This window comes from Oncorhynchus keta, chromosome 7, assembly GCF_023373465.1.
Source record: "Oncorhynchus keta strain PuntledgeMale-10-30-2019 chromosome 7, Oket_V2, whole genome shotgun sequence".
Lineage (NCBI taxonomy): Eukaryota > Metazoa > Chordata > Actinopteri > Salmoniformes > Salmonidae > Oncorhynchus > Oncorhynchus keta.
In genome coordinates, this window is record NC_068427.1 from 31,663,305 (window position 1) to 31,807,483 (window position 144,179).

Sequence of the window (144,179 nt, forward strand, 5' to 3'; positions counted from 1 at the left end):
GTCACTTTAATAATGTTTACATATATGGCATTACTCATCTCATATGTACAGTTGAAGTCAAACATTTGCATACACCTTAGCCAAATACATATAATCTCAGTTTTTCACAATTCCTGACATTTAATCAGAGTAATCAGCTCTTATTTCTTTCATCACATTCCTAGTGGGTCAGAAGTTTACATACACTCAATTAGTATTTGTCAGGATTTGACTTGGAGGATTACCTTTTTCTCTTGGAATTACTTTTGACGTTGTGGATTTATATTTTTGCCTGAAGAACTTTCCTTTTTACTTTATTAAAACACCGTCTTATGTACTGCTGTGTCTGCCTCATCTTCGTAACCGGGTCTTGACAGTATTTGGTAGCATTGCCTTTAAATTGTTTACCTTGGGTCAAACATTTCAGTTAGCCATCCACAAACTTCCCACAATAAGTTGGGTGAATTTTGGCCCGTTCCTCCTGACAGAGCTGGTGTAACTGAGTCAGGTTTGTAGGCCTCCTTACTCCCACACGCTATTTCAGTTCCGCCCACACATTTTCTATTGGACTCACGTCCGTAGCCATGTAGTGCTTTGAAAGGTTGGTAATGGCTCACATCAACACCCTTATCCCAGAAACCCTAGACCTACTCCAATTTGCATACCGCCCAAACAGATCCACTGATGATGCAATCTCTATTGCACTCCACACTGCCCTTTCCCACCTGGACAAAAGGAACACTTATGTGAGAATGCTATTCATTGACTACAGCTCAGCGTTCAACACCATACTACCCTCAAAGCTCATCACTAAGCTAAGGATGCTGGGACAAAACACCTCCCTCTGCAACTGGATCCTGGACTTCCTGACGGACCGCCCCCAGGTGGTGAGGGTAGGCAGCAACGCATCTGCCACGCTGATCCTCAACACTGGAGCTCCCCAAGGGTGCGTACTCAGTCCCCTCCTGTACTCCCTGTTCACCCACGACTGCATGGCCAGGCACGACTCCAACACCATCATTACGTTTGCAGTCGACACAACAGTGGTAGGCCTGATCACCGTCAACAACAGAGACCTGGCCGGGTGGTGCCAGAATAACAACATATCCCTCAACGTAACCAAGACTAAGGAGATGATTGAGAACTACAGGAAAAGGAGGACCGAGCATGCCCCCATTCTCATCGACGGGGCTGTAGTGGAGCAGGTTGAGAGCTTCAAGTTTCTTGGTGTTGTCATGACGTTCCCTCTTTGGCTGTGGCGAGCCCCATCCCCCTCTCCCTGCCTCCCCCTTTCCTCCGACAACTAGGCTGCTGTGGTCAGAGAGACGTCGTAAATTCCTGAGGATCTCCTCATGGACACACAGTATAGAGAGAGTAAAATTTCATAGAGAACAGGGGAATTTTTTCCACCTCACAGAACTCGAGATCCGAACAAATGTCATGTTCTGGAGAAAGTATAGAAGATCGGTGAAGAATCCAGCTACGAACTGGTCCATTTGTTACAACTTGGGGAAGCTCATGGGAGACGGTGTGGCCACATTACCATAACGCTGTTTATATAATAGCCTCAGATTTTAGGTTTACATCTGATATTTGTATAAGATGAATGAGTGAGTATGATACTGTTTTCACAATTTTACAGTGTGATTTTGGACTGTTTAATGAAGGAAAACTCAAAAAGGGAATTGGAGTTAACTAAATCAGAGGACCGCCCCTGAGCCCAGTTAGGGTCAGGCGTCCTGGGACAGCCCTTTTCTGCAATTCCGAATAAAAGTAACTTTGAGAAATGATCATTAGGAGAGGACAAAGGTTGTAGACCATTGTTGAATCTTTTAACCATACCACGTGGTTAAACTCTTAGACTATCGATACCGACAGAATAAGAACAAGTCTTTGATATTAATTACTAGTCTGCAGCTAGGAATTCGGTATCATTGAACGCGAAGAACGACAACCGCCAAAACATCCATTCTATAACGAAATGAATGAATGTCACTGAATTATCCCCTCTAACCACAACCGAGAGTGCGAGGGAGAGAGACGGACAATTCTACAAAAGAAACAAACTTTTCACCAGCGATCAAGACGACACACTGAGTGTAAATATATATATTGATTGCAATTGTTCCCGAATGAGTGAGCGTTCATGTGTAAAGGATTAACATTTCAATTGTTATAATTATTAACTCTGTAGTGACTTCTTAGTCGACTCCCACTTCCCCTTTTGTCTAACAAGCCACCATGCCGGTTTAACCCACTAGGGCACATTCGCCTATCATTTCTTGTAACCACATTTACCTTGTTTGTTTATGCATTTCTGTGAATTACTTGTTAGTAATAAATACATGATTTAAGACAATTGATGTATGGATGACTCATAGTGAAGACTGGGTTCGTGCAGATAACCAACAATTTACGATGTTTGGAATGAGACTAACGTGAGGTAAAGTAAATAATTCATTAATTCGAAGACTAATTGATCAGATAAAATATCTGAAAGTTATTTTAAGAACTTTGTAATCTGAATATTTTTCCTTGGTGCCCCGACTTCCTAGTTAATTACAGTTACACGATTAATCAGTTGATCGTGTAATACTAATTACAGAGAATCTTTGATAACTATAAGTCTTCAATTTAATGATAGTAAAGACACGACAGTGTCCTCATCAACAACAAACTAGAATGGTCCAAACACACCAAGACAGTCGTGAAGAGGACACGACCAAGCCTATTCCCCCTCAGGAAACTAAAAAGATTTGGCATGGGTCCTGAGATCCTCAAAAGGTTCTACAGCTGCAACATCGAGAGCATCCTAACTTGTTGTAACACTGCCTGGTACGGCAATTGCTCATCCTCTGACCGCAAGGCACTACAGAGGGCAGTGCGTACGGCCCAGTACATCACCGGGCTAAGCTGCCTGCTATTCAGGACCTCTACACCAGGCGGTGTCAGAGGAAGGCCCTAAAAATTGTCAAAGACCCCAGCCACCTCAGTCATAGACTGTTCTCTCTTCTACCGCATGGCAAGCGGTACCGGAGTGCCAAGTCTAGGACAAAAAGGCTTCTCAACAGTTTTTACCCCCAAGCCATAAGACTCCTGAACAGGTAATCAAATTGCTACCCAGACTATTTGCATTGTGTGCCCCCCAAACCCTCTTTTTTACGCTGCTGCTACTCTCTGTTTATCATATGCATAGTCACTTTAATTATACATTCATGTACATACTACCTCAATTGGGCCGACCAACCAGTGCTCCCGCACATTGGCTAACCGGGCTATCTGCATGGTGTCCCCGTGGGTCAGAAGTTTACATACACTCAATTAGTATTTGGTAGCATAGCCTTTAAATTGTTTAACTTGGGTCAAATATTTCAGATAGCCTTTCACAAGCTTCCCACAATAAGTTGGGTGAATTTTGGCCCATTCCTCCTGACAGAGCTGGTGTCAGGTTTGTAGGCCTCCTTGCTCGCACACGCTTTTTCAGTTCTGCCCACAAATCTCAAATAGGATTGAGGTCAGGGCTTTGTGATGGCCACTCCAATACCTTGACTTTGTTGTCCTTAAGCCATTTCGCCACAACTTTGGAAGTATACTTAGGGTCACTGTCCATTTGGAAAACCCATTTGTGACCAAGCTTAAACTTCCTGACTGATGTCTTGATGTTGCTTCAATATATCCACATAATTTCCCCCTCCTCATGATGCCATCTATTTTGTGAAGTGCACCAGTCCCTCCTGCAGCAAAGCATCATAATGATGGTCATTATGGCCAAACAGTTCTATTTTTATTTCATAAGACCAGAGAACATTTCTCCAAAAAGTACGACCTTTATCCCCGTAGTCTGGCTTTTATTTATGGTGGTTTTGGAGCAGTGGCTTCTTCCTTGCTGAGCGGCCTTTCAGGGTAGGTCGATATTGGACTGGTTTCCATCAGCATCTTCACAAGGTCCTGTGCTGTTGTTCTGGGATTGATTTGCACTTTTCGCACCAAAGTACATTCATCTCTAGGAGACAGAACGCGTCTCCTTCCTGAGTGGTATGACGGCTGCGTGGTCCCATGGTGTTTATACTTGCATACTATTGATTGTACAGATGAATGTGGTATCTTCAGGCGTTTGGAAATTGCTCCCAAGGATGACCCAGATTGTGGAGGTCTACAATTTCTTGGCTGATTTCTTTTGATTTTCCCATGATGTCAAGCAAAGAGGCACTGAGTTTGAAGGTAGGCCTTGACATACATCCACAGGTACATCTCCAATTGACTCAAATGATGTCAATTAGCCTATCAGAAGCTTTTAAAGCCATGACATCATTTTTTGGAATTCTCCAAGCTGTTTAAAGGCACAGTCATCTTACAGTCTGTTAAATTCTGACTCACTGGAATTGTGATACAATTCCAGTGTAGCCTAGTGGTTAGAGCGTTGGGCTAGTGGTTGAAAGTTCGAATCCCCGAGCTGACAAGGTACAAATCTGTCATTCTGCCCCTAAACAAGGCAGTTAACCCACTGTTCCTAGGCTGTCATTGAAAAGTCGTAATAGTCGTAATTCATTCCTACTCAGATTTGTGTGTATTGGGTATATCTTGTGTAATTTGTTAGATATTACTTGTAAGATATTACTGCACTGACAGAGCTAGAAGCACAAGCATTTCGCTACACCCTCAATAACATCTGCTAATCATGTGTATGTGACCAATCAAATTTGATTTGATGAGGCTAAGCTAGATGAGGCTCTGCCATATTGTTTTCATCTGTCTGTCCCGTTCATCCAGATCTTCTATCACAGAACGACTAGGGGATAGGGTTTGTGTACTGGACTTGACTGTCATGATACCAACTTTAAATGAGCATATCACACACCTGAAGGGTAAAATGTAAATCACATTGTATAATATTTTACTGTTGGAGATAAACATGCAGACAGTCATACTGTCATACTGTCTGAAGGTACTTAGAAAGCCATTTAACTAAAAGGTGTGTTATAACCATGTACGCCCACACAGTGCTTTCTCTGCTAACCATCAACTTCCTGTCCTGATGATGATTGTTTTCCCTGAGCTCTGACATCAAGGCTGTGTGTCTGTCAGTGGATTACTGGGTCACTAAAGCTTGAAGACAAATGTTTATAGAAGTCAAATCATGTTTATTATTGGCTATTCACTGGTCTGGCAGGTATCTGTCATTGTATCACAGAGTGTACTATGACAGTGTTCAACCACTCCACAAATTTAATGTCCGGCGCCGACAGAGATGGCCGCCTCGCTTCGCGTTCCTAGGAAACTATGCAGTTTTTTTTTTTTTTTTTTTACATGTTATTTCTTACATTAGTACCCCAGGTCATCTTAGGTTTCATTACATACAGTCGAGAAGAACTACTGAATATAAGATCAGCGTCAACTCACCATCAGTATGACCAAGAATATGTTTTCCGCGACGCGGATCCTGTGTTCTGCCTTACAAACAGGACAACGGAATGGATCGCATGCAGCGACCCAAGAAAACGACTCCGAAAAAGAGGGAAACGTAGCGGTCTTCTGGTCAGACTCCGAACAAGGGCACATCGCGCACCACTCCCCAGCATTCTTCTTGCCAATGTCCAGTCTCTTGACAACAAGGTTGACGAAATCTGAGCAAGGGTAGCATTCCAGAGAGACATCAGAGACTGCAACGTTCTCTGCTTCACGGAAACATGGCTTACTGGGAAGACGCTATCCGATGCGGTGCAGCCAACGGGTTTCTCCACGCATCGCGCCGACAGAAACAAACATCTTTCTGGTAAGAAGAGTGGCGGGGGCGTATGCCTCATGACTAACGAGACATGGTGTGATGAAGGAAACATACAGGAACTCAAATCCTTCTGTTCACCTGATTTAGAATTCCTCACAATAAAATGTAGACCGCATTATCTTCCAAGAGAATTCTCTTCGATTATAATCACAGCCGTATATATCCCCCCCAAGCAGACACATCGATGGCTCTGAACGAACTTTATTTAACTCTTTGCAAACTGGAAACCATTTATCCGGAGGCTGCATTCATTGTAGCTGGGGAAGACTCCCTAAATTTTATCAGCATATCGATTGCGCAACCAGGGGTGGTAAAACCTTGGATCATTGTTACTCTAACTTCCGCGACGCATATAAGGCCCTGCCGCGCCCCCCTTTCGGAAAAGCTGACCACGACTCCATTTTGTTGATCCCTGCCTACAGGCAGAAACTCAAACAAGAGGCTCCCAAGCTGAGGTCTGTCCAACGCTGGTCAGACCAAGCTGACTCCACACTCCAAGACTGCTTCCATCACGTGGACTGGGACATGTTTCGTATTGCGTCAGATAAAAATATTGACGAATACGCTGATTCGGTGTGCGAGTTCATTAGAACGTGCGTCGAAGATGTCGTTCCCATAGCAATGATAAAAACATTCCCTAACCAGAAACCGTGGATTGATGGCAGCATTCGCGTGAAACTGAAAGCGCGAACCACTGCTTTTAATCAGGGCAAGGTGTCTGGCAACATGACTGAATACAAACAGTGCAGCTATTCCCTCCGCAAGGCTATTAAACAAGCTAAGTGTCAGTACAGAGACAAAGTGGAATCTCAATTCAACGGCTCAGACACAAGAGGCATGTGGCAGGGTCTACAGTCAATCACGGACTACAAGAAGAAACCCAGCCCAGTCACGGACCAGGATGTCTTGCTCCCAGGCAGACTAAATAACTTTTTTGCCCGCTTTGAGGATAATACAGTGCCACTGACACGGCCTGCAACGAAAACATGCGGCCTCTCCTTCACTGCAGCCGAGGTGAGTAAGACATTTAAACGTGTTAACCCTCGCAAGGCTGCAGGCCCAGACGGCATCCCCAGCCGCGCCCTCAGAGCATGCGCAGACCAGCTGGCCGGTGTGTTTACGGACATATTCAATCAATCCCTATACCAGTCTGCTGTTCCCACATGCTTCAAGAGGGCCACCATTGTTCCTGTTCCCAAGAAAGCTAAGGTAACTGAGCTAAACGACTACCGCCCCGTAGCACTCACTTCCGTCATCATGAAGTGCTTTGAGAGACTAGTCAAGGACCATATCACCTCCACCCTACCTGACACCCTAGACCCACTACAATTTGCTTACCGCTCAAATAGGTCCACAGACGATGCAATCTCAACCACACTGCCCTAACCCACCTGGACAAGAGGAATACCTATGTGAGAATGCTGTTCATCGACTACAGCTCGGCATTCAACACCATAGTACCCTCCAAGCTCGTCATCAAGCTCGAGACCCTGGGTCTCGACCCCGCCCTGTGCAACTGGGTACTGGACTTCCTGACGGGCCGCCCCCAGGTGGTGAGGGTAGGCAACAACATCTCCTCCCCGCTGATCCTCAACACGGGGGCCCCACAAGGGTGCGTTCTGAGCCCTCTCCTGTACTCCCTCAATCATCAAGTTTGCGGACGACACAACAGTGGTAGGCTTGATTACCAACAATGACGAGACGGCCTACAGGGAGGAGGTGAGGGCCCTCGGAGTGTGGTGTCAGGAAAATAACCTCACACTCAACGTCAACAAAACTAAGGAGATGATTGTGGACATCAGGAAACAGCAGCGGGAACACCCCCCTATCCTCATCGATGGAACAGTAGTGGAGAGGGTAGCAAGTTTTAAGTTCCTCGGCATACACATCACAGACAAACTGAATTGGTCCACTCACACTGACAGCGTCGTGAAGAAGGTGCAGCAGCGCCTCTTCAACCTCAGGAGGCTGAAGAAATTCGGCTTGTCACCAAAAGCACTCACAAACTTCTACAGATGCACAATCGAGAGCATCCTGGCGGGCTGTATCACCGCCTGGTACGGCAACTGCTCCGCCCTCAACCGTAAGGCTCTCCAGAGGGTAGTGAGGTCTGCACAACGCATCACCGGTGGCAAACTACCTGCCCTCCAGGACACCTACACCACCCGATGTTACAGGAAGGCCATAAAGATCATCAAGGACATCAACCACCCTTAACCACTGCCTGTTCACCCCACTATCATCCAGAAGGCGAGGTCAGTACAGGTGCATCAAAGCTGGGACCGAGAGACTGAAAAACAGCTTCTATCTCAAGGCCATCAGACTGTTAAACAGCCACCACTAACATTGAGTGGTTGCTGCCAACACACTGTCATTGACACTGACCCAACTCCAGCCACTTTATTAATGGGAATTGATGGGAAATGATGTAAATATATCACTAGCCACTTTAAACAATGCTACCTTATATAATGTTACTTACCCTACATTATTCATCTCATATGCATACGTATATACTGTACTCTACATCATCGACTGCATCCTTATGTAATACATGTATCACTAGCCACTTTAACTATGCCACTTTGTTTACTTTGTCTACATACTCATCTTATATGTATATACTGTACTCGATACCATCTACTGTATGCTGCTATATCCTTATGTACATATTCTTTATCCCCTTACACTGTGTATAAGACAGTAGTTTTGGAATTGTTAGTTAGATTACTTGTTGGTTATCACTGCATTGTCGGAACTAGAAGCACAAGCATTTCGCTACACTCGCATTAACATCTGCTAACCATGTGTATGTGACAAATAAAATTTGATTTGAAAGCAGAGTTAATCAGAGCAGATTTAATGCCTTTGCCCCTTAATGCCTCTTGCGTGGATGGAAACTGTGTGTGTGTGCTCTGTATCAGATGTCCACTGATGACATGCTCTGGTTTTATGCAGGCGGTTGAAAGGAAGGATGTGGATGTGGCCTTGAGCAGCACACTGTAACATAACCTACAGTATATAGGCTAACGTACAGTACGTACGATTCTATACATTCAATTACCATTTCTGCTTATGTTTATTTACATATGCCCTGCCCTCTCCGAGGGAGATTGACATTCACACATTTATTAGTGTGCACTGTTGAAGGGAGCTTAGCTTCCTACGGCTAATTTGTTATTCACAAATAAGACATTCATTCTTTAGGATTATGGAAATGGCCTTTCTGCATAATAATATTATTGCAGGAGAAATTAGTCTTACATTGCCCTAGAACTAACTGAGCTATGTTCTCTACTGTAGAATTCTGCCCAAAGACAATACGACAGAAAGACGTGGGATGCTTTTGTGATGCTGAATGGAAGTAAATGTTATGTATTTGGTATATAGTTGTCCTTCAGCGCTTCAGGGAAGAAAAACAGTTTGTTTAAAATAAAAAACTACTTCAAGCATTAGAATAAGCTTCCCTAAAACCAATACATAAAAAGTATATAAAAAAATAATAAGCTCCCCTGTCTCTCGGCATCAGGTCCATTCTTCTCTGTTCTTATATATATATATATATATATATATATATTTTTTTTTACAGCAGTCAAGTCATCACCCTCTGTACTAAGAAGCCATTTGTATAACAATAAAATGTGTGTTATCACGGCAACCCATTTTATCAATCACGAAGCAGGGAGCAAATAGGAAGAATAACGTTTGATTGATTTGTTCAGGGTGAATGTTCATGTTTACCGTTATTGACGGTTTGTGTTGTTGTTTTCCAATTATCTTGGAATGAAAATAAGTTCAGACATTCAAAACATAATTTCTGATTAGAACAAGTCATCTGGAAAAGGCAGTGCCTTCTGAAGGCACTATATACACTTGCTCCTCATCCCCAACCTTCCCCAATACACGTGTAAATTGTGCCTTCCTGTATTATACTTATGCAAAAAATATACAGTATATTCTACTGCCGTTTACTTTATGTTCGTATTCTTATGTTTTATTATTTATTATTGATGTTGCATTGTCAAGTAAGCATTTAGTTGGACGATGTTTGCCATGCGTATCCCGTATACACAACTAATAAAACTTAAAACTTTTGCTGATCTTTTCTCTTCTCTTCGTTATTGAAAACTATAGGCTACACTGTTACGGAGTGTAAACACTTGCTTTCACCAATCCCTTGTAATTACAGTAAAATACTGTGGAAAAACAAACCCCTCCCCTCAATGAATTTCATTAATTAATTGAATTAATTCCGATTACAGTAGCATTTACTTTTTTACAGTATAATAGAGTCAATTTTAAAGTATTGTACTGTGTGTCATGATACCGTATTTATATTACAATAGGTGTACTGTAATATTAAATACAGAATTTTACTTGCCACCGAGCTGTCTGTAAGCTACTGTCAAATTCACAGTAACCCCTTTACAGTGTAATCTGTGAATTAGGCCTATAACCTGTGAATAATTGCTTACATTGCATTATAACACTGTCATAGTACACTAGGTCTATACCTGCAAGCTGTAAGTAAAGTGTTACATTGTTATATATTGTGGATTGTGTAATCTTGCACATGATATAGACTAATTCTTGGGCAAGACAACATGTGTGACTATCATGAGAAGCTCTCTTTTTCCATTCATTTAATAGAGGAAATGTGCTTCTGCTTGGCGTGCCATGCTAATCTGAAAACAATTGAGTTGTTCTGCATGTTGCTATCTCCTGTTCTGTAATTATATGAAGACAAAGCAAGCAGACCTCAATGATATGATTAGGATTATTCTGTTCCGAGAGACCTGCACCCTTGAAATGAATTCTAGGTAGAGAAGTGTTGTGGTGAAATGGAGTGGTATTGCTGTTCCAGTGAGACTATTTCTCAGTGGGATAATAGCTACAGTATAATCTTATATGTTAATCACAAAGAGGTAGCCCCTTTCTCTGTTGGACCTTGTTTTTATCCAGCTTCTGCCATTATTTTTGAATGATTAAGGGCACGTGTATAGTACTGACCTTTAGCACAAGCCTTCTAGCTACATTACCTTTATCTCTCCATTGTTATATGCCCTCTCTTTCTTTTCTTCCCTCTTTCTCTATATTTTCTTCTTTCCTCTGTCCCACTAATCAGCCACGGTGCCTGTTTTGCATCACAAACAATCGGGCCATTTTCATCAGATCAGAGCTCTCCATTCCTTCCTTCCTGCAGTGAATGCCGGAGTGACAGTAGTGGAATGGTGGGGGGGGGTGAGATGTAACAGCCTCAGCAGCAGGACAATATACTGTAAGAGGAGGCACTGAGGAGTCAGGATGCAAGATGCTGCTACCGATCTGCTTTAGTTCATTGCTACTGCACCTTAGTGATAATAAAGGAACCAAACGCAGCAAGCTCTAGGACTTGGATCTATTATACAGTTGCCGATGCTCTGCTTCCCTGGCTGCCTCAGCTGTTTGTAGTTCCCTCAGCGAGGCGCACTGAAAGATTTCTAGGTGGGCTTGATAATTATGCCATAAGCAGCTGACGCTAATTGAACATCTCTAGCATCTCTCAATGGAACTGCCTGGACAAACGGAGTGCCTGTAATGTGAGAGCCGTAGAGGATACTGCTGTTACAGCTTGTGATGCGCATCTACTGGCCACATTACGTTACATTGGATCTTGATGTGAGGAAATGCAACTGAACTCCTCTTGGTGAGAGAGGAATCTCTACCTCTGCTTCTGTGTGGTGGAGCCGCTCACCATAGTCTGACTGCTCTGAACGCTCTGTGATCGCAGGATTTGGTGGTGCTGACCCTGTCGTGTCTGATACCATCTGCTACTTCTGCGTTTCCATACCGCACCAACCCTCTCTGTCTGTCAAAGTAACGCTACCCACCTACCTACCTGCACCGATGTCGTGGATGGATGGAGCATTGCGCAGGAGTGAGGGTTCTATAAAGCAGTGGCACCATCAGTGTACACAGAGCAGTAAAACCGCATGGTGAGAGAGTGATCAGAGAGGTGCAAGAGAGAGAGACAGAGAGAGAAAGAACCAGAGAGAGAGAGAAACACAGAGAGAGAAGCAGATAGAAGTACTAGACAGAGAGAGAGAGAGAGAGTGTGTGAGAGAGAGAGAAAGAAACAGAGAGAAAGAGAGAGAGGTACTCTAGAGAGAGATTAAATCATCTGACAGTCAGACAGTGAGTGACAGTGTGTAGTGGAGAGTGGTTCCTTCCTGCCTGCCTGACAGAGCTACAGTGTGTGAAGCCGCAGTCTCTCTCTCTGCTCTGATAAACTAATAGGTTATTGAGACAAGTAATGCAGGTGCTGTAGAGAGGAGAGAAGAGACAAGACTCCTGTGACTACAGCACAGGGAGGATGCTCTGAGGACCAGACTGAGGAGTGCTCTTAGGATTCAGGGATTCACACTGCAGAGTGCAGACAGAGGTCTGCTGTACGTACCTGAGATACAGCAGTTAACCGCTGCACCTTATAACACATTCAGCATGGATGAACTGTGTACATACACAGATAGTATGGACAAAAACTCTCTAAAGTACCCAAAGACTGAGCAGACAGAGAAAATGTGGATGCGACTCAAGGGAATGTAAGTTTTCTCTTTCTTTCATCTCTCCTCTTGTGTTTAACTTCCCCAGAGAGGGACTGACTTAGAGGCATGTGATCTGTAAGGGTGGTTGAAAGAGTGAGGTTATTTCAAGCTCTTGTGAAATGTTTATTTGTTATCAGAAGTGATGCCGCGATGCCGCGTTCTGTCGCGTTTCTACAGTATCTTAGTTTTCCATCACTGTGCTGTATATTGAAGCACGTTTAATAGTATTCTTATGTGCACATCTTTGTTTTGTAAACAATACATTAGTGTGTATAAAGCACTACAACTGTAGGTTTGTACATTTCATGATTTCAATGTATGTATGAACAAATGTACCTATCAGTGGAGGCTGCTGAGGGGAGGATGGCTCCTAATAATGGCTGGAACGGCGCAAATGGAATGGCATCGACCCATCCGCTCCAGTCATTACCAAGATCCCGTCCTCCCCGATTAAGGTGCCACCAACCTCCTGTGGTATGCAGGTAAGTACATACCTTAGCATATGTGCATATTTGTGTATACGTAAAGCAGATAGGTATGTAGGTAAGTTGGTAGTCAGGTAGGTACCTGCACTTGTATTTATCTACTACTCAATGAATTAATGATTGAATGAATGGAAGTTATAGTGGTATAATATGTGTTCTTCTGCTGTTGTGTTTTTACCGTCTAATCAATATGTTACCACAACAAATTGATCAAGCTAAATTCAGCTGGCAGTATGATTAGACTAATATGCTATTACATAATATATCTTTTCACAGCTTGCAACAAATGTCAATTATGTAGCTGTTAAACTTGTATCTGACAAACATGTGTCTCAGTAGAAGCAAACTGTTTATCACTGAAGCTTGACTAAACCCATTATGTATTCAATAGTTCATTATAACGTGCAGTCACGCTCTATATACACGTTTGCGCCTACACACACTCTACCGCTGAAATCCCTGATCACATAGTCCTCAGTCACACCCTGTCCCCTGAGCATCTCCACCCACCCACGCACGCATGCACGCACACACACATACACACACACTGCTTCTCTACCAATCTGAAGTGTGGGACAAGTTCTCGCAATGTAATGCCCTGAATACCTGTGGCTCGCTGGTGCAGGAGACAGACAGGTGTGTTGCCATGGAGCAGAGGAGAGCAGAGGAGTAGTGCTGACTGTCGTGTCTGAGAGAGAAACGGAGGAGAGAGGAGAGGAGGGGAGAGAAGAGGAGAGGAAGGGAAAGGGAAGAAGAGAAGAGCGAATAGGATAGGAGGGGGAGAAGAGAGGAAAGGAGGGGAGAGGAGAGGAGAGAGGGGAGTAGAAGAGAGGACAGAAGGCGCAAAGGAGAGAAGAGAATAGCAGAGGATGGAAGAGGAGAGGAAGGGAGGAGAGGGGAGAAGGAAAGGAGAGTAGAGGAGAACAGAGGTTAGAGTAGAGTAGGGCAGATATCTGTCCATTTTTAGGCGGGCTGATCTAAGTCAGCACACTGGTGGAAACGGTGACTACTGGCTGTTTCTGGCTGGTTGGGTGGCTGTCTGGTTAACTGGCTGATCTCAGAGATTAAAAACAGAGATTAAAAACATTCTAATCACCTCAGCTCACAAAGAGCAGCACGCACACACATACACATTATTTAATCAAATCAAATCAAATGTATTTATAAAGCCCTTTTTACATTTAGTCAGGCATCTCCACTGAGCACTGCAATAACATGGTGTCACACCGAGCCTCTGTTTACAGTGCATTCGGAAAGTACTCAGGCCCCTTCCATTTTTCCACATTTTCTTAATTAAGTTACAGCCTTATTCTAAAATGGATTAAATAAAAAAATGTCTTCATCAATGTACACACAATACCCCATAATGACAAAGTGAAACAGAAATACCGTACCTTATTTACATAAGTATTCAGACCCTTTAATATGAGACTAGAAATTGAGCTCAGGTGCATTTGTTTCCATTGATCATGCTTGAGATGTTTCTACAACTTGATTGGAGTCCACCTGTGGTAAATTCAATTGATTGGACATGATTTGGAAAGGCACACACCTGTCTATATAAGGTCCCACGGATGACAGTGCATGTCAGAGCAAAAACCAAGCCATGAGGTAGAAGGAATTGTCCGTAGAGCTCAGAGACAGGATTGTGTCGAGGCACAGATCTGGGGAAGGGTACCAAAACATGTCAGTGGCCTCCATCATTCTTAAATGGAAGACGTTTTGAACCACCAAGACTCTTCCTAGAGCTGGTCGCCAGGTCAAACTGAGCAATCGGGGGAGAAGGGCCTTAGTCAGCGAGGTGACCAAGAACCCGATGGTCACTCTGACAGAGCTTCAGAGTTCCTCTGTAGCGATGGTAGAACCTTCCCGAAGGACAATGGCCTTCATGGTAGAGTTGTCAGATGGAAGCCACTCCTCAGCAAAAGGCACAAGACAGTCCACCTGGAGTTTGCCAAAAGGCACCTAAAAGACTCTTAGATCATGAGAAACAAGATTCTCTGGTCTGAAGAAACCAATATTGAACTCTTTGGCCTGAATGCCAAGTATTCACGTCTGGAAGAAACCTTGTACCATCCCTACAGTGAAGCATGGTGGTGGCAGCATCATGTTGTGTGGATGATTTTCAGTGGCAGGGACTGGGAGACTAGTCAGGATCGAGGGAAAGATAAACAGAGCAAAATACAGAGAGATCATTGATGATAACCTGCTCCAGAGCAGGGGGACATACAGGGGGACATACAGGCAGACATACAGGCAGACATACAGGCAGTCATACATGGGGACATACAGGGTCACATACAGGCAGACATACAGGGGGACATACAGGCAGACATACAGGGGGGCATATAGGCAGACATACAGGGGGACATACAGGCAGACGTACAGGGGAACATACAGACAGACATACAGGGGGACATAAAGGCAGACATACAGTCAAACATACAGGGGGACATACAGGGTCACATACAGACAGACATACACGGGGACATACAGGCAGACATACAGGGGGACATACAGGCAGGTGTACAGGGGGACATACAGGCAGACATACAGGGTCATATACAGGGTCATATACAGGGGGGCATACAGGGGGACATAAAGGCAGACATACAGGGGGACATACAGGCAGAATTACAGGGGGACATAAAGGCAGACATACAGGGGGACATACAGGGGGACATACAGGCAGATTTACAGGGGGACATACAGGGGGACATACAGGCAGAATTACAGGGGGACATACAGGGGGACATACAGGCAGAATTACAGGGGGACATACAGGAGGACATAAAGGCAGACATACAGGGTCATATACAGGGGGGCATACAGGGGGACATACAGGAGGACATAAAGGGGGACATAAAGGCAGACAAACAGGGTCATATACAGGGTCATATACAGGGGGACATAAAGGCAGAATTACAGGGGGACATACAGGCAGAATTACAGGGGGACATACAGGGGGACATACAGGCAGAATTACAGGGGGACATACAGGCAGTGGTGTCATCTGCTTCATGGCCCACGTGCCATCAGGCAACTCCACCAGCTCCATCCCAGTACTTGAGTTTGACGGGGGTGTCGCCATATGAGTTGAACCTCCGCCCGTCAGAGGAACATCTGCTGATAGTCTAACTGCACCCGTTATTTCCTCTCTGCCTTTGACTGGTTTTTGCTGCTCTCTAGCTGCTTGTGGTTGAGCACTCTTCCTGTCCTTCTTCCGCTTCTTCTTCATCTTTCTTGTTTCAGTGTTACCAGAATTCTGTTTCGGGACTGGAGGAGTCATCAGGTCATATCAACTCGGTTCATTCACAACAACATACAGGGGGACATACAGGGCCACATTTGTCAATATAGCAGTCCAGGAGGAAATAATTTACAAAATGATTATGCAAAATTTGAGTGATTTAGTTCTTATCTCCTAACTTCTCGTTAAAGATGGTTTAAAGTTTTTAAAATAAAATGAGACAAACACATTTTGTGTGATGCATCATTTACTGCTGTTGATGATTGCTGTGAGTGTAACAATTTCTCTCCCAACATTCCTCCTCTTCACTGGATCTTCACACCAGATGAAACACGTCGGTGTGTGTGTGTGCTCTTGTTGGTGTGTGTGTGTTCTTGTTGGTGTGTGTGTGTGTGTGTGTGTGTGTGTGTGTGTGTGTGTGTGTGTGTGTGTGTGTGTGTGTGTGTGTGTGTGTGTGTGTGTGTGTGTGTGTGTGTGTGTGTGTGTGTGTGTGTGTGTGTGTGTGTGTGTGTGTGTGTGTGTGTGTGTGTGTGTGTGTGTGAGAGAGAGAGAGAGAGAGAGAGAGTCTTCCCCTACCCTACAGATAGAAGGAGACTGACTGGAGAGAAGAGGGAAAACAGGAAAAATAGCTCCTTCATAACTAGTCTGAATCCCCAGACAATACTGCTCCTTAGCAGAAACACACTCATTATTTCTTTTTAAGTCAGTTCCTCTCAAATAGAGTTGTGCTAAATACTACATTTCCCAGAATGCACTAGTTTAACACTAAAGTTGACCTCAAGGCCTTCAAAAAGAAGCCAAAGAAATGCAATGGTTGGTGGAAATATAATTGGCTATCCTAAACACTAAGATGGTATCTGGAAGTGTGACCTGTCATATTCAATTAAATGTTCTATCACTGAGTGGAATTTCTTTGAATTGCACTGAATTAAATTCTACTTCCTGTAACTAAAACTCAAATTCAACATCAACAATTGAGTTGAATGGGAGTCAATTAAAAAATTCTGAATTGAGCCCAACCCTGCTATTTAGTGCACTACATTTGACTGAAAATCTCTGGTCAAAAGAGCACTATAGGAATAAGGGAATAGGGTGCCATTTGGGCTGCAGATCTATCTCAGAGCGATGGTGTACTTTGTATGGCCTATTCATCTAATGTACACTCCTCATCTTGTTTTTCAGGCAGAAGTACAAAAACACATCTCAAAGGTACGTCCCATGGTGTCTGTCTGTCTACTGTCTATCTACTTTATCAAACATGCCCACATGCTATATAATGATACCAACTCTTCTTATCTTATGCATACAGTCATTAGCCTACAAATGTATAACACAAAGCATTGGTAGATGTTGCCTTAGATCAATCTTTCAACAAACAATCTGTTAGAGCTGAATTGTCATACGTAAAGAGAATTTATTTAACAGTAAAGTATCTATAGGGTGAAGCTTATGAGGCTCTTGTTGTAGCTTTACTGTATGTGGGTTTAAATACTTTATTCATACTAAACAGTACTGTGTGGGTTTAAATACTTTATTCATACTATACTTTACTGTGTGGGTTTAGAGAGTCTTGTTACTACGGTTGCAAAATGACAGGAATTCCTGGTTGGAAGAACACAGAATTTCTGCTTATTCCCTCCTGATTCCGGGAATCCTCCAACTGGGATTTCAGGAAAACCAGGGCATTTATTGAAAGTTCCCGGAATTTTGCAACATTACCTGATACATCCCTTTCCGGATGAACTCCGGTGGGGTCAGTGGCTCTCACAAAGAGCACATTCAGATAATGTTAAGTTGGATGAAGTGGCCTTCACACACAAACACAAACAGAGGGAGACACGCAGGCACACACACACACACACACACACACACACACACACACACACACACACACACACACACACACACACACACACACACACACACACACACACACACACACACACACACACACACACACACACACACACACACACACACACACTTCCCAGCTGCATTATGCATTCTCCTGTTGAACGCTTGCATTTATGTAACATGCTCACAGAGAGGTGCTCTTCTACAATGGCCCTTGTCGGAGACAGTCAGGCCCTCAGCACAGCTCCATCTGTCTATCTGTCTTTCTCTGAGATGTAAGGGTAGGTGTGGGTTGTGAAGTGTGGAGAAATATAATGATACAGAACTCTGCATTAGTATTCCCCTGCAGTACGTAGAGCCAGGTGCAACAGAACTGAACTGTAAAGATGTAGTTATACAGTATTCAACAGAACTAAACTGTTTGAGATGTGGTTATACAGTATTCAACAGAACTTAACTGTAAAGATGTAGTTATACAGTATTCAACAGAACTAAACTGTAAAGATGTAGTTATACAGTATTCAATAGAACTAAACTGTAAAGATGTAGTTATACAGTATTCAACAGAACTAAACTGTAAAGATGTAGTTATACAGTATTCAACAGAACTAAACTGTTTGAGATGTGGTTATACAGTATTCAACAGAACTGAACTGTAAAGATGTAGTTATACAGTATTCAACAGAACTAAACTGTAAAGATGTAGTTATACAGTATTCAATAGAACTAAACTGTAAAGATGTAGTTATACAGTATTCAACAGAACTAAACTGTTTGAGATGTGGTTATACAGAATTCAACAGAACTAAACTGTTTGAGATGTGGTTATACAGTATTCAACAGAACTAAACTGTAAAGATGTAGTTATACAGTATTCAACAGAACTAAACTGTTTGAGATGTGGTTAAACAGTATTCAACAGAACTAAACTGTAAAGATGTAGTTATACAGTATTCAACAGAACTAAACTGTTTGAGATGTGGTTATACAGTATTCAATAGAAATAAACTGTTTGAGATGTGGTTATACAGTATTCAACAGAACTAAACTGTTTGAGATGTGGTTCTACAGTATTCAACAGAACTGAACTGTAAAGATGTAGTTATACAGTTTTCAACAGAACTAAACTGTTTGAGATGTGGTTATACAGTATTCAATAGAAATAAGCTGTTTGAGATGTGGTTATACAGTATTCAACAGAACTAAACTGTTTGAGATGTGGTTATACAGTATTCAACAGAACTAAACTGTTTGAGATGTGGTTCTACAGTATTCAACAGAACTAAACTGTAAAGATGTAGTTATACAGTATTCAACAGAACTAAACTGTTTGAGATGTGGTTATACAGTATTCAACATAACTAAACTCTATAGATGTGGTTATACAGTATTCAACATAACTGAACTGTTTGAGATGTAGTTATATAGTGTTCAACAGAACTGAACTGTAAAGATGTAGTTATACAGTATTCAACAGAACTAAACTGTAAAGGTGTAGTTATACAGTATTCAACAGAACTAAACTGTTTGAGATGTGGTTAAACAGTATTCAACAGAACTAAACTGTTTGAGATGTGGTTATACAGTATTCAACAGAACTAAACTGTTTGAGATGTGGTTCTACAGTATTCAACAGAACTAAACTGTACAGATGTAGTTATACAGTATTCAACAGAACTAAACTGTTTGAGATGTGGTTATACAGTATTCAACAGAACTAAACTCTATAGATGTGGTTATACAGTATTCAACATAACTGAACTGTTTGAGATGTAGTTATATAGTATTCAACAGAACTGAACTGTAAAGATGTAGTTATACAGTTTTCAACAGAACTAAACTGTTTGAGATGTGGTTATACAGTATTCAACAGAACTAAACTGTAAAGATGTAGTTATACAGTATTCAACAGAACTAAACTGTTTGAGATGTGGTTATACAGTATTCAATAGAAATAAACGGTTTGAGATGTGGTTATACAGTATTCAACAGAACTAAACTGTTTGAGATGTGGTTCTACAGTATTCAACAGAACTAAACTGTAACGATGTAGTTATATAGTGTTCAACAGAACTAAACTGTAACGATGTAGTTATATAGTGTTCAACAGAACTAAACTGTAAAGATGTAGTTATACAGTATTCAACAGAACTAAACTCTATAGATGTGGTTATACAGTATTCAACATAACTGAACTGTTTGAGATGTGGTTATACAGTATTCAACATAACTGAACTGTTTGAGATGTAGTTATATATTGTTCAACATAACTGAACTGTAAATATGTAGTTATACAGTATTCAACAGAACTAAACTCTATAGATGTGGTTATACAGTATTCAACATAACTGAACTGTTTGAGATGTGGTTATACAGTATTCAACATAACTGAACTGTTTGAGAAGTTATACAGTATTCAACAGAACTAAACTCTATAGATGTGGTTATACAGTATTCAACATAACTGAACTGTTTGAGATGTAGTTATATATTGTTCAACATAACTGAACTGTAAATATGTAGTTATACAGTATTCAACAGAACTAAACTATAAAGATGTAGTTATACAGTATTCAACAGAACTAAACTGTTTGAGATGTGGTTAAACAGTATTCAACAGAACTAAACTGTTTGAGATGTAGTTATACAGTATTCAACAGAACTAAACTGTTTGAGATGTAGTTATACAGTATTCAACATAACTAAACTGTTTGAGATGTGGTTATACAGTATTCAACAGAACTAAACTGTAAAGATGTAGTTATACAGTATTCAACAGAACTAAACTGTTTGAGATGTGGTTAAACAGTATTCAACAGAACTAAACTGTAAAGATGTAGTTATACAGTATTCAACAGAACTAAACTGTAAAGATGTAGTTATACAGTATTCAACAGAACTAAACTGTTTGAGATGTGGTTATACAGTATTCAACAGAACTGAACTGTTTGAGATGTAGTTATATAGTGTTCAACAGAACTGAACTGTAAAGATGTAGTTATACAGTATTCAACAGAACTAAACTGTAAAGATGTAGTTATACAGTATTCAACAGAACTGAACTGTAAAGATGTAGTTATACAGTATTCAACAGAACTAAACTGTTTGAGATGTAGTTATACAGTATTCAACAGAACTAAACTGTTTGAGATGTGGTTATACAGTATTCAACAGAACTAAACTGTAAAGATGTAGTTATATAGTGTTCAACAGAACTAAACTGTAAAGATGTAGTTATACAGTATTCAACAGAACTAAACTGTTTGAGATGTGGTTATACAGTATTCAACAGAACTAAACTGTAAAGATGTAGTTGTACAGTATTCAACAGAACTAAACTGTTTGAGATGTGGTTATACAGTATTCAACAGAACTACACCGTAAAGATGTAGTTATACAGTATTCAACAGAACTAAACTGTAAAGATGTAGTTATACAGTATTCAACAGAACTAAACTCTATAGATGTGGTTATACAGTATTCAACATAACTGAACTGTTTGAGATGTGGTTATACAGTATTCAACATAACTGAACTGTTTGAGATGTAGTTATATATTGTTCAACATAACTGAACTGTAAATATGTAGTTATACAGTATTCAACAGAACTAAACTCTATAGATGTGGTTATACAGTATTCAACATAACTGAACTGTTTGAGATGTGGTTATACAGTATTCAACATAACTGAACTGTTTGAGATGTAGTTATACAGTATTCAACAGAACTAAACTCTATAGATGTGGTTATACAGTATTCAACATAACTGAACTGTTTGAGATGTAGTTATATATTGTTCAACATAACTGAACTGTAAATATGTAGTTATACAGTATTCAACAGAACTAAACTATAAAGATGTAGTTATACAGTATTCAACAGAACTAAACTGTTTGAGATGTGGTTAAACAGTATTCAACAGAACTAAACTGTTTGAGATGTAGTTATACAGTATTCAACAGAACTAAACTGTTTGAGATGTAGTTATACAGTATTCAACATAACTAAACTGTTTGAGATGTAGTTATACAGTATTCAACAGAACTAAACTGTAAAGATGTAGTTATACAGTATTCAACAGAACTAAACTGTTTGAGATGTGGTTAAACAGTATTCAACAGAACTAAACTGTAAAGATGTAGTTATACAGTATTCAACAGAACTAAACTGTTTGAGATGTGGTTATACAGTATTCAACAGAACTGAACTGTTTGAGATGTAGTTATATAGTGTTCAACAGAACTGAACTGTAAAGATGTAGTTATACAGTATTCAACAGAACTAAACTGTAAAGATGTAGTTATACAGTATTCAACAGAACTGAACTGTAAAGATGTAGTTATACAATTCAACAGAACTAAACTGTTTGAGATGTAGTTATACAGTATTCAACAGAACTAAACTGTTTGAGATGTGGTTATACAGTATTCAACAGAACTAAACTGTAAAGATGTAGTTATATAGTGTTCAACAGAACTAAACTGTAAAGATGTAGTTATACAGTATTCAACAGAACTAAACTGTTTGAGATGTGGTTATACAGTATTCAACAGAACTAAACTGTAAAGATGTAGTTGTACAGTATTCAACAGAACTAAACTGTTTGAGATGTGGTTATACAGTATTCAACAGAACTACACCGTAAAGATGTAGTTATACAGTATTCAACAGAACTAAACTGTAAAGATGTAGTTATACAGTATTCAACAGAATTAAACTGTTTGAGATGTGGTTATACAGAATTCAACAGAACTAAACTGTAAAGATGTAGTTATACAGTATTCAACAGAACTAAACTGTAAAGATGTAGTTATACAGTATTCAACAGAACTAAACTGTTTGAGATGTGGTTATACAGTATTCAATAGAAATAAACTGTTTGAGATGTGGTTATACAGTCTTCAACAGAACTAAACTGTAAAGATGTGGTTATACAGTATTCAACAGAACTAAACTGTAAATATGTAGTTATACAGTATTCAACAGAACTAAACTGTAAAGATGTAGTTATACAGTATTCAACAGAACTAAACTGTAAAGATGTAGTTATACAGTATTCAACAGAACTAAACTGTTTGAGATGTGGTTAAACAGTATTCAACAGAACTAAACTGTAAAGATGTAGTTATACAGTATTCAACAGAACTAAACTGTTTGAGATGTGGTTTTACAGTATTCAACAGAACTGTAGCAATGTGGTTAGAGGGTGACGCAAAAATCTGAGCACCAGAACAAAGTTCTTCGTTATAGTCGTCACATCTCACAGTGCATTGACAGACGGTGCGATACCATCCTGTGTTAATTGCATCTCTCCATGAGAGATTAGAGTGTACAGTATTTGGCCAATGATTCAGGGAGCAGTCGCTTAAGGGAATGGATTTATTGTCCATTCTCTGCTGGGTTAAAACAGGATTCAGTGATTGATAAACCATCATTCTGATACCTTTTCATGAATAGATAATGTTAGTTAATGGTTTTGATTGAAACAGTTTTTGAAGCAATGATGACTTTCAAACATTGAATCATATTTGGAGTAATTTCAGATGGCCCATAGAGTTCTCTCCACTAGAGGTACCTGATGAACTATCCCACTCAATCCACTAAATGTGACATCAACAGGAGATACTATACAGTATGTTCAAAATGTGTTCACTTCAATCAATCAATTGGAATTAAAAATCCCAAATTCTGGAAAGCGCCGTTCAGATTTAGCTTTGAGGATGCCATAGCTAAAATGGGCCATCTGTTTACTGAAGCTCTAGCTACTGTTAGAGCGTAATAGCTTTTCATCAGGCATCAATGATATGAGCAGAACAGATATGAGTCAAGCTGTGACTTCAAGAGCCAACTGTCAGTCAAGCTGTCTCAGTAAAAGTGTGAAGAGATGATGTATTCATAGTACATGCAGCTTGTCTCCAGAGTGAGCAGAGGCCAGATACATAATGCATAGTGCAGACCTACAGATGTAGGATCTTAATTTAATCACTCTTTTGTTGCTGATCATTTTTCTGTACTGCAGGAAAATGCAGATGAGCTTTGTGATTTACATAAATTCATTGAAAACCCACACTAAACTCGGGCCGGGCTATAAATCAATATCAATAATTATCGAGGTAATTACTTCCCACAATAACGATATTAAAACGTTCAGATTCATTTTCGATAATGTCGATATAGAGTAATTAGCTACAGCAGTCCATTTCACCTCTGTGACCCAGCAGGAACGTGCGGAGAAGTGACAATATGCACGTGGAGAGGTTTACGCTCACTAAAAACCACTTAGCACCTCGAGTGATGGAGACGCCACTATTAACCACGAAAAATGAGTGATGTAGGCGAAAACAGTGGTAGTGATGTAGGTGAAAACAGTGGTGGTGATGTAGGTGAAAACAGTGGTAGTGATGTAGGTGAAAACAGTGGTAGTGATGTAGGTGAAAACAGTGGCAGTGATGTAGGTGAAAACAGTGGTAGTGAAGTAGGTGAAAACAGTGGTAGGGATGTAGGTGAAAACAGTGGTAGTGATGTAGGTGAAAACAGTGGTAGTGATGTAGGTGAAAACAGTGGTGGTGATGTAGATGAAAACAGTGGCAGTGATGTAGGTGAAAACAGTGGTAGTGATGTAGGTGAAAACAGTGGCAGTGATGTAGGTGAACACAGTGGTAGTGATGTAGGTGAAAACAGTGGTAGTGATGTAGGTGAACACAGTGGTAGTGATGTAGGTGAAAACAGTGGTAGTGATGTAGGTGAAAACAGTGGCAGTGATGTAGGTGAAAACAGTGGCAGTGATGTAGGTGAAAACAGTGGCAGTGATGTAGGTGAAAACAGTGATAGTGATGTAGGTGAAAACAGTGGTAGTGATGTAGGTGAAAACAGTGGTAGTGATGTAGGTGAAAACAGTGGTAGTGATGTAGGTGAAAACAGTGGTAGTGATGTAGGTGAAAACAGTGATAGTGATGTAGCTGAAAACAGTGGTAGTGATGTAGCTGAAAACAGTGGTAGTGATGTAGGTGAAAACAGTGGTAGTGAAGTAGGTGAAAACAGTGGTAGTGATGTAGGTGAAAACAGTGGTAGTGATGTAGGTGAAAACAGTGGCAGTGATGTAGGTGAAAACAGTGGTAGTGAAGTAGGTGAAAACAGTGGTAGTGATGTAGGTGAAAACAGTGGTAGTGATGTAGGTGAAAACAGTGGTAGTGATGTAGGTGAAAACAGTGGTAGTGATGTAGGTGAAAACAGTGGTAGTGATGTAGGTGAAAACAGTGGTAGTGATGTAGGTGAAAACAGTGGTAGTGATGTAGCTGAAAACAGTGGTAGTGATGTAGACGAAAACAGTGGTAGTGAAGTAGGTGAAAACAGTGGTAGTGATGTAGGTGAAAACAGTGGTAGTGATGTAGGTGAAAACAGTGGTAGTGATGTAGGTGAAAACAGTGGTAGTGATGTAGGTGAAAACAGTGGTAGTGAAGTAGGTGAAAACAGTGGTAGTGATGTAGGTGAAAACAGTGGTAGTGATGTAGGTGAAAACAGTGGCAGTGATGTAGGTGAAAACAGTGGTAGTGATGTAGGTGAAAACAGTGTTAGTGATGTAGGTGAAAACAGTGGTAGTGAAGTAGGTGAAAACAGTGGTAGTGATGTAGGTGAAAACAGTGGTAGTGATGTAGGTGAAACAGTGGTAGTGATGTAGGTGAAAACAGTGGTAGTGATGTAGGTGAAAACAGTGGTAGTGATGTAGGTGAAAACAGTGGTAATGATGTAGGTGAAAACAGTGGCAGTGATGTAGGTGAAAACAGTGGTAGTGATGTAGGTGAAAACAGTGGTAGTGATGTAGGTGAAAACAGTGGTAGTGATGTAGGTGAAACAGTGGTAGTGATGTAGGTGAAAACAGTGGTAGTGATGTAGGTGAAAACAGTGGTAGTGATGTAGGTGAAAACAGTGGTAATGATGTAGGTGAAAACAGTGGCAGTGATGTAGGTGAAAACAGTGGTAGTGATGTAGGTGAACACAGTGGTAGTGATGTAGGTGAAAACAGTGGTAGTGATGTAGGTGAAAACAGTGGTAGTGATGTAGGTGAAAACAGTGGTAGTGATGTAGGTGAAAACAGTGGTAGTGATGTAGGTGAAACAGTGGTAGTGATGTAGGTGAAAACAGTGGTAGTGATGTAGGTGAAAACAGTGGTAGTGATGTAGGTGAAAACAGTGGTAGTGATGTAGGTGAAAACAGTGGTAGTGATGTAGGTGAAACAGTGGTAGTGATGTAGGTGAAAACAGTGGTAGTGATGTAGGTGAAAACAGTGGTAGTGATGTAGGTGAAAACAGTGGTAATGATGTAGGTGAAAACAGTGGCAGTGATGTAGGTGAAAACAGTGGTAGTGATGTAGGTGAAAACAGTGGTAGTGATAGCCAAGGAGAAGGGGCAGCTTCCAACGAAGAAATTATTGATAAAAAGGGTTAAACTGTTTCTGCAATTTGGAAGTATCTGTACTTTACTGAACTAATTATATTTTTGACAACTTTTACTTCACTACATTCCTAAAGAAAATAATATACGTTTTACTCCATAGATTTTCCCTCACACTCAAAGGTACTCGGTACATTTTGGATGCTTCGCAGAACAGGAAAATGGCCCAATTCACGCACTTATCAAGAGAACATCAAGAGAACATCCTTGGGCATCCCTACTGCCTCTGAGTTGGCGTACTCATTAAACACAAAAGCTTAATTTGTAAATTATGTCTGCGTGTTGTAGTGTGTCCCTGGCTATCCGTGGTTTGCTTAATTTAATCCATTTGAAATGATTGATACTTTTCTTTTTGATACTTAAGTATATTTTTGCAATTACATTTACTTTTGATACATAATTATATTTAAAACCAAATACCTTTTAAACTTTTACTCAAGTAGTATTTTCCTGGATGACTTTCACTTTTACTTGAATCATTTTCTATTAAGGTATCTTTACTTTTTCTCAAGTATGACAATTGTGTACTTTTTCCACCACTGCTAAGTACTTATTCTTTAGTATAAATATCCTTTAGTAAAGTATCCCTGACTCTGATTTCACTCCAGCTATACTTTCTGTCAAGTCTGCATCTCTGAACCCTTTCTAAAAGCATTCAGTGTAAAAGCAATAGTTTACTTGGCCAAATGCTTACACTCAAGCCCTCTCTAACATATTATCATATCCAACACTATTTTAGCCAATGTTCCTACATTTTATTTCCAAGGGTGTAAAAGCTTTTGATCCAGCATATAAATCAAGCTGTGCCTCTGACAGTCAACTGTCAGTAAAAAGCATGAAGAGATGATGTATTCATACTGGGCGGCAGGGTAACCTAGTGGTTAGAGCGTTGGACTAGTAACCGAAAGGTTGCAAGATTGAATCCCTGAGCTGACAAGGTACAACAAATCTGTCGTTCTGCCCCTGAACAAGGCACTGTTCCTAAGCTGTCATTGAAAATAAAAATGTGTCCTTAACTGACTTGCCTAGTAAATAAAGATACAATTCATAGTACATGCAGATTGTGCAGAGGATAGGGTATATGGCAATAAACTACTTTTCCTTTTAGTATCCCTGGCTTTGACTCCTCTCCTCTCCATCTATACCTTGTGTCATGCTCAGTAGCTACGGTACGTCTCTGACTCCAATGCTTCTGTTGTGTGCACAGAACCCTGTCCCTGAAGCATCTCCATCTCATCTATTCTGTAATGTGCATGTATGCTCAGTGGCTCTGTCTTCCTGACTCTCTGTGGTCACTAAAGATCCCATGGCACTTATTGTAAGAGTAGGGGTGTTAACCCCGGTGTCCTGGCTAATTCCCAATCTGACCCCCATACTGTACAATCATGGCCGCCTGTTCATCGCCAGCTTCCAATTGGCTCATTCATCCCCTTTCCTCTCCTCTATAACTATTCTGGGGAATTGCTGTAAATGAGAATGTGTTCTCAGTCAACTTACCTGGTAAAATAAGGGTAAAATAAAACATTTAAAACTCCTTGAACCCTATCCACCCAAATCCAAACCCTTGTGGGTGTGTGTGTGTGTGTGTGTGTGTGTGTGTACTTGCGTGTGCTGTGACTCCAATCGAGCTGTAACCTTCTATTGTGTACATATGTACATGTATGTTCAGTAAGTCTCTGTCCCTGACCTAGCAGCAGATTGGTTGATTGATCCACTGTGCTGTGGTGTTTCCTGGCAACTAGCTGTTTTGTTCTCTCTGGGTTTTTTTTCTTCATTGTCACACTTGCCAATGATAGGCAGTTCTTAACCTCTTGGAACTACCCATCCCGGATCCAGGAGCGTTGTCATCAACTGACACTAATTAGCATAACACAACGGACATGAATATTACTAGAAAATATTCTAAACAAATGTTGGAAAATTTAGTTGTGTCATTCATTAATGAGCAGCCAATCATTGTGATGTGTAGCCATTCTATTCAGGAATGTGGCCTTCATTGCTATAATGTTTAATTGGTTTCTGATAGAGGGCATGTCTTTGAACAACTTACATACAATATGTTGTTGGCAGTTTGCCACACCACTGAAAATAGGTCATTCTCGGTCCATAACATTAGGTCACTAGCGACCTTTCCACATAGGGGATGTAGAGGACACTTGTTTAGCCATATCTACAAGAATGTCTGAACAATATCTTAGACTAAGATACAACCGGCAGTGAATATTCTGTCCTGGCTTTTGTGGAATTCCATGTTGCTCTCTTGTCATTCCTTTTTCTATTAGAATCCCTTGATGTTGACTGTGTTTTCTCAACAGAACTGCCTGTCTGCTCCTCTCTCTCCTCTTGATTAGACCCTGCAGCGCCAGGTTTCCTTACAACCAATTCTGACATACAATGAAAGTGTTAGCAATGCAGTTACCAATTCCCCACATTGAATATGTCTCACGCACAGTACCTCAGGCTCCCTCTAATGATTTCGGAAAACAACCAAACATCAAGATTAGGTTTCATATTTTTGAAATAGCTAGGCTATCTGTTCAGCTTATTACCTGTCCATTGACATTTGTCCAACGTGTTGTATAGTATTTCATCTCTCTATCTAAACAGTTCATTGGACACATGTTGGTCTTTTATCAGCCATTTTATCAGTTATTTCATATCATTCAGCATGTACTAATAGCTGAAATGGCATCCCTAGTGCATTTATATTTATCTTAGCATCAACACTTTCGTTATAGTAGGTTATAGAGAGACAATTCATTCCATTTCATTGTTGCTATAGCAGCACATATGTATCACTGTCTGGGGCCACGGCTTGAGGATGACGCACAGTGCTGTGAATGAATGCATAATACAGGGTTTCAGGATGAGAGCCCCAGACAGGATGAGAGGTTCACTATATGAATTGTTCATCACTAACAAACACTGAATCCCGGGAATTACAGGATGTGTGGTGTATGTATACAGCAAGTACAAGACTAAACAATCAACTCAGCATACTGCCAAGCCTTCCCTATTGCCCCACAGGGCTAACAGGGCAATCACATGCTAACAGCCGAATGGGGTTCAGCTTTTTTTCCATGTCAAAGATTGAAATACGGTGAGAGCTAAATGCAGAGCTACAGAGTAGTGAACTGTTTCCTTCCACTCATGTCAGGGCAATGAGACCATGACCAGACCAGCCACCAAACCTGGGTTCAAATACTATTTGAAATAATTTCAAATACTGTATTTCAGCTCAATTGAGCTTGCCTGACTTAATGGACCGATAGAATAGTTCTAAAATAACAAACGGTGCCCATCTGGCATTCCAGGCAGGATAGAGCAAACACTTTAAGTATCTGAAATATTTGTAATAGTATTTGAACCGAGGTCTGCCAGGCACTTACAGGAATACTCTCACTAGGAATTTCCCAGGGAGTCAACAGTCATAAAATAGAAGACAAGCAACCTACTCTGCACTGACTATGTGCTCTCTGTCTGTCTGTCTGTCTGTCTGTCTGTCTGTCTGTCTGTCTGTCTGTCTGTCTGTCTGTCTGTCTGTCTGTCTGTCTGACACCGGGAGGAAAGACATTACAAGCTGTTGTACATACACACACACCCACACACACACACACACACACACACACACACACACACACACACACACACACACACACACACACACACACACACACACACACACACACACACACACACACACACACACACACACACACACACACACACACACAGTTTGACAGCTATACTAGACACAGTTAGTAATAATTCAGCTACACTAGACACATAGTTAGTAATAATTCAGCTACACTAGACACATAGTTAGTATTAATTCAGCTATACTAGACACATAGTTAGTAATAATTCAGCTACACTAGACACATAGTTAGTAATAATTCAGCTACACTAGACACATAGTTAGTAATAATTCAGCTATACTAGACACATAGTTATTCATAATTCATCTATACTAGACACATAGTTAGTAATAATTCAGCTATACTAGACACATAGTTATTCATAATTCCGCTACACTAGACACATAGTTAGTAATAATTCAGCTACACTAGACACATAGTTAGTATTAATTCAGCTATACTTGTCACGCCTTGGTCATTGTATTTTGTGTTTTTGGTATATGTTTGGGTAGGCCAGGGTGTGACATGGGTTTATATGTTGTGTTTCGTATTGGGGTTTGTATTAATTGGGATTGTGTATGATTAGGGGTGTGTCTAGTTAGGCTTGGCTGCCTAAGGCGATTCTCAATTGGAGTCAGGTGATTCTTGTTGTCTCGGATTGGGAACCGTATTTAGGTAGCCTGAGTGCGCTTTGTATTTTGTGGGTGTTTGTTCCTGTCTCTGTGTTGTAGTCACCAGATAGGCTGTAATTAGTTTCACGTTTCGTTGTTGTTTTCTTATATCAGTTATTTCATGTACCGCGATACTTTCATTAAAGTCATGAGTAACCTACACGCTGCATTTCGGTCTGACTCTCTTCATTCAACAGACAAAGGATGTTACAGAAACACCCACCACTCACAGACCGAGCAGCGTGTGAACTGGCAGGAGCTAAAGGACGACGTGATGGACAGCAGAAGCATGGATTATACGACATGGGAAGAAATAACAGGTATACTAGACCCAGAGTTAGTGCAGGAGCCCGCCTGGGATTCGCTTCAGCAGTGTGAAGAGGGCTATAGACGAATGAGTCTAATAGGAAAACACAGATACAGAGTTAAACCGAAAGTAACGGGGGGAGGTACACAGAGAGAGTGGCTGAGTCAATAAGTCAGACCTGAGCCTACTCTCCCTGTTAATTGTGAGGAGCAGCAATATAAGGACTTCTGGTCTTGGGAGATGATATTAGACGGTAATAAAAGGACCCTGGGCGCATAGGAGAATATCGCCTTCCCAAGGAAGAAATAGATTCAGCTACACTAGAAGCGGAGAGGCGCTAATAATTCAGAGGAGGCAGCAGACACATAGTTGGAAATAAAACAGCCCAAAACAATTAGGGGCTAAAAGGGGAGATATAGTTATGCCAGTTATGCCAATAGTTAGACTATGCCAGGTAGGAGACCTGCGCAAACTCCCTGTGCTCATAATTGGGCTATACTAGAGACCGGGCAGGCATAATTCAGTTATGCTATGGAGCGCACGGTGTTTCCAGCGGGTGCAGAGCCAGGTGACACATAGTTATTCATAATTGGCCGGGCTAGAGTGGGCATCGAGCCATTCATAAGCTTGGGCAGGCTCGGTGCTCAAGAGTCCAGTGCGCCTGCACGGTCCGGGAATAATTCCAGAGCCACCTAGACACACCAGTCCTCCGGTAGCAGCTCCCCCGCACCAGGCTTAATGCGTGTCCTAGATCCAGTACCACCAGTTCCAGCACCACGCACCAGGCCTCCAGTGCGCCCGCTATTCAGCGCAGCCAGTCATTTTCAGCTATACTAGACGCATCGTTAGTCTAATTCGCCTGTTTAGCACAGCCAGAGTTATTCATCTCCTGCGCTGCCGGGAGTCTCCAGTCTGCCCAGCGCCGCCATGCTCCCAGTCGGCCCAGCATGCCAGTGCTCCCAGTCTGCCCAGCATAACCAGTGCTACCCAGTCTGGAACGTGGCCAGTGCTCCCAGTCTGCCTGGTGCGCCGCCAGAGCTCCCAGTCTGCCCAGCGCCGCCAGAGCTCCCAGTCTGCCCAGCGCCGCCAGTGCTCCCTGTCTGCCCAGCGCCAATCAGTGCTCGAGAATGCCCAGCGCCGCCAGTCTGCCCAGCGCCGCCAGTCTGCCCAGCGCAAGCCAGTATACAAGCGTCGCCAGTCTGCCAGGATCCGCCAAATGCCAGTCTGCCAAGATCCGCCAAAGTGCCAGTCTGCCAAGATCTTCTAGATCTGCCAGACAACCTGAATCATCCAGTTCCACCAGCCAGCCAGATTAACCTAGAGCCTACTACCTGCCTGATATTCATCTCAGTACTGAGCTTCCTCTCAGTACCGGGCTTCCCTCAGTACCGGGCTGCTTCTGTAATAATTCAGCTGCCCCTCAGTCCCGGGCTGCCCCTCTGTCCCGAGCTGCCCCTCTGTCCTGAGATGCCCCTCTGTCCTGAGATGCCCCTCTGTCCTGAGATGCCCCTCTGTCCTGAGATGCCCCTCTGTCCTGAGCTGCCCCTCTGTCCCGAGCTGCCCCTCTGTCACGAGTGCTCCTCAGTTATGTGGGGATCAGGGTGAGGACTATTAGGCCATGGTCGGCGGAGAAGGTGGATTATCCCAGGACGCTAAGGGGAGGAACTAGGACATTAATGGAGTGGGGTCCACGTCCCGAGCCAGAACCGCCACCATGGACAGACGCCCACCCGGACCCTCCCATAGTTCTTGAGGTGCGTCCGGGAGTATACTAGACACATAGGGGGTAAGTCACGCCTTGGTCATTGTATTTTGTGTTTTTGGTATATGTTTGGGTCAGGCCAGGGTGTGACATGGGTTTATATGTTGTGTTTCGTATTGGGGTTTGTATTAATTGGGATTGTGTATGATTAGGGGTGTGTCTAGTTAGGCTTGGCTGCCTAAGGCGATTCTCAATTGGAGTCAGGTGATTCTTGTTGTCTCGGATTGGGAACCGTATTTAGGTAGCCTAGTGCGCTTTGTATTTTGTGGGTGTTTGTTCCTGTCTCTGTGTTGTAGTCACCAGATAGGCTGTAATTAGTTTCACGTACACGTTGTTGTTTTCTTATATCAGTTATTTCATGTACACCTAGATTATTCATTAAAGTCATGAGTAACCTACACGCTGCATTTCGGTCTGACTCTCTTCATTCAACAGATAGTAATACGTTAGCAATACTAGACACATAGTTATTAATAATTCAGCTACACTAGACACATAGTTAGTAATAATTCAGCTACAATAGACACATAGTTAGTAATAATTCAGCTATACTAGACACATAGTTAGTAATAAGTCAGCTACACTAGACACACAGTTAGTAATAATTCAGCTACACTAGACACATAGTTAGTAATAATTCAGCTATACTAGACACATAGTTAGTAATAATTCAGCTACACTAGACACATAGTTAGTAATAATTCAGCTATACTAGACACATAGTTAGAAATAATTCAGCTACACTAGACACATAGTTAGTAATAATTCAGCTACACTAGACACATAGTTAGTAATAATTCAGCTATACTAGACACATAGTTAGAAATAATTCAGCTCCACTAGACACATAGTTATTCATAATTCAGCTACACTAGACACATAGTTATTCATAATTCAGCTATACTAGACACATAGTTATTCATAATTCAGCTATACTAGACACACAGTTAGTAATAATTCAGCTATACTAGACACATAGTTATTCATAATTCAGCTACACTAGACACATATTTATTCATAATTCAGCTACACTAGACACATAGTTAGTAATAATTCAGCTACACTAGACACATAGTTAGGAATAATTCAGCTACACTAGACACATAGTTAGTAATAATTCAGCTACACTAGACACATAGTAAGTAATAATTCAGCTATACTAGACACATAGTTAGGAATAATTCAGCTACACTAGACACATAGTTAGTAATAATTCAGCTATCCTAGACACATAGTTAGTCATAATTCAGCTATACTAGACACATAGTTAGTATTAATTCAGCTACACTAGACACATAGTTATTCATAATTCAGCTACTGTAACGGGGTTCTTCGTTTGTCGAAAGAGAGTCGGACCGAAATGCAGCGTGGTTGTTACTCATGATCTTTAATGAAGGATCGCGATACATGAACATAACTTATACAAATACAAAAACAACAAACGGAACGTGAAACCTATTACAGCCTATCTGGTGAACACTACACAGAGACATGAACAATCACCCACGAAATACACAGTGAAACCCAGGCTACCTAAATACGGTTCCCAATCAGAGACAACGAGAATCACCTGACTCTGATTGAGAACCGCCTCAGGCAGCCAAGCCTATACAACACCCCTACTCAGCCGCGATCCCAAATACTACAAACCCCAATATGAAAATACAATAGCCCCATGTCACACCCTGGCCTGAACAAATAATAAAAGAAAACACAAAATACTAAGACCAAGGCGTGACAGAACCCCCCCCCCTAAGGTGCGGACTCCCGGACGCACCTCAAAACCATAGGGAGGGTCCGGGTGGGCGTCTGTCCATGGTGGCGGTTCCGGCTCGGGACGTGGACCCCACTCCATTAAAGTCATAGTTCCTCCCCTTCGCGTCCTGGGATAATCCACCCTCGCCGCCGACCATGGCCTAATAGTCCTCACCCAGAACCCCACTGAACTGAGGAGCAGCTCGTGACTGAGGAGCAGCTCGTGACTGAGGGGCAGCTCGGGACTGAGGGGCAGCTCGGGACTGAGGGGCAGCTCGGGACTGAGGCAGCCCGGGACTGAGGGGCAGCCCGGGACTGAGGGGCAGCTCGGGACTGAGGGGCAGCTCGGGACTGAGGGGCAGCTCGGGACTGAGGGGCAGCTCGAGACTGAGGGGCAGCCCGGAACTGAGGGGAAGCCCAGTACTGAGAGGAAGCCAGTACTGAGAGGAAGCCCAGTACTGAGATGAAGCTCAGGCAGGTAGTAGGCTCCGGTAGATCCTGGCTGGCTGGCGGATCTGGAAGATTCTGGTTGACTGGCAGATCTGGTAGAATCTGGTTGACTGGCAGATCTAGAAGATCATGGCTGACTGGCAGATCTAGCTGCTCTATGCAGACTGGCAGACTGGAAGAGACTGGTTGACTGGCAGATCTGGAAGAATCTGGTTGACTGGCAGATCTAGAAGATCATGGCTGACTGGCGGATCTAGCTGCTCTATGCAGGCTGACAGCTCCTTGCAGACTGACAGCTCTTTGCAGACTGGCAGCTCTGGCTGCTTTATGCAGACTGACAGCTCTGGCTGCTTCATACAGACTGACAGCTCTGACTGCTCCATGCAGGCTGACAGCACCCTGCAGACTGGCAGCTCCTTGCAGACTGACAGCTCCTTGCAGACTGGCAGCTCTTTGCAGACTGGCAGCTCTTTGCAGACTGACAGCTCTGGCTGCTTCATGCAGACTGACCGCTCTGACTGCTCCATGCAGTCTGACAGCACCCTGCAGACTGGCAGCTCCTTGCAGACTGACAGCTCCTTGCAGACTGGCAGCTCTTTGCAGACTGAACAGCTCTGGCTGCTTCATGCAGACTGACAGCACCTTGCAGACTGACAGCTCCCTGCAGACTGGCAGCTCAGGCTGTTCCGAACAGGCAGGAGGCTCCGGCAGCGCTGTAGAGGAGGAAGGCTCTGATAGCGCTGAACAGCCGGGAGACTCCGACAGCACAGGAGATCCGAGGCGCACTGTAGGCCTGATGCGTGGTGCTGGCACTGGTGATACTGGAGCGAGGACACGCACAGGAAGCCTGGTGCGGGGAGCTGCTACCGGAGGACTGGTGTGTGGAGGTGGCTCTGGATAGACCGGACCGTGCAGGCGCACTGGAGCTCTTGAGCACCGAGCCTGGCCAACCTTACCTGGCTCGATGCCCACTCTAGCCCGGCCAATACGAAGGGCTGGTATGAACCGCACCGGGCTATGCACCCGCACTGGAAACACCATGCGCTCCATAGCATAACACGGTGTCTGCCCGGTCTCTCTAGCCCACCGGTAAGCACAGGGAGTTTGCGCAGGTCTCCTACCTGGCATAGCCATACTCCATTTAAGCCCCCCCCCCCCCAATATATTTTTTGGGCTGTTTTTCGGGCTTCCATCCGCACGCCGTGCTGCCTCCTCATACCAGCGCCTCTCCGCTTTTGCCGCCTCTATTTCCTCCTTGGGGCGGCGATATTCACCAGGCTGAGCCCAGGGTCCTTTTCCGTCCAGTTCCTCCTCCCATGTCCAATTCTCCAAGTGGTGCAGCCTCTCCCACTGCAACTGCTCCTCACTATTAACAGGCAGAGTAGGCTCAGGTCTGACTCCTGACTCAGCCACTCTCCCTCTGAGCCCTCCCCCAATAAATATTTGGGGGTGACTTTCGGGTTTCGCTCTGCGCCGCCGTGTCTTTCTTTTCGACTCCATTCGCCTATAGCCCTCTTCGCACTGCTCCAGCGAATCCCAGACGGGCTCTGGCACTCTCTCTGGGCCGGCCGCCCACCTGTCTATTTCTTCCCACGTCGTATACTCCATGCCTTTGCTGTCCATAACGTCCTCCCTTCGCTGCTGCCTGTTAACACGCTGCTCGGTCCGAGTGTGGTGGGTGATTCTGTAACGGCGTTCTTCGTTTGTCGAAAGAGAGTCGGACCGAAATGCAGCGTGGTTGTTACTCATGATCTTTAATGAAGGATCGCGATACATGAACATAACTTATACAAATACAAAAACAACAAACGGAACGTGAAACCTATTACAGCCTATCTGGTGAACACTACACAGAGACAGGAACAATCACCCACGAAATACACAGTGAAACCCAGGCTACCTAAATACGGTTCCCAATCAGAGACAACGAGAATCACCTGACTCTGATTGAGAACCGCCTCAGGCAGCCAAGCCTATACAACACCCCTACTCAGCCGCGATCCCAAATACTACAAACCCCAATACGAAAATACAATAACACCCTGGCCTGAACAAATAATAAAAGAAAACACAAAATACTAAGACCAGCTACACTAGACACATAGTTATTCATAATTCAGCTACACTAGACACATAGTTAGTAATAATTCAGCTATACTAGACACATAGTTATTCATAGTTCAGCTACAGTAGACACATAGTTAGTCATAATTCAGCTCCACTAGACACATAGTTAGTAATAATTCAGCTCCACTAGACACATATTTAGTAATAATTCAGCTACACTAGACACGTAGTTAGTAATAATTCAGCTACACTAGACACATAGTTAGTAATAATTCAGCTACACTAGACACATAGTTAGTAATAATGCAGCTATACTAGACACCTAGTTATTCATAATTCAGCTACACTAGACACATAGTTAGTAATAATTCAGCTACACTAGACACATAGTTAGTAATAATTCAGCTACACTAGACACATAGTTATTCATAATTCAGCTACACTAGACACATAGTTAGTAATAATTCAGCTATACTAGACACATAGTTATTCATAATTCAGCTACACTAGACACATAGTTAGTAATAATGCAGCGTGGTTATACTCATGATCATGTTATTCATAATTCAGCTACAAATACAAAGACACATAGTTAGTAATAATTCAGCCTATACTAGACACCACAGTTATTCATAAATCACCCACTACACTAGACACATAGTTATTCATAATTCAGCTACACTAGACACTGATAGTTAGTAATAATTCAACTATACTCAGACACATAGTTAGTAATAATTCAGCTATACTAGAAAACACAAAGTTATTCAAGATTCAGCTACACTAGACACATAGTTAGTAATAATTCAGCTATACTAGACACATAGTTATTTAATAATTCAGCTACACTAGACACATAGTTAGTAATAATTCAGCTACACTAGACACATAGTTATTCATAATTCAGTTATACTAGACACACAGTTATTAATAATTCAGCTACACTAGACACACAGTTATTAATAATTCAGCTATCCTAGACACACAGTTATTCATAATTCAGCTACACTAGACACATAGTTAGTAATAATTCAGCTACACTAGACACATAGTTAGTAATAATTCAGCTCCCTAGACACACAGTTAGTAATAATTCAGCTACACTAGACACGTAGTTAGTAATAATTCAGCTACACTAGACACATAGTTAGTAATAATTCAGCTACACTAGACACATAGTTAGTAATAATTCAGCTATACTAGACACATAGTAAGTAATAATTCAGCTATACTAGACACACAGTTATTCATAATTCAGTTATACTAGACACATAGTTAGTAATAATTCAGCTATACTAGACACATAGTTAGTATTAATTCAGCTACACTAGACACATGGTTAGTAATAATTCAGCTATACTAGACACATAGTTATTCATAGTTCAGCTACAGTAGACACATAGTTAGTCATAATTCAGCTCCACTAGACACATAGTTAGTAATAATTCAGCTCCACTAGACACATATTTAGTAATAATTCAGCTACACTAGACACGTAGTTAGTAATAATTCAGCTACACTAGACACATAGTTAGTAATAATTCAGCTACACTAGACACATAGTTAGTAATAATGCAGCTATACTAGACACCTAGTTATTCATAATTCAGCTACACTAGACACATAGTTAGTAATAATTCAGCTACACTAGACACATAGTAATAATTTAGCTACACTAGACACACAGTTATTCATAATTCAGCTACACTAGACACATAGTTAGTAATAATTCAGCTATACTAGACACATAGTTATTCATAATTCAGCTACACTAGACACATAGTTAGTAATAATGCAGCTATACTAGACACCTCGTTATTCATAATTCAGCTACACTAGACACATAGTTAGTAATAATTCAGCTATACTAGACACCTAGTTATTCATAATTCAGCTACACTAGACACATAGTTATTCATAATTCAGCTACACTAGACACATAGTTAGTAATAATTCAGCTATACTAGACACATAGTTAGTAATAATTCAGCTATACTAGACACATAGTTATTCATAATTCAGCTATACTAGACACATAGTTAGTAATAATTCAGCTATACTAGACACATAGTTATTTATAATTCAGCTACACTAGACACATAGTTAGTAATAATTCAGCTACACTAGACACATAGTTATTCATAATTCAGCTATCCTAGACACACAGTTATTCATAATTCAGCTATCCTCGACACACAGTTATTCATAATTCAGCTATCCTAGACACACAGTTATCCATAATTCAGCTACACTAGACACATAGTTAGTAATAATTCAGCTACACTAGACACATAGTTAGTAATAATTCAGCTATCCTAGACACACAGTTATTCATAATTCAGCTACACTAGACACATAGTTATTCATAATTCAGCTACACTAGACACATAGTAAGTAATAATTCAGCTACACTAGACACATAGTTAGTAATAATTCAGCTACACTAGACACATAGTTATTCATAATTCAGCTATACTAGACACATAGTTAGGAATAATTCAGCTACACTTGACACATAGTTAGGAGTAGGCCTAGTTAATGCACTAGCACATGATTGTGCCTCAGAGTCCTCAGTCTCTTGTCGCGGATGAAACGTAGCACACACGTAAGATTTGGTTCTGGATCTGGATGAGTCCTCATTAATATGTCAGTTCTTTGGTCTAGTTTAAGGCTTGCCTACAGTATGGTTGGCCCCCAGGTATCTTTCCTTTCTTAGTAACATACTGTGCAGTACATCATGGCTCTGGCCATCTGGCATCAGTCTCCTTTGGTATATTGAACTGGACTCATCTCCATGTTATTTTTGCATTAGTCTGTCATGATTCATGCATTTCACATACAGCCAATTTGTTGTCATTTATTGCAGATCTGAATCAGCATCAGATTGATTTTTTCTCTCTCTCTCTCTCTCTCTCTCTCTCTCTCTCTCTCTCTCTCTCTCTCTCTCTCTCTCTCTCTCTCTCTCTCTCTCTCTCCCCCCTCTCTCTTTCTCACTCACAACATTAGATCATAGTAAATGACTTTCCTCCCCCTCTCCATTTGCTGGAAAGGGTCGTCTCTAGGTTTTCAAACAATATCAAGAAAGTTGAAACTTGGGATTTGTTTGGATCCTCAAACAAGCCAAAAAGGATATGTTTTGCGCTTATGAAAAAAAGTATGGAAAAAAACATGGTAAAGCAATTATATGGCATCCAAATATAGCCCTGTATTCCATGCACCACAGCCAACACCAATATTGGGCTGGCTCAGGCCCAACACTGACCAGTCACTGAGATTCTACATGGTTCTGGGTTGCTAAAATCAGCAATAATAATATATTTTTGCTTTTATCCAAAGCAACTTTCTCACCCACACACACACACACACACACACACACAGCCCCTGAGCTGAGTGCAGTGCAGAAGTAGGCCAAGTTATTTAGGGCAGGATGCTTACCCTCAGCCTTAACCCACCACTGTCTGGCACATAACTTACACACGTGGCACAGCTAACTCTATGTAGGGATGAGAGAAGAAAGGGAGGAGGGAAGGGAGAGAGAAATGGGGATGGGGGATTTAGAAAGAGAGAGTGCAAGAGACAGACGGGATCAGAGAGAGCCAGAGAGATAGGTGAAAACTAACAGCCAGAAAGGCAGAAGTCTTGGGGCACCTTCATGGCCATTCATTCAGTAGTGCTAGGGATTAACCTCCAATAAAGGCGTCAGCCTTCTTCAGTTCGGCTGGCGGCTAGCCCGAAGTTGGCTAGGCGAACCGAAAAATTGTACTCGCATACTCCCTTAAAAGATCTTCGCTTGAAAAATGATCAAAAAGCACAATAGTACTGTTTGTCCATTTTGAGACGCCATAGCCAGGGCTCTCCAAGTGGTGCAGTGGTCTAAGGCACTGCATCTCAATGCAAAAGATGTCACTACAGACCCTGGTTTGAATCCAGGCTGTATCACATCTGTATCACATCTGGCTGTGGGAGTCACATATGTACAATTGGCCCAGCGTTGTCCACGTTTGGCCGGGGTAGGCCGTCATTGTAAGTAAGAATTTGTTCTTACTGTAACTGACTTGCCAAGTTAAATAAAAAAAAATACACTTCCTCAAAATAGTCAGAATGAATCTAAGAGAAATCTGTCATTAATTTTGACGTTTGTGCCGAGGGGGATCTTAGTCAATTTTACATTTACAACTAAATGAAAAATATTTTTTTTTGCATAAAAATGAGTCGTCTCTTGTTCAATGACAGCAAATACTTTATTAAAGAATCCTACTGTTGACCAATCACCGACAAACTGGTGTATAATTTGTGTGCCCGAACAGCCCAAAAAAATCTCACGAAGTCCAAAACAAACACAATGTCTTCATAATATATGCACAAACTCTACTGAACTGGTTTGGCTGGGAAGCAGTTGAATGCCTTAACACACCTCTATCCAAAAAGACCCATCTCTTTAAAATTAAATCATAATTAAATCAATGTTTATTGGTCACATACACAGATTTGCAGATGTAATCGCAGGTGCAGCGAAATGCTTGTGTTTCTAGCTCCAACAGGGCAGTAATACCTAGCAATACAAAACAATACACACATAATCCAAAATGTTTTTAAAAATAAAAAGAAAGAAATATCAGAACAAGCAATGTCAGAGTCCTGAAAATAAATATCATTGTTAGACAGCCATTTTCAAGTCTTGGCATAGATTTTCAAGCTGATTTACAGTACCAGTCAAAAGTTTGGACACACCTACTCATTCAAGGGTTTTTCTTTATTTGTACTATTTTCTACATTGTAGAATAATAGTGAAGACATCACAAGAAGGAAAGACATTTCACACATTAACTTTTAACAAGGCAGACCTGTTAATTGAAATGCATTCCAGGTGACTACCTCATGAAGCTGGTTGAGAGAATGCTGATAGTGTGCAAAGCTGTCATCAAGGCAAACGGTGGCTACTTTGAAGAATCTCAAATGTAAAATACATTTGGATATGTTTAACACTTTTTTGGTTACTACACGATTCCATGTGTTATTTCATAGTTTTGATGTATTTTTTTAGTGATTTCTACAATGTAGAAAATAGTCAAAATAAAGAAAAACCATTGAAAGAGTAGGTGTGTCCAAACTTTTGACTGGTACTATAGGTCAAAACTGTAACTAGGCCACTCAGGAACATTCAATGTCATCTCGGTAAGCAACTCCAGTGTATATTTGGCCTTGTGTTTTAAGTTATTATCCTGCTGAAAGGTGAATTTGTCTCCCAGTGTATTTTGGAAAGCAGACGGAACAGTTTATTTTTATCCTAAAAAACTCCCTAGTCCTTGTCGAGTACAAGCATACCAATAAAATGATGACGCCACCACCGTGCTTGAAAATATGAAGAGTGTTACTCAGTGATGTGTTGTGTTGGATTTGCTTCAAACATAACGCTGTCTAATCAGGACATAAATTCCATTTCTTTGCCACTTTTATTGAAAATTTCACTTTAGTGTCTTACTGCAAACAGGATGCATGTTTTGGAATATTTTTTTTATTCTGAACAGGCTTCCTTCTTTTCACTCTGTCATTTACAGTTGAAGTCAGAAGTTAACATACATCTTAGCCAAATACATTTAAACTCAGTTTTTCACAATTCCTGACGTTTCATCCTAGTAAAAAATACCTGTCTTAGGTCAGTTGGGATTTATTTCAGATGTTATTTCTTTCATCCCAGTGGGTCAGAAGTTTACATACACTCAATTAGTATTTGGTAGCATTGCCTTTCAATTGTTTAACATCGGTGAAATGTTTTGGGTAGCCTTCCACAAGCTTCCCACAATAAGTTTGTTGAATTTTTATCCATTCCTCCTGACAGAGCTGGTGTAACTGAGTCAGGTTTGTAGGCCTCCTTGCTCGCACACACTTTTTCAGTTCTGCGCACACATTTTCTATAGGATTGAGGTCAGTGTGATGGCCACTCCAATACCTTGGCTTTGTGATGGCCACTCCAATAACTTGACTTTGTTGTCCTTACGCCATTTTGTCACAACGTTGGAAGTATGCTTGGGGTCATTGTCCATTTGGAAGACGATGGTCATTATGGCCAAGCAGTTCTATTTTTATTTCATCAGACCAAAGGACATTTCTCTAAAACGTACGACCCATGTGCAGTTGCAAACCGTAGTCTGGCTTTTTTAATGGAGGTTTTGGAGCAGTGGTTTCTTCCTGGCTGAGTAGCGATATTGGACTCGTTTGACAGTGGATATAGATACTTTTGTACCTGTTTCCTACAGCATCTTCACAAGGTCCTTTGCTGTTGTTCTGGGATTGATTTGCACTTTTCGCACCAAAGTACGTTCATCTCTAGAGACAGAACACATCTCCTGACGGCTGCGTGGTCCCATGGTGTTTATACTTGTGTACTATTGTTTGTACAGATGAACATGGCGTTTGAAAATTGCTCCCAAGGATGAACCAGACTTGTGGAGGTCTACAATAATATTTCTGAGGTCTTGGCTGATTTCTTTTGATTTTCCCATGATGTCACGCAATGAAGCACTGAATTTGAAGGTAGGCCTTGAAATTCATCCACAGGTACACCTCCAATTGACTCAAATTATGTCAATTAGCCTATCAGAAGCTTCTAAAGCCATGACATAATGTTCTGGAATTTTCCAAGTTGTTTAAAGGCACAGTCAACTTAGTGTATGTAAACTTCTGACTCACTAGAATTGTGATACAGTGAATTATAAGTGAAATAATCTGTCTGTAAACAATTGTTGGAAAAATTACTTGTGCCTTGCACAAAGTAGATGTCCTAACCGACTTGCCAAAACTGTAGTTTGTCACCATTGGCCTCATGGTGAGATCCCTATGCGCTTTCCTTTCTCTCCGGCAACTGAGTTTAGAGGGATGACTGGGTGTGTTGATACACCATCCAAAGTGTAATTAATAACTTCACCATGCTCCAAGAGATATATATCTGCTTTTTCTTTTACCCATGTACCAAAAGGTGCCGTTCTTTGCGAGGCATTGGAAAACCTCCCTGGTCTTTGTGGTTGAATCTGTGTTTGAAATTTACTGATTGACTGAGGAACCTTACATATAAATTGTATGTGTGGGGTACAGACATGAGGTAGTCATTCAAAAATCATGTTAAAAACAATCATTGCACACAGAGTGAGTCCATGCAACTTGTTAAGCACATTTTTACTCCTGAACTTAGGGCTTGCAACAACAAAGGCATTGAATACTTATTGACACATGACATTTCAGCTTTTCATTTTTTATTAATTTGTAACAATGTCTAAACACAATTTCACTTTGCCATTATGGGTTACTGTGTGTAGACCAGTGACACAAGACCTCAAAATATTGTACAATCCAAAGCTCTTCGAGACTTACCAAAAAGACTCACAGCTGTTGTCGCTGCCAAAGTTTTTCTAACATGTATTGTCTCAGTGGGGTGAATAATTATCTTATCAAGATATATTAGTGTTTTACATTTTCATGATTTTTAAAATATGGGCCACTCAAGGACATCCAGAGACTTGTCCCGAAGCCACTCCTGCGTTGTCTTGGCTGTGTGCTTAGGGTCATTGTCTTGTTGGAAGGTGAACCTTCACCCCAGTCTGAGGTCCTTCATCTTTCCCTCCATCCTGACTAGTCTCACAGCCTCTGCCGCTGAAGAACGTCCCCACAGCCTGATGCTGCCATCACCATGCTTCACCGTAGTGATGGTGCCAGGTTTCCTCCAGACGTGCCGCTTGGCATTCAGGCCAAAGACTTCATCAGACCAGAGAATATTATTTCTCATGGTTTGAGAGTCTTTAGGTGCCTTTTGGCAAACTCAAGCGGGCTGTCATGTGCCTTTTACTGAGGAGTGGCTTCTGTCTGGCCACTCTACCATAAAGGCATGATTGCTGCAGATATGGTTGTCCTTCTGGAAGGTTCTCCCATCTCCACAGAAGAACTCTAGAGCTCTGTCAAAGCGACCATCGGGTTCTTGGTCACCTCCCTGACCAAGGCCCTTCTCCCCTGATTGCTCAGTTTGGCCGGGCGGCCAGCTCTAGGAAGAGTCTTGGTGGTTCCAAACTTCTTCCATTTAAGAATGATGGAGGCCACTGTGTTCTTGGGGACCTTCAATGCTGCAGACATTTTTTGGTACCGTTCCCCAGATCTGTGCCTCGACACAATCCTGTCTCAGAGCTCTACAAACAAATTCATAGACCTCATATCTTGTTTTTTGCTCTGACATGCACTGTCAACTGTGGGACCTTATATAGACAGGTGTGTGCTTTACCAAATCATGTCCAATCAATTGAATTTACCACAGGTGGACTCCAATCAAGTTGTAGAAACATCTCAAGGATGATCAATGGAAACAGAATGCACCTGAGCTCAATTTCTAGTCTCATAGCAAAGGGTCTGAATACTTATGTATATAAGTATTTCTGTTTTCACTTTGTCATTATGGGCTATGGTGTGTAGATTGGTGTGGAAAACATTGTATTTAATCCATTTTAGAATAAGGCTGTAATGTAACAAAATATTGAAAAAGTGAAGGGGTCTGAATACTTTCTGAATGCTCTGTACACCTTTCGCAGTGATTACAGCTGTAAGTCATTGTTTTAAACATCTTTTCTTTTCCTCCTGCTTTCATGACGTGTTTCCTGTAAGCTGACAGGAAAATGACCTGGAAGTGCTTGATTAGATATTGTTTGTTGTTGTACATTGATGATATGTTGTTGATTGAGAATTTTCCCAAGTTATGCTATTTTCTGATTAATCAAGTAATGGGATCCATAAGGACACGCAACAGGGGTTGAAACTTTAGCTAAGACTTATGCCTACACCAAAGTCTCCATTGAGATTTGTTTTTCAAAGCGCATCCACTCATTAGAACAAATTTTTATGAATGGAAAATAGAGTTGATTTACTGATTGATGAGCTGTTAACAAAATATGCGTTGGTTACAGACACGCTGTAGTGGTGTTGATTCTCCTGAATGTCCTAAATTGTTTGGCAAACTCATTTTGAATACAGACCAAATAGCACAATCAATCAATATTTCCTGTGTCACATGGACGTGCGTGCGTGCGTGCGTGCGTGCGTGCGTGTGTGTGGAATGTCTTCCATCAGAAGGATAGAGTTTTAGTGTTTGTTTCCAGCTCCAGAAATAATGTCCCTCTGCTGCTCTGCAAATTACCTATATAATGCACCTATATAATGCACTAGTTTTTGACCAGGGACCATAGGGAATAGGGGGCCATTTGGGACGCATTCCCGATGTTGGTGATGTTTATCATAAGTTTCCTCCAGTTGGGCTGGGGAGAGAGCGTGCCTCAGCTTCACATAAGTTAAACAACCCAATCTTCTGTTGATTAAACCATTGCAGGGCTAGGCCGCACGGCGCTTTGTGGTCCCCCTACGCACACACACACTCGCACACACACATACACAAACACACACACCCTTTACCAGAAGTGAGTCGCTTTGCTTTGCATTGCACCATCCACACATAATTCCGGCAGAATAAAAGCCAGATTGTGATTTAATGACCATGTTTTGATGTTCAGCCAGCCCTTCTGACCAGCCTCTATCCCAAACATTTGCGGGACAGCTTGAAGTTGAGGCAGCAGTCTCCAAAACTTTCTGTGTGTGACGAAGTTGAGTGATATTGGGGATGCTGGGGGGTTCAAATCTCTCCTTTCAGGGGAACTGTTCTGTAGGTCACACACACTCACAGACACAGGTTTGAGTCCAGAGGGTGAGTGGCCCGCAGAGATAAAGACAATGTGTGAGTCTATGCGTGTGTTTCTGTTCCTGTGTGTGCGTGTGTGTTTCCACATCATTCCAGGCTCCTCTGCTCCCCTGGCCCTCTCAGTCTGAGAGTAGAAAAGCAACACTGTGATGTGGCCTCTGACCTTTGTTACTGAGCTGTCAGAGATAGAGAGCAGAGAGAGGGCGAGAGAGAGCAGAGAGAGGGAGAGCAGTGAGAGGGGCAGGACCAGGAACTAGGGGGACTAGCAGGGACCAGGCAGGACTTGTCGTCTCAGTCTCAGAGCAGCACAGTGCAACGCAAGGAGAGGAGCAGCTGGAGACAGCCCAGCCTCATACAGAGCTCCCTGCTCCTATCCCCAACCCAGTCTGGACTCACACTTTAAATGGAAGAGTATGTCACGATCAAGAGGAAGCTTCTCCACAGACCCGTCTTCAGGTAAGACAGAAAGAGCAACTGTCCATCCCAACGAAATTACAACTAGCAAAGTCTCTCTACCTACATGGCTGCTGCCCTTCCTGCTACTGCTGCGTCCCTTTGACAGAGCAATTACCCAAATGGAAAATACTACTACTATGTCTTTCTACCTACCTGCCTATTGCCTCACTTCCCTGTGGCCTCTCTTCCCTGCTCCTGTGTAGTGTGAAGGACAATATTAAACTACTAGCTTGCTCTCTCTATCCTGCATGGGCTTAAGGTAGCCTAGCATTTCAAATCATTGGGTCAGTAACCAAAAGGTCTCTGGTTTAAATCCGCACACCGACTGTGTGAAAAATATGTTGATGTGCCTTCTAAGAGTTAAAAACATATACACTCAGTATGTCAAACATTAGGAACATCCTAATATTGAGTTGCACCCCACCTTTTGGCCTCAGAACAGTCTCAATTCGTTGGGGCATGGACTCTCCAAGGTGTGGAACGCGTTCCACAGGGATGCTGGCCCATGTTGACTGCAATGCTTCCCCACAGTTGTGTCAAGTTGGCTGGATGTCCTTTGGGTGGTGGACCATTCTTGATACATATGGGAAACGGTTGAGTGTGAAAAACCCAGCAGTGTTTCAGTTCTTGACACAAACCAATGTGCCTGGCACCTACTACCATACCCAGTTCAAAGGCACTTCAAGATGTTGTCTTTCCCATTCACCCTCTGAATGACACACATACTTCTTTATTAAGCGGTCTCCTCCCCTTCACCTACACTGATTGAAGTAGATTTAACCAGTGACATCAATAAAGGATCATAGCTTTCACCTGGATTCACCTGGTCAGTCAATGTCATGGAAAGAGAAGGTGTTCTTCATGTATACTCAGTGTACATGTTAATTAAGTATGTTGTGGTGTGTTGGCCGCGCCCACCAAATGGCCACACCTGATCTTAATGAGTGCTAGTTTCCTTCGAAATGTGGTCTGTTTGAATAGACTAAAATGAACAGCTTTGTTTGAGTTAAAGAAAACATGGCATGCTCTCTCCATCCTGGTGGCACAGTGGGCTAATTCCATGGATAGACAACAGAAGATCATAGATTTGAATTTCACTGATGCCATGCCACAATAAAAAATGTATGTTTGCATGATTAATGCCTAAGCAAATTAATTTCCATCTCTGCTTGGAGTTCAAAACAGTTAACCCAAACTAGCAGTGTTATTAAACGTCTTATTGTAACATGTTCTCAGAACGTTCTTTAATTACCTTCAAATAACCTATAATTTCCGTTCCAAGAACGTTAATAAAACCTCCCGGCAAAACTTTCAGGGAACCATAGTAAAACATTCTCAAACTCCCTTCAACCTAAAAATGTACGTTCCCAGAACAGGTGAAATGTTCACTTCTGTTCTCAGAAGGCCTAGTCAGGAAACCTATGGCTTTGTTTACAGAACCAATGGGAACATTCCCACAACTTCCAAGGAACCAAATGTGCTAGCTGGGTATGTTGCAGTAATTAGAGTCCTATATCATGGCTTGATCATTCCCAGAGCTCTCTTTCGCTGATATCGCACACCCTCCAATATCTGTGCGTGTCTATGCTTTGTAAGTCAGTGAGAGAAGGCTTTGTGTGTGCGTGTGTTTCAAAGGAGTAGGAAATAGAGTAAACAAACTACTCCTGTCTGTTTTCTGTTGTGGTTATACAGTCATTAGAAGCAGAACATTGTGGCATGGTTCATTGGCAGGGACCGTTGTTACAGGCAGGTTGCTAATGGCTATTTACCATGTAAAACAGGAAGGAGGGATGGCTGGTAAAGAGATGCAGCTGTGCAACAGGTCCCTGCAGCAACATCACACCAAATATGCAATGTTTGTCCAGGTCCCCAGGACGTCGGGAAATGCCTTCAATACCGTCCACTATGGGCAACCTGAGCACATATTATCATCTTGTTGGCTCGCAGCTTGCTATGGTGTAGTGGATGGGGATAGAGGAAGGGTTTAAACCGCGCACCTCGGCTGAAAGGCTAGCAGGTTCAATCCCAGTGCTAGATACTCGTTTAAATTGGTTCTGTTTGAACGTTCAACTGTCAAGTTGTTTATGGTTAACCCTTACCCAGGGGTGTAGTACTGCCGGAGTGCAGAACAGCGGAGCTCCCTCACTTTTTTCAATTTTGGAATACACAGAGCTGACAATGTATTCTGTATTCTGATAAATTCTAAATCAATTCTATTTCATTTCTACAAAAATTCCATGAAAAACGATAGAATGACAAACCAAATAAATATGTATCGTAGCCTAGAGGTGTAAAGGGTGGTTTCTTCCCTCTTTTCTCTGGATTTATGGTCACTCCCTGGTCAATTGATTTGATAGCATGTCTAATCTATGCAAATTAATTTTATGAATTGATAGTTTACCTCTCTGTTTTCTTTTATTCTGTAATAGGGTGTATTGTAGACGTGTTCAAGCTAACCAAGTCAAAGTGTATTTATGAGACAGTGTGTAAGCTCCAAAATACAGTAAAATACCTACAGGCAAAAAAGCTCTCATCTCAAACAGTGCAATTATATATGTATTAATTTACATTGGGTTACAGCCTACAAATAACTATACCACGTAGTCGTAGGCCTGTTAGGCTGTAGGCCTACTAATAATTATTGTTGTTTGTTCCTGAACTGGCCAAATAGCAGAGCTATCCTTCAGCTATCCTTCAGCACCAGAAGTTTGTTCAACTTCTTCACCATCATTGCGCGATCCTAGCGCTGTCCTTTCAGCCCCACGAAGTACGCTCCAATCGCTTAAAATGACATCTCATCGAGATCTGTTGCCTACCCCTAATATTCATACTCATCCCTTATTATTATTACAAATATACTATTATCACTTCTCACAATGGTGCTCGTTTAGTAAAGTTAGATCAAAGCTGAATCAATGGATTCATTTCCATTTTACACAACAGAAGCGAATATCATACATAGCATAGTACGCATATGTACGCCTTTAATGTTACTGTTACACCAGGAACTCCTCATTTCTAATGAGATTTTAGGATGAAGCGGAATAGTCCCAAAACAATTATCAGGCACCCAACCTCAATAGAGTTGAAAGCAAACAGATTGAAACAAAATATAAGGCTAATAGTTTGTGAACACCATTTGCTCTAATTCGCTCAGGAAACAGTAATTCAAGAGATCAATCAAATGATTGGTATGGAGATTCAGGCTGGACGTTTCACTGACGAATTATCATTCACGACTGACAATGATGATGGCTTATTTTGAAATGAGGTAGCCTATGCCTAACTTGGTGTTTGAGGGTATTAAAAATATAACATTTTGTTTAGACAATATGTGTGGGCATAGGCAGAAGTTACGATTGGACGATGCATTTTATGCATATTCTATAATGATAGACAATTCAATTGGCTACATCTGTCTGTACACACTTTGATTGAAGAAATTATGACATCAGTAGCTAGGTTTCCATTCAATTTGCAACAGAATTTCATGCGGAATATGTTCAATTCCCATGTACCGAATGAAAAATACAAGTTAAATGGGTTTCCATCGCATTTTCATCTCTGATGGTCACAAAACGGTTGCATTATATAGCAAATATGCCCACTCTGGTCTTAGCACATAAACTCTTGCCAACAGGTCTTGGCACATATGCTCTTGCCAACAGGTCGCAGATACAGTGCAGGTAGGCTACTTACATTATGAGATTATTATGGGTGAGAGCGATATTTGTATTTGTCAAACGGTAGCCAAGCATCGATCATCATGTCACCAGAATAACATCACCTTGCATATTCACCACCCTGTAAAATTCATGAAAAGATCCCACCATGTGAACGAACAAATTGTCTATTGGCATTTACACGGAACAAAAATATAAGTGCAACATGCAACAAGTTACAGTTCATATAAGGAAATCCATCAATTGAAATCTATTCATTAGGCCCTAATCTATGGATTTCACATGCCTGGAAATACAGTTGGTCATAGATACCTTCAATAAATGGTAGGAACAAAACGAGTCAGTATCTATCTGATGTGGCCACCATTTGCCTGATGTAGCTACCGTGACACATCTCCTTCACATAGATTTGATCAGACTGTTGATTGTGGCCTGTGGAATGTTGTCCCACTCCTATTCAAGGAACACGCTGACATACATGTCAATTCAGAGCATCCCAAACATGCTCAACGGGTGACATGGAAGAACTGGGACGATTTTTAGCTTCCAGGAATTGTATACAGATCCTTGCTTCATGGAGTCATGCATTATCATGCTGAAACATGAGGTGATGACAATGGGCCTCAGGATCTCGTCACAGTATTTCTGTGCATTCAAATTGCCATCGATAAATTGTGTTCGTTGTCTGTAGATTATGCCTGCCCATACCATAACCCCACCGCCACCATGAGGCACGCTGTTCACAACGTTGACATCAGCAAACCACTCTCCCACACAACATCATACACACTGTCTGCCTTCTGCCCGGTACAGTTGAAACCGGGATACATCTGTGAAGAGCACCCTTCTCCAGCGTGCCAGTGGCCATCGAAAGTGAACATTTGACCACTGAAGTCGGTTACGATGCCGAACTGCAGTCACTTAAAAAGTTTCTGACAGTTTGTTCAGAAATTCTTTGGTTGTGCAAACCCACAGTTTCATCAGCTGTCCGGGTGGCAGGTCTCAGATGATTCCGCAGCTGAAAAAGCTAGATGTGGAGGTCCCGGGCTGGTGTGGTTACATGTGGTCTGCGGTTGTGAGGCCGGTTGGACGTACTGCCAAATTTTTTATAATGAAATTGGAGGTGGCTTATGGTAGAGAAATTAAAATTCAATTCTCTGGCAACAGCTCTGGTGGACAGTCCTGCAGTCAGCATTCAATTTGCATGCCCCCTCAAAACTTGAGACATCTGTGGAAGTTTTGCATGACAAAACTGCACATTTTAGAGTGGCCTTTTATTGTCCCCAGCACAAGGCGCACCTGTTTAATGATCATGCTGTTTAATCAGCTTCTTGATATGCCACAACTGTCTGTTGTTTGGATTATCATGGCGAAGGAGAAATGCTCATTAACAAACATGCACAAAGAAATATGCTTTTTGTGCATATGGAAAGTTTCTGGGATCTTTTATTTCAACTCATGAAACATGGGACCAACACTTTACATGTTGCGTTCATATTTTTGTTCAGTGTATAAAATTGTACCTGCAATCATGACTGTTTTCATGTGTCAGGTAATTCATCCGCATGAAATGGTTAGATGGAAACGTGGTTATTTACATTTTGATTTCATTCTCCCTCACCTAAATAAATATCACTACACCACTGCCCCTACTACCTATTCACACCCCTTGACTTTTTACACATTTTGTTGTGTTACAGCCTGAATTTAACATTGATAATATTGAAATGGTGTGTCACTGGCCTAAACACAATACCCCATATTGTCAAAGTGGAATGATGTTTTTTGAAATGTTTACAAATTAATGTTTACAAATGAATAAAAATGAAAAGCTTTCAGTCACCAAGTATTCAACCCCTTTGTTATGGCAAGCCTAAATATGTTCAGGAGTAAAAAATTGCTTAACAAGTCACATAATAAGTTGCATGGACTCACCCTGTGTGTAATAATAGTGTTTAACATTATTTTTTAATGACTACCTCATCTCTGTACCCCATGCATGCAATTTTCTGTAAGGTGCAATGGCGACCCCTCATTCAGGGAAGGTGGGGCCACCAGTTTTGAGACCCACCTTTTTAGCAAAAAAATAAACAATTAACAGTGTGTCACATATCAGTTTGCAAACCCTGTAAAAAAAACGAAAACACTGTTGAGTTAATAAAGCCCCATACAAACTTGGACTCTTTTTTTGCTTTCTTGAGTAACGCAGCTCCAAATTGCAGGTGTTTCAGCCTAGCTCATTGCTTTCTGTGGTGGTGGGTCAGCCAGCGTAAAATACAGAGCGTAGGGGTTGGTAATGTTCTCCAGTTGCACCAGATTGGGTAATGTTCTCTAGTTGCGCTGTGATTGGCTCAGTATTCTGTCACTCATGGGACACTCATGGACACTACATCACCGCCAAATCTAAGGGTAGAGCTCAAATTCAGGGCCCTTGGGTGCTGCCAAGGGCTGCGTTTCAAACTCATAAAAGACGCACCCTAGGCCACTTACCCCGCCTTATGCCCTCGTCAGACGTCATGATACGTCATCAGAAGTGTCCACTTAATTTCAGGGCTGAGGGGATAGTATGTTTCTGTTTGGAATGCAGCCATAGATTTACATTAGTAGTGCCCATCCAAGAAGGCTTAACGTCAAGTCATGTTATATCTACAGTAGCTGTGATTGGACTGATCATGTCAACATAATACTTTCGAAATCTTAGCTAGCAAGCTAGCAGTCATCATCATGAATCAAGTCGACAATCTATTGACAAATGCTTTTTAATAGTTGTCATATGAAGAGAAATGATGAAGATAAATTATAAAGAAAATGTAATGGTGCTCATCGGTCATTGGACATAAACATCACACAACAATTTGGAAATCGCAAATTCAACAATGAGTGGTTTGGAAGGAACCAGTGGCTAACTGCAGGCATTGCAAAGCAATCACTTGCCTTCTATTCAGTGGAGTGGGTGTGTGGTCCCAAGTCTAGGTTTGAGGGTCTCTTTTCCAAGCTTAAAAGGATAAACATCTACATTGACCATTCTGTCAATCCATCATGACTTCTGACGCGCTCAAAACAACTGGAAACTCAGTAAAAAACAAGCTCAGACTGCGAAAATACATTTTGAATAGTCATCCAACTCGGAGTATCAAGTCGGGGACTTGGGCCTCTTTCTAGAGCTCCGATCTGAATATCACCAATGTCATCATGATTCGACCTTGTTTTTTTCTGAGTTCCCAGTTGTCTTGAAAGCACCATAAATGCAGAGAATGCCACAGCACAACAAGGTGAGGCCAAAAAGGTATTGTATGCTGCTGCATAAATTGTGTAAATTGCCAGGGAGATATGTATACTGTTGCTCAGAAAGTAATACTAAGTGTATGTTGTGAATTAAGCTGTTAGTAGCCCATGTGCCTCACCCTAATAATTTGGTCCCTTTTTCACTCTTAATTTTGCCTACTGTTCTGATGTGGTGCTGCACATGTAGACTATATCCTGTTTTAGAGAATATCAATTAGTATTTGGTAGCATTGCCTTTAAATTGATTAACTTTGGTCAAACATTTCTGGTAGCCTTCCACAAGCTTCCCACAATAAGTTGAGTGAATTTTGGCCCATTCCTACTGACAGAGCTGGTGTAACTGAGTCAGGTTTGTAGGCCTCCTTGCTCGCACACGCCTTTTCAGTTCTGCCCACAAAATGTCTATAGGATTGAGGTCAGGGCTTTGTGATGGCCACTCCATACCTTGACTTTGTTGTCCTTAAGCCATTTTGCCACAACTTTGTAGGTACGCTTGGGGTCATTGCCCATTTGGAAGACCCATTTGCGACCAAGCTTTAACTTCCTGACTGATGTCTTGAGATGTTGCTTCAATATATCCACATAATTTCCGTACCTCATGATGCCATCTATTTTGTGTAGTGCACCAGTCTCTCCTGCAGTAAAGCACCCCCATAACATGATGCTGCAACCCCCGTGCTTCATGGTTGGGATGGTGTTCTTCGGCTTGTAAGCCTCCCCCTTTTTCCTCCTAACATAACGATGGTCATTATGGCCAAACAGTTCTATTTTTGTTTCATCAGACCAGAGGACATTTCTCCAAAAAGTACGATCCTTGTGCCCATGTGTAGTTGCAAACCGTAGTCTGGCTTATTAAAGGAGCAGTGGCTCCTTCCTTGCTGAGCGGCCTTTAAGGTTATGTTGATATAGGACTCGTTTTACTGTGGATACTTTTGTACCTGTTTCCTCCAGCATCTTCACGAGGTCCTTTGCTGTTGTTCTGGGATTGATTTGCACTTCTCACAGCAAAGTATGTTCATCTCTAGGAGACTTCCTGAGCGGTATAACGGCTGCATGGTCCCATGGTGTTTATACTTGCGTACTATTATTTGTACAGATGAACGTGGTACCTTCAGGCGTTTGTAAATTGACTTGTGGAGGTCTACAATTGTTTTTCTGAGGTCTTGGCTGATTTCTTTTGATTTTCCCATGATGTCAAGCAAAGTGGCACTGAGTTTGAAGGTAGGCCTTGAAATACATCTACAGGTACCTCCAATTGACTCAAATTATGTCAATTAGCCTATCAGAAGCTTCTTAACCTCTTAAAGAGCGTGTGAATTTTTTTGAGCTTTTTGTTAAAAATCGCGCAAAATTTCAACGTCCTGCTACTCATGCCAGGAATATAGTATATGCATATGATTAGTATGTGTGGATAGAAAACACCATGACATAATTTTCTGGAATTTTCCAAGCTGTTTAAAGGCACAGTCAACTTAGTGTATGTAAACTTCTGACCCATTGGAATTGTGATACAGTGAATTGTAAGTGAAATAATCTGTCTGTAAACAATTGTTGGAAAAATTACTTGTGTCATGCACAAAGTCTGACTGCAAATGTACACTTTCGATGTTGTATCAATACACCCAGTCACTACAAACATACAGCCTTCCTTCCTAACTCAGTTGCCAGAGAGGAAGGAAACCTCTCTGAGATTTCACCATGAAGTCAATGATGACTTTAAAACAGTTACAGAGTTTAATGGCTGTGATAGGAGAAAACTGAGGATAGATCAACAACATTGTAGTTACTCCAAAATACTAACCTAATTGGCAGAGTGCAAATAAGGAAGCCTATACAGTATAAATGTATTCCAAAATATGCACCCTGTTTGCAACAAGGCACTAAAGTAATATTGCAAAAAATGTGTCAAAGCAATTCATTTTTTTTCCCAAATGCAAAGTGTTATGTTTGGGGCAAATCCAACTCAACACATTTCCAAGGATAGTGGTGGCTGCATCATGTCATGGGTATGCTTGAATTTTTCAAATGGAATTGAGCTAATCACCGGCAAAATCCTGATTATCTGCTTTCCACCAGACATTGGGAGATGAATTCCACAGGACAATAACATAAAACACAAGGCCAAATCTCCACTGGAGTTGATTAGTAAGAAGACAGTGAATGTTCCTGATTGGCCGAGTTACAGTTTTGACTTAAAATTGTGTCAAGACACAGATCTGGGGAAGGGTAGCAAAACATTTCTGCAACATTGAAAGTCCCCACGAACACAGTGGCCTCCATCATTCTTAAATGGAAGAAGTTTGGAACCACCTCTGCCTAGGGGTTGACCCCCAGCCAAACTGAGCAATCGGGGGAGAAGGGCCTTGGTCAGGGAAGTGACCAAGAACCCGATGGTCACTTTGGCACAGCTCCTCTGTGGAGATGGGAGAACCTTCTTAAAGGACAACCATCTCTGCAGCACTCCACCGATCAGGCCTTTATGGTAGAGTGGCCAGACAGAAGCCAACTTCAGTAAATTACTGTATGTCTGAAAAGACACCTAAAGACTCAGAACATGAGAAACAAGATTCTCTGGTCTGATGAAACCAAGATTGAACTCTTTGGCCTGAATGCAAAGCGTCACGTCTGGAGGAAACCTGGCACCATCCCTACTGTGAAGCATGGTGGTGGCAGCATCATGCTGTGGGGACTGGGAGACTAGTCAGGATAGAGGGAAAGATGAACGGAGCAAAGTACAGAGAGATTCTTGATGGAAAACCTGCTCAGGACCTCAGACTAGGGCGAAGGTTCACCTTCCAACAGAACAACAACCCAAAGCACAGAACCAAGACATCGCATGACTGGCTTTGGGACAAGTCTCTGAATGTCCTTGAGTGGCCCAGCCAGAGCCCGGACTTGAACCTGATCAAACATCTCTGAAGAGAGCTGAAAATAGCTGTGCAGTGATGCTCCCCATCCAACCTGACAGAACTTGAGAGGATCTGCAGAGAAGAATGGGAGAAACTCCCCAAATACAGGTGTGCCAAACTTGTAGCGTAATACCCAAGAAGACTTGAGGCTGTAATCGATGCCAAAGGTGCTTCAGCAAAGTACTGAGTAAAGGGTCTGAATATTTATGTAAATGTGATATATCTGTATTTATTTTTCAATACATTTGCAAATGTTTCTAAAACATTTTTTCACTTTGTCATTATGGGGTATTGTGTGTAGATGGGTGAGACAAAAATATATTTAATCCATTTTGAATTCAGGCTGTAACACAACAAAATGTGCAATAAGTCAAGGAGTTTGAATACTTTCTGATGGCACTGTATGTTTACCCCCCTCTGACAAACGTTGAATATTTCATTGAGACTGAGATCTTGTTGCTCTATGTGCTCTGCTCTCCCAGTCAGTCCAGGCACATCAATATTTAGAAGCTACTTGACTTCATAATCTGCTGTTTGAAAGATGTTTCAAAGCACTTGTTTCTCAGGGGTAGGAAGTGTTCTTATGTTGTTCAGAATGAATCTGACAGAATTTCCCAAGCCCATCTACTTTACGTCAGAAGGTTCAAACCCCTTGACTTTTTCCACGTTTTGTTGTGTTACAGACATAATTTGAAATGGGTTAACTTGAGATTTTGTGTCACTGGCCTACCCACAATACCACATAATGTTGAAGAGGAATTATGTTTTTATGAATTTTTACTAATTAATAAAACATTTAAAACTGAAATGTCTTGAATCAATAAGAATTCAACGCCTTTGTTATGGCTTAAATAAGTTCAGGAGTAAAACATTTCTTGAAAATGGCTGTCTAGCAATCAACAACCAACTTGACAGAGCTTGAAGAACTTGAAAAAGAATAATGTGCAAATATTGTACAATCCAGGTGTGCAAAGCTCTTAGAAACTTACCCAGAAAGAGTCACAGCTGTAATTGCTTCCAAAGGTGATTCTAACATGTATTGACTCAGGGGGTTGAGAACAGCTTCCTAATATTGAGTTCCACCCCCGTTTGCCCTCAGAACAGCATCAATTCATCGGGACATGGACTCTACTACAAGGTGTCGAAAGTGTTCCATAGGGATGCTGGCCCATGTTGACTCCAATTCTCTCCCACAGTTGTGTCAAGTTGGCTGAATGTCCTTTGGATGGTGGAAACTTTTGAGCGTGAAAAACCAAACAGAGTTGTAGTTTTTGGCACACTCAAACCGGTGCGCTTGGCACCTACTACCATAACCCATTCAAAGGCACTTAAATCTTCACTTCTCAATGACACACATACACAATACATGTCTCAATTGTCTCAATGCTTAAAAATATTTCTTTAGCCTGTTTCCTCCCCTTCTTCTAAACTGATTGAAGTGGATTTAACAAGTGACATCAATAAGGGATCATAGCTTTCACCTAGATTCACCTGGTCAGTTTATGTAATGGAAAGAGCAGGTGTTCCTATACAGTCAGTGTGTATAGACAGTATGGACAGTTTATGAATATAAAAGTTGTGTACAGCAGTAGTTATATAGGATGAGCCATGACTAGAATACAGTATATATATACACACACACACACACATACACAACAGCATTGACCCTTCGCGACTCCATCCTGGTACTAAAGGGGTGTTGAGTTCAGAGCTACAGAGAACAGTACAGGAGACTAATCACCAAGGTATATTAGGTTGACCAAGATCATATTAAACTATTTTCTTTCTATTCAATAAATGATACCAAGGAAAAACAATAACCATTTTTTTCTAGGCAGATCTTCTAATCACCCTTTCTAGCAACTGTAAAACAACATGAATAATTGTAAGTTTGTTACGAGTTCCTTCATTTAGCCAGGGACCGAGCAGAGACTGGTATAATTATTTTAGACAAAGAGCGAATAGTTTCCCCTCTATGGTTAGAAACGTTTAGGAACCACTTTTCATGGTTTATTTCTGTACTAAAACTAGCATGCATGAAGCACATGTTGCTTGGCTATTATATAACAGAAAACAGCTGACTGGTTGTCGTCAGGCCCTTTACATAACTAGGCAAGTCAGTTAAGAACAAATTCTTATTTACAATGATGGCCTACCCCAGCCAAGCCGGACAACACTGGGCCAATTGTCCGTCGCCCTATGGGACCAATCACGGCTGGATGTGATACAGCCTGGGTTCAAACCAGGGACTGTAGTGACGCCTCTTGCTGAGATGCAGTGCTTTAGACTGCTGCGCCACTCGGGTTTGAAGTAAAGCACCAAAGTATATTGGGTATTTATTTTTATCAAGTAATAACTGCAACTTCTGACCTTGTACTTCTATTGCCAGCTGTAATTTCTTCCGCTTCTCAGCAGTTTTCTGTATGATTTGTTAGGTGTAGCTCCTGGACTCTTGGAAAGCTGATCTGTATGGTTTGTTAGGTGTAGCTCCTGGACTCTTGGAAAGCTGATCTGTATGGCTTGTTTGGTGTAGCTCCTGGACTCTTGGAAAGCTGATCTGTATGGCTTGTTTGGTGTAGCTCCTGGACTCTTGGAAAGCTGATCTGTATGGCTTGTTAGGTGTAGCTCCTGGACTCTTGGAAAGCTGATCTGTATGGTTTGTTTGGTGTAGCTCCTGGACTCTTGGAAAGCTGATCTGTATGGCTTGTTTGGTGTAGCTCCTGGACTCTTGGAAAGCTGATCTGTATGGCTTGTTTGGTGTAGCTCCTGGACTCTTGGAAAGCTGATCTGTATGGCTTGTTTGGTGTAGCTCCTGGACTCTTGGAAAGCTGATCTGTATGGTTTGTTTGGTGTAGCTCCTGGACTCTTGGAAAGCTGATCTGTATGGTTTGTTTGGTGTAGCTCCTGGACTCTTGGAAAGCTGATCTGTATGGTTTGTTTGGTGTAGCTCCTGGACTCTTGGAAAGCTGATCTGTATGGTTTGTTAGGTGTAGCTCCTGGACTCTTGGAAAGCTGATCTGTATGGCTTGTTTGGTGTAGCTCCTGGACTCTTGGAAAGCTGATCTGTATGGCTTGTTTGGTGTAGCTCCTGGACTCTTGGAAAGCTGATCTGTATGGCTTGTTAGGTGTAGCTCCTGGACTCTTGGAAAGCTGATCTGTATGGTTTGTTTGGTGTAGCTCCTGGACTCTTGGAAAGCTGATCTGTATGGCTTGTTTGGTGTAGCTCCTGGACTCTTGGAAAGCTGATCTGTATGGCTTGTTTGGTGTAGCTCCTGGACTCTTGGAAAGCTGATCTGTATGGCTTGTTTGGTGTAGCTCCTGGACTCTTGGAAAGCTGATCTGTATGGTTTGTTTGGTGTAGCTCCTGGACTCTTGGAAAGCTGATCTGTATGGTTTGTTTGGTGTAGCTCCTGGACTCTTGGAAAGCTGATCTGTATGGTTTGTTTGGTGTAGCTCCTGGACTCTTGGAAAGCTGATCTGTATGGCTTGTTTGGTGTAGCTCCTGGACTCTTGGAAAGCTGATCTGTATGGTTTGTTTGGTGTAGCTCCTGGACTCTTGGAAAGCTGATCTGTATGGCTTGTTTGGTGTAGCTCCTGGACTCTTGGAAAGCTGATCTGTATGGTTTGTTTTAGCTGCACTGCAGCATTGGGAATGATAAGAACTCCGGACACTCTTTCTTTCATATTAATATTCCCCCTATTTAAAGTAGTGATTTATGCTGTGGCTGTGGCATTACATGCCAAATATTATCCACATAAATGTTCTTCCCTGTCTGCCTCAAAGTGATACAGACTGACCAATTAGGATATGTGTGTGTGTGTGTGTGTGTGTGTGTGTGTGTGTGTGTGTGTGTGTGTGTGTGTGTGTGTGTGTGTGTGTGTGTGTGTGTGTGTGTGTGTGTGTGTGTGTGTGTGTGTGTGTGTGTGTGTGTGTGTGTGTGTGTGTGTGTGTTGTGGTGTTATGATATAATTCACATCAGCTGTCAGGACTACAGATGGTTATAATCAGAGAGACTGAGAGGCCTCTGACAATTCCCTTAGAAAGACCATCATCTGTTTTTCATATGGGTGTGTGTGTGTGTGTGTGTGTGTGTGTGTGTGTGTGTGTGTGTGTGTGTGTGTGTGTGTGTGTGTGTGTGTGTGTGTGTGTGTGTGTGTGTGTGTGTGTGTGTGTGTGTGTGTGTGTCAACTCTGAAACCATTGACCCCATGACCTGCTCTTCAACTTACAGTACAGCGCTCTGAATAGTCATCTGCCATGATGGGAGTATGGGGAACTGCTGGTTGTGTGTGGGTGTGATACTGTGGTGACATGGGACGTGTCAGACATCACAGTGTACTGTACAGTAGGTTATCCCTCTCTCAGATGGTACAGCACACTTCTCCTGTTAGTCTTTCACAGTCAAGTCCTCACATTAAGTCCTCACAGTCAATGTTTGTCTTAATATTTTTCACATGCCATTATATAAAGTCTATACAGTATGTTCATTTCCAGTAAAATATTTAAAATCCACGCCAATTTACATGAACATCAATAAACCCCCAAACTCCTCGTATTATTTATTGTGCTCCTTAAAATGAGAGAGAGAGAGAGAGAGAGAGAGAGAGAGAGAGAGAGAGAGAGAGAGAGAGAGAGAGAGAGAGAGAGAGACACACACACACACTCAAAGTGGATTTCACAGGCGCGTAATGATCTCACTGACATCAGTAACCTCCCCAGTCAGCTGGGATTTTCTCCTGCAGCCCGTCTTGGTGATGCATCTTAGCCCTCCTATCACATATAGAACACAACAGAACACAACAGGAGGATGATAACACAACGGTGATGGAGGGAGGGGAGAGAACTAGTGATGTTATGTTTGATACCAGAGGTCCGAGGTATGCGCTGAAATCGCTAAGCAGTTTACATCAATGCAGTGGGCCAATCGATGCCTGTATCACTTTATCAGAAGCACGTGATCAATGACGTCCGAATCTTTGTTTCGTCGAACAACCACCTGATTGGTTTGGTATTGGTTTGGTAGTAGACAAAAAGGCTACGCTGTGCACGTTCTACGGTGTGTTGGACGTCACCTTTAATCATTTGTCTGCTCTAAATTCTTTTGACCAGCATGTGCCACTAGTGTACACTGTATCGATCAAAGCCTCGAGTAATGACATTATTTTTGACACAATTGGCTGGAAAGCCTCAATGCTTCAGGAAGCTTTCTTTCCCCATCACTAGGGAGAGCAGGATGGTAACAGAGGTGAGGGAGGAGGAGGGTATTTATTCTTCATTAACCTCCTGTCTCCTGACTGCATGCTCTCTGTTGCCTTGTGATCAGAGCCATGTTCTCTCTCTCAGACATCACTATACATACTAATAAATGTAATAAATGTATTAATAAATCTAATAAATGTTTCTTTATATAGTGCCAAATAAGGGTTCTTTAGCTATTGAAGGGCTCTAAGTGTTATTGGAGTCAGTATTGGTCCACATAGAAACATCACGCTTCCCAAAGATACCTTGAGGGACAATGTAGTGCATTGTTTTCCGACAGATGGCATCATTCTAACCCAATGCCTTACACTTGGCATAGAGTCTGTCCTTGCAATATTATGATGCTTCATCAATGTGCAGTCGAGGTCTAGCTGTTAATAAATGGACTGTTTTCTCTCCCAGTACCCCGTCTCTTCATAGAGAACATGTGCTTACAGCACATCACTGTATGATTTATCATGTAGCACCCAGGAGACTCATGTAATTATCCTCCTCTCAGCGCTGCTGTAGCTTCATTTCTCTTGTTTATCACACCATACTCACTTCAAGAGTGAGAGCGGTGCTTGTTTTCCCCTCAGTTGAATATAGCATTTTGGACTAATTTGTCACACCATTCCCAGGACGACTGAACTAAGACATCACCATCCACCAAAGAAGGTGGAACCAGGGCTGGTGGAAGTACAGAACCATTGTTGGCCCTGTGTGAAGCTGAAATCTCTGCAGACTAGTAGGGTGAGATGTCCAACAGAGATACTGTTCAGAGTGAAGGATTGTGTGTGTGTGTGTGTGTGTGTGTGTGTGTGTGTGTGTGTGTGTGTGTGTGTGTGTGTGTGTGTGTGTGTGTGTGTGTGTGTGCGTGCGTGCGTGCGTGCGTGCGTGCGTGCGTGCGTGCGTGCGTGCGTGCGTGCGTGCGTGCGTGCGTGCGTGCGTGCGTGCGTGTGTGTCTAAACTAGGATTACAAAAAGACCCAAGAGATCCATTTAGGGACCACGCTAGAGGACTTTAAGTGGGAACCCAAGATGCCAGTTGGGTGATATGATCTGCAGTGAAGTTATGAAGTCTGTGGCGAGCCAGAGAAAAATACCTATTGGTTTAGTTAGAACTGCCAGGCTCCCACAACACCACAGTGATGTCTGTCTGTCTGCCTGTCTGTCCATACAGAAACCTACAGACCAGTCAAACACACAACATGGTCTCTTTCGAATATTTCAAAATGGTGGCATTTAACGACTTTAGTTATACAGTATGTCACATAAGTTGACATTACGTATACAGTATATCACTATTATGACATACTACTTAGCTTATACAGTGCATTCGGAAGGTATTCAGACCCCTTGACTTTTTCCACATTTGTTACGTTACAGCCTTATTCTAATATGGATTAAATAAACAAATGTCTTCAATCTACACACAATGCCGAAGCGAAAATAGGTTTTTATACATTTTTGCAAATGTATAAGAAATTATAAACTGAAATACCTTATTTACATAAGCATTCAGACTTTGATATGAGACTCGACATTTTACTCAGGTGCATCCTGTTTCCATTGATCATCCTTGAGATGTTTTTACAACTTGATTGGAGTCCACCTGTGGTAAATTCAATTGATTGGACATGATTTGGGAAGGCACACACCTGTCTATAAAAATAAAAAAAAACAAGCCATGAGGTCGAAGGAATTGTCCGTAGAGCTCCGAGGCAGGATTGTGTCGAGGCACAGATCTGGAAAAGGGTACCAAAAAATGTCTGCAGAATTTGTATTTGTATTTATTATGGATCCCCATTAGCTGCCAAAACAGCAGCTACTCTTCCTGGGGTCCAGAAAAATGAAGCCAGTTTATACATTGAAGGTCTTCAAGAACACAGTGGCTTCCATCATTCTTAAATGGAAGAAGTATAGAATCACCAAGACTCTTCCTAGAGCTGGCCACCCGGCCAAACTGAGTAATCGGGTGAGAAGGGCCTTGGTCAGGGAGGTGACCAAGAATCCGAAGGTCACTCTGACAGAGCTCCAGAGTTCCTCTTTGGAGATTGGAGAACCTTCCAGAAGGACAACCATCTCTGCAGCACTCCACCAATCAGGCCTTTATGGTAGAGTGGCCAGACAGAAGCCACTCCTCAGTAAATGACAGCCTGCCTGAAATTTGCCAAAAGGCACCTAAAAGACTCTCAGACCATGAAAAACAATATTTTCTGGTCTGATGAAACCAAGATTGAACTCTTTGGTCTGAATGCCAAGTATTCACGTCTGGAGGAAACCTGGCACTATCCTTACGGTGAAGTATGGTGGTGGTAGCATCATGCTGTGAGGATGATTTTCAGTGGCAGGGACTGGGAAAGATGAACGGAGCAAAGTACAGAGAGATCTTTGATGATAACCTGCTTCAGAGCGCTCAGGACCTCAGACTGGGGGAGAAGGTTCGCCTTCGAGCAGGACAACGACCTTAAGCACACAGCCAAGACAACACAGGAGGGGCTTCGGGACAAGTGTCTGAATGTCCTTGAGTGGCCCTGCCAGAGCTCGGACTTGAAACCGGTCAAACATCTCTGGAGAGAGCTTAAAATAGCTGTACAGCGACGCTCCCCATCCACCCTGACAGAGCTTGAGAGGATCTGCTGAGAAGAATGAGAGAAACTCCCCAAATACAGGTGTTCCAAACAGCGTCATACCCAAAACGAGCGTCATACCCAAAACGAGCGTCATACCCAAAACGAGCGTCATACCCAAAACGAGCGTCATACCCAAAACGAGCGTCATACCCAAAACGAGCGTCATACCCAAAACGAGGCTTTAATCTCTGCCAAAGGTGCTTCAGCAAAGTACTGAGTAAAGGATATGAACACTTATGTAAATATGATATTTCAATTTTTTTTGTAATACATTTCTAATAATTTCTAAACCTGTTTTTTCTTTGTCATTATGGGGTATTGTGTGTCAATATATGAGGGGGCAAAAAACTATTTTATAAATTTTAGAATAAGGCTGTAATGTAACAAAATGTGGAAAAAGTCAACGGGTCTGAATACTTTGCGACTGCACTGTATGTCACATAGCATTAGGGTGAAAGACAGGTTAATGGTACGGGTTGTGGTTAGGGTCTGCAACATACACTGTCTTTACATTGCTTTTGTCGGCTTGGTTTAACCCCAGGTCCTGTGAACATGTTTGAGTTGAACAGACCCAGTGTCAGTGGAGGCCTGCAGGGATTTAGAAAGCAGAGAGCAGCCCAGGCTTAGACCAGTGATAACATAACGCAACGAGGGCCTGTTCTCACCAAGTGTGTTTATAGGCCAGTGAATGGATGGTTTTTAAGAGCTTGAGCATCTGAACTGGAAAGCCACCAAGAGTACTGGAACCACTCACCTCTCAGAATGAGAGGACCTTGAATGGTCTGATGACTCACAAGCTTGTTTCCCTGACAAAGTTGTTTTCACAGAGAGAAAAAGTCAATTTTCCACAATCAGCAAAAACATTCAAAAGTTGAATGTATTTTGTTTCGACTAATTTTTTATTTATTTTTATCAACATTAAATTACACATGGAGTAATTTTCTGTCTTGGTAATGGCCTGTATCATACAGTGATGTTATTGTTATTGCCATCAACAGATCCCTTCCATTTTGATTACAATCTGAAAGCATGGGAAGTAGTTTATTGAGAAGACATTAAAGACAGCAACCCAAACACAGTGGGCCCTGGTCAAAAATAGTGCACTAACTAGGGAATAGGGTGCCAATCTGGGACACAGACAGGATTTCTTGGCAACATTAAAAGTATTCTTGTTTGGCCTCTGTATGCGTGGGGCACCACCATGGTACAGATCTGTATATTTGTCTAGATAAATGATGCACAAAACCAGTGTAGTTCACAGTCAGACAACATGCCCTCAATAGCCTGGCCCCTTTTTCTTTTTTCATACTTGAACGGGAATCTTTTATTTCCAGAGAGGTAATCACCCTCTGCTGTTTCTAGGAAACGGGTCGTTATCGGGTCGCAAATTAGTCCTTTGGGTGCCATCTTTTGAAGTGAGGAATGTTGGATCAGTCTGTCTGAGAGGTTGGCAGAGCAGGCAGCAGGGCAGCAGAGCATACTGCTTCAGCCCCAGCCCAGTCACCGTACCCTCTGGGGCCCCAGCCCTGTCACCGTACCCTCTGGGGCCCCAGCCCTGTCACCGTACCTTCTGGGGCCCCAGCCCTGTCACCGTGCCCTCTGGGGCCCCAGCCCTGTCACCGTACCCTCTGGGGCCCCAGCCCTGTCACCGTGCCCTCTGGGGCCCCAGCTCTGTCACCGTGCCCTCTGGGGCCCCAGCCCTGTCACCATACCCTCTGGGGCCCCAGCACTGTCACTGTACCCTCTGGGGCCCCAGCCCTGTCACCTTACCCTCTGGGGCCCCAGCCCTGTCACCGGGCCCCAGCCCTGTCCTCTGGTGCCCTAGTGACGGCCGCAGCCCCCTCCAAGGAGAAGGCCACAGTTAACTCATGGGAAAATACTCTCTCGTAAACCCCTTTTCAATGTCACCACCACTCCCAGCACCTGTAGAGTGTAGATTCTATACTATGTAAAGGCTGGCCAGTCCAGGTTGTTTTGAATGAGTCTGGAGGTAGTGTGTCTCTGAGGAGGGAGTCCCAAAGCAGATATCTCCACTCAGGTCAGTCCTGGTAGTTTTGAGTCTTCCCCCCAAGTGTCCTGCCACCTTGAGCATTAAGGCTGAAGGTAGTGTGTCCCTGCGGACGGAGTCCCAGAACAGGGATCTCTGGGGCTAGGTCTGACACGTCCAGTCGGATGCAGCTCAAATCAGACATTTTGGGTTGTGAAGGCGGTAGAGTTCCACATAATACCCATTTTAACTGACCCTGGCTCAATTTAACTTGGTTCATTTTCAATCTTTAAAAACCCTACACAGGTCCCCAAGGGTCCTCTTAAGTACTGTTGTCTATGTGGTGCTATTACTTAATATACTCAAAATATGGTACTGCTTTTACTATAACCCTCTGATGAATATAATGGTTATTGTATTGTCACAGTAACATTATAATGTGTCTCATTATATTGAGCTCTGAGTTTAAGTCTTGGACAGCAAAGATAAGGCTATGTTTGCATCCCAAATGATACCCTCTTCCCTATATAGTGCACTACTTTTTTACCAGGGCCCAGAGGACTGTGGTCAAATGTAGTGCACTATGTAGGGAATATGGTGTCATTTGCGATGGAACCTACTGCGTCATCTGAGAGACTTCCAAATGTCCTAAGCCCTCCCTTCCAAATGTCAAACATAGATTCCCAGAGCTCATGTGAACTCAGATATGCAACTCAGTTGTTGAGAAAGATGTGACTTATACAACTAAACTTGCTGTAAAATGTATTTGACCTGTCTTTAGTCCCTTTACGGTTGTACAGTCCATGGTTTTCTTCTCAGAAAAATCTCAATACTGAACACCTATGTGGTGCCACTTTCGTCCAAATCTTCTGTCAATATGCCAACTTATAGGCTACCAAAACATACTAAAGTCACAGGAAAGAGAGAATCATTTTAGTTCACTACTTCCTAAGGCAAGGTTGTGTTATTGTGACCCAGATAGATCCACCAATCAGGGCCTCTATTTATATGTATCTGCTGTGTGATTGGTCTGGTCCAGTGTGTGTGAGATGGAAGCCATCAGGCCAGTGCCATGGAGAGTGACAGAGGAAAAGGTCATATGATTGATAAAGCTACGGATGGAAACACTGTGGGTGGGAACAGCCCTGTTGTTATGCCCCAACCCATTACCCATGAACTATTTCCGCGGTTTCAAAGTACGGTCTAAACGCGGTGTTTGTGACCTATTCACAAAGACTTTCAGAGTAGGTGTGTAGAAATAGCAGCAGTTTGGCCTTTAAATCATAATAAGGAAGACTACATGGACAGGAGGGACCTGCCCTAGATCAGTACTCCTACTCTGAGACACTTTTTGAGTACAAAAAGGTCTGTGGGAGCCTGCTGCTTCTGAGTGTCTGTGTGATAAGTGAGATGGGGAGGCGGTAGTTTTGAGGGGCTGTTGCCAACTCTCACCTTGGCTGCATCTCACTTTTATCCTAAGTGCACCAGATACTCTATATCAGTCTGAATGTCACGGTACACTCTTAGAAAAAAGGGTTCCAAAAGGGTTCTTTATGGAGGAATAGGGTTTTAGCATGAACCGTTTTGATCTGAAGAACCCTTTTTGGAAGACAAGGGTTTTTTCTGTTTGGCAAAAGGTTCTACCTAGAACCTTTAACATCTTAAGAACTGTTTTGGGGTTCTTTAAAGAACCATATATCATATTCCCAGCATGCTCTATTGCAGGATGATTTTTAGAATTGTTTGTTTTAATATCTGTGTTTTTGCATTGATTGGTTAATAAATGTTATGCTACACAAAGATAAATAGCATACATTTTTCTAAACTATACAATCTGTTAGTAGTTGGACTTATTGCACTCGTTACTGAGATGGTTGTTCCAGTTTAGATTTTTATTTATTTATTTTACCTTTATTTAACTAGGCAAGTCAGTTAAGAACAAATTCTTATTTTCAATGACGGCCTAGGATCATTGGGTTAACTGCCTGTTCAGGGGCAGAACGACAGATTTGTACCTTGTCAGCTCGGGGATTTGAACTGATTGATGACTGAGGTCGTCTCAGTATTCATTCTTCCCTACCCTGGCAGTAATTCTGAATGCAGGTTACGGTGATAAATAAATACACTTGTTGGATATCGTAACTCTGTCTGGATTCCAATATGAATTAAATATCGCATTGCAAGCTAGTATAATGTGACTTGCAGGCCCTACATAGAGGGTTCTGCAAAGGGTTCAATCTATCAACAAAAAGGGTTCCCCTATGGTGACAAACCGAGGAACCCTACATGGTTTTACTTAGCACCTGTTTTATCCTAAGAGTGTAAATGTAATAACACAGGCAGTCGACAATGTGGAAGAGATACAGTTGAAGTCGGAAGTTTACATACACTTTAGCCAAATACATTTAAACTCTGTTTTTCACAATTCCTGACGTTTAATACACGTAAAATTTCCCTGTCTTAGGTCAGTTAGGATCACCACTTTATTTTAAGAATGTGAAATGTCAGAATAATTGTATAGAGAATGATTTATTTCAGCTTTTATTTCTTTCATCACATTCCCAGTGGGTCAGAAGTTTACATACACTCAATTAGTCAAACGTTTCAGGTAACCTTCCACAAGCTTCCCACAATAAATTGGGTGAATATTGGCCCATTCCTCCTGACAGAGCTGGTGTAACTGAGTCAGGTTTGTAAGGCCTCCTTGCTCGCACATGCTTTTTCAGGTCTGCCCACAAATGTTCGATAGGATTAAGGTCAGGGCTTTGTGATGGCCACTCCAATACCTTGACTTTGTTGTCCTTAAGCCATTTTGCCACAACTTTGGAAGTATGCTTGGGGTCATTGTCCATTTGGGACCAAGCTTTAACTTTAACTGATGTCCTGAAATGTTGCTTCAATCTTTACACATAATTTTCGTACCTCATGATACCATCTATATTGTTAAGTGCACCAGTCCCTCCTGCAGCAAAGTATGCCCACAACAGGATGGTGCCACACCCATGCTTCTCGGTTGGGATGGTGTTCTTCGGCTTGCAAGCATCCCCCTTTTTCCTCCAAACTCAACGATGGTTATTATGGCCAAGCCGTTCTATTTTTGTTTCATCAGACCAAAGGACATTTCTCCAAAAAGTATGATCTTTGTCCCCATGTGCAGTTGCAAACCGTAGTCTGGCTTTTTATGGTGGTTTTGGAGCAGTAGCTTCTTCCTTGCTGCGCGGCCTTTCAGTTCATGTTGATATAGGACTCGTTTTACTGTGCATATAGATACTTTTGTACCTGTTTCCTCCAGCATCTTCACAAGGTCCTTTGCTGTTGTTCTGGAATTCCCTTGCACTCTTCGCACCAATGTACGTTAATCTCTAGGAGACAGAACGTGTCTCCTTCTTGAGCAGTATGACTGCTGCATGGTCCCATGGTGTTTATACTTGCATACTATTGTTTGTACAGATGAACGTGGTACTTTCGGGCATTTGGGAATTGCTCCCAAGGATGAACCAGACTTGTGGAGGTCTCCAAATTTTTTTCTGAGGTCTTGGCTGATTTCTTTTGATTTTCCCATGATGTCAAGCAAAGAGGCACTGAGTTTGAAGGTAGGCCTTGAAATACATCCACAAGTACACCTCCAATTGACTCAAATTATGTCAATTAGCCTATCAGAAGCTTCTAAAGCCATGACATCATGTTCTGGAATTTTCCAATCTGTTTAAAGGCACAGTCAACTTAGTGTATGTAAACTTCTGACCCACTGGAATTATGATACAGTGAATTATACGTCAAATAATCTGTCTGTAAACAATTGTTGGAAACATTACTTGTGTCATGCACAAAGTAGATGTCCTAAACGACTTGCCAGAATTATAGTTTGTTAACAAGACATTTGTGGAGTGGTTGAAAAACAAAAGTTTTAATGAATCCAACCTCAGAGTTTCTAAACTTCTGACTTCAACTGTAGCTCTCTACAGCTTGTTTATGCAAGGCAAATGTTTACCTTCTGCATTCTCACTAGAGTCATGTCGTGAAATATGTTGATATTACAGACTGTTATTAGGTGCAACTTGTGTCGCCATTATTTACGATCTCCAACACATAAATGTAGGCTTTCTTGTTTTAGCCTACAGAACAAGCCAGTGCTGGGGCTGGCAGTTTGTCAATGGTAGTCAGTCAGAGCTTCAATTAAGCCTCAGCCCAATAGAATAGTGTAGGCTTGGCACTTGGCTCACTCATCTACATTGGCAGAGTGGTATCCTGCAGTTTCTCTTTTGAAGACATAAGAAGAAGGAAGGACTAAAAAGAAGAAAGGAAGAAGAAGACCTAGAAAAGAAGAAAGGAAGAAGAAGGACTAGAAAAGAAGAAGAAGGACTACAAAAGGCAAATAAGCCCACAGTAAAGGCAGGAGAAAGTCCAAGGCTTATCACAGTCTCTCCACTGCAGGCTACATTCTGCTCACTTTGTACTAGAGATGGCGCTCCCTTGCCCACGTTGTAGGCATATTCATGGGTTGTTTTCTGTACTATTGTGTGTGTGTGTATTCTGGCTTTCAGTCAGTTGATCCTGTTGCTCAATGCTTTTAACAGCTTGTGTTTTAGGATGATGTGTTATTTATAAACCACGTCTATTGCTTTGTAATGCTCCTTTATTATTCACATAATAACAGAGTCATTCAAACACACTTGAAGGAGTTGATTTGATCTCAGATTTAAAACAGATAGGGCATGGTGATGCTCCTCTTATGGGATCTTAGAAGGTGTCCCAGATGTCACCCTATTCCCTATATAGTGCACTACTTTTGACCAGAACCCTACAGGCCCTCTGGTCAAATGTAGTGCACTACATGGTGAATAGTGTGCCATTTGGGACGCATACCAATTCATTTTTCTGAGGGTTGGTTTGTTGGTTGGTTGGGGGTCTGGGGTTTGGAGACTGTGTGTGCCTGCTGAGGCGAGGCATGGATCTGTGTCAATCCCCTGTTGTAACGAGGCACTAGTCCCGTGGTAAATATTTAAAGTTGTATGCTAGCAGAACCAAAGGCTTCACAGACGCCACTCACTTTCCGGGCTTTGTTGATCAGACAGTCGGCGGAGTTCAATGGTGCTCATTCTTTGGATGGTTTCACACACACACACTGGGAGAGACATACACACACACACCAGCCCAGATCCTTTCTGCTGCGGCAGGACCAGTGATCCTGACAGTTCTCCTACTTACAGTAAAGACATGTACCCTCTCTGCCTTCTGTGCCTTTGCAGTTCATGAATAAAAAAACAGAGTTTAGTTTAGTCCTTGAAATACTGCAGGATAATGAGAACTGCTTCCCTTGTAGACCTTTAATGGCAGTTTCAAGGACATTGGCTTTGTGTGTTTTCTCAAAAAGTTCAGTGTTCACACTGAATGCTTTAGTTGTTGGCATTGTAAAGTTAGTCAATGTGATTCTGTGCTGTAGGACTTAAGATCCGTCTGAACCATCTAAAATAGAATGATTTGATTGGATAATGTGGAAGAGTATTCATTATTATCAAATGTCTGTCATGGCTGACCTGTTTTACTACGGCTGCTATCTGCACAACATAACAGATCAATAACTGTAATATTTATACTGTCTCAAATTGTCAAACCATTGGTCTTTGACCTAACCCAGTGACATATAGGCTAGTATTAAAGCTGACTGTCAGTTGATATAGAATCCAATGTAGGCCTATAGAATAAGTGAACTCTTTGACACATAATGTAATGGCACAGTTGAGTTGTTTTGACGTACTGTTCTCCATACTGTAAGTATTATCCAGTGTTCATCAGCTCATACTGTATGTGAAGATGAAATATGGATCCACCTTGCTCTTTACAGATTGAGATGCCTGGTGAAGCAGCTGGACAAGGGAGAAGTGAACGTGGTGGACCTGAGGAAGAATATAGAGTATGCAGCCTCTGTTCTAGAGGCAGTCTATATCGATGAAACCAGGTGAGTGCATTTCAAAGAAATCCCATTCCATGCATGGCTACAGCAAGTATATTGCACTTTCTGCAAGGCTGAAGGTACAGGAAAGAACGGCACTAATACAAACTCACAGACAATACAAGTCATATATATATAAAACATATTCTGATGATAAAATTCCTTGACAGAATTGAGTGCAGTACTACCAGTGTGGTACTATTATGTTTTAGTGCCTCAGACAGTTTGGAAAGTGAGGTTTCCAGTACAAACAGTGTCTATGTGTATGCTCATCAAAGCCCTTCAGTTCTCCCTATGTGTCTCAGTTCTCTCTGTGTCTGGCCTGTTATTCTACAGATTAAGGTTATCCCTCCAGCCATCAATGACTGGTGTGTGTGTGTGTGTGTGTGTGTGTGTGTGTGTGTGTGTGTGTGTGTGTGTGTGTGTGTGTGTGTGTGTGTGTGTGTGTGTGTGTGTGTGTGTGTGTGTGTGTGTGTGTGTGTGTGTGTGTGTGTGTGTGTGTGTGTGTGTGTGTGTGTGTGTGTGTGTGTGTGCGTGCGTGCGTGTACATGTGCGTGTGTATGCTTATATGTGTGTTGAAGCCAGAGACAGGGAGAAAACGTCATGGGGAACGTCTGTCTTCAAATGGGGTGACAGATAAACTGAAAGGAGGCTGATCCACTCCCTACTTTACTTCTTCAACTCCATGTGGGAAGCGTTCCATCTCTCCATGGAGGAGACTATTAAACTAGATTCTGACTGAGCCCCACACCCCCCTCAGTCTGGGCTGTTGTGGCTGTAGTTGTTTATGCAGACTGCAGTGTATCAGCTCAGCTGTGCTCTCCAACGATAAGCAGGTGTTTACATAGCCTGTAGACTGATCACATGCAGGCATGTTGACAGAGCTCATGTTCAACTCTCTCTCTCTCTCTCTCTCTCTCTCTCTCTCTCTCTCTCTCTCTCTCTGTCTCTCTCTCTCTCTGTCTCTCTCTCTCTCTCTCTCTCTCTCTCTCTCTCTCTCTCTCTCTCTCTCTCTCTCTCTCTCTCTCTCTCTCTCTCTCTCTCTCTCTCTCTCTCTCTCTCTCTCTCTCTCTCTCTCTCTCTCTCTCTGGCCCCAATTATATCTCTCTGAGGCCCCAATTATATCTCTCTGAGGCCCCAATTATATCTCTCTGAGGCCCCAATTCTATCTCCCTCCCTTTAGTATTGGCTCTTCATTAACAAGGCTTTGGTCCTCAGTGCTAGAACTCTCTTCAATCACCACAGCAGAAGGCATGTTTGCCAGAAAGCACTGCTACATTTCCAGAAGTTTGATCCAAACAAAATAATGAAGTCGTTCTTTGTGTGCATCCCAGATGGCACCATACTTACTATGTCGTTTATTCTTGTTTTTTTACGGTCGTTCAGTTTTACAATTTCAGAATAATTACTTGCAGAAGGAAGTCCTGACCTGCACCCGTATCACCATTCTACACACCTAATTTCCTTACGTTAGTATCTAATCTAATGCTGACACTATAATTACATAATGAAAAATATCTGCTTCTCTTCTCCTTCATTGGCCACATTTTCACGAAGACTAAAGATCTGTTTTCCAGTTAGTAAATCACCAAGGCTATTTTCCTCAGTTAAATAAGATGACTCACTGTGAGACAGGAAGAAGGGAAACAAAACAAACTGCAATGAAGTCGTTCTTTGTGTGCATCCCAAATGGCACCATATATATATATATACTATGTAGTGCATTAGTTGGTCAGTACCCATAGACTTTGATTGAATCATATTTGTGTAGTAATTTTGTTTCCCATCATAATAAATCATTATTTATTTTCACGGTCGCTCAGTATTACAATTTCAGAATAATTACTTGCAGAAGGAAGTCCTGACCTGCACCCTTATCGCGATTCTAAAGGCCTCATTTCCTTACATTAGCATCTAACCTAATGTTGACACTATAATCACATCGTGAAAAATATATGCCTCTCTTTTCCTTCATTGGCCACATTTTCTTTCACATGAAGACTAAAAATCTGTTTTCCAGTTAGTAAATCACCAAGGCTATTTTCCTCAGTAAAACAAGATGACTCACTGTGAAACAGGAAGAAGGGAAACAAAACAAACTGCAGTGGAAAGAGAACCTGTCAGTTACACTTCATTCAGTTAGAACTCCATTCAGCCTTCAGAAAGACATTTACTGGAGATCACAGCTCCATACCAGGACAAGTAAACAGACATTTACTGGAGATCACAGCTCCATACCAGGACAGGTAAACAGACATTTACTGGAGATCACCCAGCTCCATACCAGGACAGGTAAACAGACATTTACTGGAGATCACACAGCTCCATACCAGGACAGGTAAACAGACATTTACTGGAGATCACACAGCTCCATACCAGGACAGGTAAACAGACATTTACTGGAGATCACACAGCTCCATACCAGGACAGGTAAACAGACATTTACTGGAGATCACACAGCTCCATACCAGGACAGGTAAACATACATTTACTGGAGATCACAGACAGGTAAACAGACATTTACTGGAGATCACCCAGCTCCATACCAGGACAGGTAAACAGACATTTACTGGAGATCACCCAGCTCCATACCAGGACAGGTAAACAGACATTTACTGGAGATCACACAGCTCCATACCAGGACAGGTAAACAGACATTTACTGGAGATCACACAGCTCCATACCAGGACAGGTAAACAGACATTTACTGGAGATCACACAGCTCCATACCAGGACAGGTAAACATACATTTACTGGAGATCACAGCTCCATACCAGGACAGGTAAACAGACATTTACTGGAGATCACCCAGCTCCATACCAGGACAGGTAAACAGACATTTACTGGAGATCACAGCTCCATACCAGGACAGGTAAACAGACATTTACTGGAGATCACAGCTCCATACCAGGACAGGTAAACAGACATTTACTGGAGATCACACAGCTCCATACCAGGACAGGTAAACAGACATTTACTGGAGATCACACAGCTCCATACCAGGACAGGTAAACAGACATTTACAAGACTCAATATACCTGGCCTCTCAACTCATTACATTACAATCAGCAATGGAAACAAAGAGTGACATTTATAGCATACCTTTGCAGGAAATGGAACCTACAGTATACTACACTGTTAGCCGTTTTTTGAATTTTATCAGTAACTTACTGTATTAATCAAAAGTATGATACTGTATACTCCTGAGTGGCGCCGTGGTCTAAGGACACTGCATCTCAGTGCAAGAGGCGTCACTGCAGTACTTGGTTTACTCTCGGTCGTGACTGGGAGTCCCATAGGGCGGCGCACTATTGGCCCAGCGTTGGCCGGGGTAGGCCATCATTGTAAATAAGAATCTGTTCTTATCTGACTTGCCTAGTTAAATAAATATACACTGAATGCAGTAGATTACCATAGAATGCACAGTAAAATACCGTACTATACAGCGTACTGTAAAGTATGCTGCACTGGGATGAAAAATAATTGCTGGTGCATGTATATAGGGAACAGATCAGAGTGCTAGGGGGTCTTAAATGGTTTAAGGGCTGAATATTTACCCATGTCCATTTCATCTCTTTTGCCCTGTAATCATGGCCAGTTTAGAAGCCTTTTGTTTCGGCCTCTAGAAGTGCAAGTGATATAAAACACCTAGTATCTATTAATATGCAAATGCCTACAGCCAACCTGCTTGTTCTAATCCCTTGTAATTACAGTAAAATTATGTACAAATAATTTTCTTACAGTTTTAGTAGTCAATTTCACTGTATTGAACTGTGTTTCATTCCTCTGGCGTCAAATGATCATGTATATCTCAGTATTGTGTTGGCACTTTCCAGTGATAGTCAGAGATATCATAAGATATCTTGTTGTAATTACAATTATTTTGAAGACCAATGTATCCATAAATTTTCCGTAAAAGGTTAAAGAAAGTTTTTCCCTGCTATGACTGTGATGTTTTTTTATCAGCCTTGTTTGAATGCACTGACTGTAAGTTGATAAGCCTTTCTAATCGACCTGGCCCGGGTATCCTGGAAGGACATTGACCTCATCCCGTCAGTTGAGGATGCCTGGTCATTCTTTAAAAGTAACTTCCTCACCATTTTAGATAAGCATGCTCCGTTCAAAAAATGCAGAACCAAGAACAGATTCTTGATTCAGATTCTTGGTTCACTCCAGACCTGACTGCCCTCGACCAGCACAAAAACATCCTGTGGCGGACTGCAATAGCATCGAACAGTCCCCGCGATATGCAACTGTTCAGGGAAGTCAGGAACCAATACACGCAGTCAGTCAGGAAAGCTAAGGCCAGCTACTTCAGGCAGAAGTTTGCATCCTGTAGCTCCAACTCCAAAAAGTTCTGGGACACTGTGAAGTCCATGGAGAACAAGAGCACCTCCTCCCAGCTGCCCACTGCACTGAGGCTAGGTAACACGGTCACCACGATAAATGCATGATTATCGAAAACTTCAATAAGCATTTCTCAACGGCTGGCCATGCCTTCCGCCTGGCTACTCCAACCCCGGCCAACAGCTCCGCCCCCCCGCAGCTCCTCGCCCAAGCCTCTCCAGGTTCTCCTTTACCCAAATCCAGATAGCAGATGTTCTGAAAGAGCTGCAAAACCTGGACCCGTACAAATCAGCTGGGCTTGACAATCTGGACCCTCTATTTCTGAAACGATCCGCCGCCATTGTCGCAACCCCTATTACCAGCCTGTTCAAACTCTCTTTCATATCGTCTGAGATCCCCAAGGATTGGAAAGCTGCCGCAGTCATCCCCCTCTTCAAAGGGGGAGACACCCTGGACCCAAACTGTTACAGACCTATATCCATCCTGCCCTGCCTATCTAAGGTCATCGAAAGCCAAGTCAACAAACAGGTCACTGACCATCTCGAATCCCACCGTACCTTCTCCGTTGTGCAATCTGGTTTCCGAGCCGGTCACGGGTGCACCTCAGCCACACTCAAGGTACTAAACGATATCATAACCGCCATCGATAAAAGACAGTACTGTGCAGCCGTCTTCATCGACCTTGCCAAGGCCTTCGACTCTGTCAATCACCATATTCTTATCGGCAGACTCAGTAGCCTCGGTTTTCGGATGACTGCCTTGCCTGGTTCACCAATTACTTTGCAGACAGAGTTCAGTGTGTCAAATCGGAGGGCATGCTGTCCGGTCCTCTGGCAGTCTCTATGGGGGTGCCACAGGGTTCAATTCTCGGGCCGACTCTTTTCTCTGTATATATCAATGATGTTGCTCTTGCTGCGGGCGATTCCCTGATCCACCTCTACGCAGACGACACCATTCTATATACTTTCGGCCCGTCATTGGACACTGTGCTATCTAACCTCCAAACGAGCTTCAATGCCATACAACACTCCTTCCGTGGCCTCCAATTGCTCTTAAACGCTAGTAAAACTTAATGCATGCTTTTCAACCGATCGCTGCCTGCACCCGCATGCCCGACTAGCATCACCACCCTGGATGGTTCCGACCTTGAATATGTGGACATCTATAAGTACCTAGGTGTCTGGCTCGACTGCAAACTCTCCTTCCAGACTCATATCAAACATCTCCAATCGAAAATCAAATCAAGAGTCGGCTTTCTATTCCGCAACAAAGCCTCCTTCACTCACGCCGCCAAGCTTACCCTAGTAAAACTGACTATCCTACCGATCCTCGACTTCGGCGATGTCATCTACAAAATGGCTTCCAACACTCTACTCAGCAAACTGGATGCAGTCTATCACAGTGCCATCCGTTTTGTCACTAAAGCACCTTATACCACCCACCACTGCGACTTGTATGCTCTAGTCGGCTGGCCCTCACTACATATTCGTCGCCAGACCCACTGGCTCCAGGTCATCTACAAGTCCATGCTAGGTAAAGCTCCGCCTTATCTCAGTTCACTGGTCACGATGGCAACACCCATCCGTAGCACGCGCTCCAGCAGGTGTATCTCACTGATCATCCCTAAAGCCAACACCTCATTTGCCGCCTTTCGTTCCAGTACTCTGCTGCCTGTGACTGGAACGAATTGCAAAAATCGCTGAAGTTGGAGACTTTTATCTCCCTTACCAACTTCAAACATCAGCTATCTGAGCAGCTAACCGATCGCTGCTGCTGTACATAGTCTATTGGTAAATAGCCCACCCATTTTCACCTACCTCATTCCCATACTGTTTTTATACTGTTTTTATTTATTTACTTTTCTGCTCTTTTGCACACCAATATCTCTACCTGTACATGACCATCTGATCATTTATCACTCCAGTGCTAATCTGCAAAATTGTAATTATTCGCCTACCTCATGCCTTTTGCACACATTGTATATAGACTCCCCCTTTTTTCTACTGTGTTATTGACTTGTTAATTGTTTACTCCATGTGTAACTCTGTGTTGTCTGTTCACACTGCTATGCTTTATCTTGGCCAGGTCGCAGTTGCAAATGAGAACTTGTTCTCAACTAGCCTACCTGGTTAAATAAAGGTGAAATAAAAATAAATAAAATAAAATAAGGACAAGAACTCCTGCTAAATGACCAAAATCTAAATATGAATGTGTTATTGAATATCATACAGATTGGTTTCCCCCACACCCTAAGTTGTAAAACAAGGAGACACCTTATCACTGAAAAAGACATCAAATCAAATCATCAAATCAAATTGTATTGGTCACCTGCGCCGGATACAACAGGTTTAGAATTAACAGTAAAATGCTTCCTTATGAGCCCATTGCCAACAGTGCAGAGTTCAAAAGTAAGACCAAACACAGTAAAAACAATAACGAGGCTATATACAAGGAGTACCAGTAGTGAGTCAATGTGCAGGGGTACGAGGTAGTTGAGGGAATGGAGGTAATATCGTATGTACAGTGCATTTAAACCCCTTGGATTTTTCCACATTTTGTTACGTTATAGCCTTATTCTTAAATAAATTAAATAAAACATTTTCCCCGTCAATCTACACACAACACCTCATAATAACAAAGCAAAAACAGGTTTTTTAGAAATGTTTGCAAATGTGTAAATAATCAAAAACAGAAATAACCCTATTTACATAAGTATTCAGACCCTTTGCGATGAGACTCAAAATTACATTCAACATCCTTGAGATGTTTCTACAAATTGTTGTACATGATTGGGAAAAGCACATACCTGTCTATATAAGGTCCCACAGTTGACAGTGCATGTCAGAGCAAAATTCAAACCATGAAGTCGAAGGAATTGTCCGTAGCCCTCCGAGGTAGGATTGTGTCTAGGCACAGATCTGGGGAAGGGTACCAAAAAATGTCTGCAGCATTGAAGGTCCCCAAGAACACAGTGGTCTCCATCATTCTTAAATGGAAGAAGTTTGGAACCACCAATAATCTCCCTAGATCTGACTGCCCGCTGAACTGAGCAATTGGGAAAAAGGGCCTTGGTCAGTGAGGTGGAACCCGATGGTCATGCTGACAGAGCTCCAGAGTTCCTCTGTGGAGATGGGAGAACCTTCCAGAAGTACAACCATCTCTGCAGCACTCCACCAATCAGGCCTTTATGGTAGAGTGGCCAGACGGAAGCCAGTCCTCAGTAAAAAGCACATGACAGCCCGCTTGGAGTTTGCCAAAAGGCACCTAAAGGACTCTCAGACCATGCGAAACAAGATTCCAAGCTCTTTGGCCTGAATTCCCAGCGTCACGTCTGGTGAAAATCTGGCACCATCCCTACAGTGAAGCATGGTGGTGGCAGTATCATGCTGTTGGGATGTTTTTCAGTGGCAGGGACTGGGAGACTAGTCAGGATCAAGGGAAAGATGAACGGAGCAAAGTACAGAGAGATCCTTGATGAAAATCTGCTCCAGAAAGCTCAGCACCTCAGACTGTGGTGAAGGTTCACCTTCCAACAGGGCAATGACCCTAAGCACACAGCCAAGGAGAGACCTGAAAATAGCTGTGCAGAGACTTTCACCATCCAACCTGACAGAGCTTGAGAGGAGAAGAATGGGAGAAACTCCCCAAATACAGGTGTGCCAAGCTTGTTACGTCATACCCAAGACAAATCGAGGCTGTATTGACTGCCAAAGGTGCTTTTAAAAAGTACTGAGTACATTTTTAATACATTTGCAAAAAATTCTAAAAACCTGTTTTTTGCTTTGTCATTATGGGGTATTGTGTGTAAATATATGAGGGGGGCTATTTAGTCCATTTTAGAATTAGACTGTAATGTAACAAAATGTGGAAAAAGTCAAGGGGTCTGAATACTTTCCGCATGCACTGTACACGTGGGTAGAGGTAAAAGTGACTAGGCGATCAGGATGTATAATAGACAGAGTAGCAGCAGCGTATTGCAGCAGCGTATAGCGGCAGCGAATGTAAAGTGTGTGTGTAGTATGTGTGTATAGAGCCAGTGGAAGAGAGTCAGTGCAAAACAATGAAGATATAGAAATAATAAAGGGCATCAATGTAAATAGTACAGTCAATTGGTGCAAAAGATCAAGACTCATGATTCACCTGAAAAAAACACTATGGATTTTAGAAAACCAGCTACTAAGATAATTGTTTTTCACTTTTGTTTTGGTGAAAAAATTCACACCTGCTCATTCCAAAATCATGGGCATTAATATGGAGTTGGTCCCCCCCTTGCTGCTATAACAGCCTCCACTCTTCTGGGAAGGATTTCCACTAGATATTGGAGCATTTCTGTGGGGACTTGCTTCCATTCAGCCACAAGAGCATTAGTGAGGTCGGGCACTGCACTGATGTTGGGCTATTAGACCTGGCTCGCAGTCGGCGTTCCAATTCATCCCAAAGGTGTTTGATGGGATTGAGGTCAGGACTCTGTGCAGGCCAGTCAAGATCTTCCACACCAGTCAAGATCTTCCACACCGATCTCGACAAACCAATTCTGTATGGACAAACCATTTCTGCTTTGTGCACGTGGGCATTGTCATGCTGAAACAGGAAAGGACCTTCCCCAACCTGTTGCCACAAAGTTGGAAGCACAGAATCATCATCTCGAATGTCACTGTATGCTGTAGTGTTAAGATGTCCCTTCACTGGAACTAAAGGGTTCCTAGCCCGAACCATGAAAAACCGACCACAGAACATTATTCCTCCTTCACCAAACTTTACAGTTTGCACTATGCATTGGGGCAGGTAGCGTTCTCCTGGCATCCGCCAAACCCAGATTCATCCGCCTGCTGAATGGTAAGTGTGATTTATCACTCCAGAGAACACGTTTCCATTGCTCCAGAGTCTAATGGCGGCGAGCTTTACATAACTCCAGTCGACGCTTGACATTGCACATGGCGATCTTAGGCTTGTTTGTGGCTGCTCGGCCATGGAAACCCTGGCATTATGTAGCTGAGCCATGAGGAGAAAGCCCACCAGATATAACCTGGCATTATGTGGCTGAGCCATGAGGAGAAACTGAACATGTTTACTTTGTTCATTGTGTATTTCTGTTAGCAAAAAGTTTAGATATAGCCTGGAATAAAAGAAAAAGCGCCAAATGCAAAAACAGATTTAGCTCCAGATATGGGGCACTTATGTATGCAGAGTGTGTGTAGGTCTGTCTCACACTTTAAACTTCTCTTTGTGCCAGATCGGGTTATAACACATTCCATTTAGCTTTTCTGGATTTATTTCTATGTATTTTTTATTATTTTTAACGCTCTCTAGGGTTGTTATTATTGCTTGGATAACCTTATTTACTATTATGTATTCATTCTTTGTGAGGTATAGTATGGTAGGGTTATGAGGTATAGTATGGTAGGGTTGTGAGGTATAGTATGGTAGGGTTATGAGGTATAGTATGGTAGGTTTATGAGGTATAGTAGGGTTATAAGGTATAGTATGGTAGGGTTATGAGGTATGGTAGGGTTATGAGGAATAGTATGGTAGGGTTATGAGGTATAGTATGGTAGGGTTATGAGGTATAGTAGGGGTATGAGGTATGGTAGGGTTATGAGGTATGGTAGGGTTATGAGGTATAGTATGGTAGGGTTATGAGGTATGGTAGGGTTGTGAGGTATAGTATGGTAGGGTTATGAGGTATAGTATGGTAGGGTTATGAGGTATGGTAGGGTTATGAGGTATGGTAGGGTTATGAGGTATAGTATGGTAGGGTTATGAGGTATAGTATGGTTAGGAGGTATAGTATGGTAGGGTTATGAGGTATAGTATGGTAGGGTTATGAGGTATAGTATGGTAGGGTTATGAGGTATAGTATGGTAGGGTTATGAGGTATAGTATGGTAGGGTTATGAGGTATAGTATGGTAGGGTTATGAGGTATAGTATGGTAGGGTTATGAGGTATAGTAGGGTTACGAGGTATATTAGGGTTATGACATATGGTAGGGTTATGAGGTATAGTATGGTAGGGTTATGAGGTATAGTATGGTAGGGTTATGAGGTATAGTATGGTAGGGTTATGAGGTATAGTATGGTAGGGTTATGATGTATAGTATGGTAGGGTTATGAGGTATAGTAGGGTTACGAGGTATATTATGGTAGGGTTATGAGGTATAGTATGGTAGGGTTATGAGGTATAGTATGGTAGGGTTATGAGGTATAGTATGGTAGGGTTATGATGTGTAGTATGGTAGGGTTATGAGGTGTAGTATGGTAGGGTTATGAGGTATAGTATGGTAGGGTTATGAGGTATAGTATGGTAGGGTTGTGAGGTATGGTAGGGTTATGAGGTATAGTATGGTAGGGTTATGAGGTATAGTAGGGTTATGAGGTATGGTAGGGTTATGAGGTATAGTATGGTAGGATTATGAGGTATAGTATGGTAGGATTATGAGGTATGGTAGGGTTATGAGGTATGGTAGGGTTATGAGGTATAGTATGGTAGGGTTATGAGGTATAGTATGGTAGGGTTATGAGGTATGGTAGGGTTATGAGGTATGGTAGGGTTGTGAGGTATAGTATGGTATGGTTATGAGGTATAGTATGGTAGGGCTGTGAGGTATTGAAGGGTTATGATGTATAGTATGGTAGGGTTATGAGGTATAGTATGGTAGGGTTATGAGGTATAGTATGGTAGGGTTATGAGGTGTAGTATGGTAGGGTTATGAGGTATAGTATGGTAGGGTTATGAGGTATAGTTTGGTATGGTTATGAGGTATAGTATGGTAGGGTTATGACGTATGGTAGGGTTATGAGGTATAGTATGGTAGGGTGATGAGGTATAGTATGGTAGGGTTATGAGGTATGGTAGTGTTATGAGGTATGGTAGGGTTATGAGGTATAGTATGGTAGGGTTATGAGGTATAGTATGGTTATGAGGTATAGTATGGTAGGGTTATGACATATGGTAGGGTTATGAGGTATAGTATGGTAGGGTTATGAGGTATAGTATGGTAGGGTTGTGAGGTATTGAAGGGTTATGATGTATAGTATGGTAGGGTTATGAGGTATAGTATGGTAGGGTTATGAGGTATAGTATGGTAGGGTTATGAGGTGTAGTATGGTAGGGTTATGAGGTATAGTATGGTAGGGTTATGAGGTATGGTAGGGTTATGAGGTATGGTGGGGTTATGAGGTATGGTACGGATATGAGGTATAGTATGGTAGGGTTATGAGGTATAGTATGGTAGGATTATGAGGTATAGTATGGTAGGGTTATGAGGTATGGTAGGGTTATGAGGTATGGTGGGGTTATGAGGTATGGTAGGGTTATGAGGTATAGTATGGTAGGGTTATGAGGTATAGTATGGTAGGGTTATGAGGTATAGTATGGTAGGGGTATGAGGTATAGTATGGTAGGGTTATGAGGTATAGTATGCTAGGGTTATGAGGTATAGTATGGTAGGGTTATGAGGTATGGTAGGGTTATGAGGTATGGTAGGGTTATGAGGTATGGTAGGGTTATGAGGTATAGTATGGTAGGGTTATGAGGTATAGTATGGTAGGGTTATGAGGTATAGTATGGTAGCGTTATGAGGTATAGTATGGTAGGGTTATGAGGTATAGTATGGTAGGGTTATGAGGTATAGTAGGGTTACGAGGTATATTAGGGTTATGACATATGGTAGGGTTATGAGGTATAGTATGGTAGGGTTATGAGGTATAGTATGGTAGGGTTATGAGGTATAGTATGGTAGGGTTATGAGGTATAGTATGGTAGGGTTATGAGGTGTAGTATGGTAGGGTTATGAGGTATAGTATGGTAGGGTTATGAGGTATAGTATGGTAGGGTTGTGAGGTATGGTAGGGTTATGAGGTATAGTATGGTAGGGTTATGAGGTATAGTAGGGTTATGAGGTATGGTAGGGTTATGAGGTATAGTATGGTAGGATTATGAGGTATAGTATGGTAGGATTATGAGGTATGGTAGGGTTATGAGGTATGGTAGGGTTATGAGGTATAGTATGGTAGGGTTATGAGGTATAGTATGGTAGGGTTATGAGGTATGGTAGGGTTATGAGGTATGGTAGGGTTGTGAGGTATAGTATGGTATGGTTATGAGGTATAGTATGGTAGGGCTGTGAGGTATTGAAGGGTTATGATGTATAGTATGGTAGGGTTATGAGGTATAGTATGGTAGGGTTATGAGGTATAGTATGGTAGGGTTATGAGGTGTAGTATGGTAGGGTTATGAGGTATAGTATGGTAGGGTTATGAGGTATAGTTTGGTATGGTTATGAGGTATAGTATGGTAGGGTTATGACGTATGGTAGGGTTATGAGGTATAGTATGGTAGGGTGATGAGGTATAGTATGGTAGGGTTATGAGGTATGGTAGTGTTATGAGGTATGGTAGGGTTATGAGGTATAGTATGGTAGGGTTATGAGGTATAGTATGGTTATGAGGTATAGTATGGTAGGGTTATGACATATGGTAGGGTTATGAGGTATAGTATGGTAGGGTTATGAGGTATAGTATGGTAGGGTTGTGAGGTATTGAAGGGTTATGATGTATAGTATGGTAGGGTTATGAGGTATAGTATGGTAGGGTTATGAGGTATAGTATGGTAGGGTTATGAGGTGTAGTATGGTAGGGTTATGAGGTATAGTATGGTAGGGTTATGAGGTATGGTAGGGTTATGAGGTATGGTGGGGTTATGAGGTATGGTACGGATATGAGGTATAGTATGGTAGGGTTATGAGGTATAGTATGGTAGGGTTATGAGGTATGGTAGGGTTATGAGGTATGGTAGGGTTATGAGGTATAGTATGGTAGGGTTATGAGGTATGGTAGGGTTATGAGGTATAGTATGGTAGGGTTATGAGGTATGGTAGGGTTGTGAGGTATAGTATGGTAGGGTTATGAGGTATAGTATGGTAGGGTTATGAGGTATGGTAGGGTTATGAGGTATGGTAGGGTTATGAGGTATAGTATGGTAGGGTTATGAGGTATAGTATGGTTAGGAGGTATAGTATGGTAGGGTTATGAGGTATAGTATGGTAGGGTTATGAGGTATAGTATGGTAGGGTTATGAGGTATAGTATGGTAGGGTTATGAGGTATAGTATGGTAGGGTTATGAGGTATAGTATGGTAGGGTTATGAGGTATAGTATGGTAGGGTTATGAGGTATAGTAGGGTTACGAGGTATATTAGGGTTATGACATATGGTAGGGTTATGAGGTATAGTATGGTAGGGTTATGAGGTATAGTATGGTAGGGTTATGAGGTATAGTATGGTAGGGTTATGAGGTATAGTATGGTAGGGTTATGATGTATAGTATGGTAGGGTTATGAGGTATAGTAGGGTTACGAGGTATATTATGGTAGGGTTATGAGGTATAGTATGGTAGGGTTATGAGGTATAGTATGGTAGGGTTATGAGGTATAGTATGGTAGGGTTATGATGTGTAGTATGGTAGGGTTATGAGGTGTAGTATGGTAGGGTTATGAGGTATAGTATGGTAGGGTTATGAGGTATAGTATGGTAGGGTTGTGAGGTATGGTAGGGTTATGAGGTATAGTATGGTAGGGTTATGAGGTATAGTAGGGTTATGAGGTATGGTAGGGTTATGAGGTATAGTATGGTAGGATTATGAGGTATAGTATGGTAGGATTATGAGGTATGGTAGGGTTATGAGGTATGGTAGGGTTATGAGGTATAGTATGGTAGGGTTATGAGGTATAGTATGGTAGGGTTATGAGGTATGGTAGGGTTATGAGGTATGGTAGGGTTGTGAGGTATAGTATGGTATGGTTATGAGGTATAGTATGGTAGGGCTGTGAGGTATTGAAGCTAGGGTTATGATGTATAGTATGGTAGGGTTATGAGGTATAGTATGGTAGGGTTATGAGGTATAGTATGGTAGGGTTATGAGGTGTAGTATGGTAGGGTTATGAGGTATAGTATGGTAGGGTTATGAGGTATAGTTTGGTATGGTTATGAGGTATAGTATGGTAGGGTTATGACGTATGGTAGGGTTATGAGGTATAGTATGGTAGGGTGATGAGGTATAGTATGGTAGGGTTATGAGGTATGGTAGTGTTATGAGGTATGGTAGGGTTATGAGGTATAGTATGGTAGGGTTATGAGGTATAGTATGGTTATGAGGTATAGTATGGTAGGGTTATGACATATGGTAGGGTTATGAGGTATAGTATGGTAGGGTTATGAGGTATAGTATGGTAGGGTTGTGAGGTATTGAAGGGTTATGATGTATAGTATGGTAGGGTTATGAGGTATAGTATGGTAGGGTTATGAGGTATAGTATGGTAGGGTTATGAGGTGTAGTATGGTAGGGTTATGAGGTATAGTATGGTAGGGTTATGAGGTATGGTAGGGTTATGAGGTATGGTGGGGTTATGAGGTATGGTACGGATATGAGGTATAGTATGGTAGGGTTATGAGGTATAGTATGGTAGGATTATGAGGTATAGTATGGTAGGGTTATGAGGTATGGTAGGGTTATGAGGTATGGTGGGGTTATGAGGTATGGTAGGGTTATGAGGTATAGTATGGTAGGGTTATGAGGTATAGTATGGTAGGGTTATGAGGTATAGTATGGTAGGGTTATGAGGTATAGTATGGTAGGGTTATGAGGTATAGTATGCTAGGGTTATGAGGTATAGTATGGTAGGGTTATGAGGTATGGTAGGGTTATGAGGTATGGTAGGGTTATGAGGTATGGTAGGGTTATGAGGTATAGTATGGTAGGGTTATGAGGTATAGTATGGTAGGGTTATGAGGTATAGTATGGTAGCGTTATGCCAGGTATAGTATGGTAGGGTTATGTAACAGTATTTAGGGTTATGAGGTATAGTAGGGTAAACAATGAGGTATATTAGGGTTATGACGCATGGTAGGGTTATGATGGTCATAGTATATAATATGTGGTTATCTATATAGTATGGTGGGTTAGAGGTATAGTATCCTTAGGGTTATGAAACATAGTATGGTAGGGTTATGATGTATAGTATGGTAGGGTTATGAGGTATAGTAGGTTACCTAGGTATATTATGGTAGGGTTATGAGGTATAGTATGGTAGGGTTATGAGGTATAGTATGGTAGGGTTATGAGGTATAGTATGGTAGGGTTATGATGTGTAGTATGGTAGGGTTATGAGGTGTAGTATGAAGGGTTATGAGGTATAGTATGGTAGGGTTATGCTCAGGTATCTAGTATGGTAGGGTTATCTGAGGTACTGGTAGGGTTATGAACACCCATAGTATGGTAGGGTTATGAGGTATAGTAGGGTTATGAGGTATGGTAGGCTCTGAGGTATAGTATGGTAGGATTATGAGGTATAGTATGGTAGGATTATGAGGTATGGTAGGGTTATGAGGCTAGTATGGTAGGGTTATGAGGTATAGTATGGTAGGGTTATGAGGTATGGTAGGGTTATGAGGTATGGTAGGGTTGTGAGGTATAGTATGGTATGGTTATGAGGTATAGTATGGTAGGGCTGTGAGGTATTGAAGGGTTATGATGTATAGTATGGTAGGGTTATGAGGTATAGTATGGTAGGGTTATAGAGGTATATGATTATGGTAGGGTTATGAGGTCTAGTATGGTAGGGTTATGAGGTATAGTATGGTAGGGTTATGAGGTATAGTTTGGTATGGTTATGAGGTATAGTATGGTAGGGTTATGACGTATAGTATGGTAGGGTTATGAGGTATAGTATGGTAGGGTTATGAGGTATAGTATGGTAGGGTTATGTAGGTATGGTAGTGTTATGAGGTATGGTAGGGTTATGAGGTATAGTATGGTAGGGTTATGAGGTATAGTATGGTTATGAGGTATAGTATGGTAGGGTTATGACATATGGTAGGGTTATGAGGTATAGTATGGTAGGGTTATGAGGTATAGTATGGTAGGGTTATGTGAGGTATTGAAGGGTTATGATGTATAGTATGGTAGGGTTATGAGGTATAGTATGGTAGGGTTATGAGGTATAGTATGGTAGGGTTATGAGGTGTAGTATGGTAGGGTTATGAGGTATAGTATGGTAGGGTTATGAGGTATGGTAGGGTTATGAGGTATGGTGGGGTTATGAGGTATGGTATGGGATATGAGGTATAGTATGGTAGGGTTATGAGGTATAGTATGGTAGGATTATGAGGTATAGTATGGTAGGGTTATGAGGTATGGTAGGGTTATGAGGGGTATGGTGGGGTTATAGGTATGGTAGGGTTATGAGGTATAGTATGGTAGGGTTATGAGGTATAGTATGGTAGGGTTATGAGGTATAGTATGGTAGGGTTATGAGGTAGGGTTAGTATGGTAGGGTTATGAGGTATAGGTAGGGTTATGAGGTATAGTATGGTAGGGTTATGAGGTACAGTATGGTAGGGTTATGAGGTATAGTAGGGTTATGAGGTATAGTATGGTAGGGTTATGAGGTATAGTATGGTAGGGTTATGAGGTATAGTATGGTAGCGTTATGAGGTATAGTATGGTAGGGTTATGAGGTATGGTAGGGTTATGAGGTATAGTATGGTAGGGTTATGAGGTATAGTATGGTAGGGTTATGAGGTATAGTATGGTAGGGTTATGAGGTATAGTATGGTAGGGTTATGAGGTATGGTAGGGTTATGAGGTATGGTAGGGTTATGAGGTATAGTATGGTAGGGTTATGAGGTATAGTATGGTTATCAGGTATAGTATGGTAGGGTTATGAGGTATAGTATGGTAGGGTTATGAGGTATAGTATGGTAGGGTTATGAGGTATAGTATGGTAGGGTTATGAGGTATAGTATGGTAGGGTTATGAGGTATAGTATGGTAGGGTTGTATAGGTATGGTAGGGTTATGAGGTATAGTATGGTAGGGTTCTGAGGTATAGTATGGTAGGGTTATGAGGTATAGTATGCTAGGGTTATGAGGTATAGTATGGTAGGGTTATGAGGTATGGTAGGGTTATGAGGTATGGTAGGGTTATGAGGTATAGTATGGTAGGGTTATGAGGTATAGTATGGTAGGGTTATGAGGTATAGTATGGTTATGAGGTATAGTATGGTAGGGTTATGACATATGGTAGGGTTATGAGGTATAGTATGGTAGGGTTACGAGGTATATTATGGTAAGGTTATGAGGTATAGTATGGTAGGGTTATGAGGTATAGTATGGTAGGGTTATGAGGTATAGTATGGTAGGGTTATGATGTGTAGTATGGTAGGGTTATGAGGTATATTATGGTAGGGTTATGAGGTATAGTATGGTAGGGTTATGAGGTATGGTAGGGTTATGAGGTATAGTATGTTAGGGTTATGAGGTATAGTATGGTAGGGTTGTGAGGTATTGAAGGGTTATGATGTATAGTATGGTAGGGTTATCAGGTATATTATGGTAGGGTTATGAGGTATAGTATGGTAGGGTTATGAGGTGTAGTATGGTAGGGTTATGAGGTATAGTATGGTAGGGGTTTGAGGTATGGTAGGGTTATGAGGTATAGTATGGTAGGGTTATGAGGTATAGTATGGTAGGGTTATGAGGTATAGTATGGTAGGGTTATGAGGTGTAGTATGGTAGGGTTATGAGGTATAGTATGGTAGGGTTATGAGGTATAGTATGGTAGGGTTGTGAGGTATGGTAGGGTTATGAGGTATAGTATGGTAGGGTTATGAGGTATAGTATGGTAGGGTTATGAGGTATAGTAGGGTTATGAGGTATAGTATGGTAGGGTTGTGAGGTATAGTATGGTAGGGTTATGAGGTATAGTATGGTAGGGTTATGAGGTATAGTATGGTAGGGCTATGAGGTATGGTAGGGTTATGAGGTATAGTATGGTAGGGTTATGAGGTAATGTAGGGTTGTGAGGTATAGTATGGTAGGGTTATGAGGTATAGTATGGTAGGGTTATGAGGTATGGTAGGGTTATGAGGTATAGTATGGTAGGGTTATGAGGTATAGTAGGGTTATGAGGTATGGTAGGGTTATGAGGTATAGTATGGTAGGGTTATGAGGTAATGTAGGGTTGTGAGGTATAGTATGGTAGGGTTATGAGGTATAGTATGGTAGGGTTGTGAGGTATTGAAGGGTTATGATGTATAGTATGGTAGGGTTATGAGGTATAGTATGGTAGGGTTATGAGGTATGGTAGGGTTATGAGGTATAGTATGGTAGGGTTCTGAGGTATAGTATGGTAGGGTTATGAGGTATAGTATGCTAGGGTTATGAGGTATAGTATGGTAGGGTTATGAGGTATGGTAGGGTTATGAGGTATGGTAGGGTTATGAGGTATAGTATGGTAGGGTTATGAGGTATAGTATGGTAGGGTTATGAGGTATAGTATGGTTATGAGGTATAGTATGGTAGGGTTATGACATATGGTAGGGTTATGAGGTATAGTATGGGGTTACGAGGTATAGTATGGTAGGGTTATGAGGTATAGTATGGTAGGGTTATGAGGTATAGTATGGTAGGGTTATGAGGTATAGTATGGTAGGGTTATGATGTGTAGTATGGTAGGGTTATGAGGTATATTATGGTAGGGTTATGAGGTATAGTATGGTAGGGTTATGAGGTATGGTAGGGTTATGTATGGTATAGTATGGTAGGGTTATGAGGTATAGTATGGTAGGGTTGTGAGGTATAGTATGGTAGGGTTATGAGGTATAGTATGGGGTTAGGGTTATCAGGTATAGTATGGTAGGGTTATGAGGTATAGTATGGTAGGGTTATGAGGTATAGTATGGTAGGGTTATGAGGTATAGTATGGTATGGGGTTTGAGGTATGGTAGGGTTATGAGGTATAGTATGGTAGGGTTATGAGGTAGGTAGGGTTATGAGGTATGGTAGGGTTATGAGGTATAGTATGGTAGGGTTATGAGGTATAGTATGGTAGGGTTATGAGGTATAGTATGGTAGGGTTATGAGGTATAGTATGGTAGGGTTATGAGGTATGGTAGGGTTATGAGGTATAGTATGGTAGGGTTATGAGGTATAGTATGGTAGGGTTATGAGGTATAGTAGTAGGGTTATGAGGTATAGTATGGTAGGGTTATGAGGTATAGTATGGTAGGGTTATGAGGTATAGTATGGTAGGGTTATGAGGTATAGTATGGTAGGGTTATGAGGTATGGTAGGGTTATGGTATAGTAGGGTTATGAGTATGGTAGGGTTATGAGGTAATGTAGGGTTGTGAGGTATAGTATGGTAGGGTTATGAGGTATAGTATGGTAGGGTTATGAGGTATGGTAGGGTTATGAGGTATAGTATGGTAGGGTTATGAGGTATAGTAGGGTTATGTGGTATGGTAGGGTTATGAGGTATAGTATGGTAGGGTTATGAGTATATGTAGGGTTATGAGGTATAGTATGGTAGGGTTATGAGGTATAGTATGGTAGGGTTAGTGAGGTATGGTAGGGTTATGAGGTATAGTATGGTAGGGTTATGAGGTATAGTATGGTAGGGTTATGAGGTATAGTATGGTAGGGTTATGAGGGTAGTATGGTAGGGTTATGAGGTATAGTATGGTAGGGTTATGAGGTATGGTAGGGTTATGAGGTATGGTAGGGTTATAGGTATGGTAGGGTTATGAGGTATAGTATGGTAGGGTTATGAGGTATAGTATGGTAGGTTATGAGGTTATGAGGTTATAGTATGGTAGGGTTTAGGTATAGTATGGTAGGGTTATGAGGTATGGTAGGGTTATGAGGTATGTATGGTAGGGTTATGAGGTATAGTATGGTAGGGTTATGAGGTATAGTATGGTAGGGTTATGAGGTATAGTATGGTAGGGTTATGAGGTATAGTATGGTAGGGTTATGAGGTATAGTATGGTTAGGGTTGTGAGGTATAGTATGGTAGGGTTATGAGGTATAGGTATGGTAGGGTTATGAGGTATAGTATGGTAGGGTTATGAGGTATGGTAGGGTTATGAGGTATAGTATGGTAGGGTTATGAGGTATAGTATGGTAGGGTTATGAGGTATAGTATGGTAGGGTTATGAGGTATAGTATGGTAGGGTTATGAGGTATGGTAGGGTTATGAGGTATAGTATGGTAGGGTTATGAGGTATAGTATGGTAGGGTTATGAGGTATAGTATGGTAGGGTTATGAGGTATAGTATGGTAGGGTTATGTAGGTATGGTAGGGTTATGAGGTATAGGTAGGGTTATGAGGTATAGTATGGTAGGGTTATGAGGTATAGTATGGTAGGGTTATGAGGTATAGTATGGTAGGGTTATGATATATGGTAGGGTTATGAGGTATAGTATGGTAGGGTTATGAGGTATAGTATGGTAGGGTTATGAGGTATAGTATGGTAGGGTTATGAGGTATAGTATGGTAGGGTTACGAGGTATGGTAGGGTTATGAGGTATAGTATGGTAGGGTTCTGAGGTATAGTATGGTAGGGTTATGAGGTATAGTATGGTAGGGTTATGAGGTATAGTATGGTAGGGTTATGAGGTATGGTAGGGTTATGAGGTATGGTAGGGTTATGAGGTATAGTATGGTAGGGTTATGAGGTATAGTATGGTAGGGTTATGAGGTATAGTATGGTTATGAGGTATAGTATGGTAGGGTTATGAGGTATAGTATGGTAGGGTTATGAGGTATAGTATGGTAGGGTTATGAGGTATAGTATGGTAGGGTTATGAGGTATAGTATGGTAGGGTTATGAGGTATAGTATGGTAGGGTTATGAGGTATAGTATGGTAGGGTTATGAGGTATAGTATGGTAGTTAGGGTTATGAGGTATAGTATGGTAGGGTTATGAGGTATAGTATGGTAGGGTTATGAGGTATGGTAGGGTTATGAGGTATAGTATGTTAGGGTTATGAGGTATAGTATGGTAGGGTTATGAGGTATAGGTAGGGTTATGATGTATAGTATGGTAGGGTTATCAGGTATATTATGGTAGGGTTATGAGGTATAGTATGGTAGGGTTATGAGGTATAGTATGGTAGGGTTATGGAGGTTATAGTATGGTAGGGTTATGAGTATAGTATAGTAGGGTTATGAGGTATAGTATGGTAGGGTTATGAGGTATAGTATGGTAGGGTTATGAGGTATAGTATGGTAGGGTTATGAGGTATAGTATGGTAGGGTTATGAGGTATAGTATGGTAGGGTTATGAGGTATAGTATGGTAGGGTTATGAGTATAGTATGGTAGGGTTATGAGGTTATGGTAGGGTTATAGGTATAGTAGGGTTATGAGGTATAGTATGGTAGGGTTATGAGGTATAGTAGGGTTATGAGGTATAGTATGGTAGGGTTATGAGGTATAGTATGGTAGGTTATAGTATGGTAGGGTTATGAGGTATAGTATGGTAGGGTTATGAGGTATAGTATGGTAGGGTTATGAGGTATGGTAGGGTTATGAGGTATAGTATGGTAGGGTTATGAGGTATAGTATGGTAGGGTTATGAGGTATAGTATGGTAGGGTTATGAGGTATAGTATGGTAGGGTTGAGGTATGAGGTATAGTATGGTAGGGTTATGATGTATAGTATGGTAGGGTTATGAGGTATAGTATGGTGGTTAGGGTTATGAGGGTTATAGTATGGTAGGGTTATGAGGTAGGTATGGTAGGGTTATGAGGTATAGTATGTTAGGGTTATGGTATAGTATGGTAGGGTTGTGAGGTATTGTAGTAGGGTTATGAGGTATAGTATGGTAGGGTTATGAGGTATATTATGGTAGGGTTATGAGGTATAGTATGGTAGGGTTATGAGGTGTAGTATGGTAGGGTTATTATGTAGGGTTATAGTATGGTAGGGTTATGTATAGTATGGTAGGGTTATGAGGTATAGTATGGTAGGGTTATGAGGTATAGTATGGTAGGGTTATGAGGTATAGTATGGTAGGGTTATGAGGTGTAGTATGGTAGGGTTATGAGGTATAGTATGGTAGGGTTATGAGGTATAGTATGGTAGGGTTATGAGGTATAGTATGGTAGGGTTATGAGGTATAGTATGGTAGGGTTATGAGGTATAGTATGGTAGGGTTATGAGGTATAGTAGGGTTATGAGGGGTATAGTATGGTAGGGTTGTGAGGTATAGTATGGTAGGGTTATGAGGTATAGTATGGTAGGGTTATGAGGTATAGTATGGTAGGGTTATGAGGTATGGTAGGGTTATGAGGTATAGTATGGTAGGGTTATGAGGTAATGTAGGGTTGTGAGGTATAGTATGGTAGGGTTATGAGGTATAGTATGGTAGGGTTATGAGGTATGGTAGGGTTATGAGGTATAGTATGGTAGGGTTATGAGGTATAGTAGGGTTATGAGGTATGGTAGGGTTATGAGGTATAGTATGGTAGGGTTATGAGGTAATGTAGGGTTGTGAGGTATAGTATGGTAGGGTTATGAGGTATAGTATGGTAGGGTTATGAGGTATGGTAGGGTTATGAGGTATAGTATGGTAGGGTTATGAGGTATAGTAGGGTTATGAGGTATGGTAGGGTTATGAGGTATAGTATGGTAGGATTATGAGGTATAGTATGGTAGGGTTATGAGGTATGGTAGGGTTATGAGGTATGGTAGGGTTATGAGGTATAGTAGGGTTATGAGGTATAGTATGGTAGGGTTATGAGGTACAGTATGGTAGGGTTATGAGGTATAGTATGGTAGGGTTATGATAGTATGGTAGGGTTATCAGGTATAGTATGGTATGGTTATGAGGTATAGTATGGTAGGGTTATGAGGTGTGGTAGGGTTATGAGGTATGGTAGGGTTATGAGGTATAGTATGTTAGGGTTATGATGTATAGTATGGTAGGATTATGAGGGTATGGTAGGGTTATGAGGTATGGTAGGGTTATGAGGTATAGTATGGTATGGTTATGAGGTATAGTATGGTAGGGTTATGGCGTACGGTAGGGTTATGATGTATAGTATGGTAGGGTTATGAGGTATAGTATGGTAGGGTTATGAGGTATAGAATGGTAGGGTTATGAGGTATAGTATGGTAGGGTTATGTGGTATGGTAGGGTTATGAGGTATAGTATGGTAGGGTTATGAGGTATAGTATGGTAGGGTTATGAGGTATAGTATGGTAGGGTTATGAGGTATAGTATGGTAGGGTTATGAGGTATAGTATGGTAGGGTTATGAGGTATAGTATGGTAGGGTTATGAGGTATAGTATGGTAGGGTTATGAGGTATAGTATAGTATGGTTATGGGTTATGAGGGTTATAGTATGGTAGGGTAGTATGTAGGTATAGTATGGTAGGGTTATGAGGTGTAGTATGGTAGGGTTATGAGGTATAGTATGGTAGGGTTATGAGTATAGTATGGTAGGGTTATGAGGTATGGTGGGGTTATGAGGTATGGTAGGGATATGAGGTATAGTATGGTAGGGTTATGAGGTATAGTATGGTAGGGTTATGAGGTATAGTATGGTAGGGTTATGAGGTATGGTAGGGTTATGAGGTATGGTAGGGTTATGAGGTATGGTAGGGTTATGAGGTATAGTATGGTAGGGTTATGAGGTATAGTATGGTAGGGTTATGAGGTATAGTATGGTAGGGTTATGAGGTATAGTATGGTAGGGTTATGAGGTATAGTATGGTAGGGTTATGAGGTATAGTATGGTAGGGTTATGTATAGTATGGTAGGGTTATGAGGTATGGTAGTAGGGTTATGAGGTATGGTAGGGTTATGAGGTATAGTATGGTAGGGTTATGAGGTATAGTATGGTGGTTATGAGGTATAGTATGGTAGGGTTATGAGGTATAGTATGGTAGGGTTATAGAGGTATAGTATGGTAGGGTTATGAGGTATAGTATGGTAGGGTTATGAGTATAGTATGGTAGGGTTATGTAGGGTTATAGTATGGTAGGGTTATGAGGTATAGTATGGTAGGGTTATGAGGTATAGTATGCTAGGGTTATGAGGTATAGTATGGTAGGGTTATGAGGTATGGTAGGGTTATGAGGTATGGTAGGGTTATGAGGTATAGTATGGTAGGGTTATGAGGTATAGTATGGTTATGAGGTATAGTATGGTAGGGTTATGACATATGGTAGGGTTATGAGGTATAGTATGGTAGGGTTATGAGGTATAGTATGGTAGGGTTATGAGGTATAGTATGGTAGGGTTATGAGGTATAGTATGGTAGGGTTATGAGGTATGGTAGGGTTATGAGGTATAGTATGGTAGGGTTATGAGGTATAGTATGGTAGGGTTATGAGGTATAGTATGCTAGGGTTATGAGGTATGGTAGGGTTATGAGGTATAGTATGGTAGGGTTATGAGGTATAGTATGGTAGGGTTATGAGGTATAGTATGGTTATGAGGTATAGTATGGTAGGGTTATGACATATGGTAGGGTTATGAGGTATAGTATGGTAGGGTTATGAGGTATAGTATGGTAGGGTTATGATGTATAGTATGGTAGGGTTATGAGGTATAGTAGGGTTACGAGGTATATTATGGTAGGGTTATGAGGTATAGTATGGTAGGGTTATGAGGTATAGTATGGTAGGGTTATGAGGTATAGTATGGTAGGGTTATGATGTGTAGTATGGTAGGGTTATGAGGTATAGTATGGTAGGGTTATGAGGTATAGTATGGTAGGGTTATGAGGTATAGTATGGTAGGGTTATGAGGTATGGTAGGGTTATGAGGTATAGTATGTTAGGGTTATGAAGTATAGTATGGTAGGGTTGTGAGGTATTGAAGGGTTATGATGTATAGTATGGTAGGGTTATGAGGTATATTATGGTAGGGTTATGAGGTGTAGTATGGTAGGGTTATGAGGTATAGTATGGTAGGGTTTTGAGGTATGGTAGGGTTATGAGGTATAGTATGGTAGGGTTATGAGGTATAGTATGGTAGGGTTATGAGGTATAGTATGGTAGGGTTATGAGGTGTAGTATGGTAGGGTTATGAGGTATAGTATGGTAGGGTTATGAGGTATAGTATGGTAGGGTTGTGAGGTATGGTAGGGTTATGAGGTATAGTATGGTAGGGTTATGAGGTATAGTATGGTAGGGTTATGAGGTATAGTAGGGTTATGAGGTATGGTATGGTAGGGTTGTGAGGTATAGTATGGTAGGGTTATGAGGTATAGTATGGTAGGGTTATGAGATATAGTATGGTAGGGTTATGAGGTATGGTAGGGTTATGAGGTATAGTATGGTAGGGTTATGAGGTATAGTAGGGTTATGAGGTATGGTAGGGTTATGAGGTATAGTATGGTAGGATTATGAGGTATAGTATGGTAGGGTTATGAGGTATGGTAGGGTTATGAGGTATGGTAGGGTTATGAGGTATAGTATGGTAGGGTTATGAGGTAATGTAGGGTTGTGAGGTATAGTATGGTAGGGTTATGAGGTATAGTATGGTAGGGTTATGAGGTATGGTAGGGTTATGAGGTATAGTATGGTAGGGTTATGAGGTATAGTAGGGTTATGAGGTATGGTAGGGTTATGAGGTATAGTATGGTAGGATTATGAGGTATAGTATGGTAGGATTATGAGGTATGGTAGGGTTATGAGGTATGGTAGGGTTATGAGGTATGGTAGGGTTATGAGGTATAGTATGGTAGGGTTATGAGGTACAGTATGGTATGGTTATGAGGTATAGTATGGTAGGGTTATGAGGTATGGTAGGGTTATGAGGTATAGTATGGTAGGGTTATGAGGTATAGTATGGTAGGGTTATGAGGTGTGGTAGGGTTATGAGGTATGGTAGGGTTATGAGGTATAGTATGTTAGGGTTATGATGTATAGTATGGTAGGATTATGAGGTATGGTAGGGTTATGAGGTATGGTAGGGTTATGAGGTATAGTATGGTATGGTTATGAGGTATAGTATGGTAGGGTTATGGCGTACGGTAGGGTTATGATGTATAGTATGGTAGGGTTATGAGGTATAGTATGGTAGGGTTATGAGGTATGGTAGGGTTATGAGGTATAGTATGGTAGGGTTATGAGGTATAGTATGGTAGGGTTATGAGGTATAGTATGCTAGGGTTATGAGGTGAGGTATGGTAGGGTTATGAGGTATGGTAGGGTTATGAGGTATAGTTTGGTATGGTTATGAGGTATAGTATGGTAGGGTTATGACGTATGGTAGGGTTATGAGGTATAGTATGTTAGGGTTATGAGGTGTAGTATGGTAGGGTTATGAGGTATAGTATGGTAGGGTTATGAGGTATGGTAGGGTTATGAGGTATGGTGGGGTAATGAGGTATGGTACGGATATGAGGTATAGTATGGTAGGGTTATGAGGTATAGTATGGTAGGATTATGAGGTATAGTATGGTAGGGTTATGAGGTATGGTAGGGTTATGAGGTATGGTGGGGTTATGAGGTATGGTAGGGTTATGAGGTATAGTATCGTAGGGTTATGAGGTATAGTATGGTAGGGTTATGAGGTATAGTATGGTAGGGTTATGAGGTATAGTATGGTAGGGTTATGAGGTATAGTATGGTAGGGTTATGAGGTATGGTAGGGTTATGAGGTATGGTAGGGTTATGAGGTATGGTAGGGTTATGAGGTATAGTATGGTAGGGTTATGAGGTATAGTATGGTTATGAGGTATAGTATGGTAGGGTTATGAGGTATAGTATGGTAGGGTTATGAGGTATAGTATGGTAGGGTTATGAGGTATAGTATGGTAGGGTTATGAGGTATGGTAGGGTTATGAGGTATAGTATGGTAGGGTTATGAGGTATAGTATGGTAGGGTTATGAGGTATAGTATGCTAGGGTTATGAGGTATAGTATGGTAGGGTTATGAGGTATGGTAGGGTTATGAGGTATGGTAGGGTTATGAGGTATAGTATGGTAGGGTTATGAGGTATAGTATGGTTATGAGGTATAGTATGGTAGGGTTATGACATATGGTAGGGTTATGAGGTATAGTATCGTAGGGTTATGAGGTATAGTATGGTAGGGTTATGAGGTATAGTATGGTAGGGTTATGAGGTATGGTAGGGTTATGAGGTATAGTATGGTAGGGTTATGAGGTATAGTATGGTAGGGTTATGAGGTATAGTATGCTAGGGTTATGAGGTATGGTAGGGTTATGAGGTATGGTAGGGTTATGAGGTATAGTATGGTAGGGTTATGAGGTATAGTATGGTTATGAGGTATAGTATGGTAGGGTTATGACATATGGTAGGGTTATGAGGTATAGTATGGTAGGGTTATGAGGTATAGTATGGTAGGGTTATGATGTATAGTATGGTAGGGTTATGAGGTATAGTAGGGTTACGAGGTATATTATGGTAGGGTTATGAGGTATAGTATGGTAGGGTTATGAGGTATAGTATGGTAGGGTTATGAGGTATAGTATGGTAGGGTTATGATGTGTAGTATGGTAGGGTTATGAGGTATAGTATGGTAGGGTTATGAGGTATAGTATGGTAGGGTTATGAGGTATGGTAGGGTTATGAGGTATAGTATGTTAGGGTTATGAGGTATAGTATGGTAGGGTTGTGAGGTATTGAAGGGTTATGATGTATAGTATGGTAGGGTTATGAGGTATATTATGGTAGGGTTATGAGGTGTAGTATGGTAGGGTTATGAGGTATAGTATGGTAGGGTTTTGAGGTATGGTAGGGTTATGAGGTATAGTATGGTAGGGTTATGAGGTATAGTATGGTAGGGTTATGAGGTATAGTATGGTAGGGTTATGAGGTATAGTATGGTAGGGTTATGAGGTGTAGTATGGTAGGGTTATGAGGTATAGTATGGTAGGGTTGTGAGGTATGGTAGGGTTATGAGGTATAGTATGGTAGGGTTATGAGGTATAGTAGGGTTATGAGGTATAGTATGGTAGGGTTGTGAGGTATAGTATGGTAGGGTTATGAGGTATAGTATGGTAGGGTTATGAGATATAGTATGGTAGGGTTATGAGGTATGGTAGGGTTATGAGGTATAGTATGGTAGGGTTATGAGGTATAGTAGGGTTATGAGGTATGGCAGGGTTATGAGGTATAGTATGGTAGGATTATGAGGTATAGTATGGTAGGATTATGAGGTATGGTAGGGTTATGAGGTATGGTAGGGTTATGAGGTATAGTATGGTAGGGTTATGAGGTATAGTATGGTAGGGTTATGAGGTATGGTAGGGTTATGAGGTATGGTAGGGTTATGAGGTATAGTATGGTAGGGTTATGAGGTATAGTATGGTATGGTTATGAGGTATAGTATGGTAGGGATATGAGGTATGGTAGGGTTATGAGGTATATTATGGTAGGGTTATGAGGTATAGTATGGTAGGGTTGTGAGGTATAGTATGGTAGGGTTATGAGGTATAGTATGGTAGGGTTATGAGGTATAGTATGGTAGGGTTATGAGGTATGGTAGGGTTATGAGGTATAGTATGGTAGGGTTATGAGGTAATGTAGGGTTGTGAGGTATAGTATGGTAGGGTTATGAGATATAGTATGGTAGGGTTATGAGGTATGGTAGGGTTATGAGGTATAGTATGGTAGGGTTATGAGGTATAGTAGGGTTATGAGGTATGGCAGGGTTATGAGGTATAGTATTGTAGGATTATGAGGTATAGTATGGTAGGATTATGAGGTATGGTAGGGTTATGAGGTATGGTAGGGTTATGAGGTATAGTATGGTAGGGTTATGAGGTATAGTATGGTAGGGTTATGAGGTATGGTAGGGTTATGAGGTATGGTAGGGTTATGAGGTATAGTATGGTATGGTTATGAGGTATAGTATGGTAGGGTTATGGCGTACGGTAGGGTTATGATGTATAGTATGGTAGGGTTATGAGGTATAGTATGGTAGGGTTATGAGGTATAGTATGGTAGGGTTATGATGTATAGTATGGTAGGGTTATGAGGTATAGTAGGGTTACGAGGTATATTATGGTAGGGTTATGAGGTATAGTATGGTAGGGTTATGAGGTATAGTATGGTAGGGTTATGAGGTATAGTATGGTAGGGTTATGAGGTGTAGTATGGTAGGGTTATGAGGTATAGTATGGTAGGGTTATGAGGTATAGTATGGTAGGGTTGTGAGGTATGGTAGGGTTATGAGGTATAGTATGGTAGGGTTATGAGGTATAGTATGGTAGGGTTATGAGGTATAGTATGGTAGGGTTATGAGGTATGGTAGGGTTATGAGGTATAGTATGGTAGGGTTATGAGGTATAGTATGGTATGGTTATGAGGTATAGTATGATAGGGTTATGAGGTATGGTAGGGTTATGAGGTATAGTATGGTAGGGTTATGAGGTATAGTATGGTAGGGTTATGAGGTGTGGTAGGGTTATGAGGTATGGTAGGGTTATGAGGTATAGTATGTTAGGGTTATGAGGTATAGTATGGTAGGATTATGAGGTATGGTAGGGTTATGAGGTATGGTATGGTTATGAGGTATAGTATGGTATGGTTATGAGGTATATTATGGTAGGGTTATGGCGTACGGTAGGGTTATGATGTATAGTATGGTAGGGTTATGAGGTATAGTATGGTAGGGTTATGAGGTATAGTATGGTAGGGTTATGAGGTATAGTATGCTAGGGTTATGAGGTATAGTATGGTAGGGTTATGAGGTATAGTTTGGTATGGTTATGAGGTATAGTATGGTAGGGTTATGACGTATGGTAGGGTTATGAGGTATAGTATGGTAGGGTGATTAGGTATAGTATGGTAGGGTTATGAGGTATGGTAGGGTTATGAGGTATGGTAGGGTTATGAGGTATGGTAGGGTTATCAGGTATAGTATGGTAGGGTTATGACGTATGGTAGGGTTATGGGGTATAGTATGGTAGGGCTATGAGATATGGTAGGGTTATGAGGTATAGTATGGTAGGGTTATGAGGTATAGTATGGTAGGGTTATGATGTATAGTATGGTAGGGTTGTGAGGTATAGTATGGTAGGGTTATGAGGTATAGTATGGTAGGGTTATGAGGTATAGTAGGGTTATGAGGTATAGTATGGTAGGGTTATGAGGTATGGTAGGGTTGTGAGGTATAGTATGGTAGGGTTATGAGGTATAGTATGGTAGGGTTATGAGGTATAGTATGGTAGGGTTATGAGGTTTGGTAGGGTTGTGAGGTATAGTATGGTAGGGTTAGGAGGTATAGTATGGTAGGGTTATGAGGTATAGTATGGTAGGGTTATGAGGTATAGTATGGTAGGGTTATGAGGTGTAGTATGGTAGGGTTATGAGGTATAGTATGATAGGGTTATGAGGTATAGTATGGTAGGGTTGTGAGGTATGGTAGGGTTATGAGGTATAGTATGGTAGGGTTATGAGGTATAGTATGGTAGAGTTATGAGGTATAGTAGGGTTATAAGGTATAGTATGGTAGGGTTGTGAGGTATAGTATGGTAGGGTTATGAGGTATAGTATGGTAGGGTTATGAGGTATGGTAGGGTTATGAGGTATAGTATGGTAGGGTTATGAGGTATAGTAGGGTTATGAGGTATAGTATGGTAGGGTTATGAGGTATAGTATGGTAGGGTTATGAGGTATGTTAGGGTTGTGAGGTATAGTATGGTAGGGTTATGAGGTATAGTATGGTAGGGTTATGACGTATAGTATGGTAGGGTTATGAGGTATAGTATGGTAGGGTTATGAGGTATAGTATGCTAGGGTTATGAGGTGAGGTATGGTAGGGTTATGAGGTATGGTAGGGTTATGAAGTATGGTAGGGTTATGAGGTATAGTTTGGTATGGTTATGAGGTATAGTATGGTAGGGTTATGAGGTATAGTATGGTAGGGTGATGAGGTATAGTAGGGTTATGAGGTATATTATGGTAGGGTTATGAGGTATAGTATGGTAGGGTTATGAGGTATAGTATGGTAGGGTTATGAGGTATAGTATGGTAGGGTTATGATGGTATAGTATGGTAGGGTTATGAGGTATAGTATGGTAGGGTTATGAGGTATAGTATGGTAGGGTTATGAGGTGTAGTATGGAAGGGTTATGAGGTATAGTAGGGTTATAGAGGTATATTATGGTAGGGTTATGAGATATAGTATGGTAGGGTTATGAGGTATAGTATGGTAGGGTTATGAGGTATAGTATGGTAGGGTTATGAGGTATAGTATGGTAGGGTTATGAGGTATAGTAGGGTTATGAGGTATAGTATGGTAGGGTTGTGAGGTATAGTATGGTAGGGTTATGAGGTATAGTATGGTAGGGTTATGAGGTATAGTATGGTAGGGTTATGAGGTATGGTAGGGTTATGAGGTATAGTATGGTAGGGTTATGAGGTATAGTAGGGTTATGAGGTATAGTATGGTTATAAGGTATAGTATGGTAGGGTTGTGAGGTATAGTATGGTAGGGTTATGAGGTATAGTATGGTAGGGTTATGAGGTATGGTAGGGTTATGAGGTATAGTATGGTAGGGTTATGAGGTATGGTAGGGTTATGAGGTATAGTATGGTAGGGTTATGAGGTATAGTATGGTAGGGTTATGAGGTATGGTAGGGTTATGAGGTATAGTATGCTAGGGTTATGAGGTGAGGTATGGTAGGGTTATGAGGTATGGTAGGGTTATGAGGTATGGTAGGGTTATGAGGTATAGTTTGGTATGGTTATGAGGTATAGTATGGTAGGGTTATGAGGTATAGTATGGTAGGGTGATGGGGTATAGTATGGTAGGGTTATGAGGTATGGTAGGGTTATGAGGTATGGTAGGGTTATGAGGTATAGTATGGTAAGGTTATCAGGTATAGTATGGTATGGTTATGAGGTGTAGTATGGTAGGGTTATGAGGTATAGTAGGGTTATGAGGTATATTATGGTAGGGTTATGAGGTATAGTATGGTAGGGTTATGAGGTATAGTATGGTAGGGTTATGAGGTATAGTATGGTAGGGTTATGATGTGCAGAACGGTAGGGTTATGAGGTATAGTATGGTAGGGTTATGAGGTATAGTATGGTAGGGTTATGAGGTGTAGTATGGAAAGGTTATGAGGTATAGTAGGGTTATGAGGTATATTATGGTAGGGTTATGAGATATAGTATGGTAGGGTTATGAGGTATAGTATGGTAGGGTTATGAGGTATAGTATGGTAGGGTTATGAGGTATAGTATGGTAGGGTTATGAGGTATAGTAGGGTTATGAGGTATAGTATGGTAGGGTTGTGAGGTATAGTATGGTAGGGTTATGAGGTATAGTATGGTAGGGCTATGAGGTATGGTATGGTTATGAGGTATAGTATGGTAGGGTTATGAGGTAATGTAGGGTTGTGAGGTATAGTATGGTAGGGTTATGAGGTATAGTATGGTAGGGTTATGAGGTATGGTAGGGTTATGAGGTATAGTATGGTAGGGTTATGAGGTATAGTATGGTAGGGTTATGAGGTATGGTAGGGTTATGAGGTATGGTAGGGTTATGAGGTATGGTAGGGTTATGAGGTATAGTATGGTAGGGTTATGAGGTATAGTATGGTAGGGTTATGAGGTATGGTAGGGTTATGAGGTATAGTATGGTAGGGTTATGAGGTATAGTATGGTATGGTTATGAGGTACAGTATGATAGGGTTATGAGGTATGGTAGGGTTATGAGGTATAGTATGGTAGGATTATGAGGTGTGGTAGGGTAGGGTTATGAGGTATGGTAGGGTTATGAGGTATAGTATGGTAGGGTTATGAGGTGTGGTAGGGTTATGAGGTATGGTAGGGTTATGAGGTATAGTATGTTAGGGTTATGAGGTATAGTATGGTAGGATTATGAGGTATGGTAGGGTTATGAGGTATGGTAGGGTTATGATGTATAGTATGGTAGGGTTATGAGGTATAGTATGGTAGGGTTATGAGGTATAGTATGCTACGGTTATGAGGTATAGTATGGTAGGGTTATGAGGTATGGTAGGGTTATGAGGTATGGTAGGGTTATGAGATATAGTATGGTAGGGTTATGAGGTATAGTTTGGTATGGTTATGAGGTATAGTATGGTAGGGTTATGACATATGGTAGGGTTATGAGGTATAGTATGGTAGGGTGATGAGGTATAGTATGGTAGGGTTATGAGGTATGGTAGGGTTATGAGGTATGGTAGGGTTATCAGGTATAGTATGGTAGGGCTATGAGATATGGTAGGGTTATGAGGTATAGTATGGTAGGGTTATGAGGTATAGTATGGTAGGGTTATGATGTATAGTATGGTAGGGTTGTGAGGTATAGTATGGTAGGGTTATGAGGTATAGTATGGTAGGGTTATGAGGTATAGTATGGTAGGGTTATGAGGTATGGTAGGGTTGTGAGGTATAGTATGGTAGGGTTATGAGCTATAGTATGGTAGGGTTATGAGGTATGGTAGGGTTGTGAGGTATAGTATGGTAGGGTTATGAGGTATAGTATGGTTATGAGGTATGGTGGGGTTATGAGGTATGGTAGGGTTATGAGGTATAGTATGGTAGGGTTATGAGGTATAGTATGGTAGGATTGTGAGGTATAGTAGGGTTATGAGGTATGGTGGGGTTATGAGGTATGGTAGGGTTAAGAGGTATAGTATGGTAGGGTTATGAGGTATAGTATGGTAGGGTTATGAGGTATAGTATGGTAGGGTTATGAGGTATAGTATGGTAGGGTTATGAGGTATAGTATGGTAGGGTTATGAGGTTTAGTATGGTATGGTTATGAGGTATAGTATGGTAGGGCTATGAGATATGGTAGGGTTATGAGGTATAGTATGGTAGGGTTATGAGGTATAGTATGGTAGGGTTATGATGTATAGTATGGTAGGGTTGTGAGGTATAGTATGGTAGGGTTATGAAGTATAGTATGGTAGGGTTATGAGGTATAGTAGGGTTATGAGGTATAGTATGGTAGGGTTATGAGGTATAGTATGGTAGGGTTATGAGGTATAGTATGGTAGGGTTATGAGGTATGGTAGGGTTGTGAGGTATAGTATGATAGGGTTATGAGGTATAGTATGGTAGGGTTATGAGGTATAGTATGGTAGGGTTATGAGGTATAGTATGGTAGGGTTATGAGGTGTAGTATGATAGGGTTATGAGGTATAGTATGGTAGGGTTGTGAGGTATAGTATGGTGCTGATACATTTGTGTAATGTGTATTCTATGTGAGCCGGAGTGTGACTCTGTCCCTTGATGTCCCCCTACCAGGCGTCTTCTAGACACTGAGGATGAGCTCAGTGACATCCAGGCGGACTCTGTGCCCATGGAGGTGCGTGATTGGCTGGCCTCAACCTTCACCAGGAAGATGGGCGTGGTCAGGAGACGACCCGAGGAGAAACCACGGTTCAGGAGCATTGTCCATGCCGTGCAGGCTGGCATCTTCGTCGAGAGGTACACACGCACGCAAACACACACACACACACACACACACACACACAGACACACACACACACCCACTCTTTTTCGTTGAGAGATTGTACTTTCATGAGGCATGGGGAAATAACCCTATAAGAGAATTATAGTAGGCTATTGATATGGATAAGTATGCAGAGACATGTACAGATAAGTACAAAAACAACATACCATCAGACCATCAACACTTATTCCAAGCTCCTATGAATGACTTCAGAGGTAGTGTTGTTTCTTAAAAGGAAAACGCAACTGTCATTCTGCCTTTCAATAGAAAATGGTTATTATTCAAAACCTGGGCACAAACAGACATGGTGGCTTTCAGTTGTGGTGTTGCTCTTAGAAAGAACAACAGACATTCTGCCAGTAATAGAAATGGACATTAGTGAAATGTGCGTAAAATTTCTTGAGCATAATTGCCTACTTACATTGGGCACCAACATGAATATGTAAACATAATATTCAGCAACGCGTCTCAATCTCCTCGAGCTGCTGGTAGGGCCTGTGTCTCACTCTTATTCCCATGGCAACTACTCGGATATTTCAGTGTGCCATAGACACCTGTTGGAAACAATCCTCTACATCTTTATTTCCTGAAGCTGAATATTACAAAATGAAAGGCACAATGCAGGTATTTGAGATTTCATGCTCAGTTCGACAGTTGGAATTTTTATTTCTTAGTTTATTTCTCAAATTCGTCAAACTAAATAGGTTAATGCTTAATGTGTTTTGATGGGTTCTTCTTTAGTGACCAACAGTATAATTTGAGTTATAAAATGTGTGTTGTAATTCCACATGTTAAGAATGTTGTAAGATCTGTTGTTACATATAAAGTATGTTTGTCAGACAGTGTGATCTCTTCAGCCCGGATTATCCCGTGAAAAACTAACAGGTCTGTGATTACAAACACTCTCAGAGAAGAGGAGAGAGGAGAATACAGTCAAAGCCCAGCCTGCCAGATTCTTCTTCTCTTTTATTAACTACATGTAGGATGAGTTCCAAATTGTACCCTATTCCCTCTATAGTGCACAACTTTTGACCATTACCCGTAGAGAATAGTGTGCTATTTGGGACGCATCCCTCTTCTCTTAAATTAGCTACACACTTGAAGAACAGAGTGAACTTGGCTGGATTCCGACATGTCACACCTTTCTTTGTTGCTGTTTCCACAGCCCAGTCTTTCTTTGTTGCTGTTTCCACAGCCCAGTCTTTCTTTGTTGCTGTTTCCACAGCCCAGTCTTTCTTTGTTGCTGTTTCCACAGCCCAGTCTTTCTTTGTTGCTGTTTCCACAGCCCAGTCTTTCTTTGTTGCTGTTTCCACAGCCCAGTCTTTCTTTGTTGCTGTTTCCACAGCCCAGTCTTTCTTTGTTGTGTTTCCACAGCCCAGTCTTTCTTTGTTGCTGTTTCCACAGCCCAGTCTTTCTTTGTTGCTGTTTCCACAGCCCAGTCTTTCTTTGTTGCTGTTTCCACAGCCCAGTCTTTCTTTGTTGTGTTTCCACAGCCCAGTCTTTCTTTGTTGCTGTTTCCACAGCCCAGTCTTTCTTTGTTGCTGTTTCCACAGCCCAGTCTTTCTTTGGCCTTATTTATTAGTCCTGTCTCATCCCACCCCACACCCCTTTCAACACCCAGCCTTTGGCCGGTCCAAAAGTATTTTATCTACAAAGAATGCCTTCTCAAAAGCCTTGCTGCCTTTTAGTTAAAAAAAAATGTAATTACTGTTGCTCCCACCATTACTGGTTATGGTTGAACATGGAGGTATTGTGTCTTTATGTGACTGTAGCATTTTGATACCATAAAAGGATGTATACAATTGAAATCATCAGCCGCTGTTTGTTGTCCCTGTGTTTTCTATGTATACAAAGTACATGTACACGAGCTGCCACAGCAGGCAAAACTGACTTTAAATTAAATCATTACAACCACTAATTATTCTAGCATTATTTCAACCCATTTTATTGCAATTATTTTGTCTAACTACCTAATGATTGTGTATCTGTCTTCAGGATGTACAGACGGACGTCTAACATGGCTGGGCTGACGTACCCTCCAGCTGCCATCGCTGTTTTGAAGGTGCTTGATACTGTACATCGTATTACCATTACTATGCCTACTATACAGTAGGGTAGGCAGCTAGATTCAGCCTGATTTTTGTCAGAGCAGATTGTCGTGGGCTGAAGTATAATTTTAATTAAATGTTTAACACTACAAATTTAGCATGAGTATGCTCAAAAAGAGATTGAATCTTAAAATATTATAATAACAATCACTTCATACTTTGATTACGCTGAGACATGATCACGTCTTTCTTTTTACATGTGGGTATATTTGGGAACGGATTTCCTCAATTACAAGGATTTTAGCTGAATTCCTCCTGATTTTACATACTTTTTTGAGATGGGAATGATGCCATTTTAAAACATTACAGGGATAATAAACTGTGTCATATCATTCATAATGATACAGAATACAGGCTTTATTACAGCTGTACAATATGTACCTGACTTTATCATAACACCATCCTATTCTGAAATCCATAGAGATGATAAAATGTGTTATTGTGTATAAGTAATATGTTTTATTTTATAGTACCCAATGTATGTTCTATTTAATTCTGTGCTGTCATCATCCCTACCATCATCTGATTGTTTACAGGATGTAGATAAATGGTCCTTTGATGTGTTTGCGCTCCACGAGGCCAGCAGTGAACACGCATTGAAGTTCCTGGTGTACGAACTGCTCACCCGCTATGATCTGATCAACCGCTTCAGGGTTAGTCTTTCTTCAGTCTCTCTCTTGATCATTAACGTCAGGGTCTGTGTGTGTGAGTGCATCTATCTCTGTGTGTGTGAGTGCATCTATCTCTGTGTGTGTGAGTGCATCTATCTCTGTGTGTGAGTGCATCTATCTATGTGTGTGAGTACATCTATCTGTGTGTGTGAGTACATCTATCTGTGTGTGTGAGTGATTGAACAGATGTTTTGTAAACTTTTAAACCAGTAATTCTGAAAGTAACGCTCAAGAGCCAAAAAGGGTCCCTGAAATGTGTGTGTATGTGTGTGTGTGTGTGGGTCTGTTTGTGAGTGCATGCATGTGTGGGTATTGTGTGTGTGTGGGTCTGTTTGTGAGTGCATGCATGCGTGGGTATTGTGTGTGTGTGGGTCTGTTTGTGAGTGCATGCATGCGTGGGTATTGTGTGTGTGTGTGTCTCCCTCTGTCGTCTGTTCTGCACCACAGGCCTCTGGGTGCCTCGTGAAGACATCATTTAGCACTCCAACCTCACACTGTTCTGTTCTTTGTCCTCATCTCTTTGTCTGGTTTTAGATGAGAGTTTGTACACGTCCTCTGTTAGATGAGTGGTGAGAATATCACCGACACTTACTGTGCTTTGATCCCAATTTGAGGATAATCTTTTCATTAATATGATCATATGGTTGGACTTTACTTGAACGCTCTGTCATAAGGACTACATAACACTATATGACATAACTAAGAGCAGGGCCCAGAACACACAGCAGGGCTTGAGGCATGTAGTAATCTTATGTAGCCGTAATGTGTTACAGATCATACAACAGTGACCCTCTATTCAAAGTCATATGGTTTGTAGCCCCACCTTGTGAATCCATCAATATCCGACCTATACATATTTACACTTCTGCCACTTCAGCCCTGTCACCTACAGATAGTCACCTATAGATACGTCGTGTTCCACTGCTCAGACGTTGCATGGACTGTGCCGTCGGGCACCAGATTGCTGTAACATATGATGTGGTAAACTGATATAAAATACCTATCCAGGTGTTGTAAGATATGGCATGTGTCAGCAAAAAATATCTGGGCAGAGGAACAGGACCTTAGTCACCCATAGATAGTCACCTACAGATAGTTGCCTACTATATATATAGTCACCTACAGATAGTCTCCCATATATAGTCACCTACAGATAGTTGCCTACTATATATATAGTCACCTACAGATAGTCACCCATAGATAGTCACCTACAGATAGTTGCCTACTATATATATAGTCACCTACAGATAGTCACCCATAGATAGTCACCTACAGATAGTTGATAGATAGTCACCTACAGATAGTTGCCTACTATATATATAGTCACCTACAGATAGTCACCCATAGATAGTCACCTACAGATAGTTGCCTACTATATATATAGTCACCTACAGATAGTCACCCATAGATAGTCACCTACAGATAGTTGCCTACTATATATATAGTCACCTACAGATAGATAGTCAGATGGTCATCCATAGATAGTCACCCATAGATAGTCACCTACAGATAGTTGCCTACTATATATATAGTCACCTACAGATAGTCACCCATAGATAGTCACCTACAGATAGTTGCCTACTATATATATAGTCACCTACAGATAGTCACCCATAGATAGTCACCTACAGATAGTTGCCTACTATATATATAGTCACCTACAGATAGTCACCCATAGATAGTCACCTACAGATAGTTGCCTACTATATATATAGTCACCTACAGATAGTCACCCATAGATAGTCACCTACAGATAGTTGCCTACTATATATATAGTCACCTACAGATAGTCACCCATAGATAGTCACCTACAAATAGTCGCCTACTGTATATATAGTCACCTATAGATAGTCACCCATAGATAGTCGCCTACAGATGGTCATCCATAGATGGTCACCTACAGACACCTACTGTATATAGTCACCTACAGATAGTCACCTACTGTATATAGTCACCTACTGTATATAGTCACCTACTGTATATAGTCACCTACAGATAGTCCCCAACAGATTGTCTTCTAATGATAGTCACCCATAGATAATCACCTACAGATAGTCACCCATAGATAGTTGCCTACAGATAGTCACCCATAGATAGTTGCCTACAGATAGTCACCCATAGATAGTTGCCTACAGATAGTCACCCATAGATAGTTGCCTACAGATAGTCACCCATAGATAGTTGCCTACAGATAGTCACCCATAGATAGTTGCCTACAGATAGTCACCCATAGATAGTTGCCTACAGATAGTCACCCATAGATAGTTGCCTACAGATAGTCACCCAAAGATAGTCGCCTACGGATAGTGGGTTTAGGAAGAGCAGTGTTCTGGGCCGTGCTCTGCTCTTAGTCTGATTAAGCAATAGAAGTTAATCTTGCACACAAGCTACAGTACATGTACACGAAGCTCCCACACGTGTATCTCTTTATCTCTCCAGCTTCATTGTAGAAAAGCTAACTCCCGCACACAACAATTTGAACAATAAACAACTTGCAGATGTACATTTACATTTACATTTAAGTCATTTAGCAGACGCTCTTATAATACAGTATATTGCAGGAGTGTGCATGAGTTACATTTTCTGTAATGAAGTCGGTGATGTGCGTGATAACATTTCACTTCTGTCTCTCCAGTTGCCTGGAACTCACTGTGTTAGTGGTTGTCTGTGGTGAAACTGGCCCTCCATGACCCAGCACAGAGCCAATCACCTTCTAGTTGTTCATCTAGCTGAAACTTTGAGCTCTGGCTTCTGTTTCTGTCTTTTCAAAATTGTGATCTTTGATTAAAAGACAGAATATACTTGATTTTTACAATTATTTTGGTGGTGGAGTGCATCCCATCTTTACAATTTATCAGGCAGACCTAGCCTCCCTGTTCTAACTCAGATACCAGTGTCTTAACCTCTCTGTTCTAACCCAGATACCAGTGTCTTAACCTCTCTGTTCTAACCCAGATACCAGTGTCTTAACCTCTCTGTTCTAACCCAGAAACCAGTGTCTTACCCTCTCTGTTCTAACCCAGATACCAGTGTCAATTCTGGTGTCTTAACCTCCCTGTTCTAACCCAGATACCAGTGTCATCTCTGGTATCATAACCTCCCTGTTCTAACCCAGATACCAGTGTCTTAACCTCCCTGTTCTAACCCAGATACCAGTGTCTTAACCTCTCTGTTCTTACCCAGATACCAGTGTCATCTCTGGTGTCTTAACCTCCCTGTTCTAAACCAGATACCAGTGTCATCTCTGGTGTCTTAACCTCCCTGTTCTAAACCAGATACCAGTGTCTTAACCTCTCTGTTCTAACCCAGATACCAGTGTCATCTCTGGTGTCATAACCTCACTGTTCAGATACCAGTGTTATCTTTTTTTAACTAGGCAAGTCAGTTAATAACAAATTCTTATGTTCAATGACAGCTTAGGAAAAGTGGGTTAATGGCCTAAAAGTGGGTTAATGGCCTTATTCAGGGGCAGAACGACAGATTTTTACCTTGTCAGCTCAGGGATTTGATCTTGCAACATTTCGGTTACTAGTCTAATGCTCTAACCACTAGGCTACCTGTCTTAACCTCCCTGTCTTCTCCAGATTCCAGTTTCATCTCTGGTGACCTTCGTAGAGGCTCTAGAGGTGGGCTACAGTAAACACAGAAACCCCTACCACAACCTCATCCACGCTGCTGACGTCACACAGACAGCACACTATCTGATGCTCCACACTGGCATTATGGTGAGAATTATCCCCCAGCATCATACACAAATCAAAGGACAGGTTCTGACTATGTTTCTTGTTCTCTCTCTCTCTCTCTCTCTCTCTCTCTCTCTCTCTCTCTCTCTCCCTCCCTCTCTCCCTCTCTCCCTCTCTCCCTCCCTCCCTCCCTCAGCACTGGCTCACTGAACTGGACATTCTAGCCATGGTGTTTGCTGCAGCTATCCATGACTTTGAACACACTGGGACAACCAACAACTTTCACATTCAGACCAGGTGAGTGTGTCCGTATTCTTCAGTCAGTAGATATTTTAATTTCTAAGCCACTGTACCACTGATAGTAATTGACCTAATAGACTGATTGATGACTCAACGATAATTACTTATTGCCATTTCCATTAATTCCATCCTATCAATACCAATGTTAAACTGAAGATGTCCTTGTATTGTACTTTTAGTATACCATTTGCCTCCCAGACAGACAGTGCAGTCAGTCTGACCCTGACTAATGAATGCCAATGGTAGCCTGAAGAAAGGAACATGGCCGTATAAAGAACCCATTTAAGTGAAGGCACCCATTTAAACAACCCATTAAAGTGAAGTGCACAATAAGAATAATTCATATTGCCTCATTGACCTCAGTGATAACAAGGGATTGCAACGAAAGAGAGACAGAGTGAGAATGTGTGAGGGAGGGAGAGATTAAACCCTTCACTTAGTTTAAACGTCTGCATGGCTTTCTAGTCTAATGACAAAGATCAGAAAGGACTCTGGCCCTTTAGACATGAGGGTTGTTGTGTGGTGAGATGGAATATGAAGGTATTGTTCAAACTCCCCTTCTGTGATTATGTGTTCTAAAATCGCTACCATCTCGAGTCGCTACCATCGCTTTCATAATCACTATCGTCATTTCAAAACTGGTCGGAATGAGTTCCGCTTCAACCAGTTTTGCCCACTGGGGTAGTGTTTCCATACAAGTTGGCTACCTGGTAAAGTTATCCAGTCTGGGAAGCCCCATGTGGCACAATGAATAATCACACCTTCTCTTCCCTCTTCTTCTGCTTCTTCTCTTCCTCTCTCCAGGTCAGAGGTGGCCATCCTGTACAATGACCGGTCAGTCCTGGAGAACCACCATGTCAGTGCTGCCTACAGACTTATGCAAGAAGATGAGATGAACATACTGGTCAACCTGTCAAAAGATGACTGGCGGTGAGTTAAGAAAGACTCCTCAGATCCTCAAGCTTTGGGGTTTTAAGCTGGATATCTGTAAAGCACTTAGTGACAACTGCGGATGTAAAAAGGGCTTTATAAAATGCATTTGATGAATTAATTGAGATCAACATTTCAAAGAACGAAGGGGCAAGAACTGTAACATAACCTGGATACTTGCCTCGATTCTAGGTTTGGATACAAATGTGGTGTGGTGTATTTCAATGCAAGACTATTATATAACCTGGATGACAGAGTGAATATGTTACATTCAATCAATCAATCAAACTACATGACCAAAAGTATGTGGACATCTACTCATCTCATTCCAAAATAATGGGCATTAATGTGGAGTTGGTCCCCTTATTGCTGCTATAACAGCATCCACTCTTCTGGGAAGGCTTTCCACTAGATGTTGGAACATTGCTGCAGGGACTTGATTCCATTCAGTCACACAAGCATTAGTGAGGTCAGGCACTGATGTTGAGCGATTAGGCCTGGCTCACAATTCCAATTCATCCTAAAGGTGTTCAATGGGGCTGAGGTCGGGGCTCTGTTCAGGCCAGTGAAGATCTCGACAAACCATTTCTGTATGGACCTCACTTTGTGCACAGGGGCATTGTCATGCTGAGACAGGAAAGGGCTTTCCCTAGAATTGACTACAATGTCATTGTATGCTGTAGCATTGAGATGATCCTTTGCTGAAACTAAGGGGCCTGGCCTGAACCATGAAAAACTGCCCCAGGCCATTATTCCTAATCCACCAAACTTCACATTTGGCACAATGCATTCAGGGAGGTACAGATTCTAAATATTTTTTATTGTGAAACAAACAGGAAACAGCACAAAAAAAAAACCAAAGTCAACACTTTGTGGAGCTACCATTTGTAGCAATTAAAGCTGCAACACTCTTGGGTTATGTCTCTATAAACTTGGCACATCTAGCCACTGGGATTTTTGCCCATTCTTCAAGGTTAAACTGCTTCAGCTCCTTCAAGTTGGATGGGATCCGCTGGTGTACAGCAATCTTTAAGTCATACCACAGATTCCCAATTGGATTGAGGTCTGGGCTTTGACTAGGCCATTCCAGGACATTTAAATGTTTCCCCTTAAACCACTCAAGTGTTGCTTTAGCAGTGTGCTTAGGGTCATTGTCCTGCTGGAAGGTGAACCTCCGTCCCACTTTCTGGAAGACTGAAACAGGTTTCCTGACCAGTTTCCCTGTCCAAGCCGATGAAAAACATCCCCACAGCATGATGCTGCCACCACCATGCTTCACTGCGGGGATGGTGTTCTCAGGGTGATGGGAGGTGTTGGGTTTGTGCCAGATGTGTTTTCAATAATTGCCAAAAAGCTACATTTGACCAGAGTACCTTCTTCCATATTGTGGGGGAGTCTCCCACATGCCTTTTGGCGAACACCAAATGTGTTTTCTTATTTTTCTCTTTAAGCGATGGCTTTTTTTCTGGCCACTCTTCCATAAAGCCCAGCTCTGTGTAGTGTACCGTTTAAAGTGGTCCTATGGACAGATACTCCAATCTCCGCTGTGGAGCTTTGCAGCTCCTTCAGGGTTATCTGTGGTCTCTTTATTGCCTCTCTGATGAATGCCCTCCTTGCCTGGTCCATGAGTTTTGGTGGGCGGCCCTCTCTTGACAGGTTTGTTGTGGCCATATTCTTTCCATTTTTTCATTATTTAATTAATGGTGCTCCATGGGATGTTCATCTGTACTTCTCCACAACTTTGTCCCTGACCTGTATGTAGCACTCCTTGGTCTTCGTGGTGCCGCTTGCTTGGTGGTGCCACTTGCTAAGTGGTGTTGCAGACTCTGGGGCCTTTCAGAACAGGTGTATATATACTGACACCATGGGACACTAAGATTGCACACAGGTGGACTTTATTTAACTAATTACATGTATGTGACTTCTGAAGGTAATTGATTGCACCAGATCTTATTTAGGGGCTTCATAGCAAAGGGGGTGAATACATACAGTACATGCACCCCTTTTCCATTCTTTTTTTAATTTCACTTCACCAATTTGGACTATTTTGTGTATGTCCATTACATACATCCAAATAAAAATACATTTAAATGACAGGTTGTAATGCAACAAAACAAGACTAACGCCAAGGGGGATGAATACTTTTTCAAGGAATTTTAGCGTTCTCCTGGCATCCGCCAAACCCAGTTTAGTCTGTCGGACTGCAAGATGGTGAAGCGTGATTCATCACTCCAGGGAACGCGCTTCAGAACTTAGCGACCCCATTCTGTGAGCTTTGTGGTCTACCACTTCGCGGCTGAGCCGTTGTTGCTCCTAGAAGTTTTCACTTCACATTAACAGCACTTACAGTTGACCGGGGCAGCTCTAGCAGGGCAGACATTTGACGAACTGACTTGTTGGAAAGGTGGCATCCTATGACTGTGCCATGTTGAAAGTCACTGAGCTCTTCAGTAAGGCTGCAACATTCCATTCTACTGCCAATGTTTGTCTATGGAGATTGCATTGCTGTGTGTTCAATTGTGTACACCTGTCAGCAACAGTTGTGGCTGAAATAGCAGAATCCACACATTTGAAGGGGTGTCCACATACCTTTGTATAGGTACTGTATTTATAAAGCCCTTTTAACATCAGCAGTTGTCACAAAGTGCTTATACAGAAACCCAGCCTAAAACACCAATGAGCAAGCGATGCAAATGTAGAAGCATGGTGGCTAGTAAAAACTCCCTGGAAATGCAGGAACCTAGGAAGAAACCTGGAGAGAAACCAGGCTCTAAGGGGTGGTCAGTCATCTTCTGGCTGTGATTCAGTGATTATGGAAAGTTCCACAGCTCACTCCGATCAGTAGGTACTGTATAGAAATGCTATGCTAATGACTGGGGTTTGTCGTGAAGAAGCGGTGCTAGACATCACCATGTGTTCTTGTCCTTGAGAATCCAAGAACAGCTGGAGTGGCTAGGTGGAAACTGACCCTGTTCTCCTGTGTTTGTTTCCAGAGAGCTACGGATCCTGATGATTGAGATAGTAATAAGTACAGACATGTCCTGCCATTTCTCTTTCACCTAACTCTAACCTGTCTGTCTGTCAGAGAACTGCGGACTCTGGTGATTGAGATGGTGATGAGTACAGACATGTCCTGCCATTTCTCTTTCACCTAACTCTAACCTGTCTGTCTGTCAGAGAACTGCGGACTCTGGTGATTGAGATGGTGATGAGTACAGACATGTCCTGCCATTTCTCTTTCACCTAACTCTAACCTGTCTGTCTGTCAGAGAACTGCGGACTCTGGTGATTGAGATGGTGATGAGTACAGACATGTCCTGCCATTTCCAGCAGATCAAAACCATGAGGAACGCCCTGCAGCAGCCCGAGGGGTGAGTGGACTGTCTCTGGACCCTGACCTATGACCCCTGAACCCTTAGCCCCCACCGCTAAACCCTAACGTCTAACCTATAGCCCCAGCTCTCTGGACCATGCCTTTCATCTTGATCCTTTATGTGTCCCTGTATGATATCTGTGTGTGTGTGTGTGCGCCCGCCCGTCCGTCCGTCTGTCTGTCTTGAGTGTATCTGATGTACTGTTGTCTGTGTGGTTGATTGACCGAGTAGACCAGGCTAAAGCCCTACTGTATCTCTGATGCTGCCTGGCTGTCTGTCTTAGTGTATCAGTGTATATGTATTTGTGTTAGATGATGTACTGTTGTTTCTACAGAGTAGACAAGGCTAAAGCCCTATCTCTGATGCTGCATGCAGCTGACATCAGCCACCCAGCCAAGGCCTGGAAGCTGCACTACCGATGGACACAAGCCCTGATGGAGGAGTTCTTCAGACAGGTACAGTACCAACAACGTCCTACCCTACAGTCCCTGACAGATACCATGGGAGAGGGAAACTTGACCACTGTATTATGTATGTACCCTGTATTGCTAAGGATATGGGATACCATTCCAATAGCTTTAGGAATATCTTCACTTGGATCAACTGGATATGTTACATTGAGCATTATGGGTATTGTAGTGAATCATGTTACATTATACAGTAGAGCCGCTCCTGCCATTCTGCATTGATATGGTTCTAAAGGCTGGTATTGTTGTTGTTTCTTACAGGGCGATAAGGAGGTTGAGTTAGGGCTGCCATTCTCCCCTCTGTGTGATCGTAAAGCTACCATGATTGCCCAGTCACAAATAGGTGAGCATCACATCCTGTTATTGCCCCCCATGTGAGCTGTTTCATACAGGTCTGAAGGGTTTGTGTACTCAGACAGGCCATAGCGCAAATGCGCCACCATGTGGACATTTGAGATATTATCAGATATTTTTCCCTTGCTACGATAAGGCATGGGAATCTTCACTGTCTGTCATCATAAATTACATTTGCTGTAACATCACACACTGTTTTTTCTCCTGTTTCTCTGAAAAGTACAATCATCAGTTTCTCTGTCTGTCTCCCAGGGTTCATTGACTTCATAGTAGAACCCACATTCTCTGTGTTGGTGGACACGACAGAGAAGATCATTACACCTCTCATAGAGGATACCTTAAAGTCACACGACACTGGTGTCCGCAGGTCAAGGTGAGACACATTCCCATTATTATAAACTCTGGAAAATCCCAGTTTTCCCAGATTAGCATCTCTGACGTATTCAAAATGCCTACCAGTATCACCAGTACCACTCACACTCAGAATTTCTCTGTCTTCTATCTCTATGATCGTTCTAAGCTGTGGAATAAGCAACCAAGTATTACTGCAGTGTTTTCTGTTCTATATCATATGTCCATATTAGGACCGCCACACAAAGAGTTGGTGTCATTGTCACTCTGACTTACGGCATGGACATAATTTGACAGAGTTTCTGTTGTAAGTTGCTTGTTGGTTCAGTTTGACAGGTAGTGGGTCAGTGACGGTGGTGGAGTCAGTCCAGAGACACAGTGGTCGAGGGTCCAGCCAGGGGGTTGACCAGGGGCTCACTACAGACTATAGCCTGGCTGGCATTGACCTGAAACGGGTCAGACACACACTGGCAGAGGTCATCCAACACAACAAAGACAGATGGAAGGAGCTCTCTGTACAAGGTATAGTTGTTGTTGCTCTTCTTCCTTTTTTTTCTTTGTCTTCTTCAATCACCTGAATACCTATCCTTCTTTGTGTTTTATGTTCTTGCCATTGTCAGAAGACGATGACATGACATTACAGGTTCATTCCTGTTGCTTGTGTTCTCGTTTCTTCAGAGTTGGCGAGGAAAGAGCAAGCTGAGTTGACTTCTGACCCAGAGGAGGAGTCCTTGATGAACACAGAGGTTACGTTGACTCACACCAGCCCTGAGAGACACAGCCAGGAGCTTAAATCAGAGCCCTTCATTGAACTGATGAACAACACAAACACAAACTCCAATAACTCTTCCCAGGAGGACTCAGAGCTGGACCACAGGCCTCTGTCACCGTCTGAGGATAAAGAGACAACACATGGTTCCATCTCTCCTGAACACCTACCATGGAACGGTAGGAATGCTAGCTAGCGATTATGATATGATACGATATATGATATACGATAGAATGTACAATACAACAATGCAACATAATGTAGTGCAACGTAACATAACGCAACACAACAACATGCAATGCAATACAACACAGCACAATAGCACAGTGAAACCAACAGTCATGCCTTTTAACAATGCTGTTGCCCTGTCAGTAAGCTATAGCTATGTGGTATTTTTCTCGTTTCTATAATTGTGTTGTCAGTTACAGCCATCTGTGACCAAGTGTCGAAGAAATAGATAGCTGCCGAGTGGAGGGTTGTCAAGGTTACAGCTGAGTGACGCTGTGTTGTCATGGTAACTGTTGTTGCTTGCAGGAGAAGGCCCTGAGCCAGTCCTTGAGCATGGGGAGGAGTCTCTTCAGAGCCCTTGATTTTGATAGGCTACCCAACAACACTGCCACTTCCTGATTCAACAGGCATTATATTTGTTTGTTTTTTTATTGTAAATTTGTTCTGATTCATTTTATTGTTATTTATTAAAGATAGGGGTCTTCATGCTCCACTTTTCACCGGAAGTGGTTTTTGTCTATTTTCATTCAGTCTTTATGGTCTATTTATCTGTCTATTTTCCTTCGGTCTTTTAGATGGGTTTGCACCGTACACACTCACTATATTATACTGCAAGCGTAAGAAAGGACGATCACGATAGTGTTCTCTGTTGACATACACAGATTTGACTCTTGACCAGGACTGGGCAAAGGCTGGCCCGGGGGCCGTATGCAGCCCGCGACCTGATTCAATACGGGCCGGGGAATCATGCTCAGATCACATAAAGAATTTGTGATAGTAAAGTTTTGAAGAACATAATTGTTGTTCAAATTTAAAGCCCAATGAATACTGAACTTTCTGTAATGATTTAACTTCCACCGCTTGTGGGACATTTATTTTGAAGGATCGTATAAATAACAACTGTACGAGGACCGACAGTGACTGACAGGATGACACACATGTCACAGTTACAAATAGTAGCTAGCTAGAAATTGCGCAAAGAGGAGTTTTTCAAAGAAAAGGAAAGTAGACAATGAATGTAGGGCATTCCAGCTAGAGTGTACATTTAAATATTTCTTTATTGAGGTATCAGGGAAAGCTGTGTGCTTATTGTGCAAAGAAAACATCACTGTCTTGAAAGACTACAACTTGACCCGACACTTCCAGATGAAGCATGCAGAGAAACATAGGAATATGTCTTCTGAGCAGAGGACAAGTGCATCAAAAGAGTTGCTTTCTCAGTTGCAAAAGCAGCAAGGACTTTTCACAAAGCTGCATTCAGCAAATGACAGAATTGTAAGAGCTAGCCACGTACTGTCCCACAAAAATGCTAAACATAGCAAGCCATTCGCGGAGGCCAAATTCATTAAAGAATGTTTCATTGACTCTGCAGCAATACTTTGCCCCGACAAGAAAGAAATGTTTGAAAATGTTTCCCTGTCAAGACGAACAGTGACACGGCGTGTTGAGGACATCGCAGAGAATGGTAAAGGATTTCACCTATTTCTCCTTGGCCCTGGATGAGAGCAGTGATGCACGTGACACGGAGCAGTTGTTAATATTCTTACGAGGCAGAAGCCCAGATTTTGAAATGACAGAGGAGCTTGCTTCAGTGCAGTCAACGAAGAGCACAACCACAGGGAAATATTTATTGGAGGAGGTTACTAAGTGTGTGGGACTGAGTTTTGAAAAGTTATCCAGTGTGACCACTGATGGGTGCCCAAACTTGACAGGAAAAAAATGGATACAAGATCATGTATCAAGAGTTGAACCCAGATCATTTTTTTCCCCCTGCATTGCATTATTCATCAGGAGGTGCTCTGTAAATGTTTTCTGAAAATGAGCCATGCTGTGGATACAGTGAAGACTGTTATTTTATCAAATCAATTCTCTGTAATTATTATTACGTGATTAAACTAATCATGTTAATGTAATTAACTAGGAAGTTGGGGCACCAAGGAAAATCTTCAGATTACAAAGTTATAATTTTCCTAATATAATTCTTCAGATATTTTAATATCTGATCAATTAGTCTTCTAATTAATTAATTATTCTTTAACTCACGTTAGTCTCATTCCAAACGTCGTACATTGTTGGTTATCTGCACGGACCCAGCCTTTACTATGAATCATCCATACATCAATTGTCTTAATCATTAATTTACTAACTAACTAAATAATCACAGAAATGCACAAACAAACAAACAGTAGATATGGTTACAAGGAAATTATAGGGGATGTTCCCTAGTGGGCTCAGCCAACTTGACAGCTTGGTGGACAAAGGGAAGAGGGTGAAAGAGAAGGGTGGGAATTACAAAAGAGTCACTCCACAGTTGATAATTATATTAAATGAAATGCTAATCCTTTGCACATGAACGCTCACTCATTCGGGAATAATTGCAATCAATATATATTTACGCCCATTGTGTCGTCGTGATCTCTGTTGGAATCATCAGTCCTTCTGTTGGAACGTTCATCCGAGCGTCTCTCTGCTTCCCTGGAATCTTTCGTGGTTAGAATGGATACTTCAGAGTACCATTCAGAAATGTTCTTATAGATTAGATGTTTCGGCGGTTGTCGGTCTTCTCATCCCATGGTACATAATTTCTAGCTGCAGACTAGTAATTAGTATCTAAGATTTGCTCTTATTCTGTCAGGATCGATAGTCTCAGAGTTTAACCATTTTCCACCCATGTAGCCAAATGCTCCACGTGGTATGGTTAGGAATTAAACAACCATTGTAACCTTAGCGGACACTGGGGTTTTTGTGGTCTCTACTCAAAGCTTCGCCCCCTCAGCTGACCGAGGTACGCATGGTCTGAATTGGATTTCTTCAGGTGGGGGTTTTATTCGGAACAGTAGAAAAGGACTGTCCCATGAGCCAGATGATGTCTGTGCTCATGGGGGCAGGCCAATGAGTTAAACGTTCAAGGGAATACAATTCTCTCACATTAACCTCATTACATCATTTCACAAATAGTTTCATCTTTACTCATTTATTTTATACAATAATGAGACGCAAACCTCAAAATGGAGGCACCTGTATTAGCAGAGTATGGTAATGTGGCTGTATTATCTTTCATGAGGTCACAAACATGAAACAAAATGGACCGGGTCGTAGCTGGCTTCTCCACCGACCATTTACAAATTCTCCAAAACATGGATATTGTTCAGTTCTCAAGTTCTGTGATGTAGAATAAGTTCCTTTGTTCTACTGTGAAACTCTCTATATACACTGCTCAAAAAAATAAAGGGAACACTTAAACACCACAATGTAACTCCAAGTCTATCACACTTCTGTGAAATCAAACTGTCCACTTACGAAGCAACACTGATTGACAATAAATTTCACATGCTGTTGTGCAAATGGAATAGACAACAGGTGGAAATGATTAGCAAGACACCCCCAATAAAGGAGTGGTTCTGCAGGTGGGGACCACAGACCACTTCTCAGTTCATATGCTTCTTGGCTGATGTTTTGGTCACTTTTGAATGCTGGCGGTGCTTTCACTCTAGTGGAGTCTACAATCCACACAAGTGGCTCGGGTAGTGCAGCTCATCCAGGATGGAACATCAATGCGAGCTGTGGCAAGAAGGTTTGCTGTGTCTGTCAGCGTAGTGTCCAGAGCATGGAGGCGCTACCAGGAGACAGGCTAGTACATCAGGAGACGTGGAGGAGGGCAACAACCCAGCAGCAGGACTGCTACCTCCACCTTTGTGCAAGGAGGAGCAGGAGGAGCACTGCCAGAGCCCTGCAAAATGACCTCCAGCAGGCCACAAATGTGCATGTGTCTGCTCAAACGGTCAGAAACAGACTCCATGAGGGTGGTATGAGGGCCCGACGTCCACACGTGGGGGTTGTGCTTACAGCCCAACACCGTGCAGGACGTTTTTCAATTGCCAGAGAACACCAAGATTGGCAAATTCGCCACTGGAGCCCTGTGCTCTTCACAGATTAAATCAGATTCACACTGAGCACATGTGACAGACGTGACAGAGTCTGGAGACGCCGTGGAGAATGTTCTGCTGCCTGCAACATCCTCCAGTATGACCAGTTTGGCGGTGGGTCAGTCATGGTGTGGGGTGGCATTTCTTTGGGGGGCTGCACAACCCTCCATGTGCTTGCCGGAAGTAGCCTGACTCCCATTAGGTACCGAGGAGATCCTCAGACCCCTTGTGAGACCATATGCTGGTGCGGTTGACCCTGGGTTCCTCCTAATGCAAGACCATGCTAGACCTCATGTGGCTGGAGTGTGTCAGCAGTTCCTGCAAGAGGAAGGCATTGATGCTATGGATTGGCCCGTCCGTTCCCCAGACCTGAATCCAATTGAGCACATCTGGGACATCATGTCTCGCTCCATCCACCAACACCACGTTGCACCACAGACTGTCCAGGAGTTGGCGGATGCTATAGTCCAGGTCTGGGAGGAGATCCCTCAGGAGACCATCCGCCACCTCATCAGGAGCATGCCCAGGCGTTGTAGGGAGGTCATACAGGCACGTGGAGGCCACACACACTACTGAACCTCAATTTGACTTGTTTTAAGGACATTACATCAAAGTTGGATCAGCCAGTAGTGTGGTTTTCCACTTTAATTTTGAGTGTGACTCTAAATCCAGACCTCACATTTGATTTCCATTGATAATTCTTGTGTGATTTTGTTGTCAGCACATTCAACTATTTAAAGAAAAAAGTATTTAATAAGAATCTTTCATTCATTCAGATCTAGGATGTGTTATTTTAGTGTTCCCTTTATTTTTTGAGCAGTGTATATACTGCATGGCCAGGAGGGAGTCTCCTGCAGGAATTTACGATGTGAGATAACAGAACCTGGGTGTAGGAGAGAGAGAGGAGGATGCCACGTTCTGTACCCAGAAAGGGCCACGTCATGACAGTGAGATGGCTGAGTTTGGGGAAGGTGTTTAAAAGGGTGTGGGACCTGAAGTCGGAGATTGATGAGTTTTTGCAAATTAAAGGAACATGTGGATTTCCCTTAACTGCAAGATAAAGAAGGATTGGCTGATTTTACCTTCGCCGTGGACATCATGGCCCTCATGAATGAACTGAATGAATTCCAAACTAGAAGGGAAGGGCCTTTTAGCACATCAGATGTACAGCCTTGTCAAAGCCTTCAAGGGAAAATTACTCCTCCTGACCCCCAAGTAGAAGCCAACAATCTCCTTCACCTTCTGACACTACTAGTCTGTTCCCTATCAGATGACACTACTAGTCTGTTCCCTATCAGATGACACTACTAGTCTGTTCCCTATCAGATGACACTACTAGTCTGTTCCCTATCAGATGACACTACTAGTCTGTTCCCTATCAGATGACACTACTAGTCTGTTCCCTATCAGATGACACTACTAGTCTGTTCCCTATCAGATGACACTACTAGTCTGTTCCCTATCAGATGACACTACTAGTCTGTTCCCTATCAGATGACACTACTAGTCTGTTCCCTATCAGATGACGCTACTAGTCTGTTCCCTATCAGATGACACTACTAGTCTGTTCCCTATCAGATGACACTACTAGTCTGTTCCCTATCAGATGACGCTACTAGTCTGTTCCCTATCAGATGACGCTACTAGTCTGTTCCCTATCAGATGACACTACTAGTCTGTTCCCTATCAGATGACGCTACTAGTCTGTTCCCTATCAGATGACGCTACTAGTCTGTTCCCTATCAGATGACACTACTAGTCTGTTCCCTATCAGATGACACTACTAGTCTGTTCCCTATCAGATGACGCTACTAGTCTGTTCCCTATCAGATGACACTACAAGTCTGTTCCCTATCAGATGACACTACTAGTCTGTTCCCTATCAGATGATACTACTAGTCTGTTCCCTATCAGATGACACTACTAGTCTGTTCCCTATCAGATGACACTACAAGTCTGTTCCCTATCAGATGACACTACAAGTCTGTTCCCTATCAGATGACACTACAAGTCTGTTCCCTATCAGATGACACTACAAGTCTGTTCCCTATCAGATGACACTACTAGTCTGTTCCCTATCAGATGACACTACTAGTCTGTTCCCTATCAGATGACACTACTAGTCTGTTCCCTATCAGATGACACTACTAGTCTGTTCCCTATCAGATGACGCTACTAGTCTGTTCCCTATCAGATGACGCTACTAGTCTGTTCCCTATCAGATGACACTACAAGTCTGTTCCCTATCAGATGACACTACTAGTCTGTTCCCTATCAGATGACACTACTAGTCTGTTCCCTATCAGATGACACTACTAGTCTGTTCCCTATCAGATGACACTACTAGTCTGTTCCCTATCAGATGACACTACTAGTCTGTTCCCTATCAGATGACACTACTAGTCTGTTCCCTATCAGATGACACTACTAGTCTGTTCCCTATCAGATGACACTACTAGTCTGTTCCCTATCAGATGACACTACTAGTCTGTTCCCTATCAGATGACACTACTAGTCTGTTCCCTATCAGATGACACTACTAGTCTGTTCCCTATCAGATGACACTACTAGTCTGTTCCCTATCAGATGACACTACAAGTCTGTTCCCTATCAGATGACACTACTAGTCTGTTCCCTATCAGATGACACTACAAGTCTGTTCCCTATCAGATGACACTACAAGTCTGTTCCCTATCAGATGACACTACTAGCCTGTTCCCTATCAGATGACACTACTAGCCTGTTCCCTATCAGATGACACTACTAGTCTGTTCCCTATCAGATGACACTACAAGTCTGTTCCCTATCAGATGACACTACTAGTCTGTTCCCTATCAGATGATACTACTAGTCTGTTCCCTATCAGATGACACTACAAGTCTGTTCCCTATCAGATGACACTACTAGTCTGTTCCCTATCAGATGACACTACTAGTCTGTTCCCTATCAGATGACACTACTAGTCTGTTCCCTATCAGATGACACTACAAGTCTGTTCCCTATCAGATGACACTACTAGCCTGTTCCCTATCAGATGACACTACAAGTCTGTTCCCTATCAGATGACACTACTAGTCTGTTCCCTATCAGATGACACTACTAGTCTGTTCCCTATCAGATGACACTACTAGTCTGTTCCCTATCAGATGACACTCCTAGTCTGTTCCCTATCAGATGACACTACTAGTCTGTTCCCTATCAGATGACACTACTAGTCTGTTCCCTATCAGATGACACTACAAGTCTGTTCCCTATCAGATGACACTACTAGTCTGTTCCCTATCAGATGACACTACTAGTCTGTTCCCTATCAGATGACACTACTAGTCTGTTCCCTATCAGATGACACTCCTAGTCTGTTCCCTATCAGATGACACTACTAGTCTGTTCCCTATCAGATGACCAGCGAGAGAAGTATACATCCGTGCTGCGTGCTTTGAACTGTGAGTTTTCTTGTCATTTTGAGGATTTCAAAGTGTTGGAATGCTATTGGTTTCTTCTCCTTTCACCTTCAATGTGGATAACACTCCCACTGACCTGTAACTTGAGCTTATTGACCTTCAGTCTGATACAGTGATTGTTTTGAATAGTTCTCCACTGTCACTGACGAGGTTCTAAGCATCTCTCGATGAACAAAACTTTCCAAACATTAGGAGTCATGCTCAGAAGATGTTTGTACTGTTTGGGTCTACCTATGTATGTGAACAGACATTTTCAGTAATGAAATATAGCAAGTCAAGGCACAGCTCATCTCCTACTGACTCTCACCTCTCAGCAATCCTGCGCATAGCGACGTCAGAAACTATACCTGACTTCACTGCTCTAGTAAATGCCCATCAGAGACTTCACTCCTTACATTGATTGAGTAGTTTAAATGTAATGTTGAGCTCTCTCTCTTTTTTGTGTTTTTGTGCATACCTGTTAACAAGAGTTCTGTCCGTGGTGCTGAATGCACAGTGTAATTTTCCCTCCGTGTAGTTCATTGCATGTTTAATAATGAAAATACCTACCAAAAGGAGAACCTGGATGTGGTTAACTTCTGTGCACGTGTAAAAAGTAAAATAAGTAGCATATCTGGACATGATTTACAGTAGATATATCTGTCAACACAGTCATACACATGATGTATAATCCTGTAATATGATTCTGGCCCGCGATGGCAAAAATATATTTTATTGTGGCCCTGCATAGAAAATAATTGCCCAGGCCTGCTCGAGAGGTAATATTGGAATGTTGGAATGTTGGCCTCTAGATGTGGTGTGGTCACAACAACATACAGGAACTCAAGTCCTTCTGTTCACCTGATTTTAGAATTCCTCACAATCAAATATCGACCGCATTATCTACCAAGGGAATTCTCTTCGATTATAATCACAGCCTTATATATTCCCCCCCAAGCAGACACATCGATGGCTCTAAACAAACTTTATTTGACTCTTTGCAAACTGGAAACCACATATCCTGAGGCTGCATTCATTGTAGCTGGGTATTTTAACAAGGCTAATCTGAAAACAAGACTCCCTAAATTGTATCAGCATATCGATTGTGCAACCAGGGCTGGAAAAACCTTGGATCATTGCTATTCTAACTTCTGCGGCGCATATAAGGCCCTCCCCCGCACTCCTTTCGGAAAAGCTGACCACGACTCCATTTTGTTGCTACCTGCCTACAGACAGAAGCTAAAACAAGAAGCTCCCGCGGTCAGATGTGTTCAACGCTGGTCGGACCAATCTGATTCCACACTCCAAGACTGCTTCCATCACGTGGACTGGGATATGTTCCGCACTGCATCCAACAACAACATTAACAAATACGCTGATTCGGTGAGCGAGTTCATTAGAAAGTGCATTGAAGATGTCGTTCCCATAGCAACGATTAAAACATTCCGAAAACAGAAACCGTGGATTGATGGCAGCATTCATGTGACACTGAAAGCGTGAACCACTGCTTTTAACCAGGGCAAAGTGACTGGAAACATGACCGAATACAAACAGTGTAGCTATTCCCTCCGCAAGGCAATCAAACAAGCTAAGCGTCAGTATAGAGACAAAATAGAGTTACAATTCAACGGCTCAGACACAAGAGGTATGTGGCAGGGTCTACAGTCAATCACGGATTACAAAAGAAAACCAGCTCCGTCACGGACCAGGATGTCTTGCTCCCAGGCAGACTAAATAACTGTTTTGCCCGCTTTGAGGACAATACAGTGCCACTGACACGGCCCGCAACCAAAACCTGCGGACTCTCCTTCACTGCAGCCGATGTGAGTAAAACATTTAAACGTGTTAACCCTCGCAAGGCTGCAGGCCCAGACGGCATCCCCAGCCGCGTCCTCAGAGCATGCGCAGACCAGCTGGCTGGTGTGTTTACGGACATATTCAATCAATTCTTATCCCAGTCTGCTGTTCCCACATGCTTCAAGAGGGCCACCATTGTCCCTGTTCCCAAGAAAGCTAAGGTAACTGAGCTAAACGACTATCGCCCTGTAGCACTCATTCCCGTCATCATGAAGTGCTTTGAGAGACTAGTCAAGGACCATATCACCTCCACCCTACCTAACACCCTAGACCCACTCCAATTTGCTTACCGACCCAATAGGTCCACAGACGACGCAATCGCAACCACACTGCCCTAACCCATCTGGACAAGAGGAATACCTATGTGAGAATGCTGTTCATCGACTACAGCTCAGCATTTAACACCATAGTACCCTCCAAACTCGTCATCAAGCTCGAGACCCTGGGTCTGGACCCCGCCCTGTGCAACTGGGTACTGGACTTCCTGACGGGCCGCCCCCCAGGTGGTGAGGGTAGGTAACAACATCTCCACCCCGCTGATCCTCAACACTGGGGCCCCACAAGGGTGCGTTCTGAGCCCTCCCCTGTACTCCCTGTTCACCCACGACTGCGTGGCCATGCACGCCTCCAACTCAATCATCAAGTTTGCGGACAACACTACAGTGGTAGGCTTGATTACCAACAACGACGAGACGGCCTACAGGGAGGAGGTGAGGGCCCTTGGAGTGTGATGTCAGGAAAATAACCTCACACTCAACGTCAACAAAACTAAGGAGATGATTGTGGACTTCAGGAAACAGCAGAGGGAGCACCCCCCTATCCACATCGATGGGACAGTAGTGGAAAGGGTAGTAAGTTTTAAGTTCCTCGGCGTACACATCACAGACAAACTGAATTGGTCCACCCACACAGACAGCATCGTGAAGAAGGCGCAGCAGCGCCTCTTCAACCTTAGGAGGCTGAAGAAATTCGGCTTGTCACCAAAAGCACTCACAAACTTCTACAGATGCGCAATCGAGAGCATCCTGTCGGGCTGTATCACCGCCTGGTACGGCAACTGCTCCGGCCAAAACCGTAAGGCTCTCCAGTAGGTAGTGAGGTCTGCACAACGCATCACCAGGGGGCAAACTATCTGCCCTACAGGACACCTACACCACCCGATGTCACAGGAAGGCCATAAAGATGATCAAGGACAACAACCACCTGAGCCACTGCCTGTTCACCCCGCTAGGTCAGTACAGGTGCATCAAAGCAGGGACCGATAGACTGAAAAACAGCTTCTATCTCAAGGCCATCAGACTGTTAAACAGCCACCACTAAGATTGAGTGGCTGCTGCCAACACACTGACTAAACTCCAGCCACTTTAATAATGGGAATTGATGGAAATGTATGGAAAATATATCACTAGCCACTTTAAACATTGCTACTTAATATAATGTTTACATACACTACACTACTCATCTCATATGTATATGTATATACTGTACTCTATATCATCTACCGCATCTTGTCTATGCCGTTCTGTACCATCACTCATTCATATATCTTTATGTACATATTCTTTATCCCTTTACACTTGTGTGTATAAGGTAGTAGTTTTGGAATTGTTAGGTTAGATTACTCGTTGGTTATTACTGCATTATCGGAACTAGAAGCACAAGCATTTCGCTACACTCGCATTAACATCTGCTAACCATGTGTATGTGACAAATAAATTTGATTTGAATAATGTAACTTAATATTACCCACTTGGGGGTGCTGTTGCATACCTTTCCCCTTGTAATGCTGTTAACATACAGTTACACTCCCTTTATTGACACAAGAAATACACTGACGACATGTATGGGTACATATTTTTATTTTGTTTTATGAAATCTTCCCATAATTAATTTGCTGAGATAACAATTAGCCTACTAAAATAATAATGCCTGCCATTCATAAGAGAGGTTTTGGCAATAGATGTTAAATTACGTGTCCATGAGGCTGTAGAAATGACATTTGTTTGTCATTTTTGTACAATAATGAACGATGAAAAAACATACAGGTTTCGCCAAGTGTTCATAAAATGAGTAACTTTATTAGGACTTAAGACACTCCAGAGAAGACTCTTGTTTGCAGGACGTCTTTGTTTGTACCTCGGTGTACTGTATGTAGTACACAAGTCTGCTGTACTGTATGCACAAAAGCCCAGTTTCAGTATAAAATACTACAAAAATATATGTGAAATATCAGCAAGTGTTTTTACATTATGAGATGACAATGTGAGATGCAAAAAATAGAAGTAGATATTTTCTTTTATAAGAAAATGAAAACCTGTATATTTCCAGTGAACGTTAAGTGCATATCAGTCAGTATTTGCTGTTGATATTCCCCACATACTCTCTTATTACAATATATAACGATAATCCACCATACATAACCAAGACTTAAAAGAAGAGTTTGAGATAGAGAAATTCATTCAATTGTCCTTTCTTGACCTCAACAATACAAGGCTGAATAAATTGGATTATGAGTTTAAAAATTATAACCTGATCAAGATACATTTCTAACCAAGAGTTCTTAACCCAGTCATGTGTTTGAACTTTTAACCATCAGAAACATGGATCTACAGTTTGTGTTCCTCTTCACTTTGGATCCTTCTGCTTGTCTTCCTCCTCCTCTTTCTCTTCTTCCTCAGGGAAGGATACTTTTGATTTGCTCTTGAGCAGCTTGACCCCTGGGGATTGGACAGACAGAGTGCTGGATAGTCACGGGTAATGTGACAGACTGTGACTGCAGTCACAGAGAGATCAATAGGAAACACACTCAGTGTGTTCTAACAGCTACTAGCTCTTCACACTGACACACACTGTCATGATCTACAAGCCTAAACTACAATAATTTCTGTCTGTGTAGTCCCCTTGCTGTCAAAGGACTGTAGTAAGTGTTTCAGAGGATGATGCTGTGTTGTTGTTGTGTGTAAGCATGATGCTGTTTGTGTCAGCATAGGGGCCAACTGTCATCTGTCCTGTGACCAGACCATCTGTTAGTTAAGGTTACCAGAGTGCTCCTTGCAGCTACAATCAACAGCTCATTTTTCAGAGCTTTTTTATTCTCTTGATAAACACTCAGTGATGACCACACGTATGACTCAATATTCTTTCTGACTCATATCCGCTGACTACAATCTACATCAGTGGTGTAGTGGTTTACCCACCTTTTTTTGTGGAAAAAAGCATTGAAAGTATAGGGAGCGTTACATTTTTCAACGCAACTGGTGATTAGTCCCCCCCCCACTACAGCACTGATCAACATCAACCCACAAGCCGTTGTCTCAAGAAAATGAAGTACATAGTGTGTGACTCACTAGACTTGACAATGTAAATTTGTTCACCCGCAACGCCTAAACAACAGTATTGAACTACACCTGTTACTAAGCATTCTACAAATAAAACAACATTGGCTTTTCCTGGCCTACTTGACTGGCCTGGTCTTAGATCGCTTGAGGTGACAAGGCAGCACATAGGCCCAGATTCCAACTCCAGTTAATCACAACGTAAATGGAACGTTATTCCCTTTTTATGGCTTTTCTCTCTATGTGTATTCTGACCTTGAACTTAAGCATGAGAATAGCATGAGATTCACCCACTATTCGTCTGAGGTGGAGCTTGAATAAATGAAGGTGGAGGTGTCTACAGCAGTGGAGGCTGGTGGGTGGAGCTATAGGAGGACGGGATCATTGTAATTTCTGGAATTTAATAAACGTGAAGGTATGACATGTTTGACTCCATTCCATTTGTCAATCGAGCCATTACAATAAGAACGTCCTCCTATAGCTCCTCCCACCAGCAAACTCTGCTCTACAGATATGCCATATTTCTGTCCTTGACTTAATTCTCTAATTAATTCCACCACCTTCAAGCGTGAAGAAATCATGAATATGGTCGAGCGAACCTACTGGTTCCAAGTGGAAAAAGCATCTACTTTATTTTTTCTATAGAGAACACCATTCTCCATGCACTGCTTTATTCATTATATATTTTTAAATATTTGAATATATATATATATTATTATCATGAACAAAACAAATACCAAAACATAATTATACAAACAAATGTACATAAACCTAACAGACGGGTATTACATATCGAGATGCATTTTCAATTTGCCAAAAAGTTTAATGGTACGCATTGCTTTTTTGTTTTTACATCTTAAACATTGTGAAGAGCAGTTTGTACTCCACCCATTTCATTTTATGGATAAAGAATATGCCATGAAAAATAAACACATGAACAATGAAAGTTAAAATCGGGGTCCATATCATTTGGTTCCAAATAAAACATAATATCAGAGTCTTTCAAATGAACATGAACTCACTCCAAAATCATCTGACATAAGAACAGTCCCAAAATAAATGGTCAAGACTCTCTGGGTCACAACCACAAAATACACATTTGTTATCAATCGCTATTTTGAATCTGTGTATAATAAAAGGTCTTTACAGGGTAGATTCTATCAATGAGTTTGTATGATACTTCACCTTATTTAGATATAAAATATTTTCCAGACAACAACAAGACTTTGTTCCAGTTCACTTGTCCTAGGACTGCATTCTAGTATCCTCTAGCAGAGGGAATAGTAACATATTGACATTGTTTTTTTTATATAGACATAATTACATTTATAGTTTAATATATACATTCCTTCTAACTGTGTCGAAGCTACAAAATCCTCAACAGTTGCACTTGGAGTACTGTTATATTGTAAACGACCTTAAGGGACAGCTCTAACAACTATTTGAAACTACTCAAGAGTGAATGTAACATTGTGTGTTGTCATGAATTCTGGACAACAAGTTTCTCTTCCCTCAATCTTTTAAGTTCAGCCATTTCTTTACCTCTCTTCGTGGCTGTTTGTCATACTTCATTAATTCCCAATATTTCCCATAAGACTTAAATAGTTGGGCTTTCCTCCAATTATCTTGTATATCTTTGGCATCCATCTTGAAATTATCATCTTCCAACAGTCTACTATTGAGTTTCCAATAACTTCAGATCCATTAATATTTAAAGATGAGAATATATTTTTATGATCAGTAAGAATTGATGGTTCAATTGATACCCTGACTCATTCTTGACTGTCTGGACATGTCCTTGTTACTCCAAGTGAAGTCCTTTTTATCTGGATATTTAGATCTCCAAATATCGAATAATCCAAGACATAGATTATTAAACTCAGGATTAACAATGCTGGATCTGTTAGTTTTCACTTCTCCATGAAGTAAACATATTTTTTTGTATGGCCTCAATTTTCATAGTATTTTCCCTAACCATGTCCTCCAAGCCATATGTCATTTCACCTATCTTTGCTGTCAAAAGCATCACAATATTGTTTTGCATCTCAAGAGGTGACACCCTCTTGCCCTCTCATCTTTTTCCCCTGAGGCTTGACTGGAGTGTCGTGGTCGTATAGTGACAGCCTGAGCTGGGGACTGGATGGGTGCAAGTTGTCAGCATTGTTGTCCGTGCTCACCAGATTTTCATCACCCACAGCAGTATTTCACCCCACAGTTACATTCTGAAGAGGAGTACCCAAAACCATACCATCTTTTGCGGTTAATTGTCCATCTGATGATTGATCAATTTATTTGATTTTGGTTCTGGAAGTATTCATGAAGACATTCTCGTTTTTGATCTGGCTATCTAGTGTTGTCGCTAAATTAATAGTTCGAAGTGAATAACTTGCAGAAAGTAATCAATTACTTTGGTAAACACACTACACCATATTCATACAGGGTTTTATGACCATAAAATGACCACATGGTCCTATTTGGGTGAGGAAATCCAATAATTCCTTCAGCTACCAGAAATAATCGCATCTGCACTGACCACCATTTTGGGCGCCTGCACGGCTTTATAATGTTTTGATAAATGTATCATGTTAGAGACTATCGGGCGCCACCGTCGGTAATACCCACATAAATTCATTTTCGCATAATTCCATTACGTTTACCTTTTTTTCCGCTGTCACATCCTTGTAAATTGTTCCTAAGGGTCGCTAGCGTTAGTGGATCATGGCGCATGGTTCACGACAACTCGACTGTTGTCATACAGTTCCATGATAGTGAGAATTAGGGTAGATTCATAGGCTTATTGTTCGACATTCCAATATTTCATGTATTGAACTTGAATATGACATCATTCAGGATTAATCAAACCTATGTATTTTGTATTCATCAATATAAAGTATTCCGTGCATAAATGTGCATAAATAATCTATAAAATCAGAGTATTCGAATTCTTCCAGTTGGTGCTGAAATGGAGATGAATATGCATAGATTGCCTTCTTTCTTTGATCCCTATAATCTGAACCTCTCTCGATGTATTTGTTCTATTGAGTCTGTCGACAAAATTCTAATTAAATGTGTAACGTATTTAAAGGGATGGCTAAAAACTCCAGGGGAAAATGTGTTGGCAAGCAAGTGGGAGAGTTTTCAACGGTTGAATGACATTTATTCAAAAGTGCGCAAATTAACCACACCTGCAGAGCCTGTTACGCGACTAAATAAGGTAAATCTGATTACGAAATAGCCTCCTGAGAGATTCGTAGGTAAGGCGTGCCGATAGAGATTTGGTTCCAGGCTACTAGAGTACAGTGGACTTCCACATCAGGCCTAATGACTAATATAAGGCCAACAGTCCGTGCTCCCAAATACTGGAAAAAGTGTGATTAATTTGGTTGCATGGTCACCACAGTAGCCCCATGCGGCTATAAAAATAAATTATGCAATTATAAGGCCAATAAATAACACAACAGCATGGCATATTTACAGTAAAGTTAGAAGCTTATTATGCATAACCCATCATTAATTATCTAAATATAAGGCTAATACTGCAGTGAATGTATACCTGAAAGAGGTAGGCTAGGACATCTACTATATACAGTTGAAGTCGGAAGTTTACATACACCTTAGCCAAATACATTTAGGATCACCACTTTACTTTAAGAATAATAGTAGAGAGAATTATTTATTTCAGCTTTTTTTTCTTTCATTCGTCGCTTCAATATATCCACATAATTTTCCCTCCTCATGATGCCATCTATTTTGTGAAGTGCACCAGCCCCCCTCCCCCCATCTATTTTCCAAGTTTAAAAGGATAAACATCTACATTGGCCATTCTGTCAATCCAGCATGACTTCTGACACGCTCAAAACTACTGGAAACTCAGTAAAAAACAAGCTCCGACTGCGAAAAGACATTTTGAATAGTCATCCAGCTCCGACCTGAATATCACCAATGTCATCATGATTCGACCTTGTTTTTTTCTGAGTTCCCAGTTGTCTTGAAAGCACCATAAATGCAGAGAATGCCACAGCACAACAAGGTGAGGCCAAAAAGGTATTGTATGCTGCTGCATAAATTGTGTAAATTGCCAGGGAGATATGTATACTGTTGCTCAGAAAGTAATACTAAGTGTATGTTGTGAAGTAAGCTGTTAGTAGCCCATGTGCCTCACCCTAATAATTTGGTCCCTTTTTCACTCTTAATTTTGCCTACTGTTCTGATGTGGTGCTGCACATGTAGACTATATCCTGTTTTAGAGAAACCCAATTAGTATTTGGTAGCATTGCCTTTAAATTGATTAACTTTGGTCAAACATTTCGGGTAGCCTTCCACAAGCTTCCCACAATAAGTTGAGTGAATTTTGGCCCATTCCTACTGACAGCTGGTGTAACTGAGTCAGGTTTGTAGGCCTCCTTGCTCGCACACGCTTTTTCAGGTCTGCCCACAAATGTTCTATAGGATTGAGGTCAGGGCTTTGTGATGGCCACTCCATACCTTGACTTTGTTGTCCTTAAGCCATTTCGCCACAACTTTAGAAGAACGCTTGGGGTCATTGTCCGTTTGGAAGACCCGTTTGCGACCAAGCTTTAACTTCCTGACTGATGTCTTGAGATGTTGCTTCAATATATCCACATAATTTCCATACCTCATGATGCCATCTATTTTGTGTAGTGCACCAGTCTCTCCTGCAGTAAAGCACCCCCATAACATGATGCTGCAACCCCCGTGCTTCACGGTTGGGATGGTGTTCTTCGGCTTGTAAGCCTCCCCCTTTTTCCTCCTAACATAACGATGGTCATTAGGGCCAAACAGTTCTATTTTTGTTTCATCAGACCAGAGGACATTTCTCCAAAAAGTACGATCTTTGTCCCTGTGTGCAGTTACATACTGTAGTCTGTTTTTTTAATGGCGGTTTTGGAGCAGTGGCTTCTTCCTTGCTGAGCGGCCTTTCAGGTTATGTCGATATAGGGCTCGTTTTACTGTGGATATAGGTACTTTTTTACCTGCTTCCTCCAGCATGTTGTTCGGGGATTGATTTGCACTTTTCGCACCAAAGTACGTTAATCTCTAGGAGACAGAACACATCTCCTTCCTGAGCGGTATGACGGCTGCGTGGTCCCATGGTGTTTATACTTGCGTACTATTGTTTGTACAGATAAACATGGTACCTTCAGGCATTTGGAAATTGCTCCCAATGATGAACCAGACTTGTGGAGGTCTACAATTGTTTTTCTGAGGTCTTGGCTGATATCTTTTGATTTTCCCATGATGCCAAGCAAACAGCCACTGATTTGAAGGTAGGTCTTGAAATGCATCTACAGGTACACCTCCAATTGACTCAAATGATGTCAATTAGCCTATCAGAAGCTTCTAAAGCCATGACATAATTTTCTGGATTTTTCCAAGCTGTTTAAAGGCACTGTCAACTTACTGTATGTAAACGTCTGGCACACTGGACACATTATAAGTGAAATAATCTGCCTGTAAACAATTGCTGGAAAAATTATTTGTGTCATGCACAAAGTAGATGTCTTAACCGACTTGCCAAAACTATAGTTTGTTAACAAGAAATTTGTGGAGTGGTTGAAAAACTAGTTTTAATGACTCCAACATAAGTGTATGTAAACTTCCGACTTCTACTGTAGATAGCGGAATAAGCCTAGCATAAATCAAAAATTACTTTCAATTTTGCAGCTCAGGAGGTTATTCTAGACAAGTCTCTTCTGTGTCTTTATCGTTCTCACACAAGTCATTTGCTGATGGCCCAAGCCTATACTACGCCATCTACTGGTACAACGTCGTTATTGAATGCAGTTCTAAAACAAGCTCTAGATGTGGTGTGTTGAGAAATGTGTTATGTGTTAATGAGTTTAGATTTAAAATGGTTGCACATAGCCAATGGGATTTGTATGCCGAGGTTGAGTTATTTTAATTAACAAATGACAATGGGGTTTCCATTCTTGCATTGAACTGATTGGATTATGAGATGCAAGGGGGGTTAAAGTTCAATGATGTATTGGGGAGTTGAGCTGAAGACACTATACAGAGTAGTAGACTGGAATGTGTTAAGGAGAACATGAAATAAATCTGTTCCGTTTATTATAAGCACGCTTCGGTGTCTTCAGTAAAAGAACCCAGCATCTTAGGATGCAACACTAGACTTTTATTATGAAAATGAAACCAGAAGCTGCAAAGCAACTCTAACATCTGGCCTAGAGTTGCTTGATTGACTAGCTAACTTCAACTAGCTACTGTTTGTCTACTGCCAAAAGTTTGTACATCTACAAAAAGATCTGTAACTGGGTAAATGGTGACGTAAAGTAAGAATCCAACATGTGAATGTTCATTCAGAGTCGTAACATAGGGTTTGTACGTACTAATTTAACATTTACGTTATGTTTCAAGCATGGCTTTTCTTACGATCCTAACAATTTACGTATGGATTTTCGTGCGATCAAAATGATACGTACTTTCAACCTTTTGGCAACTATCTCACTCCATATGTGTGGAGTTGTGATGGCCTTACCTGGAGTAAAGGGAGGCTGGTGTTGATAGGGGGTGTCTTTGCGCCTTGGTGTGTCTGCCAGTCGTGGCAGATCCCCTGATAGCTCATCTGCTAGGGCCAGTGTATCTGTGTGGGACTGGGGCAGTCTGGTAGGAGGCAGGCTGTCTCTGTCCTCACTGTGGCCTCTACAGCAGTCTGTGGGCTCTCTGCCTGTGGAGGACACACACAGTACATTATAGAGGTCCACAGTATGGCAAAGTGGGTGGGGTTATATCCTGCCTGTTTGGCCCTGTCCGGGGGTATCATCGGATGGGGCCACAGTGTATCCTGACCCCTCCTGTCTCAGCCTCCAGTATTTATGCTGCAGTAGTTTGTGTCGGGGGGCTAGGGTCAGTTTGTTATATCTGGAGTACTTCTCCTGTCTTATCCGGTGTCCTGTGTGAACTTAAGTATGCTCTCTAATTCTCTCTTTATTTCTTTCTCTCTCTCGGAGGACCAGAGCCCTAGGACCATTCTTCAGGACTACCTGGCATGATGACTCCTTGCAGTCCCCAGTCCTCCTGGCCGTGCTGCTGCTCCAGTTTCAACTGTTCCTCCTGCGGCTATGGAACCCTGACCTATTCACCGGACGTGCTACCTTGTCGCAGACCTGCTGTTTTCAACTCTCTAGAGACAGCAGGAGCGGTAGAGATACTCTTAATGATCGGCTATGAAAAGCCAACTGACATTTACTCCTGAGGTGCTGACCTGTTGCACCCTCAACAACTACTGTGATTATTATTATTTGACCATGCTGGTAATTTATGAACATTTGAACATCTTGGCCATGTTCTGTTATAACCTCCACCTGGCACAGCCAGAAGAGAACTGGCCACCCCTCAGCCTGGTTCCTGTCTAGGTTTCTTCCTAGGGAGTTTTTCCTAGCCACCGTGCTTCTACACCTGCATTGTTTGCTGTTTGGGGTTTTGGGCTGGGTTTCTGTACAGCACTTGGCGATATCAGCTGATGTAAGACAGGCTATATAAATAAATGTGATTTAATTTGAGTCCAATGATCACAATTATAATGGTGAGCTTAATTTGTACGGAAATTGGTCTCCTACTCTTAACCTTTGCTCTCGTGACTGAAAAATGTGTGTTTTCTATTTCTTTTCAGATTTTTTCTGGGAACAATGAAAGTTGTTTTTGTGTTTCCATGAATTACCAGTATAATCTGTAGCCCTATGCCTTCCAGCCAAACCTGGGCCGATTATTAAACTGGACCATATTCAGCATGCAACTGTATTCAAGGCCATCCAGCCTGGAGTGTTTGGCCATGTTGGATATTTTCTCATCTACACACTAATTAACAAGCCAGGTTTGTGAAGAAAATATTTGTTGTGGTATAAAATTGGACCATAAATAGGCTGCTGTGCTGAAATGAATTTTGATACTCTGTACATATTGTCTGAATAACAACTATCTATTTGAGAGACATGCAGTAGGATGGTGTAGCCCTCTCTTTGCCCTGTCTATCACTGCAGGTAAAGTAGGATTGTGTAGCTTTCCTGGTCAGTCAATCAATATCTAATGTAGATTTACAGTGCTACCTCCTGTCTAAGTCAGTCACACATTTCAGTGGTCTCTGTGGAGGTATAATGCTGACTACAGACATTTCATCAGTGTTTCCTACACTCACCAGAATAAAAGGGAGAGTATGAACTAATGGCACTTCCATCTCATCATGTTATGGCAGTTTGTGTGAACAAGGTTCTGTACTGTACCTTTCATGGTGGGTGGAGAGTAGACGCTGTGCTTCCTCTGAGCAGGAGACGACTCTGCACTCTGGACCTGGTGGTGTAGAGGGATGGAGTGAGGAGGTGTAGAGGGATGGAGGGAGGAATGGTGCGGGTGGAAAAGAACAGCATGTGAACCAACAAGGCAGAGCCAGAGATCCCATTTCACTGATGCTATTTCAGGAATCAATGACAACTGCATCAGAAATGCCTCTTGAACCATAGACAACAGCTAGAGATGAGGTTTTTGCAATCTGGCTATTCTGTCCATATCCAAACATGAAACATTTAAATAAAAGTTGATTTTATGGGAAATTATATTTGTGACATCACATGAATTTGAAACAGAGCAGTCGGGTATGGGTGACAGTGTGTGTAACCTACCTCTCCTTGATGCTTGTCATCTGTGGGAGAGAAAAGCAGACAGTTAGTGATGTGCAGCCTATCTGTGTGTTGAGGCTCTGCACCCACCCACCCACCCACACACTGAGAGTTTATGGTTCAGTGTCCAGATCACTGCTGACCTCAGGCTCTAATGGCTGACTGGTGACTATTCCACTCCACCTCCATTGACATTTATCTGAATTGAAATTGAGATCTCCAGCAAGCAGAGGGTGATTCATAGGGTGTCATTGAGACAGTTCTGATGATGGGTTTTATCACCATGAACATGACAGCTGGAGCTTAAAATCAATAACTAGCTAACCATTTTGTTGAATGAACAGCACTGGGCCATTGATAAAACCTTCTAGCCTTTGTTTGATGAGGAGAACACAAGGACAGGACAAACATGTGAAACACACATGAGCACGTTTATAAATGAATTGGACTGCATCACAGACACGCCTATGTTGTATTCTGAAGGTCAACACAGTACAAGAGCACATAAAGGGAAGAACAACATGTGAAACACATTAACGTGACTCATTTGTTGAATGCATGACAAGGGGCAACACACAAGCCCTGTATTGTACAGTGTTGTCCTCTGAGACCAGCTCCATGGTTTTCACATATTATATATCTGTTTGGGAGTGTTCAATTAAAGCCATAGGGCACTGCTTCTCAAATATTTTGATACCAGATCTGGTTTTCAAGGATACAATTCTGATTCAGGACAAACAATGATCCAGAGACACAACACTACAGTAAGGTTCAGTATTAACCTTCCGAAGTGGCCTCTCTTCAAGAGACAGTTCAGATGACATTCACAGGGAAATATCAGCAAGACAAAGAGCTGCTTGTAGCTGAAATAAAGGCTGTGAATAGTGACAAGGGTCCCACGCACACTACAGTGTGCAGCTCACGCTCACAGACAGAGTTGAGCAAAACAAGTTTCACCCGACACAAGCAGACAAACTACAGACAGACTACATTACAGTACACCACCCAGTACCATTCACAACACACAGGCAGGGTAATGTAATTGTAAAAGGCCATATAGCATAAACAGTTGATCAACTAAACAAAGAGCTTGAAGAGACAACTAGGCTGGAGAAAACTGTCCATAAAGCCATTGACTACACCCATGGAGACGCAGGTGGAAAGAGGGATGGAGGGAGGGATAGAACCAGGCTCATGAAGGGAACAGAGCTGTCCCATTGGCAGCAGTTCAAATCAAATTAAATTGTATTATTCACATGCGCCGAATACAACAGGTGAATGCTTACAGTGAAATGCTTACTTACAGCAGCAGTAAAATAACAATAGTGAGACTATATACAGGTGGTACCGGTACAGAGTCGATGTGTGGGGGCACTGGTTAGTTGAGGTAATATGTACATGTAGGTAGAGTTATTAAAGTGACTATGCATAGATGATAACAACAGAGAGTAGCAGCGGTGGTAAAAAGGGGGGCAAAGCAAATAGTCTAGGTGGCCATTTGATTAGGTGTTCAGGAGTCTTATGGCTTGGGGGTAGAAGCTGTTTAGAAGCCTCTTGGACCCAGACTTGGCGCTCCGGTACTGCTTGCCATGTGGTAGCAGAGAGAACAGTCTATGACTAGGGTGGCTGGAGTCTTTGACCATTTTTAGGGCCTTCCTCTGACACTGGTATAAAGGTCCTGGATGGCAGGAAGCTTGGCCCGAGTGATGTACTGGGCTGTTCGCACTACTCTCTGTAGTGCGTTGCGGTCGGAAACCGAGCAGTTGCCATAGCAGGCAGTGATGCAACCATAATCTTGATGGTGCAGCTGTAGAACCTTTTGAGGATCTGGGGACCATGCCGAGTCTTTTCAGTCTCCTGAGGGGGAATTAGTTTTGTCGTGCCCTCTTCACGACTGTCTTGGTGTGCTTGGACCATGTTAGTTTGTTAGTGATGTGGACACCAAGGAACTTGAAGCTCTCAACCTGCTCCACTGCAGCCCTGTTGATGAGAATGGGGGCGTGCTCTGTCCTCTTTTTCCTGCAGTCCACAATCATCTCCAGTTACCATAAACACAGACCTGGAACTGAGGAGGAAGAAATCCATGGATAAAAGACAACCTGGGTCTATGATGCAACACACACACACATACCGATGCCATTCTGACAATGTAACAACTCTAAACTGGCCTGGCTTCTGTCAGACTATTTCATTGCCACCCAGTAGATTTGTGTT

General features: G+C 41.9%; 3 protein-coding genes and 3 long non-coding RNA genes across 9 annotated transcripts in view; 4 read left to right on the forward strand and 2 right to left on the reverse strand.

The window, feature by feature from the left end:
* Positions 1-11,062: 11,062 nt before the first annotated feature.
* LOC118386513 (dual specificity calcium/calmodulin-dependent 3',5'-cyclic nucleotide phosphodiesterase 1C-like) lies at positions 11,063-73,048 on the forward strand. The gene is made up of 3 exons (XM_035774232.2): positions 11,063-12,345; positions 17,266-17,292; positions 72,805-73,048. The coding sequence occupies exons 1-3, from the start codon at positions 12,245-12,247 to the stop codon at positions 72,920-72,922; spliced, it is 246 nt and encodes an 81-aa protein (XP_035630125.1). The 5' UTR covers positions 11,063-12,244; the 3' UTR covers positions 72,923-73,048.
* A 10,872-nt stretch (positions 73,049-83,920) lies between these two features.
* On the forward strand, positions 83,921-101,398 carry LOC127931127 (uncharacterized). 2 transcript variants are annotated; one of them, XR_008139863.1, is made up of 6 exons: positions 83,921-84,080; positions 84,332-84,692; positions 89,859-89,958; positions 90,308-90,683; positions 97,986-98,438; positions 101,194-101,398. It is a non-coding gene; the product is annotated as an uncharacterized LOC127931127 (long non-coding RNA). The 2 variants fall into 2 exon arrangements; XR_008139864.1 differs by lacking the exons at positions 83,921-84,080; positions 84,332-84,692; positions 89,859-89,958; positions 101,194-101,398 and adding exons at positions 89,675-89,812; positions 98,608-99,433 and having other exon boundaries at positions 90,139-90,683; positions 97,986-98,187.
* Positions 101,399-101,484: 86 nt separating this feature from the next.
* Positions 101,485-105,721, forward strand: LOC127931129 (uncharacterized). Its single transcript, XR_008139866.1, has 3 exons — positions 101,485-101,513; positions 101,619-101,682; positions 105,396-105,721. It is a non-coding gene; the product is annotated as an uncharacterized LOC127931129 (long non-coding RNA).
* Positions 105,722-107,226: 1,505 nt separating this feature from the next.
* Positions 107,227-141,512, forward strand: LOC118379980 (dual specificity calcium/calmodulin-dependent 3',5'-cyclic nucleotide phosphodiesterase 1A-like). Of its 2 annotated transcripts, none has more exons than XM_052522592.1 (13): positions 107,227-107,496; positions 109,517-109,583; positions 110,166-110,282; positions 113,885-114,025; positions 114,180-114,280; positions 115,088-115,213; positions 118,483-118,584; positions 118,922-119,042; positions 119,316-119,397; positions 119,661-119,781; positions 120,088-120,281; positions 120,438-120,707; positions 140,310-141,512. In XM_052522592.1, the coding sequence occupies exons 1-13, from the start codon at positions 107,369-107,371 to the stop codon at positions 140,315-140,317; spliced, it is 1,578 nt and encodes a 525-aa protein (XP_052378552.1). In that variant the 5' UTR covers positions 107,227-107,368; the 3' UTR covers positions 140,318-141,512. The 2 variants fall into 2 exon arrangements, with proteins under 2 accessions (XP_052378552.1, XP_052378551.1); XM_052522591.1 differs by lacking the exon at positions 140,310-141,512 and adding an exon at positions 121,063-121,262 and having other exon boundaries at positions 107,228-107,496.
* On the reverse strand, positions 110,293-112,126 carry LOC127931128 (uncharacterized). The gene is made up of 3 exons (XR_008139865.1): positions 111,804-112,126; positions 111,595-111,716; positions 110,293-111,508 (listed from the first exon to the last, which is right to left on the reverse strand). It is a non-coding gene; the product is annotated as an uncharacterized LOC127931128 (long non-coding RNA).
* The window catches only part of LOC127931126 (protein phosphatase 1 regulatory subunit 1A-like), a 30,252-nt gene continuing 17,894 nt past the window's right edge, over positions 131,822-144,179 (reverse strand). For both annotated transcript variants that reach the window (XM_052522594.1, XM_052522593.1), the window contains 4 exons: positions 141,969-141,988; positions 141,573-141,639; positions 139,832-140,020; positions 131,822-132,696 (listed from right to left, as the gene is read on the reverse strand). In XM_052522594.1, coding sequence (XP_052378554.1) covers positions 132,605-132,696; positions 139,832-140,020; positions 141,573-141,639; positions 141,969-141,988 — 368 coding nt within the window. In that variant the 3' untranslated portion in view covers positions 131,822-132,604. The remainder of the gene's footprint in view (positions 132,697-139,831; positions 140,021-141,572; positions 141,640-141,968; positions 141,989-144,179) is intronic.

Excerpts from the sequence above, each read along its gene's own strand:
- LOC118379980 (XM_052522591.1), top strand. The coding sequence starts at position 107,369 with ATGGAGGTGCGTGATTGGCTGGCCTCAACCTTCACCAGGAAGATGGGC. Across the intron at positions 115,214-118,482 it reads CTGTCAAAAGATGACTGGCG|AGAACTGCGGACTCTGGTGA; the intron begins GTGAGTTAAGAA and ends TCTGTCTGTCAG. Across the intron at positions 118,585-118,921 it reads GCCCTGCAGCAGCCCGAGGG|AGTAGACAAGGCTAAAGCCC; the intron begins GTGAGTGGACTG and ends TTGTTTCTACAG.
- LOC118386513 (XM_035774232.2), top strand. The coding sequence starts at position 12,245 with ATGGATGAACTGTGTACATACACAGATAGTATGGACAAAAACTCTCTA. Across the intron at positions 12,346-17,265 it reads TGGATGCGACTCAAGGGAAT|GCAGAAGTACAAAAACACAT; the intron begins GTAAGTTTTCTC and ends CTTGTTTTTCAG. Across the intron at positions 17,293-72,804 it reads TACAAAAACACATCTCAAAG|ATTGAGATGCCTGGTGAAGC; the intron begins GTACGTCCCATG and ends TGCTCTTTACAG.